This window comes from Amblyomma americanum, chromosome 7 (assembly GCF_052857255.1).
Source record: "Amblyomma americanum isolate KBUSLIRL-KWMA chromosome 7, ASM5285725v1, whole genome shotgun sequence".
Lineage (NCBI taxonomy): Eukaryota > Metazoa > Arthropoda > Arachnida > Ixodida > Ixodidae > Amblyomma > Amblyomma americanum.
In genome coordinates, this window is record NC_135503.1 from 141,774,630 (window position 1) to 141,914,517 (window position 139,888).

At 48.5% G+C, this 139,888-nt stretch overlaps 1 protein-coding gene across 2 annotated transcripts; it reads left to right on the top strand.

The window, feature by feature from the left end:
• Positions 1–3,583: 3,583 nt before the first annotated feature.
• On the top strand, positions 3,584–59,460 carry LOC144097492 (beta-hexosaminidase subunit beta-like). 2 transcript variants are annotated; one of them, XM_077630203.1, is made up of 15 exons: positions 3,584–3,720; positions 6,143–6,344; positions 8,933–8,989; positions 25,365–25,665; positions 27,571–27,639; positions 29,129–29,178; positions 29,766–29,876; positions 32,461–32,559; positions 35,796–35,937; positions 41,813–42,005; positions 46,236–46,392; positions 49,859–50,036; positions 51,920–52,010; positions 52,674–52,778; positions 59,293–59,460. In XM_077630203.1, exons 1-15 carry the CDS (start codon positions 3,674–3,676, stop codon positions 59,378–59,380), a joined length of 1,890 nt encoding a protein of 629 aa, XP_077486329.1. In that variant the 5' UTR covers positions 3,584–3,673; the 3' UTR covers positions 59,381–59,460. The 2 variants fall into 2 exon arrangements, with proteins under 2 accessions (XP_077486329.1, XP_077486330.1); XM_077630204.1 differs by lacking the exon at positions 59,293–59,460 and having other exon boundaries at positions 49,859–49,938; positions 52,674–52,747.
• The last annotated feature ends 80,428 nt before the right edge of the window (positions 59,461–139,888 follow it).

Here is a 139,888-nt window from a genome sequence, read left to right on the forward strand (position 1 = left end):
ACTGTTTAAGAAACGATGTTAAGCAAGCTATGCTGATGTCATCACCTAATATTAAATTCAGCTTATATTCAGTTATTCAGGACAGAAAATCATCAAGAAAAAAGAAAGGAAGACACGTTATCAGAACGACGGTAAACCACTGGAAACACATATGAGCTACATCTATAGACCAGTGTTTCACAGCAGTCAAGCACACTCAAAAGCGAGGGGTGACATATAATTAAATGACCTACATAACAATAACATTAGACCCCCTCCTTTTATCAATCCAATTCTGTACATGCGCAATATAATCTTCGAGTCTCAGAACTTCTCTGTGATCTCGATAATATGTTTCTATTATGTTAGCCTATTTGCAAAGGAAAAGTTCCCATCTTTTTCGTTACGCATTGGCTGATCATTCAAATGAAAAAAAAAGAAGAGACGTTTCTGTTCTACGAATGCAGATTCGAAAAATCAGTGGGCGATAAAAACTATGGAGAAATGACAGTGTGCTATGCGCGTCATGGGAATGTGTACTTGCGTAAACTGTTTGGCCTACGTTTCCTACAAAGGCAATGCGGATCACTTTCGACAACTTCTTTTTTCTTGCAAACATGCACCCATTTATTATCCAGATGATTTTAATGTCTCCGTTTTTCGAGATACGGCATTTCAATTATTATTGTTCTAAATTATTTTTAAGTTCCTTTTCATTTAGGGTGTAGGTGTTGATTTAAAGAGGAGAAAGTGTATTCCCCGTGTCGAAGATTGCGTGCTGTATCCTTTGTGTGCGAACGTTTTCCCAGTACAACATCACGCTTTGACTGATTTCGGAACTTTACGCTAATGTTTGGGCAGACAGTATTTTTTGCAGTGGCGGAATGGTAGATATCAATTAAATTGCCGTTATCGCCTTTTTGGTGACATCATCATCTTGGAAAAGACCGACGGCATATTTTAAGTGTTGGCTACAGGAGGACCATTGATGTCAATATTTTTGTGTTTTGATTATTGTTGCACTGAAGAAGGGTGCACAGCTGGGCAAGTGTGTAATAACAGTTCACTGTGCGCGGTACAGCACGAAACAGACAAAAGACAAAGTAGAAGACGCGCTCGTCTGTGCGGTCTTCTATTTTGTCTTTCGTCTGTTTCTGCGCTGTACCAGCCACTAGAGAGAGAGAAAAAACTTTAGGGAAACACAAGTCAATGAGCGTTGTTAAGATCGGCGACAGCAGGTCACATCATTAGCAACCGAGATAGCAACCCTCGCCTGTTGCCAGCGGGCACATCTGTATTCTATTGTGTGTCTCCGAGCAACTTGACGACGATCACTCCCAGGCCGCACTGAGTGCTGCTGCACTGAGTGGACCCATGTGTCAGCGGGCTGCAATTACCGTGCCTCACCCGGTCGTGGCGTGGAACCCGAAAAAGCGGGGAGCAGAATTCTGAGAACATCCCCTTTCAGAAGTCCCCAACGCCGCCGCAGCCAGCAAGCGGCCGCTGCCGTCCACAAACTTCGCCGGCCTCTCTAACGACATGTGGATTCCCTTCCCGACCTGGTGCTCCGGCCTTGCGCGTCGGCTTCTTCGAATAAAGAGCAGGGGTCGCCGACCGTTGGAGCTTTGGCGGGACAGCTGACGTCCCCTACCGCGGCCCGGCGAGACCCCGACAGCATCCTCCTCTCTCTCGGGCTCAACTTACACCGGGGGGCTTGTACATGTGTGCGGAGGTGTCAGTTCATGCGTAAGAGTGGAAGTTTCCGGCCACTGCCACCACGGCGAGGGATTCCTCAACCTGGGGAATTTAGGGAAGAAGAAGGGTATAAAACTGGACGGCGGGTGCAGTTGAAGCAGCTCACTTTTGATCTCTGAACTCTGTAAATATGCAAATAAACCTTCTCGTAACCTTCTCCCACCACCCAAATCCTTTAACTCGTTGGCAGTCCTGTCCTGGTGGCGGTGGTCGGAGCAGGCGTCGTCCTGGTCTTGGTTCCGTCAGAGTGCGGCTCTCGAGCCCCACTATCCAACAGCGTCAGGAGAGAAGTCTGTCTCCCCCGTCGCTCCTTAGCCGTCGGCCGGAATCCCTTGGGACACAGCAGCAAGGGCTTGACTGATGATGTCCTGCTGGTCGTTAGGGTATGGGCTGCAGAGCAAAGCCTCCCGGGATTCTTGAGTGCGCGAGCTATAGTACCTAGTCGAACATGTGCACGCCATGTGGACCAAAGTCACTGCGGCGTTGCAAACGAATATTTTTCAAAGCGATATTCTATTCTAAGCGCCGACGATAGTATGTTTAAAAAAACTCACAGCATCGTTACGACTGATTAACGCGAGATTCAGCGACAGCTGTTTAGGCATTTAGTTTTGGCGATATTTTGAGGTGGAAAAGATACAGGGACCTCTTATCGCTCTGGTGTAGTGGTGAAGTGATGCAACCCTGCAGTGGCAGGCGGCTGTTCCAAACAAAGCCACCCGTAGGCTTATGCGAATGAAGCTTACCGGCGCAACCGATGGGGGCTAACGCGCCCACCGGTTACGCTGACGGCGGACAACTACGACGCGAAAGCCAAGGACGGGCGCCGAACAGCTATCGCTGCAAAAGACCCGGTCAGAAGATAGCGCCACGTTTTCTGATTGGAGCGCTGTCCTCTGCTCTTTTAGTGCTGAGCATTCAGTCTTCAAATCATCGACTGCGTGCTCATGCAGTTGCCACTTGTGGACTGTTCCTGATGTCCTTCGAAAAAATGTCTTTCGACTGCGCTTCGCTATGTCGCAACATCCTCGCGGGATTCGTTTGTTAGCTCGATGCGCAACTTATCAACTTCGCGCTTGGCAGCGACAGTTGCAAGAAACAAAATAACTTCAGACGACAGACAACAAAGCAGACCGGTGGACGGAGTTTCAGCCACGTACGCCGCTTTGTTGCCGCCCATCTCAAGGGCACTAGCAGATACATGCTTATGTCCTCACTGTTACCTGGTGTTGAAGCTTGGAAGCGCCGCTATTGCGCACGGCAACTCAGTCAGTGATGAGAGTGAACCGCCACGGAAGGTTGCAAGTTTTTTGTGGGAACCCGAAACTATAGGAGAGCGATCGACGATTCATGTGGATGAGAAAAATGTGTTTGAGCCGTACACGCCTCTTGTTGTAGCCGCACAAGTAGCATACATTTTTTTTACCGCCACCGTACTCGCGCTGACTCTCAACCTTTTTTTAGAGCTCCTGAAAGGAGCGAAACTAAGTCACTTCTATCATGCTTGCTAGATGGCAGCACAGGGTCTGAAACTATCTAATAGCAAGGTTTTTAAGGCGCTCACCGTCCTTCCACTGCCGCGTCTGAAATTCCGTTCGCCGGAATATTGTACAAATTTTTTGTTCCAGGCCTCATTGTTATAAACACCCACAAAGGCACCTTTCGCGACCGGCAGCACTGAAGATGGTAGCGAACTGACAATTCTAAATTGCATGCAGTATAAGTCAAGGTAATGGGCCGGTATGCGGCCGAAGTGAACGAGGAAGACTCGAGGCCCACCTGCTGCGCGCGCCACGAGCATTCTGCTCACAGCGCGCGCACTGAGAGCAAATGCCGCCCGTGACCCGGCCACAACGTTCGCTGCTTCAGTTTTGAAGAACATCCACGTCTCATCGCCGCCCTTCCAAGCCGCTACCTGCACGCCGTGCGGGGGCAAGACATGGAGCACAAATGCCCACCGCGGCTACCGCTCGCCAGTGCTTCCAGGTGAGGCGCCTAGCTGCCAGGCAAATCCGGTATTATTAGCTTATGGTGTCTTCGGTTGGTCGCTCCCGCGATCCGTTTAAGATTTGGCAGAGTGGGAGCCGCTCTTGCTCTGAGCGCATAGAGAGACTAGTCAAGCCGAATGGTCAGCGAGTTTTTAGAGCGGAAGTGCAGTATGCAGAAGGGGGACGTAACTTCCGGAACCGCTGCTGATGTCAACAGTAGCCGCACGTAAGGTCCCTTGATTACCTTTAGCCGCACGTGGTCGCACACAGTTTGCATCGCGGTCGCCGCTTAGCCTGTAACGATCGCTACCACGGCTTTCCGTCCTACGGGACGCTCATTTTTCGAACATCGCCTTGTGGATAGCACTGTCGTCCTCGTCAGAGCTGCTGCTGGAATCGCTGTTGTCATGCGACAGCAACACAGACCGCGTTCCTAGCGTAGTTATCCGGCGTCTCTTGGACATTTTGCCTCACACAGCGCGGCACCCGCAAAACACAACACAGCAAGGACGCTACTACTGCGTCAAAAGCCTACACTTGCTTCTGCCTACGCGCAGGGGACGCCAAGTCCTCGCACCGCTTTCGCGAAATGGCGGAAGTGGCTCTTTCACGTGGACACATCTCGGCGCCGCTCCGACTTTTTTCTCGGCACGCATCAGAACGCTCTGAGCTGAAGGCGAGCGCTCACAAAGAACCCGCCGAATGTAGTCGGAGCGGCCGGTTTCGACCAGCCAAATGTGCGGTCGCCTCTCAGAGCGCTCTAGAGCGATCTAAAGCGACCAGTCGAAGACACCATTAGAGACTTGACCTGCCTCTGGCAAGTGGACTTTCTAGCAATAGGGCTTTCCCCAGCAGGCAGCTGCCGCAGTTATCAGCAGAGCGTCAGGTCTTAATGAGCGGCGCCTGGCGACATTAGGGAAGTGGATGTTTGGACTTAAGTAGCATTTTTCCGTTTCGTGATCTTCACGAAGTACACCTTAGCAGGGGCTGTGAACAACGGTTTTCTCGCGCACAAAGACAAAACCGATAGCTCCTCAACAAGCCGGAATCAGACCAGCAGTTATATCACGTGTTAAAAGAAATTGTCTCCCAAGGTAGAAACGCGGCAGCCCTCTGCAAATCTGTTCGCGTCAGGCGATGCACTCAAAATCTGAAAGGAATAACAAGGGGTCAAGTTGTCCGGTAGGTCACCCCCTTTTATGAAAAGGAAGTGCGCTAAAGCACAGCTTACGCCTTTACTCGCATATATGCGTATTCATTTTTGCATCATCGTTTTTTCAGTTATGCTCTATTACAAAAAACCGAGATACGACCCCTGTCGACCACTATTCTGGAGACTTTTCTATCTCGATTTCTTTCTTAATGTTAGAACGCTGTGCGTGCTGATTGTACTCGTATTACATAAATAGGGATGGGGACGGGGGGTGTACACAAAACTGCTCTTCTTTTGCATCTTTGTGCTGCGCGTCATTGCTGAAAATATGTTATGCTCTATCTGGAGTGGACTTTCTAGCAATAGGGTTTCCTCAGCAAGCAGCTGCCGCAGTTATCAGTAAAGCATGAGGACTTAATGAGCCGCGCCTGGCGACATTAGGGAAGTGGATGTTTGGACTTAAGTCTAAACATCCACACGAAGTATTCCACACGTGCGCTGTTCCCATGACCTCGCGAGCGAAACTCACAGCTACTGAAGCCGTCGCCTCGCGCTCGTATAGCGTCCACTACACTGCGGACTTTGTGCAATTGATTACATGCCTTCAGCCTTGGTTTAAAAGTTGGTTATTTCTGCAATAGAATTAATGTTATGAGTTAAGAGTGAAAGCGACGGACGGTGCCCACTTTCTTCACACTTTTTTATAACCTTGGAGGCAGCAATTTAGTAGCCCTTCTTCACACCGCAGCGTTCCTAATTATGGAGCAGAAATACAAGGAGCGGTAGTCTCGCAACATGGATATTTTCAGACCACGTGATTCTAGCCGGAACCACGTTGCTTTCTTCTTCCATGGACCGAAACTTAGAGACGTCATTCCGATACAGTAAGGCATTTGCGAAAAAAAAAGCTCTCAATTAAATGCTAGCATATTCTCCCTCCGAACGTAACTATTCCATCACTGAGAGGGAGTGCCTTGCACTTGTTTGGGCGTTAACAAGATACCGCCCTTATTTGTTCGGGCAGCCCTTCTGCGTCGTTACGGACCACCATGCCTCATTTAGCGCATTTAAATCGAGGTCTAAGTAGTGAGTCAGAATGTTTTGTGTCCCGTTTTGGCCGAGCATTCTGCTCAGTGCCGTTATGGCACCGAGGAGGGCCAGCAAAATATTCTCTGTGCGCGTTAACGGCCAGCTGCAAAGGGCAGTCGCCGAGAAGGTATTTTCGAATGTCTTTTCTTCTTCCGGCACTTCTGGCAAATGCCCGCAGCGTAGGCAAGGCTGGCCACAAGGCGGTACCTGGCGGCGGCCCACTGCGCTACCTGGTGGGATCGGCGTTGAGCCTTACTCAGTGTCCCCCGCGACGGCTGCTGCCATTCCTGCCCCGGCGTTACGCAAGGGGAGCCTGGAAAGTGCTGCAGATACTGGCCGCATTCTTGGTCGCTCTTTGTCTCACGCGCAGGAAGCTCATGGTGCGTGGACACTGCATCTTAGTTTTATTTGCTTCCTTTACAACGATATCGGGCTCTCTCTAACAATACCTCGCTAAATCTCGGGCTCTCTAATAATACCTCGCTGCATAAGCCGGGGGCACAGTTTGGAAAACATAAAATTCTCTGCAAGGTCAGCGAAGCGCAGACGAGATAGTTTAATTTAATACTGGTTTAGCTGAAATGATTACGTGTACATGACATACAGGATAGAGTAGCGGCGGTCAAACTGCCAAGGACAGCGCAGCGTCCACTCTGCAAGCGCTCGTACATAATACTGAATTTTATTGCAAACAGGTGGAGAAATTTTAAATGGACAGCAGGAAAAGAAGCTTAAGAAACACGGCACACTCTGCAGTATCGAGGCGGCGACTACATGTTGGCTAATAAATGAGGCATAAGTTGAACAACCATGCATTACACCAGTGGAACGCCGCGGTTCTATGACTAGAAACCGCATTTTAAAGTTTTCTTCGACTTCTATTTAGATGTAACGGTCAAGGAGTATTCTGAGAAAAGTGCTGACACATTTTCTATATTATTTGCTGTATTTATAAAAGGTTAAAGGTCTATACTGTGTCTCGTCAAAATGTAGCACACTGTGTAAACCTCTGCTCGCGTGAGGAAACCACGAGTGAAGATTAAAAATTCGCGAAATGTTTCTGCTTTAAAAAACATGCTCTTTGCAGGATTTCAGAAAATGAAAAATTATGTTACAGACATGAGTAAAATATTGTCATATGAGATAAGTCAAATATTTTTAACAAGCAAACAGCCGAAAGCTGAACTCAGGCCGGCAGGCAGGTAGGCAGAGGCAGGCAGAGGCACGTAGGCAGGCCGAGGCAGGCAGGCAAGCCGGCAGGCTCCGGATTGTAAGCAAACTGAACACCCTGTCAGGTAGAAGCTAAATTAATAACTGATCGCCAGAGGTTGTTCGGGGAAGAGCAGCTTGGGTGGCACAAGGCCAGCGGTGGCAGCGTCTGCCATCGCAGGGCAGTGGCGCATTCTTTAACCTCTGCACCACTGCGCAAGGAGCGGTATGAGGACTCCCATGGACATATGAATGTAAAGTTGAAAATGCCGACTTCCGCATTTTTGTGCATTAAATCATTAACGCTTATCCTTAAGGCGGAGTGCTTAAGTCTCCCCTTAAATTTTTCTTGTTCCAGCAATCTGGAGCGCGTGTTTTCAATAGGTGATCTGCTTCATCGCGGATTTGGAGAGTTGCTCATAGCTGTTCGCCGATTGGAACTTGCCATAAGTTTGCGCGCGGCAGTACACGTTACATATGGCCTGCTTCTTGCGTTCGAGCGCAAAATATTTAGACTTTTATTTTTTTGTTGTAGTAAATGTCCATGCACGCTGCACTGGAAGTGGTCACTATGATTATGACGAATCTCACTGCCTCTATACCTCCAGCCAATCAGATGAGGAGCGTTGGCACAAGCTTGAAAACGTTAGCCTTCATAGCGCCGCTGACCAGTGGTGCCCTTTTCTACTCGAGGTTGGTTATTGCCATAGCTCAAGAACCTTTCCGTCCAATTGCACCACTGGCCCATGTTGCCAGTGCCGCGTACACCATAGTGTTCGTGGTTGCGTACATACCAAGCAACCCTAGACAGAAGCATTTTTTAACGGGAAAGGTTTTATGAACCCAATTTATTCATTTATTGTTAGATTTCGCTATTATCATCATGATCATGATCATGATCATCATCATCATCATCATCATCATCATCATCATTCTGACTACACCCATTGCAGGGCAAAGGCCTATCCCATGTATTTTCGATTAAGCCTGTCTTTTGCCAGCGGCGCCCACCATGTGCCCGCAAACTTCTTAATCTCATCCGCGCACCTAACTTTCTGCCGCCCCCTGGTGCTCTTGCTTTCTGTTAGAATCCACTTCGTTACCCTTAAGGACCAGCGGTTATCTTGCCTTCACATTACATGTCTTTCCCAAGCCCATTTCTTCCTCTTGATTTCGACTAGGATGTCATTAACACGCGTTTGTTCCCTCACCCACTCAGCCCGCTTCCGGTCTCTTAACGTTACGCCTATCATTTTTCTTTCCATGGCTCGCTGCGTTGTCCCTAACTTAAGCTGGACCCTGTTCGTTAGCGTCCACAATCAATATAACCGAATCTCCCGTCGGCACGCTTGGCGTTAACATTTTAGCTATCGTGGAAAACGTTCCCTATTAGTTTCTTATGGCAGCCTTAACTGCTCGCTGCAAGCGATCGAATAAACATTTAAAGGATGGTTTTGGTACGCATGCAATAAAAATGACAATACCGTGAATATTTCTATAACTGTACTTTACAATATTGCAATATTCATATTTCTTCAAGAATACTCGACAAGTTGCTGTGGTATCATGATAGGAGCGTGAGCACTTTTCAGTACTCCTTGCTTTCCTGAAGTGAAATGATGTACAAAGGAGCCAGCCATTTTAATGTAGCCTGCGCTTTTAGGGCTATTGACCGTAGTGCAGAAAGGCTGTGCCATAAATTTACGCATAGGCAACAGGGACTTAGCGCGGGCCCTTTTCCTTTACACTGTGCACGCAGGGCGACTATGCTCACGTTGAAGACCGCAGCGACGTGCAGAAAATCGCGGACCTCCAGGTGGGTTGGCTATGTTGCTAGTCATCTTTAGTGCCAAATGAAGAAAGAGGTGGCTAAAGCCTAAACCTGAAAATGTCATGAAAGAGCAGGATACAAGACTACCAACGGAACGCTGTACTGCGCTGGCCAGTGCATACAACAGGCAATGACAAAAGAGAGTCTTAGTACAGCGAGCTCTGCTTGGCTGCGTGCATAGCGGAACTGCAGGTCCACGTTGCGCATGCGCAGAGCGCAAACGGGCAAATAGCGTTAGTATACGGATGTAATTTTAAGGTGTCAGCGTTGCGGCTGTGGCCAATTTTTCGTGAAAACGGTGGTATTCGTCGAAGCCTGAACCACCCGCTTTAGCCCAGCAAGCAGCCGTCAGCCTTACGTGTCATGCCATGTATAGTATTCTTTCTCGAGATGTTTGCATTCAGCATTTTCTCAACCAGATGGCACCACTGTGTTCGAATTTATTGCACATACTTTCACTTGTCCAGCCAGTGATCCGACACATTGGTAGCACTAATGAGCATTATTTCTATAATTTGCTGCAAGAAAGTAATGCATAATATTTTGACAGATTAGATACGGGGCAACCGTTTTAAAAGGGCCTTATGCCGCCATGTAATGTAGATCGCGTTTAACGATCGCAGAGGGCTATAGTGAAGCGGTCTGTGGAAACAAGTCGCTAGCGGCACGTTAAAGTAATTTTTCTCAGGTCCTGCTTCACGCCAACGTTCTGCTAAAGCTCACTATTAACGCGCGCTGTGCGCGCACTGGAACCAGTGGATGCTATCTCATTTATTGATGATGCGAAGGAGCACATAGTTACGTGGCGGTCAGCCGAAGAATGAGGCGCAATGAACGATGGTAGAGATACGATTTAATTAGGAAGCGTGATTTCTTGGCGAGTTGATGATCAAGAGAATATGATTAGATGAAAGAGATGAATGTATTCAAGAAAATATGAATATTTCTCTCAAATTTGATTTAATGATCGCTGGCGTAACGCGAGCGCTCCGTCTTCTTCTTCTCCTTAGTAAGCATGGCACATACCCACGCAGGGGGATTGGCCAAGGTTCAGTGGATAATCCCAATGGGGTATTTGAGCGGGAAAAAATAGGTGGGAGAAGAATAAATCAGTATAAAAATTGGAACAGTCAAATGAAAAAAGAAATATGAATTGACAGGAATAGAATCGAGCATTTTTGGACATGCGACAAAACTTTGTATACAGCTAACAAGGTAATCGATCAGTTGCACTTATGTAATCATGAAGGTAGCCGCAGACGCTGCTTAACGGGAATCCCTTTGCGCTCGCACCGAATGAAAGAATAACTGGAAGGGACAGTGGGAGTCCTAACCTCGAAAGAAGGACCTCCAAATACTGTTTTCTCTGAACTGCGAGCCGCCGGCAAGAGAGGGGAAAATGATCTATTCTTTCAACTTGCCCACATGATACACAAAGGTTTGTCGCAGAGAACCCACATCTTCATAGGTACAAATTTAAGTGAGGGATTCTACATCGCAGGAGCGTCATGGACACTTCACAAAGCCTTGACTTACACCACCGGATATTCCATGGGTACTTTAGGTGTTGAAAGTCCATGGTATTGAGCAACGGATCACTCAAAGTGGCTGAAATATGTTGGAACCGCTGGAAACGTGAAGCTGCTAACAGAATGAGGTGAGGGACGGGATATATTACAGGTGCGCTGAGAGCTGACCTTGCCAATAAATCAGCCACCTCGTTAAAATAGACGCCTGAATGCCCAGGTACCCAGACCAAACGGATCTCGCGCACTGGGCTCGGAACAAAAAACCTAAGTGAACGAGTCAAGAAAGATTTTTCCGAATTTTGGAGAGAGACAATAACTGAAAGGCAGTCTGTAAGAATAAGAACCCGTGCGACATGTCTGGGAATTTTGAGAAGAGCCAAACCTATGGCCAGAAACTCTGCGAAGAATATAGGAGTATAATCTGGGATACGAACGGAATAGCTCCAAGCCAGCTCCTGCGAATATATCCCAACCGCCACCTTCTCACAGCTGCCGGAGGCATCAGTGGAGATAACAGTATGAAGAGGAAAATTCTGTAGGTGCTCAAAAAGGAGGCCATTTAGGATATTTGCTGGCATATGTTTCGCATGGGACGGGAAAATATGGTCATAATAGAAGACTGCGCCAGCCTGCGTATCTGCAACTCGTTGCAAGGAGATCAGATTAACCTGAACCGGGGATAACAGATTCTGCGTGAACTTAACTTGTGGAAGCTGATAGCGTGGCCAATGATTAGTGAAAAACAGGTGTGGTTGGAACAGAAAAATGGGACTACGAACGCCGGGGGCCGGGTGAAAGAACCTGAGGAAAGTACGCACTGTTAGATGTTGGAAGCGGGAAAAGAGATCGGGGATACGGGCTTCCAGATAAAGGACAGCGTTTGAAGCTGATTTTGGGAGACCGAGGCATAGCCGTAGGGCACGCCTTTCCAGTAAAGCTAATGTCTGTAGCTTGTAGTTTGCGCTACCAGAGAACAAGACACTACCAAATTCCAGAATAGGTCTCATATAATCCTTATAGAGAAACTGTAACGTGTCACGACACATGCCAAACTTTTTATTGCCAACTCGTGTCAACCGGCCCAGAGCACGTTCCCCTTTAATAACATTATTCCTAATATGGTGCCGCCAGTCCAAGCTTTGATCATAAGTAACGCCTAGGTATTTAACCGACTCCACCTGCGGAATTGCAGTGGAGCGGTATACTAGCGAGATGCACAAAGGAGTGTCGGGCGGAAATACCAGCACGCCACATTTGCTGACATTAAGTGATAAATATAATTTGGTTCAACCAGACTTCAATAGCATTCAGGTATGCCTGCAAACACTCGTATATTGCATGAATATCCCTTGCTGATGCGAAAAAAGCTATATCATCTGCGTATACATAAACTGCAATGTTTGGATGAATAGGTATGTTCCGAATCAATATGTTGAAAAGCAGTGGAGACAAAACATATCCTTGCGGCACACCTCTTGATTGAACATAGGTATTAGAACAGAAAGATCTGTCTGTACAGAACAAAAATCTATCTTTTAGAAATTCACAAATCCAAGCATAGATGTAGTGCGGTAGAGGTAGTTGAGCAATATTGTTAATTAGGACCGTGTGTTCAACGCTTTCATAGGCTTTAGCAACATCAAGTGCCACCAAGGCCGCAACTTCTCTCTTGCGCATTGAGAGTCTTATTCGGCTGTCGAGATCCGCATGCGCGGACCATATTGAACAACCGCGACGAAAGCCAATCTGTGCGGATCTGAGGCCGTTAATGTGATGAACATGCTCTGTGAGGCGACTATGCACTACTCTTTCTATTAGCTTTACTAAATTTAAGGTTAAAGCAATCGGCCAAATATTGTCTAAATGAAATCCATTCTCTGCATTTTTGAAAAGTAAAATTATTTTCGCAATTTTCCAACTGTAAGGAATCCAGGTGTTTTCCAATGACGCATTTACAATATCCAGAAGGTGAGTTGGAAAGTTTTGCGCTAAAATCTTTAACATGCCCACAGTAACCCCATCAGATCCCGGGGCAGCAGACTGCATCGAGGAAACAATTGGGAGGCGTTCCAACACGTCCACCTCGGGATAGTCCGAGCTTGGGGTGAGAGAGTGCAAAGGTTCTGTTTTCTGCACTTGGAAACGTAAAGCCAGCCCCTGAGCGATACGTTCAAGGTGTTGCTTAGCTTCCTGCGGAGACAGTACCATTGACTTTATGCGGTTGGAGGCCGGAGAGTTGTTATTCTGCGCTATGAATCTTTATAGAGCCTTCTTATTCTGAGGTTTAGAGAGAGATGCGTTTAAATTTTGATTATAATCCTCCTTTTCTTTTGTAAAAGTTCTTTTGAAAGATGCAGAGTAGGACTTATAATTTATCCAATTAGCTGGGCACTGATTATAGGAAAGGCTTTTCCATGCTGCTTTTCTAAGGCGACAAGCTTTCTCACACACCTCCGTCCACCAAGGAGACGGCTGTCTGGCAGGGGCAGTAGCGCACACAGAGAATACAGAGCTTTCAGCAGCATCTTGCAGAAAGGAAATTGCCCGCTGAGCTCTTCCTGCTCGACCTGAGCTAACTATGGAGGGAAGCGAGGCAGATATCAATTTTTTATACGCAATGTGATTTACAAATATCATGGTTGCACCTCCTTTTCTGATAGGAGAGGACATAATAGTAAAGGTTATTGGAAAGTGGTCACTAGATATACCTGAGTCTACTGTTGACCATGAATATACCCCAACCCCACGAGATGTCAATGTTAAATCTATAACTGAACGAGAAACTCCACGCATAAAGGTCACTGCTCCGGAATTGCAGCAGCGCACTGCATTCATAGACATCCATGACCAGAGAAGCTGTCCGCAGGAGTCAGAGCGACTACCCCAGACACTTTGGTGTGAATTAAAATCCCCTGCGATGACTGTGTTGTTTGCTCCGCTCAGTAAGGTATCCAAACAGTCTGTCCTGTGAACACCTACAAGAAAGTAGGCGTTAGCAATAGTTTCTGTGGCGCACTGTGGAAGGGAGATTTCAACCGCCAACAACTCACTGTCAGGGAGCATAACTTTCTGCGAGATTGATGCCTGGTGGCATATTTTTGTAGAGATCATAGCTATTAACCCACCACCCCTGTCATTAATGCGATCTACCCTGAAAACACGGGTTTTTTGTCATTGAAACTGATTTAAATGGAGAGAGCCACGTTTCTTGCAAAATCGCAATATCTGGATTATGTTTACGAAGAAGTATTTGAAGATCCGTGAGAGAAGAAAGTACGGAACGGCAATTCCATTGAAGAACTTTTAGACCCGCCATGATTATGGACTGATGAAAGAGGCAGCAACAGCCTCCTTCAGCACATCAGTCTAGGGGATTAGTTTGGGGGGTCCTTTCTTTGCTTTGATTTGCGCAACAGCTGACTTCGAGGGCGAGGAAGAAGCTCGGCGCTTCTGGGAAAGACAGAGCATTTCAACATCCGTGTTACAGATATCTACGTGAAAGACACTGCCTGGAGCACTGTTGGTAGGCGGGACTTGGGACGCGTCATGAGGCGACATGGAGTCAATCTTACTAGCAGCACAATTTAGGAGCGATGCAGGCGTCGCCGCCGAAACAGATGTTTGACTTCTGAAGGCAGAGACAGGCCTGCTACAAGTTGAGATAAAGCCTCGGTGAAGTTGCACAGCATTCGCTCGATCACCACAGAAAGAGCCTGTTCTACTGAGGACACTATCTAAGTAGTCAAATTTTACTATATCTGCAACAGAGCTTCGCGCACGGCTGGCATATGTATTATTCTTCCGATCCAGAATTGCATACGCATCTGCTCACGAGTATCGCTTCGCTTGAATTATATCTAGCAAGCTTTGCTCGTCAGCTCGCTTCGAGCAGTGGGCATCATCAGCTGGGTGGTTACACTTGCAGAGGAAACACTGGGATTGATCAGAGGAGCAGCTGTCATCCGAATGCCCTTCTCCACAAACACGGCAGCGGGTCGCCGATTTACGCGCTTTACCACTGTGACCGAACCGCCAACAGTTGGTGCATTGAAGTGGACGGGGTTGCAGATGATCCACACGATACAGTATCGGGCAGACCTTGAGCTCAGAAGGACAGGAGGAGCCAGCAAAAGTAGTTATAACTGATTCTGTCGCTACACGCACACTGTTTAATTCTCTACTGCACCGGTAGACAGAAAGAACCCCTACACGTGCATCCTGAAACTCCTCCAGTATTTCCAGTGGGGAAGATGCTGGGTACACTCCACGAACAATACCTTTAGAGCATGCGAGCTGTTCAGGGATGAATGCTTTCACCGCTAATGACTGAAAAATTTTGCACTGGAGCAGGCCTGTGACGCAAGAAATGTCAGATGACTTGAAAACAATGCCTCTACGGCCGAACGGTCGCACCTCAGAGATCTGGAGGTACTGGGTAGTCAGAGACCTTAGTAGTAGTAGTAGTAAAGACTTTTATTCGACCATAATTTATAGGCCGAGCATGTCGACCGCCTGGGCGACCAGAAGCCGCTGTTCTTCTTCCCCTTCAGCGCCAAGCCAGTCGAGCCAGGTGGTGAGACCTTAGCTCCTCCTGAAGAACCTCAGAGTTTTTCATCTTGATCATTCCTTCACCGATCGGTACGAGCGCCACGGGGAGGACGTCAATTCCATTTTTCCTAAAAAGGTCCAGCGGAAAGCTTTGGGTGGGCAGGCTGGCAAACCAGGCTGCCGATCCTCCGCCCTCGAAGGTCAGCGACATACCTGAGCCAAACGCTCCCTCAAGTGCACATTAACCGCGCTTACAGACTTAACCTTAGACCTGGCCAAATTCCCCACGCAGAACGGCCTTACCAGAGATGAGCATGCAGACACCACCAGGAAACCACAGACACCACAGGAAACAGCCCTTCAGAACCGTCCCACACCAGTGCCAACTTCGCCGTCTTCGTCACACTACCCAGGCCTACTAGCGACCGTCCTAATCGTTGACGAAGAGGCGCACGAAATGGTGATGAGCTTCAGGGGATGATTAAAAAGTAAGGAGAAAGTGATGAGGTTCTGGCCGCCACGAAGAAGGAGATGGGCGAATGATTCACGGTCCACGAAGCATCCCAGCCGCAGGTTGCCAGGAGCCGACGACCGAGAACCTTGGACGCACCGAACGGCATGGGCAGGGGGGGGGGGGGGGGGTGTCCTCCAGTGTGGGCAGCGTCTCGGGTCCTTCGGGTCATGGGTTTGTGTCGCGGGAACGCCGTGACGTGGTCGTGTCTTGTGGTCGGTGCGGCGATGGGGCTGGGGTGAGCGGTGAGGTCGGTTCAGGTCCAGCGGGCTGGGGCACAGCCGCGCGGGGCGGACCAGGCACACACGGCCGATGACCACGGCAGCCGGAAGACGCCGAAGCTCTGGGACCAGGATGGCGGTGAACATACCCTGCACCTCACACCTAATGTTACCTGGCGGCCAGCCGAACACTGAGGCGTGATGAACGGTGGTAGAGATATGATTTAATGGCCGCTAGCGTGGCGCGAACGCTCCGCCCCACGCCACTTCCAACTTCGTCTTCTTCGTAACAATATGGTCTCTGATGTATAAAACTAAAATAGCAGGAAATGTCTTCTTTGCAGATGGTTGTCCGCCTATAATGGGATTTCATCACAACGCTTCCATTCTCTTCCTTTTAAAACTGCGCGCAACAGCCGTGGACAGAGTGAGTAGGACGCGCACACACAGCGTAGACTCGGTCGTAGTCATTTCGCGGAGTTTGAAAATGAACGAAATCCACCAACTAGCCCGACAGAACACACATATTGCTTCCCCGCGGAGGAGTGACTGCACGTCACTTATAAATTTTAAGCGCTCGATTCTTCATCATACGAAAGCCACATAACAGAACTTTTCCCAGGGTCGCGTCACCATGATACTGACATTATGTTCTGCTGGTTACACCACGTATTAGTTTAATGGCGCATTAGGCCATGATGCACGGCTGTTGCTACTCTACATACTGCCCGTCCATGCAGAAAATTCACGAGGGATGCAACCTGTACGTTAACACTGAGGGATGAGCACATTTGTACAAGAAATACGGCTTTCAAGTAACGTACTTTTAAACTCTCAGGCTGACACAAACATTCTGAAGGGACGAATTGCACGTGCGTGTGACAAAATGCACATTGTCTTCAATTGCGAGATTAAGATGGATTTTTTTTCACTTCAAGTCTTGCGCAGCATGCGGCTCTGCCTCAAGCTGTAAAAGTGCTGAGGAGAAGGGTGACGCGCTGTCTACTCCTTAGATCTTGCTTGTTTCTGAGTCAGAAAGGCTGTTGTTCAATCACTTCATTCAATCGCTACTTCGTCTTCTTGTAAGCACACTGTTCGCCCGCGACCAGAGGGTTACACGGGGCACACCCTACGCGAGGCCTCCAAGTGTTAGCTATAGCAAAAGAAAACCAAGAAAAAAAATGGTAGCTGTTCTGAAATCACTTCCAATGCCTCGCTGTCACCAAAACTAATTCACATAGATGAGCCTCCTTTGAATACTTTACCATCTTGATATCTCCTGAGGATGCCACCAAATTATCCAGACGTCCTCATCAAAGACAGAAAATTCTTAGTTCCTTCTCAGTGCATCACGAACAAACATCCTCAAAAGGATGTCCTTAATTTGTGCACTGCGGGATAACGCGAGGATGAAAATTTCGCAAACGTCGTACAAACGTCCTCTCGCGAGACAGTGCTATGGCAGTGCACTGAATACAAGACAGTTTTCATACAAGCAGCTGTCATTGCATAAACCAGCAGGTTTATTTAAACGAAATTTGTGCACGATAATTACATAATCAGAAGAATTATTCTGACGAAAGACGAAACATGTCTTCGGAATGCATATAAAAAAATTGTTTAAGCAGGCCTTACTTATTTTCATGTCACTGGGACGGGGGAGTTGGACGATTAGATTTCTGGCCAAGATTATAGATGCACCGTGGCGGAAAAGAGCATGGACCACACTTCGACGGTTAAACTCTTCTGACGGATTACCTAGCGAAAAGTAATGTGTGTTTGATGCATGTGCAAGCAATATTTACTTTTGCCGTTGCACATAAAGGCAGCAAATATTTAGATTTCCTTTACGCAACGTGACAGAAGTCCTTGAACACGAACCATGGTGCTGCTTGTTTTGGTTTGATTTAGGGGGGTTTAACGTCCCAAAGCGACTCAGGCTATGAGGGATGCCGTAGTGAAGGGCTCCCGAAATTTCGACAACCTGGGGTTCTTTCACGTGCACTGACATCGCACAGCACACGGGCCTTTAGAATTTCGCCTCCATCGAAATTCGATCGCCGCGGCCGGGATCGAACCCGCGTCTTTCGGGCCGGCAGCCGAGTGCCATAACCACTCAGCCACCGCGGCGGCCCCAACGAACGAACCATGGTGCATATTGTCACGTAGTGGTGACGGCAGTCGAAGCAGCGATGAAGACGGACGAAAGGGTCTTCTAATAGAACTGTTTATTGGGCTGACTTGCACCCAAAATGGACTGAATCACTCGGCGGTCGTCGAACAGAATGCCGGCCGCTGTCGGCCGTGCTCAATTTAAAGCTGATAGCGAACTTTCGGGATAAAGAGCGCTAAGTTACTAGAACCTTCCGGAACAACGTAGAATCAACTCTGCCTGGCTGCAATCAATCTAGATAAATCTAGTCGCGCCTTGCGTAGCAAACAAAGCGATAAAGTGATGTGGCGGCAGATTTGAAAAACGAACACACTGCAAATATTTGTGGCAGTACTCCCCTCTCAAAGAAGCATCGACCCGAGGCATTAAAACGAATAATGCTATAGTAAGGAAAAAAAACGGATCTTGCGAAAACAGAGCAAAGAAACGCAGTGGCCTTTAGCGCGCATAATACGGCTTCAGGCGGACTACATGGACCACTTCTGGTCGTACGCGGCGTCGCTGGGATGAAGTCATTGCGTCAGGGATGACTTCATAATCCAGTTCACCTAGCCGACGAAGAACCATGTGCGCGCCGAAATATCGGCGCAAAAGCATTTCACTAAAGTCACGGCGGCAAATGGGCGTCCAAACCGAGACTTGGTCTCCTGGCTAGTATTCCGCGTTGCGTCTTCGCAGGTTGTAGCGTCCGGCGTCGGTCCGCTGCTGGTCTTTGGTCCGTAACCAAGCAAGCCTTCGAGCTTCTGCGCGTTGAAAGTAGGCGGCGATGTCGACGTTCTCTTGTTCGGTAACGTTGGGCAGCAGAGCGTCTAGCGTGGTCGTGGCCTCCCGGCCATGAACTAGCCTGAAAGGCGTCATCTGGGTGGTCTGCTGCACTGCTCTGTTGTAGGCGAAGACGACGTAAGAGAGAATGACGTCCCAGGTCTTGTGTTCGGCATCTCCATACATGGAGAGCATATCGGCGATGGTTTTGTTCAGGCGCTCGGTCAGTCCGTTGGTCTGGGGATGGTGTGCAGCTGTCCTCCAGTGGCTGGTTTGGCTGTAACGAATGATGACTTGCGTTAGTTCCGCCGTGAATGGTGTTCCTCTGTCCGTTATGAGCACATCGAGGGCGCCTTGTTGCAGAAGAATGCACTCCACGAAAAATTTGGCGACTTCTGCTGCTGTTCCGTTCGGTGGGGCTTTCGCCTTGGCGTAGCGGGTCAGGTAGTCGGTCGCTATGATGATCCACTTATTTCCAGATGTTGACGTTGGAAAAGGGCCAAGCAAGTCCATGCCAATCTGCTGAAAGGGCCTTGAGGGAGGTTCAATGGGGCTCAGAAATCCTGCTGGTCGTGTAAGAGGAGTCTTTCGTCGCTGACAATCTCGGCAGGTTTTCACATAGTGTGCGACATCGGCAGACAGTCGGGGCCAGTAATACTGTCTTGAATGCGGCGGAGGGTGCGAGTAAACCCGAGATGTCCAGCAGTCGGCTCGTCGTGTGAAGCCTGTAGAATTTCTTCGCGGAGACAAGTAGGTACAACAAGGAAGTAGGCTGTTTTGTTCGCTGTAAAGTTCTTCTTCACAGGGACCTCATTCTGCACACAGAAGGAAGACAGTCCTCGCTTGAATGAAGCGGGGGGTGAAGAAACCTTGCCTTCCAGGTACTCGATGAGGCCTTTTAGGTCGAGGTCCGAGCGTTGCTGCTGAGCAAAAGAGCTGGGGCTGATGGGCCCCAGGAAGGCGTCCTCATCGTCGTCCGGTGGCGGTCCATCTACAGGGGCTCGTGAGAGGCAATCGGCGTCAGAGTGCTTGCGTCCGGACTTGTAAACGACGGTGACGTCAAACTCCTGGAGACGCAGACTCCATCGAGTGAGTCGGCGAGAGGGGTCCTTCAAATTGGCAAGCCAGCATAGCGCGTGGTGGTCGCTGACCACCTTGAACGGCCGTCCGTAGAGGCAGGGGCAAGGCACTCCTTCTCAGTTGTCGAATAGTTAGCCTTGGGTTTGGAAAGGGAACGGCTAGCGTATGCGATGACTTTCTCCAGCCTGTCGCTTTTTTGAACGAGGACGGCGCCTAATCCCACGCTGCTTGCGTTGGTTATGAAATTCAGTATCGGGTTTTCATCAAAATGCGCAAGGATCGGTGGGGACTGTAATCGACGCTGAAGTTCCTTGAAGGCTTCTGCTTGCGGCGCTTCCCATTTAAACGGCACGTCTGCCTTCGTCAGTTGGGTCAGGGGCTCGGAGATGCGCGAGAAGTTTTTCACAAATCGTCGGTAGTATGCGCACAGTCTGAGAAATCTGCGCACTGCTTTCTTATCGGCCGGCGGTGGAAACTGTTCAATAGCAGCTGTTTTTTGCAGGGTCTGGGCGTACTCCTTCCTTGCTAACGATGTGGCCTAGAAACAGCAGCTCTTCGTAAGCAAAGTGGCATTTCTCTGGTTTCAAGGTTAGGCCAGACGACTTGATTGCGTCTAGTACTGTTCGAAGTCTTTTGAGGTGCTCTTCAAAGTTCGAGGCGAAGACAACGGCGTCATCTAAATATACCACAAATTTGCCACTTCAGGCCTGCCAGCACTGTATCCATTACTCGCTGAAACGTCGCTGGTGTGGAACAGAGACCAAATAGCATCACCTTGAACTCAAACAGCCCATCCGGAGTGATGAATGCTATCTTCTCGCGATATCTTTCGTCGACCTCAATTTGCCAGTAGCCGCTCTTGAGGTCCATCGATGAGAAATATTTGGCGTTGCAGAGGCGGTCCAGTGTGTCGTCGATGCGGAGGGGGTAGACGTCGTTCTTTGTTATGTTGTTCAAGCGGCGGTAATCCACGCAGAATCGAAGTGAGCCGTCTTTCTTTCTCACTAGAACAACCGGTGCCGCCCATGGGCTGTTTGAAGGCTGGATGACGTCGTCGCGAAGCATTTCTTCGACTTGGTCCCGGATGGCTTGTCGTTCTCGCGGTGACACACGGTAGGCGCTTTGACGGAGAGGTCGGACGTGTTGATCCGTTAAAATGCGATGCTTGGCAATTAGCGTCTCTCGCACCTTCGGCGATGTCGAAAAACACTCACTGTAGCTTTGAAGCAGATTGCGGATCTGGTCTTGTCTGTTCCGGTGCAGGGCTGGGTTGATGTCGAAAGTGGGCGAGTTCTCTTGGTCAGGCGAATCTTCTGCGGAGGGGTCGGAGAGAGCGAAGGAGTCTCGTACGTCAGATATTTCGTCGAAGAAAGCAATCGTCGTTTCTCTGTTATTGTGCCGGTATTCTTCGCTGAAGTTAGTCAGCAGTACTTCGGCCTGGCCATTGCGCAAGTGTGCGATGCCTCTTGCGATGCTGATTCCTCGGTCTAGGAGCAACTGCATGTTGCCCTCGATGATGGCTTCAGCGTTAATGGCTTTCGTGGCGCCTACGGTCAGGATAACGCTTAATCGGGGTGGGACGCTCACTTCTTCCTCCAGGACACTCAGGGCAACGTGATTTTCCCCAGTTTTCATCGAAGCGATGGCTTCGTCCGTCGAAAGCGTGATCAGCTTGGATCGCAGGCCGATGATCGCCTGATGCTCATTAAGGAAATCCATATCCAAGATCACTTCGCGGGAGCATTGCGGTAGCACAACAAAGGTCGCAGGATAGGTATATACTTTGACAGTCACTCGCGCTGTGCATCGTCCTGATGGCGCAATGAGGTGGCCCCCTGCGGTGCGAATTTCTGGGCCGTCCCAAGCCGTTGTGACTTTTCTCAGCTGCGCAGCGAATGTTCCATTCATCACCGAGTAATCGGCTCCTGTGTCGACTAGAGCGGTAACTTTCCGGCCGTCGATAGTCACTTCTAAGTCAGAGGTCCTGGCTCTTGCATTGCACGTCGCTCTTGGCGTCGGGTCACGGCTTCGTCGCATATGCGAGTCGCCGGTGGGGCGTGTGGTCGAAGCTCTTCTGGGTTGCGGCGTCGTTTTCAAGGCAGCCTGCGTCGTGGTCGGTTTCTCATTGTGTGCGGCGTCGGTGCAGCGAGTGCCGGTCCAGCGAGTGCGAGTGCCGGCGTCGCGGGTGCAGCGTCTTCATGGGGCGTGGTCGGTGGAGGATCTTCGGCGTTTCGCTCTTGAGCCACCTCACCTCCAGAGGTTGCTGCCTTCAGTTTCCCCTACGGGGGCTGGGAGACCTTCCTCGTACCGCGGCTGCGTAGCTGCGGCGTGGCGACGCAAAGCTCGAGGTTGACGGCGATGGTGAGCGCGAAAAGCGGTTCGGCGTGTACTCTTCTCGACGCAGGTACTCGTCGATTTCCTGCGGACGTTGCCCGAAGCGTGGTCGTGGGGCGTTAATGACAAATCCTCGAAGACCGATACGTCGGTACGGACAGTGACGAAGAATATGGCCGGCCTCACCGCAATGGAAGCACAACGGCCGGTTGTCGGAAGTCCTCCAGGCGTCGCATTTCCTGGGGCTTGAGCGTCGGTCATAGGCTGGGCGGGCGGGGGCTGAGATGCGACGTTGTGGAACAAGTGGCTCATCTCGGGGAGGACGTGGGGGTTGTCGTTGGGGCTGGGCAGTTCTTACTGCAGCGGGGTGCCAAGTGCCTGTTGCACTTCTTCCCGTACCACATCCATCAGAGTCGCTGTTTCTGGCTGTGGGAAAGATGGCAGTAATCGGCGTAGCACCTCTCGGAAGATTTCGGGCATAACTTCCCGCAAGCTGTCGCTGGTGGTGGCCAGCGTGTCCGAACGGATTGCACATGCAGAGGAAGGACGATTGTACTGCCGAGCTCGCACGTCGAGGGTCTTCTCAATCGTGCAGGCTTCTTGCATGAGTTCCTCGACATTTTTTGGCGGCTGGCGGACGAGGCTTGCAAAGAGTTGTTCTTTTACGCCGCGCATTAAAAACTGAACTTTCTTTTCCTCGGTCATCCCGAGGTCGGTGCGGCGAAATAGGCGCTTCATCTCCTCGACGTAACCGCGGACGGGCTCATTCGGAAGCTGGATCCTGGACTCGAGGAGTCGTTCGGCTCTTTCTTTCTTCACGACACTGGTGAATACTTTCAATAGTTCTATCTTGAATAGCTCCCATGTCGTAATGGACGACTCGTAGTTTTCGTACCACGTGCGTGCGGAGCCATCCAATGAGAAGAACGCGTGTCCAATTTTTGCCGCATCATCCCACTTGTTGAATGACGCCACGCGCTCAAATTGATCCAACCATTCTTCAGGGTCTTCGCCTAGGGATCCATTGAAAGTTGGCGGCACCCGCGGCGGCTGCAGTATGATCGGTGTCGACATCTTCGGCGAAGTTGCGGTGCTCGTAGCCGCGTCTTTTCGCTGTCTTGTGCGGTCCGGCAGTTTCCCGAACTCAGGCTCCTCTCCCTGTAGACGTCGGTTGGCTCGCTGAGCTGCTGGCTCGTCCTCGGGTGCGAAGCGCTCAGGGCTGGTTTCATGACTTGAAGGGGGCGTCCGGAACATGGAAGGCTACCCAGCACCTCCACCAGATGTCACGTAGTGGTGACGGCAGTCGAAGCAGCGATGAAGACGTACGAAATCGTCTTCTAAAAGAACTGTTTATTGGGGCTGGCTTTCACCCAAAATGGACTGAATCACTCGGCGGCGGCGAAGCCACAAGCGTGCTCGGCGGTCGTCGAACAGAATGCCGGCCGCTGTCTGCCGTGCTCAATTTAAAGCTGATAGCGAACTTTCGGGATAAATAGCGCAAAGTTACTAGAACGTTCCGGAACAACGTAGAATCAGCTCTGCCTGGCTGCGATCAATCTAGTAAAATCTAGTCGCGTCTTGCGTAGCAAACAAAGCGATAAAGTGATGTGGCGGCAGATTTGAAAAACGAACACACTGCAAATATTCGTGGCAATATTATTCAGCCGACTACTTTACTTGCCTCGGTGACTTAGCTCTTAGGCTGCCGAATATAAAGCCCAGAGAGACCAATAGCCGTCGCTGCATGAAAAGACCGTGTTCACGGGTTGTTTGTGCAAAGGCAATCTAAACAGCCACAACCTAGCTGAGCGTTGCTGAACTTTTCTGAAATTTCTTTTTCAACATCCAGCACAAAATAACTAGTCAAGAGTATTGTTTCACAGTTCTTGAGAATTCTGTCCAAAATCAATAAAGGAAGCGACAACTGACAAAAACGTGCCATGAGATAATGGTGGAAATAAATATATTTTGCCTCATATTGTAAAAATTCATGACTGCAATATCAAAGAAACGACAATCCATAATCTGATTTTGACATTCAAAATCGCATAAAACAAACTGAAGTGTCATCTTGCGGTGACATACTGCCGTTATCGTTGTATCACACCATGTGACCACATGTCAGAAATTACCACTGATTTCGTTTCAGTGCACAGTTACTTTTTGGCATTCCTCGCGTGTTATTATACATTACACTATCTCGAGCACGTTTTTCGATTCGCAGGTAATGTGTTTTTACCTTTTGTCACTACATGGAGCCTCAGTGTTCACATTTCTTGGATGAAACGGCAGCCACTGCCCACTAAAACATTCGACGACGTGAGGCACGGTAACAACTTTGGGCGTGGAAACTAAACTGAACCCTACTCTATACTAAAAATGTGCGATTGCTGTTCGCTGGTGAGATTTACATTGATTTTGGCACGTTACTTTTACCAACACGTTATCGCCATCACGCTCTGTATTCACGGTTTCCAGTTTCGTGATACGTAAGAACGCGCGCATGAACTGATCGAAAACTTATGGGTAAAAATTTTCTACGGCGTTCCTATAAAGGCCATTGCGGAATAGAACACTTTATAGAGCAACTTCACTGTTGCGCCCACTGTTGCGCCGAAGAAAATTTGGTGCTTGAAATGGTGTTCGGTCTTTTTAGTCAAGAAACAACATTTCTGTGCGAAGTCGTCACATTATATCCCGAAAACAGACCAGAAAGGCCTTGTTGGGAAGTTTAAAGATTTCTTGGGGATGTGCTGATCGAGGCCCGACAAGAGGACAAGAGGGGTACTTATTCAGGATCAGCAAAGGACAGGCTCAGGGAAATGCAACGTCCTTAGAAATACATCCTTCAGACATGCCGAGTATGTCGTTTTGCTGCCTGATGACTGGCTGGAATATTCCGCAAGAATCTAGAACTATAGGTCCCGTGGAGTGAGCTTGCAAAGTTGCTACAACTGAGTGGCAGCTCACAATCCTTGAAGGAAAACTAAAACCGAGCGCCAAGACTTTTCAATCTAGAAGCGTTGCTCTTGTCTTCGCAGTGGAGACAGTCGCTGTAACAAATTCCAAATCTCGATATCTAGTCTATGCACCACCAATTGCGCGTTTCCAGTTTCAGTCCTCAAGCTTCATGCCCACATCAAAGGGGGCGTCACCGGTCCATGAAACTTGGTTCTTCGCTCGCGCTCTCTGCGTTACGCAGATGAACCTGCGCAAGCTGCCCCCGCTATGGCCAGCGCCCAGGCTCCTCAACGTGTCTCTTAAGCAGACGCGTGTGCTGGACGGCTGGCACTTCCGCATCACGTCAAACACAGACTGCGACGTGGTGACGCGTGCCATCGTCCGCTACCGAAACCTGACGCTGCCATCGTCAACCACCCGTTCCGGTATTGACGGCGACCGCGATGCGCCCGCCAACCTGCTCAGCAGTCTTCACGTGGGGGTGCGGCGACACAATGGCGCCAACAACTGCGGGTACCCGCCACCCAAGGCTAACGAGCGCTGTGAGTGTGAAATAAGAACAGAATGAGAAGGCGGCATGCGATTGGTGCCATGAGATAAGTGTTGCCTTTCACAAGTTTTTTCACTCTCAGGGGCGCTGAACGACCTTGTTGAGGAACACTGATACTTCTTGAAGAAAACTTATGTGGTTCCTGGTGGAACTAGGTTACAGCATTAAATATTTCCTTATACTTTCGTTATCCTTTGCCAACACTGGGAAGAGAAGGTAGCGCTAGTAAGTGTTCGCTCGAATGGAGTCCGCCTTCCCATTCATATTTGCGAGTTGCAGAGGTTCTCTGGTCGTTTTGGTTGAGACGCGACGGTCGCAAATAGTAGCATTGGTCGAAAAGTGGCAGTTTCATGTCCGTCGCACGCTGTTCTATTGTCTAGCTTTGCATCTGCGTGCCGCAAACCACAGACAAATCAGCGGCGTCTCAAAGTAAATGGAAGCTTGTTCCACATCCGGTTTCTCGTTGCCGATAATAGTCGTGACCGACAGGCTCTCGTTCTTGACGAGGGTGCTCGGGAAGGTGCCCGATAGGTCACTGTCGCAAGTGTGAACAAAAAGTATGCACTGTCAAGATGCTCCATGGTCGCAAGCGACAGCCGGTCGCACGGAAGTGTGAATGGGCCTTTACCTGCAGGTTCCGTTTAGTGCAGAAAGCACGGAGCCTATGGACGCTAGACTCATGCAGATAGTTGTAGAATACCTGACACAGCTGTTGCTACTGCATGCAGTGTCCGGCATGTCGAATATGTTAAGATTTATAGTTAGAATGCTATTTTGAAATATGTTTATTTGAGAACATACCAGCATTCTGGTATACACCTGAATGGTGTTGGCTTGCCTCCGTCGACGAGTTGTACTATGCCTCGCATATGTGCAATCTTTCGTTGGAGCTTTCACTCTGTCAATGCTGACTACTTAAAAAGCTAACCAGATTCAATTACTATCGCATTTTGCAAAAAGAAAAATGAGTATTTCATTATTTTGAGCTCAGCATTTTCAACATTTTGTAATACGCAGTAATGGCGTTTGGACAGAGGTGGTGCGATAGATAGGTGATCGCCTTTGCACCGCGATCTTTAAATGAGTTGCTGGGTTTACCGAGAGACGGACAGACTCCCTGTGGAGTGTGATGTGTGACTGCAGAAATACTGCACTTTATCAGGCCTTTCAAAAAGAAACGATATAGAATAGCTATGCATCATATAAAGTTAAGCTCCCAGTGGCTTGCCTGCCAGTGAAGTGATGTGCACCTACCTTTGGATGCCAGTTAATTAGCGGGAACAGCACCCGAGGCACACTCAAATTCCGTGACAGATGGTTCTGAGGTATATAAGCATTCACCCGTCTCAGCCATACTGACTGAAATGTTGGGCGGGATTCATGAAGCTCCGCTTCTGTGAGCAGGCGGTGGCAAGGTTGCAATTAAAAATACCACATTATGTGGGGCATCGTTACATTTGAATAGAAGATTTCCTCACACTTATCATTGTTATGAAGTGAACGCAGGGGGTAAGAAACGACCTAGCAGTAAACGCCAATGCATCATCTATACCGGCTGTGTTGACATTGTGGACGTCGTGGGCATACGCAGCACTTGGTCACAACGCTGTCATTGTCGCACCACATGGATGCGTAACTACAGCTCAAAAGCTTTATGCTGGTGACATTTCACTCTTACCGTGGCGCATTATTCTTGATAACATCAGTAATCACCAAGTTCATCTGGAACACTGCCATTGTATGTTATCTGACATATTGCCGCCTCCATTTCCCGCCGAGAAAGGTTGTGGTTGCTATGGCGACACAACAGCGGGGGCCTCTGAGTTTTCCTTGAATATCACGAAAGTGGAGCATGAGAAACTGCACATCGCTTCTTCTGTATTTCCATTCCTGGCAGACACGCTGACAATACCAGCTAGCGGCGACGCCAAACTGACGTCGGAGACGGTTTGGGGAGCCCTGCGAGGTGAGCACTGCTCGAAATAGAGGTGCCGTTCTTGTTTCGTTGCCAGAGCACGCACCGTTCTCATGCTGCGCCGTCAATCTTGCTATGGAAAATTTCATGCAAACTTATTTAAGGAAAGGAACAGCATGTTGTTCTTTGCTTCCAAGAATTTCATCATTCCATTTTCAATGCAATTCAGCATTCCGCCCTTAATTTCATGATGAATTCATTTGTTCTTGTCAATGAGAACCACCAAGCGTGTGCATGAAATAAAAGGTAATGCAGTACGCACTCATTGGAATGTACGAAGGCTTCTACTTCATTCAATAGAATGGTCGTCATCTATAAAAAAATCACAAAAGGCTTGGTTTGGTTTGGTTTATGTGGGTTTAACGTCCCAAAGCGACTCAGGCTATGAGGGACGCCGTAGTGAAGGGCTCTGGAAATTTCGACCATCTGGGGATCTTTAACGTGCACTGCCATCGCACAGTACACGGGTGTCTAGAATTTTGCCTCCATCGAAATTTGACCGGCGCGGCCGGGATCGAACCCGAGTCTTTCGGGTCAGCAGCCGAGCACCATAACCACTTAGCCACCGCGGCGCAAATCACGAAAGGATAGGCCATGCTATTAAACGCAAACAGCTTAAAACATCTCTTTGATCGAGTATTTACGAGACGCATTTGGCTGCGGTCTACTTGCAGCCAAACACGCTTCGAGGTCGTGCACGTTGTCCGCGCACGCGGTACTTCACGCGGTAATCTGCAATATCACTGCGTGTGTTCGCCAAGTTTTCGCATGCGACACCGCACCTCATTACCCGTTTAGTAGCTTTAGCGGCGTTCGGTCTGTCAGCGACAACTGGCGTTGACAGCTCAATGCATTTGAGGTCCACCGATGTCGCGGGCCTTATTTGAAGGAATCAACTCCCAAGATAACGGTCGATGGACCCGCCAATTGTACCGAGTCGGTAGGATTTTACACCCCTATATGTTTACAAATAACGCTAAAGGTTGTTTCCCAGATAGTATGTGTGTAAGTCTGACTTATAAAAGATTAAGTGGAAACGCCCAAACGCCCGTAGTAGTGCCGATAAAAAAGATGGCAAAGCGGTGAAGCCAAGCATTCCTCTTGTGGATTCTGCTGGCTCTGTGTGATGTTTAGCTCCGGGCGTACGCAAAGCACAAACCTTGAGCAGGAATTGAAAACCAGTAGAATAAAGTCAATAATTGGTATTTATATCGTTTGAAATACTGGTATACAAGGATTTTTTATCCATAAAATTCCCCCACATGGCGTTATGGTGCGATCGAGAGAATGAGCTGAATTCTGCAGAACGTTCTCTGCAACTGGGGCCAGGTAGTCAGTATGCTGTACTGATGATCAACTGAGCTTCAGTTGAAACTGAACAAGTATAAGAGGTATTAAAGCCTCAGTTTGTGGCAGCTGCCATGCCACGAGAGGGGAAGCTATTGCCTCTTTTTCGGATCCTTCTTCCTTGCCTACGTAGGCTTGGAGACGTTCAGCCAGATGGTGCTGGCGCGACCCAACGAGCGTTACGTAAGTGTCTCTTGCCTATTCATACACGCAGTCTTCAAAGTGGCGTACTGCAGCAGTTCCAGCCCTCGCATTTATTAATACGTTTGTCACTCTACTTGCTAAGGAAGCTGCTGACTTTACGGAATTCGCCGGCTGCGCTCTTAGGGCTTACCGTATATGTGGCTGTGGGAAGGTGAATCTAGAAAGAAATGTGTACAATGGGAATTTAAGGACACAATACAACTATTTTACGACTACTGCTTTCTGGGCGCCTCTATCGATTCCGAATGAGAACTTTTGTCTGAGCTAGTTGGAGCATTGCTAATTTGCGGAAGGCTGTAGTGAAGGACTGCGGAAATTTCGACCACCTGGGGTTTTTCAACATGCACTGACATCGCACAGTACACGGGCCTCTAGCATTCCGCCTCCATCGAAATTCGACCGCCGCGGCCGGGATTGAACACGCGTCTTTCAGGTCAACAGCCGAACGCCATAATCACAGCGCCACCGCGGCGGCAATATGAATTTGTAGAGGCGCCGAAAAATACTTGAAAGGATTTTCACATGCTTAGATATATGATTTGCGCTCAATCGTTTTACGTTGGCAGGCTGTGGTGAATTCCGGCGAGGTGCGGGACTTCCCGCGTTTCTCGCATCGCGGTATCCTGATGGACACTGCTCGACACTTCCTTCCCGTGGCGATCATCAAGCAAAACTTGGTGAGTAGCAGCTGTTACAGGAGCAGCCACCATTTCGACCAACAGCTGCATGAGGGATACGTTTCGGGTTTATTGCATTAGAGCGAACTTTGGCGTTCATGGTACACTAGCGATGAATCGAATTCGCAGCAGTTGAGCTCGGAGCCGAATACGGTCCTCTGTATATCACAGGCCATTTTTTTTTTCTTTATTTCCGGCCTAGACACAACTAAAGGACTGCATCTAGCACCAAGCTTCAGATTAGTGGTGAGAAAATGGGCCGGATAAAAAGTAATTCGCGGCCTGGTTCGGAGGCGCTTTGAAATTAGTCATAGCTTCTTGAAATAACAGCGGTAGGCAGAACTCGCTTAGAGATGTCTTCACTGCACTAATCGCGAACACCTAAAAGGCCCACATCACACCTGATAGCCATGCGTATTCCTACATACTGTGCGCGGCAGAGAGGAAACACTTATTATAGACTTAAATAAGACACATGTACACGAGTGCCCAAGTGGCCCAAACTATCTTCTTATTCATGGGACGTGGGCTTTCTAGTCTGCAGCATTTTGACGGCCCAGATAATATCAAATGAGTGTTTTTAGGCGAAAGCATTTAATGGCTCATCGTTGTCCGTCTGTCCGTCCGCGAAATCTGTCACTATGACGTCATCAATGGCATAATTGCTATAACCAATATACTCTTAGGAATTACTTCGTAATTGGTGATTAGTAGTAGTGATTTAGTCATCAGTTAGTAATTAGTAAAACTAAAGAACGAAAACATAAAAATAAGAAATAAGAAAGAAAATATAAACATCAATCACAAATTTAAAAATAAGCAAAATAAAAATAAATATATAACTTAAAATCTAAGCAACAAAATATGAATAAATAAATGAAAATACATAAACAGCAGAAAATATTCAATGGCTACAGGCGCCATTAAAAAAAAAAAAACTCGCGTACTGGAATGTTCCACACTTTCGCTTTCTTGTACATAAGGAGACTTAAGTGCCCTCGGAACTTTTTCTAAACGTTCTTGAGCTGATGGTATTCACGCGGAATATGGTATGTGTAACAGGGAACATAGAGGACAGCTGACCGTACCTCACTACTCCCACACCTTAATCAGACCAATTCTTCATGAATCACCTGTCACTTAGCCGCTAGCCCGTTCACACCATGCCTTTAAGCACATTTCATTCAGTGTACTTTAAGCTCATAGTCAAATGGCGATCGCAATGGTCTATAATTCGATAACTCATTCTTTGCAGAACTAATCTTTATCGGTCTGAAAAAAATTGCCCAGTTCTACATGACTCTAGCAGTGTAGATGTTTCCGCTGTAGCTAACAAATAGCGGTGATATTCTCCCATGCAGCATTCCATGCCCATCCATGCGAAGCGGCTTTATGCAGCCGCTAATAGGGGCTAAGAGTCTGAAGTGACTGCCGACAGCTCCGCCACAATGTGAAAAAAAAAATATAGGAGCCAAGATAGATTTCGATTAACAGAAGGAGTCATGGTATTGTGCAACAGTTTAATTAAACTGCTCATCTGGGGTTTGTTTTGGCCAGAGTCACGTCTTTGTACTTTTTAAGGCCACACTTCTGCGTTGCTGTTTTAGATAGCGAGGGCACGAATTTTTCAACTGATTCAATTGTTTTAGCGAATGTGACAACGGACGCTCAGCCATGCATGATGCCACAGTTTCAAGCTGCTTACTTCAATTTTACTTCAGTACCTTACACTGCGGCAGCGTCACCATGCGCGCAGCACTGACACAAGCAGTCTAAGTGAGATAAGACACTGTAGTAGTAGTAGTAAGTGGTTTTTATTAAAATAATAATAAGAAAGAAGGAAAAGACACTGGCGGTACAGAAATTGATGAGAGCTATTTGTATAAACAAACTTCTTACATGTTCGTACTTCCCCGGGGGGACTGATCACGGTCGCCAATCGATCCCTATTACTCCGCCTCATTTAACTCACCTGCAAGACAACTTTCTTCGCCAGCCGCTCACGGAAGTTTTCAGTCGCGATATGCAAAGACGCCGACAATACACTTTAAACTAGAATACACCTTTGTGGGAATAAGAAGCCATTCTCTAGCGCGCTCCGATTCGTAAAACAGTGTGTGCTACAGGACAGCCTATAACTCCTTTTTGCTCCTTTCTGTTTAGTGCGCAGACCCGGATTAACCGTCTCATGGAGCTCCCACAGTAGAAACACGGAGGTGTAGTCTGTCGACGGGTGCGCCCGCCTTTCCTCGTGGCGTGTTGACAGTTAGACCAAGAAGACAACTGGTAGGCCGAGGAAAACGTGGTCACTCCTGTCTTGCATTAACAGCAGATTCAGCCTTAGATGCGGTCTCCTCATTCTTCGGTAACTGTCTGAAACCATCTGAAACGTCGCAACGGACGATTGTGCGCCCAGTTTGTGTGGGAGCTAGCGTAGCCTAGAGGCTCACTATAAGAAAGAAGCGCTTTGTTAGTTTCCTTTATTGTCTGTGCTGTAAACCCATTTTAGATCACTATAAGAGATGATGTAATGCGACGCTTGCGTGCGAACAGCGCTTTCATGTTCGCGGTTTTCGTTGCGCAGGACGCCATGGCGTACAACAAGTTCAACGTTCTGCACTGGCATTTGGTGGACGACCAGTCATGGCCTTTCCACATGTCGGCCTTTCCAAACCTTACTGCGGTGAGGGCAGACTGCTTACTTGTCCTTGGCGTAGTCACTGCCTTATTTAAGAGCTCGTTCATCTCTCAACTCTAACTTCTCCTCGCGCAAACGCACAAAAACGCCAGGAATGCAGTCGCCGGCCGATTCTTGGGACTCGGCAAAACACAAAAATTAGCCCGAATAATCGAACAGCCCGAAATATCCGTGAATTTACGGATAATGCGTTTTCTACAAGAAGCCTGCATTAAAAATCGCGAAATTGCCCACTCTTCACGGTCCTCTTGCAAGCGATATGAGACTTCACAATACCTCTACACGCAGCCGCAGGTCATTCCGCGAACAAATAAAGTCTTCTTTCCATGCGCAACGACGCTCGCGAAGAACCAGAGAGGTAAAAGTCTGAATGAAACAAACGCCTCTGAATGTACCCCTCCCCCCAATCTGCCCCACACCACAGGTGGTGCCGTCCAACCAGCGGTGGACGCTGCAGCTGCCCTGTTTTCGACGTGATCGGGTGCTTTTTGTAGACCACCGCGATAGGAACGCCGAGGGCAATGAAGAAAGCGCAATAATCACGGCTGGCAACAATGAAGAACAAACAGCCGGGCATAGCCAAGCCAGTCCATCCGACTGGCTGTTTAAATGCAAGATGGTGCCTATCATGGCAGCGGAAAACCTGCCGTTTCAGACAGCGATGCCCGCTCGCGTCTATATTAGGCCTAAAAAACAAACTTCCGGTCGAAAACCATCTCCACGCTACTGCTGGCGCCCATTTTGTCCGAAAAATTATACTTCCGGACTCAACAGATTTCGAAATATCTGTCATTACTATAAAGACGTTCCCATGAGGTTCGCGCCAGTTCTGCAGGTACGTCCGAATTATTGTAGTCCGAAAAATCAGTCGTCTACGCACGCAGAATTTCACGCACGCGTACACGCTCAGACTAGCTCGCGCATTCACTCGCGCATTGGTTTAATTTCTTGCACGCTCGTTAAGCGAACACGTCGCCTAATGTAAAGTATTTCTCTACAATGCGCAAACCCTAATTCACGTGCAGCGGGAGCATGGCCGGACCTTTTTTTTTCCGGGAGTGTGTTCCAGAAGTCAAGAAATGACAGCGTTTCACTTGCTGAAGACATCTGAACTCTGCTGAATCGGAAGACTGTTAAGAGGTTGTAACGCGTATGATCTAGCATTAGCTATAACATGTGATAGCGAAGAACTGGAGAAAAATTAGTCTTTATATATTAGAACAGCCGTTTCCTATTCTGGAGGTGCTTGGTGGGGGCCCCTTGTCTTGTATGTCGCAGGTGCAATGTTACTGATGTCTGCCCAAAAGTGCGATTTTAACCGTGGCTGCCCAGCGGCAGGCTTTCGAACGCCGACGCCGGCGAAAATATGAGGAAAGAGCCAAGCTTACGCGTACACTGTAACCACTGGGCCGTCGCATCGAAGACCTAATGCATCCGGGGGTGCACCTACTGTAGTGTGTTCCCTATAGGCCGGAGGGCTACGCGGTCAGAGCTGCCGAACTTCCACTTTCGAGGAACGAGCTATGAAGAAGTGGCGCTATAAAAAGTAATTGAACACGCAGCCAGTGAAGTGCAGGATACATGTCCAGTGGTCCAGCGGCTGTGGTGTTCGACTGCAGAACCCAAAGTCGCGAGAGGTATCCCTGCCGCAGCGGACACATTTCGATGGAAGTGAAGCGCAAAAACCCCGTTGGTTGCGGAACGCAAGTGCGGGGTAAAAAACATGGTTGTCGAAGAAAATTCTGTAGCTCCCTGCTACGGCCTCTCGCGTAGTCCCGTGTGTAACTTTGGGATATTAAACTCGAGATACTGAGCGTTTTAGCGAGCGCATTAAAAAATTAAAATATAGCTAGGTCGCAATAAAAAAGAAACCTTTGTCACCGCAATTATGAAGGTACATAAGTAAATGCCGTAATTAACATTTTAATTACCTCAGTTTGATGGTTCGTGCCAATTGATAGTTTGGAGCCTTTAAACAAAAGAGAAAAAGTCATACTCCCTAGGTCTGCAGTACTAGGAAATCTGCCACTTATTTCCGCGCCAAAGCCGCAATAAAGCCCTGTTTCAATGACTACGACGCCAAATAACGATCTGCCTGCTCTATCCGACCACATTGTGCAAACGTGCACATTGCTAGGTTGGTCTCGAGAAAAACTGGAGAGGTTGCTTAAACGCCGCCTTGAGGGCATGAGGCGAAAGTAGTGATTGGTTAATGCTGATATATGTGTGATTGTTCATTCTCGACTTTGCATTCATAGATCCCTGGGAGCGATGCGCCACTGCCCTACGATGCCAGGTGCTGCCATCGGTGGCACTGGCGGTACCCAGGTTTCTCTTCTCCAGCAGCCTCTCGTGTCTGATTAATTTGCTCACCGGATTGTGAGCGCACTGGCATTTGCCACGATGGTCAGTTTGTTCACAACTCGGTGTGCAAGTTGTGGTGACGTCACAAGGTCACGTGACATAAGTGTTCTGTTTACGTTGATTCTCCTGAGATTTTCCGCTCACAACGCAGATTAGTACGCCGACGACGCCGGATTTTCTGCAGCCACGGAGCCTTAACGCTGTCTCGTTAATAAAGGCCACGCAGTTGGCGGTTACTTCTCTTTGCCTTGAATCAAGCAGTGAAGTGAATGAATATGCATGGCGCTATTCAATACCTGCGGCAGTTTGAATTGAACGCCGCAGGCACTGAACACGTCATCAGCGGACATTGCGTTCTCAGCCAGGTTTCTGCAAGCCTCATGCGCTCAGTTTTGGTCTTGTGAGGAAAAGTGCAAGAACTTCCTCGCATTGGATAGCTATAGAAAATAAGATTTTTTACTTTAAAAAACTTACTCGGCGTCATGGCTTCGCACTCCTCATCAGCACTAATCGTTATCCTGTGTAAAAAAGTATTTAGTGAATTTCAGTGCATATCCACCCAACTAGTGTAATTCATTGTAGTAACTGGTGTTCTTAGCGGCTGACTGTTGTTCCTGTGAAGATTGTCTTTCTATTTCTAGCTCCATATTGTTAGTAATTTTTGTAAGTGCTCGCTTGAACCTTCGCTATTCCACAACATATTATATCCCCGCTACCGTAGACAGTGAAGCAGGTGCCATCATTTTCGAGTCTGTCGTTCTTGTTTCGTTTCCCGCCATTGACCTAGCTTGCGAGAGCTGTCCGGCCTGCCAGACTGCTTGTTGAGAATACGCTCGACCATGTCTCTTTGCCCCAAGGTGGGCGCGTACTCTAAGCGCCACGTGTACTCCGAAGAGGACGTGCGCGGCGTGGTGGAGTACGCCCGGCTGCGAGGCATACGCGTCATCCCCGAGATCGACACTCCTGGACACACGCACGCGCTGGGCCGAGCCTTTCCAGGTGGGTCCTTGAAGCCCGTCCCCCTCTGCTACTGTGCGGGAAGGCCTCGTACTCCAACGCAGGAGGACCCTCAGAACGACCACAGGAAGAGCCGCCATTTGAGTATCTTGAGCAAACTCGGGCTGTATACTCCGTTTCATACAAGCAGGCAACGCTGCGGAGGCTGTGGAAGTAGTGCGTCCGCAAAACCGTATTATTCAGCCGCGTATCGTTCGTTCTTCTCGAAACTCCGGACGGAAACAAAGACCTGTATAAGCTTTGAAAATCGCGGTCGATAAGGCGAAGAGTTCAGTGTTTGGGCCCAGCGGCTATAATCTGCATTGAGTGTGAACTATGTTTTGGGCGTGGATTTAATAGGAGCAATTCTTCCTACCAACAGCGTATCGAACTTTTCACGCAATTCTTGCTCCTCGAAACCTCGATGAGTAGCAGGGCGAAAATGTGCCAGGATGCAAAACGAATCTGAGGTGGTGCTAGTCACGGTTGGTCGCCCCGTAATATTGCAACGGGTAGTCTTGGTGACGACGAGGTGAACGAAGTGTCTCTGAGGTGCGCGTGTTCTGCGCTCTGTGCGGGCCCTGTGATCTGAGCCTGTGTGCTGTTCTCGGGGCGTTCTTGCGTCGTTCCCGCCTTGGACCACGTAACAATATGCTTGCGTTCACCTTGATTGTCTGACGAATAACTTTTGGACCTGGACTTAGTTTGCTCAAACAGACGCGCTAGCTTTGGAAGCGTTGGTGCTACGTATGAAATAGAGTATATGCGCAATACTTTGGTTGGACAATGTCGATAGTATCCGTAAACGCGTCACTCTCCAGCACGAACGAATAAATCGTCCGTAGTTGACAACGTTTGTTTGTCCAAGATATGTGTTACAGTGGCGACAGCCATCCCTTAGCGTAAAGCTTCTAATGTGCCTTCCGTGTGCAGGAAGATGCGAGAAACAAAATGTAGGCGTTTTTTAATGGTTTTTCAGCGTTCGAAGCCGCCAAAGGCTGCGCCTCCCTTTGCTGTCGAAAACCGAACATGACCAGAAAGTATTTAATCTCTTTTTAAGGCGTCAAAAGACAACAATTATGAAAATTCGGAGTAGATGCTTAAGCTCTGCCTTAAGGGTATGACTCGATAGCTTTAGTGGTCAACGACCATATATGCGGAATTCGTCATTCTTGACTTCACCTTCATACATCTCTGGGAGTCCTCATACCACTCCTAGTGCTGCGGTTAAGCGATGGCCTTGCGATGGCAGGTGCTTCCATCGGTGGGGCTTGAGCGACCCAAGTTGCTCCTCCTTGGCAACTCCTCGTGACCAGTCATTAATTTAACTGTCACCTGCCACGGCGGTGCTTTCTAAACATCCAGTGGCATGTTCTGATGACGCCATAAGGTCACCTGACCTAGGATGATTCTCGGGGGATCTTTCGCTCGCAACACGAAGGTTGGATTTCTGCACAACGGAAGCCATAACGCTTTCGCGTTAATAAAGTTCTGTGCTGCACAGATGTGCTGACGTAGCAAGATTCTAATGATAAATATTCTTATTATACTATTTCGCTCGCAACCGCATGCATCATTTGTTAAGACACGACACTGTACGCGTCGAAGGACGTGTCACACTGACATTGAGGCTGCACAATATTTTAGCGCGGTAGCCTTTAGGAGCTCGTGATGCAGAAACTCCGTCGTCGCTGTCATTGAACATGAGCGAAAAATACTCGAGAAGTTCGCATAGAAGCTAGCTAGAAGGACAGTTAGCCATCTATCCAAGGTAACCTTCTGCCGTCATCAGAACCTGCCCACTAGATAGTGAGAAAGCTGCGCACCGTGGTAGGTTGGAATTAAATTTATGATTAGTTGAAAGAGGTTACTCGGGAAGAGTCATCTGGCTCGTACAAAGCCCACCTGTGGCAGCATCTGCCATTGCAGGGCACTGGAACATCGCTTAACCCTGCATCACCGAGTTTCATCAAACCGTAATCACAACTTGATCCTGACGAACAGTTCTAGAGGACCCCTACCGTTATACTATACCCTTTGCCAAAACTGCCGTCCCAAGTTTAATGAAACCATTTTTAGCCAAGGCTGAGGACAGGACCGAGAGAGCAATAATTGAGGCCTTTTTCATTGATCAACGACAAGTGTCTGAGCACGCCTTCTATTTACCTTTCCAAAAATGAACTATTTTTTTTACGGTCACATGTAGCTTCTTAACCTCTGCGAGTGCTGGTAATTTTAGTTTGGTTTTGGAATTTTAATGTGCTTTTTATCTCGTTTTGCCGCCGTTTATGCAGTTTTTATTCTCTTCTCACCTGTTTCTTTTCATTGTCTTTTTTCATGATCCTCTCTTTTTTTCACGTTGTTATGCATATTTTTCAACCCATCTGAATGCGGATTAATAATAATAATAATAATTGGTTTTCTGGGGAAAGGAAATGGCGCAGTATCTGTCTCATATATCTTTGGACACCTGAACCGCGCCGTAAGGGAAGGGATAAAGGAGGGAGTGAAAGAAGAAAGGAAGAATAGGTGCCGTAGTGGAGGGCTCCGGAATAATTTCGACCACCTGGGGATCTTTAACGTGCACTGACATCGCACAGCACACGGGCGCCTCAGCGTTTTTCCTCCATAAAAACGCAGCCGCCGCGGTCGGGTTCGAACCCGGGAACTCCGGATCAGTAGTCGAGCGCCCTAACCACTGAGCCACCGCGGCGGGGCTGCGGATTTTACCAAGTTTCTTTTTCAACCTCGGTACGCGTTCATAAGATCAACTACTTGAATTTTTAGTTTTGCTTAGACATGCCCTTTTGTGCTTGTGGTTTATTTTGGTTCACGCCGTCTCATGCGGCCCTCATGTGGGTACCAGCGGATATATAAGCGCGCCTGGCTTCATTTGTCGGTTATTGAAGTTGGAAGTTTATGTCCGCGCATTTCTCCTAAGTTAAACGATGGCTGCTTAGTCAACAGCAATGACTAAATCATAGCGATGGATCCACAGCGCCGATATGAACGGTGGTCGCCGAGAAAGCGACCACAGGTAGCGGATTGCCGTCACATATTTGCGGGTCTCGCTGCACTCTTTGCAATTTTGAAGGTCACGAGCACAAAACCACCGCAGCTATCGCAGCACCGAAATCACTGACACGTGAAGGAACACGGTGCGAAAGTGACCGTGATCGGCGCCACAAAGCAGTCAACAGCCGCGGTGGCTCAGTGGTTATAAGGCGCTCGCCTACTGATCCGGAGTTCCCGGGTTCGAACCCGACCGCGGCGGCTGCGTTTTTATGGAGGAAAAACGCTGAGGCGCCCGTGTGCTGTGCGATGTCAGTGCACGTTAAAGATCCCCAGCTGGTCGAAATAATTCCAGAGACCTCCACTACGGCACTTTCTTCCTTTCTTCTTTCACTCCCTCCTTTATCCCTTCTCTGACGGCGTTGTTCAGGTGTCCGCCGATATGTGAAACAAAGACTGCGCCATTTCCGTTCCCCCAAAACAAAAAAAGCCCGAAAAAACGCCGCTGATCGAGCTCACGAAACGCGCATAGGATGCGCTGGGGTTACAACGGCCGAGCGGGTCTGCAATTCAAAAGCGATAGAGAGAGAAATGAATCTTTTCTCCTCTCACAACCTTCTTGCGGCCCGTTTTTTTTTTTCTTGACTACAGACACTAGTGTCATTTCCTCCTTTAGTTACGTTCATGGCGGGCGGGGGCGCAGTCCCGGCTGCGAGGGAGGTTTCTCCGATTAGCCGGGGCGGAAGTTTCTCACTCTTTCCTCCCTTTCGTTACTGCACTAACGTCGCTATTGCGGAGTGAAAACTATATTCCTATATTCATACGTAATGCTGGCTAAAGTGACAGGTAAGGAATTCTATTCGTGTATTGACAATACTAACGAGAATATTGAGATTACTTGGTGCCTACGAAAATCGCGGACACTTTATGCGCGTGATCTTTGTGGCTGAATAATTGTTTTTTAGGGAAAGGAAATGGAGCAATATTTGTCTCATATGTCATTGGACACCTGAACCGCGCCGTAAGGGAAGGGATATAGGAGGGAGTGAAAAAAGAAAGGAAGAGAGAGGGGCCGTATTGGAGTGCTCCGGATTAATTTCGACCACCTGGGGATATTTAACGTGCACTGACATCGCTCGGCGCACGGGCGCCTTAGCGTTTTGCCTCCATAAAAACGCAGCCGCCGCGGTCAGGTTCGAACGCGGGAATTACGGATCAGTAGCCGAGCGCCCTCAGCACTGAGCAACCGCGGCGGGTACCTTCCTTGCGGCTGGAAATGTGATGTTCTGGGTAGATATCAGATTAGGCGAACAATAAATCAGCATAGTATATTGAATGAAGCAATGATAAGCAGAATGATTTCCGTCGTCCGCTCAGGTAAAAGATAAGAGATATTTTGAGTTACAATAACGCTGAATAGCGTAGTAGGAACGAGAAAGAGCAGCCTTGTTTTGAATTTGCTCAAAGCATGCTGAGATATTAGCGTGGTGTAGGTGCCGTTTCACTGAAGCGTATTCTAGCGTGGCTGCTAACTGACGTTTAAGTATGTAGGCTGGTGTCAGCGTGTAGCGAGGCTTAATAAGGGCTAGTTTCTTGAGCATCTTTTTAGCAATGTTTTGCACGTGACTGTGCCAAGTGAAGTCAAAAAGAAACACGCCCAACCAGTTTGAAACCCTATGAATAGCACAGTTGTTTATGATACGCATGTTATATGGAAATTTGTAAAGCGTATAAAATCTTGATTGTTCTGTCTTGCTAACGTTTGTTTTTATGCGCCACGCCTGACACCATGCAGTTAAATTGTTTTACTCATGTGTACTAACGTTTCATTGTGTAACGTTTTTCTTCACTGATTACTTGTGTCTTCCTTGCTATTCTTCGCAGTGCTAAGCACCATTCCCAGAGTATCCGCCTGGTCGCAGCCGAATTATCACTGGGTTGAGGCAGCAGCGTTCCCATTTCTTGATTTAGGAGAGGTAGTTACACGTGCTGTAATTCGTGACGGCACCATGGAAGGAGTGCCACGGGACGCTACATAGGAAGCGGGCCAATGCCACATGTGGCAGTTGCCAAGTGGCACCTTCTTATATAGGTTGGCAGTTGGCAGCCCAACAATTCTGGACGAAAGCATATTTGAGCGGAAAACCGTTAATGAGCGCAATTTTTACGTATAATGTAAGATTTCACTATAACAATCCATATATCTTCAGATCACCCGACGGCAGTCTAGTATTTTTTTTCTATTAACGTTTTTGCTATCGTCAAAAGCGTTCCCCCATTGGTTTTTTATGGCGGTGTTACCCGCTCGATGTGATCGATGCAAAACACCTTCCAAGAAAGATTTTGCCACATATTGGAAGAATAGACCATTACAATCAATATTTCCATAACAGTGCCTTACGATTTTCCAGTTTTCAAAGTTTTTGTTCCAGAATGTTGGACATGATATTTTCTACCACTCTTGCCTTGTCTTCTTTGTAACCACTAAAAAACCCTACTCTAGCCTCCACAAAATCACATTGCCTTTTGGAGCGGTGCGGGTGTTTATGCCCGCGAGTGGATTGCGCTATGTTCTGCTTTGTTATCCCGAAGCGTTTCGGGGCCTAGTAGGTGCTCTTCCTCTGACCTCCCATCGTCCATGTTTGTTTTTGCTTTTCGATTTATTGAGCTTGTCCAACGGCCGTAGTAAAGAAATTTTAAAGGCGATATATTCGCATAGCGGCATTTTAACCGGCCCTCACTCAAAGAAAGAAGCGGTGAAACGCCATGGTTTCTATGCAGCGAGAAACGGACAACGCAAATAATGGGCATTTAAATGCCTAATGCGCCACCAGATAAAGATTCGCTTTCCGTCCATCTGACGCAGACGCGCTGACGCCCTGCTACGGCAACGGAAGCCGGGGCACCGCTAGCCTCGGCCAGCATGGGGCCTTCGAGATGCTCGACCCGACGAAGAACCTCACCTACAGCCTGGTGCAGAGCCTCATTTCGCAGGTGGCAAAAGTGTTCAAGGACCCATACGTGCACCTCGGCATGGACGAAGTTTACTACGATTGCTGGTACGACCGGGAAAACATGATGTTTATTACGCTCTTGCATAAAAATTGAGAGTGAAATGGCAGTAGTGTCATCAGCATAAGAACATTTACGTACGTTGTGCGAAAAATGTCTCCCATATATTTTCATTTAGCGAAGAGCTACGCCTTGTGCAATCAACATACCAGAACAAATTCTCCAAATCATTTCCAGGTCCAACTCTCCATGGTCAGTGCCTGCTATTTCGTTTTTTTCTACTATGGGAAACTAGTAAATGCCCTCTGCAAGCCCAATCTCGCTTCTGGATGTGTGCTAGGTTGTGATTAATTGAAAATTCTCTTCAATCCACAACTTTCTCTAACTTACTTTTAACGCTATACACCTCATTTCCTTTCCAAGTGGTCTCTGTGCTATCCTCAATTTTATTCAAGTGGTTCCGTAAGCCGGTGTTAGTCTTTCCTTAGATAGTTCAGGAGGTACTAAACATGGTTGCTTAGCTGTCGGATCTACATTGAGTGGCGAAGTATTTTTCTTTCGGAATCACAAAGCCGGAAATGCTGCGCTGCGATCCTTAAAGAATATGCGACGATGAGTGTGTGATGCAAGCCACTTCTGTGAAGGCCATGCTGGAATATGAACATCTGAAATAGGGTCTGCTTCAGCTCCGTTAGTGTTCTCAGTCAGTCTACATATATTAAAGGCAATACGGAGGTTGTTGAGCTTTCTGTGGCATTGAACCTTCTCGCTGAAGTTTTTTCAATTTATTTTCGAGTAGCAAAAGTCGATGGACAAATGAGAAAAAACCGAGGCCTTCATTCCTTGCATCTTTGGTGAGAAGAACAGGACGTGGGAACCAGTTATACTAAATCGACTTTTACGCTTGTTACGAACAAAAAAAAGTGTGCTCCTATTTTTCTATAAAATTGGAAGTAACAAATTAAGAAATGTGCATACTGTCAAGCATTTAGGAGTCACAATAATGCATAATAAAATATCGATAATGTGGGCTAGACTGCTTTTCTAAAACAGTATTTCCTGATGAAAAGGTTAGATTATGTAACAAACTATACTAAGTAATTTGCCTGCAGGATATTCACACGAATATCTCTAGAGTACGCTCGAGTTACCTGCAGTCCCCACCAATAAATTTTAAAAGACAAGCTAGAGAGGACTGAAAGGATGTCTGCTCTTTTTAATTCTTCAATGTGAAAAAAAGTGGACTCGGTTACGGCAAATGTGGACTTGATTTATTAGAAGCCCGTAGGGACAATGTCACACTAAAGCTTTTTGTTTTTCAGATACTTCAATGACAATTAATATGAGGTACATTCAAAGAGAACTTCGAGCTAGGGTTAACAGTGTTGTAACGGAGGCTTAGGTCTGCGCTTAGGTGGCGGTGAAACCCCGGCGGCGAAACACAGTCACCAGGGTCTTGGTCAGCAAGGTCAGCAAGCTCTCGCTCTGAGCGACGGCAGTGCCGTAGGCAAATGCCCTTCTTCTTCACAATGGCCCCGGGGAGAAAAGGAGCCATCCTGGCGACTCATGGTGCCGACAACACAACCTGGTAGTAGCACGGCTTGGGTCGTTGAACATGCACAGTGTCGCAGCCACGTCGGCGGATATCGGAAGACGGTGTGAGGGGCTCAGTAATGTAGTTGACTGAGGATATGCGCTCAAGGAAGTGGTAGGGGCAATGGGTTTCCGAAAGAAGCTTCTTGGAAAGGCCGGGAGCACTGGAGGGGGCCACAGCCAGACGAGTAAACTGAGTGGGTAAGCCGTGTCAAGCTGTCCTTCTTCATGGCGGTGTTTTTGATGCCCCTGAGTGTCTGTCGTGAGCGACCGTGCCATCTTGCGGCAGTCTTCAGCGTGCTTGGCAGCTTCAGAAAAAGTATTACACTCTAATGTGGCCGGGCGGCAGGGAAGAGCTATGTCGATGGGAGCGGCTGGATTCCGGCAGTAAAGCCAATAAAATAGTGAAAAACCAATTTCAGATTGGGTAGCAGTATTGTAGGCGTACACAATATAGCGCAGAATGAGGTCACAGTTTGTGTGGTTCATGGATGATACTATACCCGGCGAGTAGAGCTTGAACGATGTCGAAGGGGAAGACGCGTCCTCTGTCATTGAGGAGTTGACGAGTAGCACCATGGCGAAGTGTGAAACGCTGCAAAATGAAAGACGTGACATCACGAGCTGTAGTAGCCGGGAGTGCGGTGGTTTCGGAATACCTGGCCAGGTGATAAATGACAACAATGACTCAGCGGTGGCCAGCAGCGATGTACGGCAAGGGGCCGTATAAATTGATTCCAACCCGGTCGTAGGGGCGAGGCGAACACTTTATAGTGGCTGCAACTCGCCAGCAGCATGATAAGGCAGTTGCTTACTGCGTTGGCAGACCGGGAAAGAGCGGACGCTGCTTGAGGATGAAGTTATACATGCCACATCAGTAGTACCAGAGACGGATGCGAGTGCACGTCTTGAAGACTCCCGCGTGGCTGCATTGTGGATCAGCGTGGGAACTGGTGCAGATTTGGACCGTAGATGTCGGAAAATGACGTGAAGACATTTCCGTCCATCAGAGTTGTAGTTACGCCGATAAAGCAGATTGGAACCGTAGATAGGGAGCAAAGAAAGTCGAGAAAAGAGAAACTCCGCTGATATTTACGCTGCTCGGAAGGCATGTCGCAGGTAGTGAGGGAAGGCGCAGCGGATTCGAGGGCGGAGAGGCTGACAATCTCTGGCGGTAGCGGGGAGCGGGACAGGGCATCAGCATCCTGATGCTTGCGGCGCGGCCGGTAGACGACGCGTATGCGATATTCTTGTAGACGGAGAGCCCATCGAGCCAGGCGGCTGGAGGGATCTTTTAACGAAGAAAGCCAACAGAGGGCATGGGGGTCCGTGACCACATCAAAAGGACATCAAAATGACAGCCATGGAAATAAGGGCGAAACTTGCCAAGGGCCCAGGCAATGGCCACGCACTCTTTGTCTGTTACGGAGTCGTTGGATTCTGCTTTCGTGAGAGTGCGGCTGGCGCAAGCAACCTCATATTCCTTGCACCCAGGCTTGCGCTGGGCGAGCACAGCCCTGAGGCCAATGCCACTGGAGTCCGTGTGTACTTCGGTTGGTGTTTGCGGGCGCAAGATGGGAGAAGCGAGAATTTACTTGCAACTTCCTCACGCTCTGCCAATAGCGCCGAGTGGTCGGGTGCAGCCGAGAGGCCGCCAAGAGACTCGGCAGGCGTGGCGTGCTGGCGAGTGAGAAGCCTCTGCTTGCGGAGCTCGTCGTAGCTCTGGCAGAGTCTGAAAACTTCGGCCACAGTGCGGAGATCTGCGACAGCAGCATCTGAAAGGCGTCATCCTCGATACCTTTCAGAATATCCTTGATCTGGTCAGCCCTGGACGTCTGGGCGTTGACGGGCGAGCACAGGTTGGCCACATCTTAAATGCAACTTGGAAGGTTTCACCCAACTGCTGGGAACGCTCACTCAAGCGGTGTTTGCCGTGCACCTTGCGCACAGAAGTGCGTCCGAACAGTTCGGTGAGGTTCGTCTTGAAAGCTGCCCACGTGGAGAAGCCGGCTTCGTGGTTTCGAAACCACAGGTCGGCAACGCTGGTAAAATAAAATGTGACGTTGTTAAATTGGTGGTGTAATCCCATTTGTTGTACGTGCTCACCCGCTCGTATGATGTGAGCCAGTCTTCTGCGTCATGTTTGTCAGTCCCGCTGGAGAGGGTGGGACCCCGCTGCTGGAGAGAGCAGCAACAGCGTACTGCAAAGCGTACCTGCACGGCTTGGTGGCTGACCTCTTCGGGCATACCGGGGGTCCGTTTCGTGCGACTACGGAGTTCCATGGCGGTACGAGGATGGGAAAACCATCCTCCACCAAATGTAACGGAGGCATAGGTCAGAGCTTGGGCGGCACCGAAACGGCGGCGGCGAAACAGTCAGCAGGGTTAGCAGGCTCTCGCTCTGAGCGATGACACTACAACTAGGCTAATGCCCTTCGGCATCTTCTCAGTGTCAAGAAATTATTGTAAAAGTAACGTAGTACCAGTAATATTTGTGCTGAAGAAACAACAGTTGCCGGCGCTTAAGAACTAAATTTCAGACTTAATCGTAACCTACGTGGTCAAAGGTTTTAAGAGAACCGCTTGTCTGAGCATCGGGTCGTAGCCAGGGTCTAGGCTGAAAAGTCACGAAGGACCAGCGTTTGAGCTGCATCCGTTTAGCCAGCGTGCACTGATGCTCGCAGGAGGTCTAGTCCTCAGATCCGGAAGTTCCAGTCGCAGCGCAACCTGAGGTCCACGAACGAGGTCGAGCAACACTACGTGGAACGCACGCTCGACAACATAGTCCGGTCTGGCCTGAAGGTGGTAATCTGGCAGGACCCCATCGAAAACAACGTGGAGGTGGGCACACTTGGTTTTTAGAGCGCTAGCACTTATAGTTGTCATTCCCGCATCCAGCCGTTGTGTGTGTGTGTCTCTGTCTGCCTGTTTGTCTGAAGCCGGTTTGGAGGCAGGCTGCTCACCAGCGCACCAAGACAGGCGGCAGCTCAATTGTGAGAGGCTGCTCTGGAAGAGCAACCTGAATCGCAACCCAACCCAAGCAACCAGGTTCCACCGATGGGAGCACCTGTTGTAGAAGGGCAGTGGAGCATCATCATTGAAAAATAGACATTTTGACAGATTTGCCTGTTGCGCACAAGCCCACAAACACTGTTGCGCTTTGCCTACCTGTTCCCAAAGACCGGCCGCCGAGAGAAAGAGCCCAAGGCATTGTCTACCAAATTCCATGCGCCGACTGCGACGCAAGCTACATCGGCGAAACCAAAAATTTCAAAGAAAGAATTCGGCAACATAAAAACGACGTCCGCAAATTCGCAACAGAGCGCGATCCAGTAGCCTAACTTTCTGAGGACTCCGACCATAGAATCAACTTCGAAGAAACCCGCATCCTCGGAACCGAAACAAATTACCACAAAAGGCTCCTTCTGGAATCCTCGCACATCCAAACCACCCCGTACAACATCAACCGCACAAAAGAAAACCTGCCCCCAGTATATGCCCAGGGACTTCGCTCTTCAACTCAACGAAAAAAAGTCGCCATTCACCACCTCCCTGCAGTGCAACAACGTGACTAACAGATTAAACCCCCCTCCACCTCCTCCGCGCTTTTCGCGTCACAGCTGCCGTTCCTTCGACCCCCTCCTTCCCTCCATACTTAAAAGGCGCTAGCTACTGCCCTCAGTCACCCCTGATGAAGGAGCCGAGTCGGCTTCTGAACATTGGGTTAAAATTAAAATTTTGGTTGCAGATGTGCATTTTATTATAAGCACCATTATTGACCGTTGCACCACTGCGCCAGAAGTGGTAGGAAGACTCCCAGGGATCTATGAATGTAGATTGTTACGTGTTTATGAGAGTTTAACGCCCCAAAGCGACTCAGGCTATGAGGGATGCCATAGTGAAGGGCTCCGGAATAATTTCGGCCACCTGGGGTTCTTTGATGTGCACTCACATCGCACAGTGCACGGCCCTCCGGAATTTCGCCTCCATCGAAATTTGACCGCCGCGGCCCGTGATCAAACCCGCGTCTTTCGGGTCAGCAGCCGAGCGCATAACCACTGAGCCACCGCGTCGAATGACCGATTCCGCATGTGTGAACATCAACCATTATCGCTATCATAACAACTGCAATCCATGAACACTAGATCTGAACTTCGGATCCGAACGGAAAACCGAATTGCTCGCGCACCGAATTCGCATTTGGTCTAACTACGCAAATCGACCATCATTTTTTATTGCGTGTAGGGTACAACACAAAGGTCGCACAACAATGAGCTCTGAACGATATTCTTACTGCGGGCACTTCTATTCACGTAAACACTCATCAGAGTTCATACCAGGATATTCGCGACCCTTTTCCGTGTTTAAGAACATCCGAAGTTATCTAAAAAGAATTTAAGCTACATACAAAGAACTGTCCTTAAAGTCTAGTATCTATTTACCATAACAATTAACACGTCTTCTCTGGCTTACCATAGTGCTCCTTTGTTTTCAGAAGTTCTGAATGTATACAAGCGAATTCACCAGCCACAAATTGTCAAATTCTCGCTAACTAATAAATATATAATTAGACGATGTTGTCTTGTCCGTGATAATGTGCACATAATGAGTAATTCGATGGCTATGCAATGAAATATACTATAATTCTCAGGAGTAAGCCAAGTTACTCCGTGCCGCATTGAAAATGCCGATAGTGATAGCTCTGTGGTTTCTTCCACAATTTTATTGCGAAGCAGCCTTAGCCATCGCGCAGATGCTTTTTAGGTGTTTTTTTTTTCAGAACTTTTGCACATCTAACATTACTTCGTGATGAGAATTCGTGCATATGCTTTTCGGAATAGCATTTTGCGCCATTTAAAACTGCTTCGTTTCTTGTGGCTCTAATTTTGTCATTGGCCTCAAGAGAATGTCGTTCGCTGTCTTCATTTTCTTATTAACCACAGCGGTGGCCAAGCGGTTTCAGCATCCGCCTCGCATGCGGGAGTTGTGGGATTTTATGCTTTGTGCCACTGGGTACGCATCTTTGATACAATGTGTACAAGCTTTTCACTGTCCTGGTGCTGGTCTTCTCTGGAATGAAATGCTTGGAAAACGAATCTTTCACTCCATCTTCCGTAAAGAAAAATACATTGTGCCATGGCAATCAGGGGCAGAAGGTTTCCTTTCCCCAATAAAATTCAGCGCCATCATTATCATTTTCTATTTGATATTGTTCACTTGTTTCCCGTTCGCAATACATTCCCTTTCTATTTCCACTGCGGGTTACGGCTCTGCAGCTTCTGGTGCTGCTTTGTTTTCCTTTAGGCGGCTTTCTTCAATATGTAAATACAAACGTGGGCTAGTTATGCATTATTCCTGTAGCTCTACACGGCTTGGAAATTTCCTACTCGCACTATTTCACCTCTCGTGCAATTCACAAGCATAACAATGATTCTGAATTTTCTCTCGCACGTTCAGTTTTTCCGCCCTATAATCTGGCGTTATATTTTGTCTGCTTCTCTTCGAGAGCTGTGCCTTTTTCCCGTCTTTCTCCCGAACCGTGATTTCGGCTAGCAGGCTTGGCCGTATACAGGCAGCCTCTTTTCCGCTACTTGCAGTCTATTCTGAAGTTTTTGTTTGTAGTTCTCTTCATCTAGGTTCAGAAAATGCGATGGTAGTGCGGCTTTTCTTACCCCTTATGCGTTTGTGTTTGGTGTTCCACACGGATGACCTTCTGCGGTCATAATCCACTATACACTCAAATCCTTCCTACGTATCGTACTTTTTAGTGAGAACTGGTGCCCCTGTAGTGCCGCTACGGCAAGGAAAAACGCAGAGCGTACGAAGCACACGTCAAGTGCAGCGTTCAACGGCGCAAACAAACATTACACTTTCCTAGCAGTTCGGGAATTTTTTCCTGGAAAATAAATATTCTCCAACAGTCAGCGCTGAATATGATGAACCAAACAGAAAATATTTATTCCAGAATTATCAGAATTGAGAAATTTTCTTCGCTCGTACTTCATAGTCCAAGCAAACTTCTCTTCAGTGTTAAACAGCCCAGACTAATCATTGCCCGCTGTGCAAGAAATGTAAAGCAGTGGTGGTTACGGGGATAGAACTAACATTAAACTGTACGAACTGATGTGTGTGCTACAAATGTGAAGCAGTGGTGGTCATAGGAACTCACGTTAGACTGTACTGATCTGTGGCCATTATGCGAGAATAGCGTGCTGCACACGCAGAACGAGACACTTCGCGATCAATATCCAGCATGCGAGCGCGCTTTGCTGCCGTGCCTCATTTGAGTTTCATTTCGCGTTCGCAGGCGTCGCCCAACGCCACAGTGGTGCAGGTGTGGAAGGCGGGTGGCTGGTCCGAGTTTGTGGCCTCCATAGCCCGCCGCGGGTACGAGATGGTTGTTTCCAGCTGCTGGTATCTCGATTATTATGAGAGCTTCAGGGACTGGAGGCACTACTACGCTTGCGATCCCAGGGACTTCTCTGGTGAGGCGGAACACTTCGTTAGCGTTAGGTCTCGTTTCCAGGCCGTGCTTGTTTACGAGCTCTTGGTAACTCAGCGGGTATCAACACTAACAAGTTAATCACTTGCTATCAACCTGATAACCACGTGCTCTTTCTGTTGTGAGAGCAGACAGTCGCATACTTTCCTTGCCTTCGCCCAAAATGCGCCGCTTGTCCGCAGAGGAAGTGGGATTTTATGGCTATCACTGGAAAAGGGGCTCGCCTGAAGGTAAACGTGGCACTTTCTTAGTAAATTGGGGGCAAAAAGCACGCTTTCTCTACCGTCCCAATTGTATGCTGCATTCACTGGACCTGATCACAAGGCAGGGCGACGGACAAGGATAGGAAGTGCACACAACTTGTCCGTCGTCCACCAGTGCTGCCTTTCTGAGAATTATAGACGTCCACCATATCGCCCAACAACATACCTTACATAACCTGATGAGCTTTCTCGTGTGTAATAGTGAAATGGCTGGGGGGGGGGGGGGAGGGCACGGCTTTCATGGTCACTGCTTAGTCGGGAATGAAGTGGAAAACTGTCCCAGTTCATTCAACGCCACTAAAAACACTTGGCAAGGTTTTTAGTGTCGGTGGACAGAGATGCGAAGATGCGAATTTCAACAATAACAACAAAAAGCAAGCACGTCTTCCTGGATCTCAACACATTACTGCAGCAGAGATATTCGGAATGGTATCATTATCAACATCCCTACACACCTATTTCCATTGCAGAACAATGGCCCCTGCCGTATATAACTCCGATTAAGGTGGGGTGAGACTGTTACATAAAAACCAAATCACCTTTTAAATTTTACAACCTTCGAATGGAGCACTTCTGCAGCTTTCAGAAAGTACAGTACACTTGGGTATTCGCGGCGTCAAAAATCCTTTCTTCAACCATATTCATGATCCCTTCGAACGGAAGGCTGGCATTTTTGAGAGACTTTATATTCATTTTTTTCAGAACAGCAGTTCCGGACTGTTATTATAACCTTCTTCTCAGAAACTATAAAGCGTCAGCAAACGAAATTTTCGAGGAATTTTAATGAATTCCTTTTTACATGAATGGAATCAGGAACAATAACATGAAAAAAGCAAAATTTTTTTTGTTCGCTGACAGCGCATGATTTCAGTTACTGCTTATGCGACATGATAGTTTCTACTTTTATAAAAAAATCTGACGCGTATATGCTTTAAGTTTTATACAAAAGGGGCATAAGTGAAAAACAATGAATAATACAAAACAAATATTTTATCTAATTACGAGCTTTAATGCGAGCGGCATCCAGTTAAAAGATCGCTAGCAAAATTAATATTAGCAGTTTTTATTACGACTACTGCATAGCGAAACATTGAGAGCCTTTTTCATAATTTCACCCCACCTTATTCCTCTCCTGTACCTCCTGCTACCATTGTACCCCCCCCCCCCTCCAAGTGGAGTGGTATAATAACGGGATTCTTTTCATTCGATGCTATTTCATTGTTCTCATTCGCCGACTCGCTTGTACCAGCGATAGAGTTCGTATGGCCGTTCCTCAGTGCTCAGTGTATGACGGAAGAGCAAGAAATCGAATATAATTATAATGACAATGAAATCCTCGTGTTACACCGCCCTGCATACGCAACTCACAAATGAAATATAAAAGGAAGTGGTTCCTTTCACGTCTGTGCCGCACTTAATAAATGGGCATATGACTGCAGCACATTTTTATGTATGGACAATAGCCTTCTTGTGGTGTAAGGCAACTAAATTTCTGCGGACAGAAGCCAAGTTTTTTATTTAAGCTAGTCGCGGTAACGTCCAATTATGCCGACAGAGTCGCAAAGTGGAGACTGCTGTGCTGATGGCGCGTCCTGGTCCGCAGGCACCCCGACGGACAAGCGTCTGGTGCTGGGCGGAGAGGCGTGCATGTGGGCGGAGTACATTGACCGGACTAATCTGCTTCCCAGCTTGTGGTGAGAGCGCTGTCGCCTGCTCTGCCGTTCTTTTTTTAACATAAAATGCTTGTAGCTACCATCTCCCGCAATCTCAATCCAACCTTACTGTAAAATCACCCTGCAGCTGGCGCCAGAAACAACGCCGAAATATCATTTTCAACGACTAACTCTGTCGCCTTACGTGATTGTATTCACTGGTTGTGAACAAAGTTGGTACTGCACACAGGAGCTTGCTAATTATTTGGCTGAAAGAAAGGCTGCAAGTGAAATCAATATATCGCAATAATTGCCGCTTTAACAACGTTTTTTGCGTCCAAGTTCACTAATGAAGAAAAGTATCATAAGGAAACTTCTTGTTGCTCTTGATTGTTCACGTGACAGCAGTTTCATAACTGTTTAAAATCGAAATCAACCAATTCTGCGGTATCAGCACCATCTGACACTTACACTAACCTGTTGCGAAGCGTATTGCATGGGGAACTGCTAGCGATAAAGCACCAGCAAAGGTTTGGAACCGTACTAAATACAAACCAGATGAATCGGCTGGAGCAGCTTCACTCGCCCTAGCACTAGAGTTTCAACTTTGTTCCACAGAGTGGGCAGTGGTGCCCCAATGTAACTTTCCGTACCGTAGCAGTTTGAGGCCATGCATACCGAGTTCTTTTTCACTTTGCTGCGCAGGCCGAGGGCGTCGGCTGTGGCGGAGCGCCTGTGGAGCAGCCGCGACTTGAGGAGCGCTGACCGGGCTGCCTGGAGGCTGAATGCGCACCGCTGTCGCATGCTCAGGTCAGTTGGCCGCAGCCGCATATTTCTCGCATTGTATGCCGACAGTGTTTGCATAGCGTACAAGTTTTTTATGCTGATGTCATTTATAAAGTGGTACCGCAGAATGTCAGAAATATGCTTGACGCAAGCATATAAGTCCATATTGGTGAAAAGTTCAGAGGAATCCCACAAGGTGTAATAGATTTGTAATAAGAGAGTAATTAATCATTTTGTTCAAGCAAGCGTAGCCGTACGGCTGCAATGGACAACTATACGGCTGTACACCTTTCCTTTGGCTACTCTTGGGTGGCTTGGAGTTAGCAAGTACTCCCTTAATACACACATTGAGACGCGTATCTGCACAAAACCAGAATAACTTTTGGCCGGTTGATCAGTGAACAATTTCAGTAACATTGAAAAGCAGACCTTGGGAGGTAATACAACGCTTACTAAGGCGATGTGGCGCGAGTGGTTGCGGAGCGGCAGTAAAATAAACAGACGTATGTGCCATAAAGAGCCCATCGTTTCCCTTTTTATATCTGCTCAAAAAGAGAATAGTAAACTTTCTCACTAGTACTGTACATTGCAATTAGTGGCCCATACAGAATGGTTAGTAATAGGCGCCATTTTTGTTATATTAAAACAAAAGAACTTTTGCAGCGCTATAGCACGAAAAATTTTGAATTCCTTGGCATGTTACAGTAGAACTGAGCTTTCCAAGAGTCCACCGAGCCACATTTGCGGATACTACATGTGACTTAGTGGTGTTTATGACTTGTGACCATCCTCCGCAGAACTCCGGCTTCAGAGGAACGCCGCTGCGTAGCCGCTGGATTATACGAAGACTCACAGTACTTGCGTGAACAGGCGTAATTCGTTCTAGGTCGCATAGATATAATGCAGCGATGGCGTAGAGGTAGAGCATCCACCTCACGTGCAAGAGGACCGGGGTTCGAATCCTGGTGCCGCGCAATTCTCCACCGGGTTTGAAAAAAAATATCCGCGTGTCGATGGAATTGCATAACCAGGCCTGGAGTGTGGCCTGATCTCGGTGACCAAAACCGACAACGCACTCTCTCACCAGAGCAGGATTTGGCCACCCTGGTGTAGTGGTTGGCCACAAACTTCTATGATCAAACCAGTTAACCCTCGGCCCTCAGTCACCAGCGGCTGCTGAGCAACTGACCACGGCGGCGCTCAGACCTGTGACGCAGCGGAGGGTGCTAAGAATCTATGGCTCCGGACAGGCCGCCATTGGAATCTGAACCTGGCAACGTTTAACGCTAGAACTTTGTCTAGTGAGGCTAGCCTAGAAGTGCTGTTCGAGGAACTAGCGGGAATTAAATGGGATGTGATAGGGCTTAGCGAAGTTAGGAGGACAGGTGAGGTACAAGCTGAAAGTGGTGCAGGCCTAGCACCCACATCCAGCCATGATGACCAGACCGTTGAAAGTTTCTATGAAGACGTAGAATCGGCAATGAATAAAGTCGCAGTACACTGTACTGATGGGCGACTTCAATGCGTTGGTGGGCAAGAAGCAGGCTGACGACCACGCGGTAGGTGACTATGGGATAGGCTCTAGAAATAGCAGGGGAGAGTTATTAGTCAAATTCGCGGATAGAAATAATTTCCGCAAACGAGAAAACAGGAAGTGGACCTGGAAGAGCCCCAATGATGAAAGTAAAAATGAAATCGACTTCATATTATGCGCCAAACCTGGCATCATTCAGGATGTGGCCGTCCTCGGAAAGGTGCGTTGTAGCGACCACAGAATGGTAAGGTCTAGAATTAGCTTAGACTTGAAGAGGGAACGGAAGAAGCTTGTGAAGAAGACCATTAACGAGTTAGCCGTAAGAGGGAAAGCACAGGAGTTTAGGATAGCGCTGCAAAACAGATATTCGGCCTTAACTGAGGAAGACGATCTTGATGTTCATTCAATGCACGATAATCTGACATCAATAATTACGGAGTGCTCAGTAGAAGTAGGCGGTAGGACAGTTCGAAAGGATACCGGGAAGCTATATCAGGTGACGAAAGATTTGATTAAGAAGCGCCAAAGCCTGAGGGCGTCTAACCCTACCGACAGAATAGGACTAACAGAGCTATCAAAGTTAATAAATAAGCGCAAGGTAGCCGACATAAGGAAGTTTAATATGGAGAGAATCGAGCATGCTCTAATGAACGGAGGTAGCCTAAAAGCAGTGAAGAGGAAACTAGGCATTGGTAAAAACCAGATTTATGCATTAAGAGACAAGCAGGCCAATGTTATTAGCAATATGGATAAGATAGTTAACGTAGCCGAAGAGTTCTACACAGACCTGTACAGTATCCAATGTAATCAGAGCGTTAATGAGAAAGAGAGCAGTGCACAGCAATGCGTCATCCCGCCAGTAACGAAAGACGAAGTAAAGCAAGCCTTAGAAGCAATGAAAAGGGGAAAAGCATCTGGGAGGATCAGGTAACAGCAGATATGTTGAAGGATGGAGGGGACATAATGCTAGAAAAACTATCCACCCTGTATACGCAATGCCTTATGACCTCGACTGTACCAGAAGCTTGGAAGAATGCAAACATTATCATTATTCATAAGAAGGGAGACGCCAAGGACTTGAAAAATTACAGGCCGATCAGCTTATTATCCGTTGCCTACAAAGTATTTACTAAGGTAATCGCTAATATAGTCAGGGCAACGTTAGACTTTAATCAACCAAATGATCAGGCAGGCTTTTGTAAAGGATATTCCACAATAGATCATATTCACACTATCAATCAGGTGATAGAGAAATGCGCAGAATATAACCAACCTCTATATATAGCTTTCATTGATTATGAGAAAGCATTCGACTCGGTGGCAACCTCAGCAGTCATACAGGCATTGCGTAATCAGGAGGTAGAAGAGCTTTATGTCAAAATAAGGAAGGGCGTCAGGCAAGGAGACACGATCTCGCCAACGGTGTTCACCGCATGTTTACAGGAGGTATTTCGAGGCCTAAATTGGGAACAGTTGGGAATAAGAATAAATGGAGAATACCTAAATAATCTGCGATTCGCTGATGACATTGCTTTGCTGAGTCACTCAGGAGGTGAACTGCAAATCATGATCAATGAGTTAGACAGGCAGAGCAGATCGATGGGTCTAAAAATTAACATGCAGAAAACCAAGGTAATGTTCAACAGCCTAGCAAGGCAACAGCAGTTCACAATTGGCAGCGAGAGCCTAGAAGTTGTGACGGAATACGTCTACTTACGGCAGGTAGTGACAGCTGATCCGGATCATGAGAGGGAGATAACTAGAAGGATAAGAATGGGGTGGAGCGCATATGGAAAATTCTCGCAGATCATCAGTGGCAGTTTACCAGTTTCCCTCAAGAGGAAAGCGTACAACAGCTTAATCTTACCGGTACTCACCTACGAGGCAGAAACGTGGAGGACAACGAAAAGAGCTCAGCCTAAGTTAAGGACAACGCAGCGAGCCATGGAAAGAAAAATGATAGGTGTAACGTTAAGAGACCGGAAGCGGGCAGAGTGGGTGAGGGAACAAACACGTGTTAATGACATCCTAGTCGAAATCAAGAGAAAGAAATGGGCTTGGGCAGGGCACGTAATGCGAAGGCAAGATAACCGCTGGTCCTTAAGGGTAACGGAGTGTATTCCAAAAGAAAGTAAGCGTAGCAGGGGGCAACAGAAGGTTAGGTGGGCGGATGAGATTAAGAAGTTTGCAGGCAAAGGGCGGATGCAGCTGGCAAAGGATAGGGTTAATTGGAGAGACATGGGAGAGGCCTTTGCCCTGCAGTGGGTGTAGTAAGGCTGATGATAATGATGAGATATAATTATGAGAATGATTCTTGAAACTTATGAAGAGTTTGATAACTGAAAATGAAACTGCGCGCGGAGCGCTTTTGCTATTACAAGTAAATCAATGGTGTAATTAGGATGACACTAGATTTACTAAGCAAATCTAATGTAGCTGCTGGCCAGAAAGACGTGGGTTTGATCCCGGCAGCGGCGCTCGCATTTCGATGGAGGCGAAATGCCAGAGGCCCATGTACTGTGCGACGTCATTGCACGATAAAGAGCTGTTTGAACGGAGAGCGTGGCATTGAGACAACACACAGGAAAGGTTGAGACAGGACGGGCCCTGTTTTTTGTTCTCAATGCTACGTCATCCGTTCAAACGGTATGTCAGACCAACTGGCCCCTAAGTGCACTTTGTAGGCTTTAAAGAAGCCCAGGTGCTCGGCATTATCGCAAGCCCTCCACTACGTCTTCCCTCATAGCCTGAGTTGCTTCGGGATCATGAACCGACTCAAACCAAATCTAGTGTAAATTTTCATCGGCGAGCGCGTTCAGCACCAGTGTCGTGGCTTCCTTATATCCTAGTTAGTTATACCCGAGCTATGAACAAGAAAGTTCATTATATCCAAGGTGGTATACTAAAGTTCGTTATATCCGGGATAGTATACTAAATTCGTTCGTAGCCCCGGTGGGCAGGTTACCACATGGCCACCATGGGTGGTGGGCCAACAGCTACTGTCTATTGACGGACCTCGCTCGCCATTACCGCTTGCTGATATCATCGCAATGCTAACTGAAATCACTCAGGCACGGTACCAACGCTGGCAGCGTCACGAATTGTGAGGAGGACGCTTGCTGCGCATCTAATAGTGATTTGCAGAAACATGAACTTTCGTCAGAGCAGTGTTTTACTGTGCAGTGAAGACTTCGCAAGAGGCCTAAAATTATTAAAAGTGTTACGGTGTCACATTCGTACTTATCTCTTTTTCCCTCAACCTGTACTTTTTACGGATTTCCTAGCAGCCACTACTCAGGCCAATTCTCGCAATCACGTTTAAAAACCTTAGATCCAGATCTGAAGCTTCGGCTTTTATCCGGCCTACCACGACGTGAAGCAACTTTGTTGTGTCGCCTGTGGCTTCGTGTAGCTTTCACCAAGCACCACTCCTTCTTAATACGTAAGGCTGACAGCCCTGCATGTGCCATGTGCGGGTGTGATGAGACAATAGCCCACATTCTTTGCGAATGCCCTGCCTACAGCGCTGAAAGACAGTTTCTCTGCCGTGCACTGGAGCATCTCGACCTGCGCCCACTGACGGAAACGAAGATTGTCGGCCACTGGCCGTCGTCGGCGGTAAAGGCCTCCAAAGCACTGCTCCGCTTTTTGAAGACTTGTGGCCTGCACGATAGGCTGTGAGTTTACTGAACGCTGTGACTTTACATAGTGACTTTAATTTCCTGCAACTGTCTTTTCTCCTTCATCTTTTTATCCCCTGACCACTTTCCTTCCATGCAGGGTAGCAAACCAGCTATTCGTCTGGTTAACCTCCCTGCCTTTCCTCTCCCTCCTCCTCCTAGTAGCTGTGCTTCTTCTGACGCAGGTGTTTTTTTCTATATTCACGCTTTGCTCCTTAATTTAATTAGTTCATTTGGTTTTTGGGGAAAGGAATTGGCACAGTATCTGTCTCATATATCGGTGGACTGCTGAACTGCGCCGCAAGGAAGGAGTTAAAGAAAACAGGAAGTAAGAGGTGCCGTAGTGGAGGGCTCAGAATAATTTCCACCACCTGATGATCTTTAACGTGCACTGACATCACAAAGCACACGGGTGCCTCAGCGTTTTGCCTCCAGAAAAACGCAGCTGCCGTGGTCGAGTTCGAACCTAGGAACTCTGGATCAGTAGCCGAGCGCTCTAACCACTGAGCCACCACGGCGGGTCGCTTTACTCCTTTTTTTTTATTGATTTTTGGGGAAAGGAAATGGCGCAGTATGTGTCTCATATATCATTGGACACCTGAACCGCGCCGTAAGAGAAGGGATAAAGGAGAGAGTGAAAGAAGAAAGGAAGAAAGAGGTGCCGTAGTGGAGGGCTCCGGAATAATTTCGACCACCTGGGGATCTTTAACGTGCACTGACATCGCACAGCACACGGGCGCCTTGGCGTTTTTCCTCCATAAAAACGCAGCCGCCGTGGTCGGGTTCGGACCCGGGAACTCCGGATCAGTAGTCGAGCGCCCTAACCACTGTGCCACCGCGGCGGGTACTTTACTCCTTCCAAAATTTGTATTCATACATACGTATGTGTTCGTGTGTAATATAGGCCCGATGAAGTAGTTTACGTTCCTTCCGGCGGCCTATTAGGGCTGAGCGCATCTTCTGGCTGCACATCGGGCTGTTTTAAAAGCGGAATATGTCTATAACGTGTTGCGGCAGCCCAGCTGACGAAGACGACGGCGCGCCCCAGCACGCTTGGTTGGCTCACGCAGCGCGGACTCTGACAGCCAAGCGATTGGATGTCTGATCGGATTGTGGTTTCTGATGTTCAGTGGCGACATCCGATCGCGTAACTGTCCGAGTCCGCACTGCGCGAGCCAACCAAGAGTGCTGGGGCGTGCCGTCGTCTCCGTCAGCCGGGCTGCCGCAGCATGCTCAAAGTCCACAAACGCGGAACTCTTTTTCATGAGATAAAAAAAATGGCCGCGTAGTAACGTATCTGTTGCTTCACCTGAACTTTACGCAGACGTGGAATCCCAGTGCACCCACTCTACAACATGTCATGCGAAAACAACGAAGAGCTGGATTTCCAGGAGGTCTTCATGACAGACTGACCGGAAGCTGGATGGTTATTTAGCATTATGTGCTGCTTCCCAGCGGCCGCAGCACCTCTACCCGATAAGGCAACCACATGAAAGAGAACACACGTTTTCTTTAGTTGCACGCGTGCATTTCTTACTTGTACCCTTGCAGCATGCATAATGAAGCATAGCGGTTATTAAAAGAGACGTTCGGCTAATAAATTCAAAGCTCCTCAAAAATTAAAACCTGGGAGGAATATAGCTGCAATTCCTTCAATCGCTGGAAGAGTTTTTCAAAATGCTGAGCATGGCTGACTGGGCTCATAACCTGTCTCAGTGTGACTGCCTCTTTGGGAGAAGTGCCAGTGACTCTCAATTTAAAGTAAGAAATGCTGCCAAAATTCCGCAAAGCTCAAGCCTGCAATTCAGCTTTAAGCTCAAGACTTATGCCGCGATAGTTGAAAACAGTATCTTGGATACCGATAACCTCAAACATTACATTTTTCATACCGATGTGAGAAACCTGAATCAAAACTGATTTCTGATACAGATTATGTATCGTAGATACTTCGATATGCCGCTCAAACCGCCAATATTAATAAAGTCGGTTATATGATTTGAAAAGTCAGGAAATCTCTCCATGGCTTAAGAATTTTTTTTAAAGCGTTTAACTGAATCCGACCACATGAATTTCTTTAGGCTCCACTCTCTGCTCGGCTGGTCTCTTTAAAACATGAGCATTGGAATGAAGCCACGGTGACGTTGAAACGACCTCTTCCATAAGCCGCCTAGCAAAGTTTTTTTAAACTAAGGTTCTTCATGGGAACTGTCCTCTAAGAACTTGATTGCATATGAAGAAATTTGAAACTGTTTCTGACGCTCTTCGTTTGTTACTGCAGCATTACCGGTTGCCTTTCCATATCCCCTGTGTGCTAAAAGATGCCGGCTCCTGGCACTTGTGAAAGCTGAACAATTACATCCTCAGTGTTATTTTTAACATACGCTTGAGGAACAGAGGTGGGCATCCTCATGAGGTTTCGACCTCACGTCGTGAGGTGGGGTTGAGGTAAGGTCGGCGGCGGCTCGAAATTTTGTGAGGGGTCAGCAAATAAAACTTCAACCTAAAGCGTGAGTTTTAGTGAGGTCGCCATTCAGTGAGGTTGAAATCTTGAGGTCGAGACTTTTGGCCGTTTCCGCGGCTTACTCCGACGAGGCCGCTTCCGAAGCGGAGTTTGAGTGCACCACCACAGTTTTCATGCAATGACGCTTGGTGTTCGGTTTCCCCTGCTTGGACAACCGGATGCCACAGTCCGCTCTGAGCTTTTGGTGCTACGGCGCAATGTCCGTTCAGCCCGAGCGTACAGCACGAGGCACCCCTCCGGTTTTCCTGTCACGACACGCCGCTTTCCCACCGCCTTCACTCGTTGGCGTAGCAGCAGTAGCTACCTGCCGGTCGTCTAAAACTCCCGGGAGCGCGCAAAGCACACAACTCACGGTGATCCGCGGTAGCTCTGTCTGATGCTGCAAACAAATTATTTCAGTCCAAGTTCGCAATAACTTTGTCAGAGTGCGGATGGCCCAAAGCAAGACTGCTTCGTGTTCATGCTCGTTGCCGGAGCTGACGTCACGGCTGTTGCTTTGCAGTCGAGTAAAGGCGATCCTGCTGTACAGGCACAGACGAGACAATGTGATTCAGGCGGTTCCTAACAAGGACACCTGCTGATGTGATTAAAAAAAAGCACGAAGCCAGAAAAACCCGTGTAAGACTGTTTAAGCTTTTGATCGGTGTCTTCCCGTTTCGAATCTCGCACTATTTCTGTGTATTCCCGTTCCGTAATTCAAGCAGATGCAAATATAATTTCACTGTTATATCCTTTCGAACAACGTCTTTTTGGACTCCGGTTCCTTGTTCCTTCTCGGAAATTCACGTATTATGCCGAAACACCGCCGCACGGGGCGAACGTTTCAGCATAGCGGTGTTACAGGGGTGAAAAAATGCGAAACGATAATGTATGGGGGTGTGGTAGCTGATTTCTTTTCATTTTTTAATGAAGATGTGTGATTTGAACTGATTACATGCTCGCGCTGTGCTGCCGAGTCGCTGTTTCAAACCTTGTAATATGGCGTTTAATGGGGCACACTGTTGTTCGCTTCTGTTTTTAGCATGAGATTTTTGTTTGGATGTTTGTAATCAATGTTCTTTTTTCCTTTCTCGTATGGGATCAGCTAGGTTGGTGGCCTGCCTCGCAGACAACCACGCACTACCCGTTATCTTTCCTTTAACTATTTTGCAGAGACCAATCGTTAACCTTAAACGGCTTCGCAGAATGCTCGCGCGGTACTTGCGGGTAGAAAACGTCGAGGATGCTGGTGTATCACTGATTAGTTCAGTTTTGAAAGAAAACCAGTGATTGACTTAAGGAAGCTTGTCTTAGACTGGTTGAAGAAATGGTGCCCAGAATTCTGTTCAGGTGTATGAGTATTTAGGCGGTGTTATTCTTCCTGAAGGGGCGGTGGGGGGGGGGGGGGGGAATAAAGACTTCGCTGTAGCGAATTTTGAGCGGAGAGTCGTGGTGGTCCTTACAGAGACAGCGGTTTACGTTGCCCACTCCATGCCAGTCGCTTTGACCTGTGTGATTTTAATATTCGGCCCAGTGTTCCAATACATGATCTAGCCCTTTCTTGTAAATGCCGCAGGATCACCGAGTCATCGGAGAATTCCCAGGATTTCAAAACCATTACCATCGCCACCTGGAAAGAAGTGGCGGAAACGGGGGATGGTCTTGACCTCCCAGGAACATTAATATCAGCATCCTTAATCATTAGTTGCACGTATTCTTGCTTTCCCGCACAATAATTGTCTTCAGTTGCTGGGTAATGCACAATATTTAATCGGTATTCTGGCAACATTTACTCTGGCAGCGGTATATCAGACTTCCCCGGGCTCAAAGATACACTTTAAGCATTATCATCATCATCGCCATTATCTCGGGGGGTCAACGGCATGTGTCATTGCATGATCTTTGCAGTATGTCATACATGAGAACTGGCGCGTTCACCTGGTGTACAATCCGAATGTCATTAATGTGGACCGGGTTGTGGACACTTTTTGTAATGCGCCATGCACGCGTGTGTAGTAATGTGGGGTCCATATGGACCTCGAAATGGGCGTGGGAGGGGGATGGCAGGGGGCTTGGTATGACGTGACATTTCATCGTTGCCACGTGGTTAGGTGTGACGTCACATTGCATCAGTGTCAAGTGACTAGATGTGACGTCACATGACATCGTCGTCACGTTACTAGGTTTCACGTCACTACATCGTTGTCACATGACGTGGTATGACGTCGCACTCATGCGATGTCATTACAAATTAGGTTAATTTTTCAGCGTTAGCTAATTACATAAATCAGTATTAATGAGATATCTTAAGTAGTGTACGCTAATTCATGTTGGTTAATGATGTGACATCATCATCTTCGTCGCGGGACCCGTGGGCTCGTGACGTCACATGGTACCGTTTGTATTGGACACTTTTTTGCGGGTATGATCTTGAAACTGAGCCATCTAATGCTTTCGCATGAGCAAATAAGCCGCTCGCTTCTACATAGACACGAATAAAACACGCCTCTGTTGCACTACAGTTGCAGCTTGTTAAGTGTTTTTAAAGGCAGCAGTCAGAGGACTGAAAAGAGGGTTTGCTGGATAGCAAAATTTTCATCCCTCGTTGTGCCGGATAAAGTTAGAAAATCGTAATACACTGATATGCATCCACTTAGTGATATGCATCCGCTTAGATTTGAAAGTACATAGGCAGACAGTTTCTTTACATTCGCTAACTATTCTGAACTCTAAGGAGACTACCGTGAATACTGCCCCCGCCCTCCCAGTTTCTGGTAGATGATATGGGCCTGTGTTTGTGTATTGCCGGTTCTTGCATGAATGAGCGAGAGGCTTCTAACTTACAAAAAAGTATACGCGAAGCAGCTTGCCGAATATTGTCACTGACAAGTTTACAAATAGTGAAGCAAACTTAATTAATAAAGTATACCTCCGACGTACTGGTAGTAACCGCGTAAAGGGCACCACTGCCCGCAGGCCATAAACTCTGCGAGGTTCATCCCAGATTATGAGCTTCTCCTATTTCGCGCACATAATTGGTATCTGTACAGACACCTTATTTAAAAACCACAGACCGCCTAATGCCGCTATTGTTATAAAGGGGTCATAACAATTTTACCGTAATAATTTTGGCTTTCCTGTCTCACAGAATTCTCAGAATTGTTTTTAAATGAATAACTTCTTCATCGCTTTTGTTTTTGCTAGCCCCGGCATCTGCCATCGATACTGACGCACCTGGGCTGGGGCAGCGGAAGTAAATAATAGGAGACAGAATGGAGAAATGAAATGAAGGAGGTGAGGGGACAGGAAGAGAGGATATGGGGGGAGGTAATAAACACAAACTATTTACACAATAAGAAATGTGTCCAGGTTGTGCACGTGATGAGTTCATGATGGAGCAATAAAAGCACATGCGCACAGCACGTACTATGTCGACAACTGGAGTGGCGCGTCCAGTTATTAATCGTTCCAGGTAGAACTCGCGGATCGTTCGGTCACTGGGTGTAACTACCTGAACGATAACAGATTGGACGTCAAGCCCGTGTATTCGAGGAATGCACAGATGCTCACCAAGGTTCGCTCACTGGTGCGCGCACTGCCTTGCAGCCACACACAATAGCGTCTTGAGAGAGTCTGGCAGTATGCCCAGCGCCCTATACGCCGCAAGCATATCGCGACGAGCATCGGCGAATGCGGCACAGCAAAGTAGCAGGTGTTCTAGTGTTTCCACTGCACCGCATCCCTCACACACATCACTCGTCGCAATTCCGTGACGCTCCCGTCATTCCTCGAGCCACGCGCAGCCAATGCGCGCGTGGCGGATCATTGCATGTTGTGACCGCCTAAGTGCACGACATCCGGTGATGCTGTCGATGCGCTCACCTCCTGCGATGGGCCAGAATTCTGCTTTCGGAGATGGTTCTGCACGACTGCCTTGAAGTTGAGGCGGTAATCCTCACCATCAATTTCAACCTCAAAACTTCAAAATTTTGAGGTTTAGGTGAGGTTTACGCAGGTCGCCGGTGGCCTCAGGAAACGGGAAGTGAGGGTGTGTCAGGAGACCTCAACCTCAACTGATTTGCCGCATTTTGCCGACCTCACTCAACCTCTAGCTCAAATGATGAGGTTGAGGTTGAGTGAGGTCGGCAATTTTTTTTGTGAGGTTGAAGTGAGGCTGAGATGTTTGAGGTCAAATGCCCACCTCTGTTGATGAACCCTCGTTAAAGGCTGAAAGGGAAAGAACAAAGAATAAAATGGCTAAAACTTTTTACTAGACAAACCAAATCAAGACAGTGTCTCAATTGCTATTTAGATTTTTACCTAAGGGTACTAACGGACAGCATTTTCTCAAACAGCTGGTGAGAATAAGCCTCACGATGTGGTCATGCCTAAGGGAAGTAAACGAAAAAGCCTCTCGCAGGAACCCGCGAGCACGTTGCAGTGTTTTGTTTTATGAGGGTGACTTTTGTCAATGGATAACAATAGAGCTTATGGAAGTCGACTGAGCATCTTCGAGGTCGATAAGAAAAGCGGTAGTTTGAAAATTCGTAAGATGCGCTAGTTTCAGTAGCACCTCTTGCAAACTACGGCTTCCTGTAGCAATGTTCCTTCAAACGAAAGATATGCGTCAGCTGACGCAATTGACGCTCCCAGCGCTGATAACCACATTCACAAACATTGGGTAGATTCCGTGCCTTTGATCGTGCTGACAACGTAAACAACAATTCCGGAGCATGAAAGCGAAAGTTTTTAAAAAAGTTCTGCTGCCAACCACCGCAATTATAAATAGCGATGAAGGAATGTTGCTTCTGCCATAAAGGTGAGCCTTTCTCCTTGTTCGTCCCTTCTGTGGTCGAGTGTGGAAAAGCGCTGCATGTATGTCGTCTATCTGCTAAAGAACGGACGTAGGAAGACGAACGAGGAGGGCTACAGAATTCGCAAATTCCTAGTTCTTACATTTTTTTTTTCAGTGCGCTACCAATTGAGTAGCGCCGCCAGTCCAAAGTATGATTCACAGCAGCATGAAAATCTGCGGCGCACTACATTTATAAATTTTCGACACTGGTACTTCGATTTTTGGCAAGCAATACCTATTACCGACACACAAAGTGTATCGATATTGAAGATGCATGCACCTTCGATACCGCATGTGCCTTCTACTACCTTTCCAGCGTAATGTTAATAAAGCTGCTTATATGGTTTGATAAGTAAAGAATTTCTCTATTTTTTCAGATTTTCAGTTATTAACAAATCAAGTGTAAAAAGGTCCGTGGCATAACTCCATATGCGAGTACCTCCAACATAATCATATTTGTTCAAGCGCTCCGTCCCGTTTATCTACCTTGTGGTCTGTCTGTTTTCGCGCCTGTAATCCAAAGATGTACCAACTTGCCCAGCAAGACGTTCTTTTAAGCATTCAAAGAGCATGTGAGCGACAATTTTAGTCGAGGCTGCATAACCTTTGCGTTGTGAACGGACGCATTTATTTTCGGCTACGTACTTTAAAAGTAAATCATAAATCGCGAACTAAAAACACATTATAGGTTTCTTAAGAATAAAACTCTAATCGCGTGATGGCACGTTAACGAAAGAGCCGGCCAAACGCATGCACGGTAGCATTTCTATAGCAAGTTATGATCAAGTTGTGCACAAAAAGTTTTCCTACCTAAGGGAAGTGTTAGCGTGCGCTTATATAGTTGTAGCCCCATGGCTCACAAAATAGTGGTGGTGTCCTGAAGGACACTCGGCTAGGCGCCAGGTGTAGAGGGCAGCTCCCACAACGGCACAGAGCCCGAAGCACTCCGCCGCCGTGCGTTCCTCCTGGACAGCCCGAAGCTGACCGTGTAGTGAAGCACTTTTTAGCACTTTGTCCCAATGTTCCTTGTTCTTGGCGTAGGCATCACTCGATGCACAACCACACAGCATATGGTTCAAGTCTACACGTTCACTGCACTGCTCACACACATGTTGTCCGTCGTAGTCTGGGTCGATGGGCTTCATGCTCCAGGGGTTGGGGTATGAGTTCGTTTGGAGCAAACGTAGCGTGACCGACTGCCTCCGGGTTAATTTCTTATCCGGGAGAGGAAACTCTCGTCTGCCTAAATAAAAGTGCTTAGTGAGCTCGTTGTACGTGAATAACTGATAGCTGCACTCGATATGTGGGGTAGCGGAGGAAACCGGAGGGACGCGGTCGATGAGTCCTCGCGCCGCCTCGTGTGGATCTCGTTGGGATTCCGCAGACCGCCCCCTAAGCTACCAATGTGTGCGGGGAACCATACGATGGAGTGATCGGTGACGTTACTTCCGCCTAAGATTCGTAGCGTCGTCTTGTCTATTCCGCCCTTGGCGAAAGCTCGTGTGGCTGCTCTAGAGTCGCTGTAGACAGTTGTGAAGCTCGAGTCTTTGAGAGCTAGTGCTATGGCTGCTTGTTCAGCTACCTCTGGCTTCTTGGTGTAAAGCGTGAGTGAGTTGCGCGTTCGCCCGTGTCCGACGATTACTGCTACCGAGTAGGAATGCTTTCCCGGTATGTAGGCTGCATCCCCGAAAGCTGTCACGTCGGGAAACCTTGCCGCGTCCACAGCGAGGGCTTTGGCGCGGGCAAGTCTTCGTCCTTGATTGTGGACCGGGCGTACGTTTCTTGGGAAGGGGAGCAATTTAATTGCTTCTCGCATCACTTTAGGTAACTTCAGGACGTTGTCCCTTTCTGCTATGGTGTTCAGGCCTAGCTTGACAAGAATCTTTCGGCCCGCTTTGGTGCTTGATAGGCGTGCGATCTGTGCCGTGTGCTGAGCCTCGATGATTTCGTCAGGGGTATTGTGGACTCCTAGCTGTAAGAGCAGATCAGTGGAGGCATTATCGGGGAGCCCCAACGCTGCCTTGAAAGCTCGGCGTATGTTTACTTCGAGCCTTTTTCGATGTTATTTTTTCCAGTTAAGCATCGCAGCCACGTATGTGATGAGACAGAGTACAAACGCGTGGACCATTCTAATGGCATTGTCCTCGCTTAGTCCCCTGTGTCTATTCATGATGCACCGAAACATTCGGATCGCGTTCGCAATCTTGATTGTGATGCTGTACAGCATCGCGCAGTTGGAGCTGTTACTTTGGATGATTAGTCCTAGAATTCGTATTTTGTCAACCGTAGGTATGCGATTTCCGTCCATGTCGTGTAACTCTACGTACGGAGTGCATTGTTTGCGCCAGTCGTTGGTCTGGGGGCGTGGTAGATGAGCAGTTCGGATTTTCTCGAAGAGCAGCGAAGTCCCCTTGGGGTTAGATGGGCCTCGGTAACTGAGATGGCTTCTTGCAAGCGAGCTTCCAATTCCGCATCGCTGCCACCGGTGCTCCAGATGGTGACATCGTCTGCGTATATGGTGTGCTCCACATCGGCAATTTCACCCAGTGCACGAGAGACCTTTGTCATCGCCAAGTTAAATAAGAATGGTGAAAGTACGGAGCCTTGATGTGTTCCCTTATCGCCCAGATTAAAGCTCTCCGAGACGTGCTCGCCTATCCGGAGAGTGGCCGTTCGATCCTCCAGAAACGCCTTGATGTAGTGGTAGAAGCGTGTTCCAAGATTATGGTCAGATATGGCTTTGAGAATGGCTTGATGGTGGATGTTGTCCAAAGCGTGCTCCACGTCCAGTCCGAGTAGCGCCTTGGTGTCTCGTGTGGGGCGATTCAGCAGACTTTTCTTGATTCGTAGCATAGCGTCTTGCAATGAGAGGTCCGGCCTAAAGCCGATCATATTGTAGGGGAACTACTCCTTTTGTTCTACATATTTCGATAGTCTATTCAGGATGACGTGTTCGGCTAGCTTTCCTAGGCAGGACATTAGTGAGATTGGCCTTAGGTTCGGTAGGCCCAGTGGCTTGCCCTGTTTTGGGATGAGGACCATGTTGGCATGTTTCCACTCTGCAGGTAGATGGCCAGTTTTCCAGTAAAGCAGCTGAATGGGCTAGTTGGTTTTGCATCTTGGTGAAAAAACAGCGCACAAGCAGACACAGACAGAAAGAAGGGGACAAGCGCTGAACTAGCAACTGAGGTTTTATTGAGAAGCATGGCGAAATATATACAGCACAGCATACAGCATTCAAAAAACATATAAACAGCACATAAAAGGCGGATAAGAAGCCAGCATCCAAAATTATCGCTTAACGTTGCATATCCAAGAATTCCATCTCTTTTGTTGAAAGAAGGATAGACGGGGTGCTGACACATGAGTCCTCCGCTTTTGCTATCGCCCTAGCCTCGATAATTTCCCTTGTTATTGTGCACTTGTTTCGTGCCAGGATTTTGCAGCCGTGAAGGTCGGGTATGCAGGCAGGTTTATGATTGCAACGGTGACAGTGCTTAGCCAGAAAACCTGATGAAGCAATGGATCTTACATTGTTGTTATGCTCCAGTAATCTTTCGTTAAGACACCGACCGGTCTGGCCGATGTATCTGCTTCCACACGGTAACTTAATTTCATAAACAACACCCTGATCACATGCAACAAAAGGATTCTGGTGGTTGATTTTGCATCCAGGACGAGGCTTTTTCATTGGATTTGTCGCTTTACACAGTTTTATTAGTTTTTCTGGGGCAGAAAACACAACCTTAACATCGGCCTTCTTGGCTATTTTCTTAAGGTTGTGCGAGATCTTATGCATATAAGGGATGACCACAACTTTTTGTTTATCATCTCTTTGTCCCTTTTGTTGATTGCATCCCGTCTGCCCTTCCGCTTTTTTCTCTTTTAGAACACCTTCCGCCACTGACACTAGCAATTCACTGGGGTAGCCAGCCGCACCTAGACGGGCAGTTTGTTTCAGTAGGCTTTCCTCAACTGTGTGAAAACACGACTTGTTTAATGCATTACGAAAGCAAAGCTTAGCTATACCCCTTTTCACCAATTTCGAGTGTGCCGAATCGTACGGAAGTATCGGCTTTTTTCCCCTAGGACTTAAGCCTCCGGTTTACGAACAACCATGCCTGTTGGATTTATGATCCTAGGGGAAAAAATCCGATACTTCCGTACGATTCGGCACACTCGAAATTGGTGAAAAGGGGTATAGCTAAGCTTTGCTTTCGTAATGCATTAAACAAGTCGTGTTTTCACACAGTTGAGGAAAGCCTACTGAAACAAACTGCCCGTCTAGGTGCGGCTGGCTACCCCAGTGAATTGCTAGTGTCAGTGGCGGAAGGTGTTCTAAAAGAGAAAAAAGCGGAAGGGCAGACGGGATGCAATCAACAAAAGGGACAAAGAGATGATAAACAAAAAGTTGTGGTCATCCCTTATATGCATAAGATCTCGCACAACCTTAAGAAAATAGCCAAGAAGGCCGATGTTAAGGTTGTGTTTTCTGCCCCAGAAAAACTAATAAAACTGTGTAAAGCGACAAATCCAATGAAAAAGCCTCGTCCTGGATGCAAAATCAACCACCAGAATCCTTTTGTTGCATGTGATCAGGGTGTTGTTTATGAAATTAAGTTACCGTGTGGAAGCAGATACATCGGCCAGACCGGTCGGTGTCTTAACGAAAGATTACTGCAGCATAAAAACAATGTAAGATCCATTGCTTCATCAGGTTTTCTGGCTAAGCACTGTCACTGTTGCAATCATAAACCTGCCTGCATACCCGACCTTCACGGCTGCAAAATCCTGGCACGAAACAAGTGCACAATAACAAGGGAAATTATCGAGGCTAGGGCGATAGCAAAAGCGGAGGACTCATGTGTCAGCACCCCGTCTATCCTTCTTTCAACAAAAGAGATGGAATTCTTGGATATGCAGCGTTAAGCGATAATTTTGGATGCTGGCTTCTTATCCGCCTTTTATGTGCTGTTTATATGTTTTTTGAATGCTGTATGCTGTGCTGTATATATTTCGCCATGCTTCTCAATAAAACCTCAGTTGCTAGTTCAGCGCTTGTCCCCTTCTTTCTGTCTGTGTCTGCTTGTGCGCTGTTTTTTCACCAAGACAGTTTTCCAGGCTTTGTTGAGTTGTTGCGTTAGGAACGTGACCGAGTTGTCCTCTAAATTTCGGAGAGCCCGATTTGTGATACCATCGGGGCCTGCCGCAGAGTTACTGTTGAGTTCGTGAATTGCGAAGCGTACTTCGCTTTCTGTGAAGTCCTTATCTAGCTCTGAGTTTGGGGCACCGTCATAGTTCGTGCTTTGCAAGTTTCTAGGTTCCCCCGATTTAAGCGGTAAGTACCGTTTGGCAAGGTCATCCAGAAGTGCTTCGGCAGTACTGCTTTGCATCGCACGATGCACTAACTTGCTTAGCCTGATCCGTTGCATAGTCTTGGACTTTGTTTCGTTTTCATCGAGGAGGTGTTTTATGAGCACCCACCCACTCCCTCTGCGTATTTGCCCGTTGAGGGAGTTATAGACTTCGTCCCATTGTTGTCGGGAGAGAACCACGCAGTATTCTTCAATGCTCTTGTTGAGCTCGGCAAGTTTTCTTCGTAGTCTTCTGTTGAAACGTTCACCCTTCCACCTGGCTAGAATGGAATGTTTGGCTTCTTGGCTCTCAAAATGAGACCGAGTTTTTTTAGAACTGTCACGGGTGCACGCCCTGCTATCACTGCATTAAGCTCGCAAGGTTTCTGCTCACCGCGGGCACTAATTTCGATTTTATTTTACATTCATCTAGAGTTTGGCTGCTTAAGTTACTGCCACAAAAAAAGATATGCTAGAAATTAATTGATCACGTTTAAAACAAGACAAAACTAGTATAAAATAAAATTATTGTGCAAGTTAATACCAGTGATCAGCATTCAGGAATGATTAAAGTGCGATATAGAAATTAGATGAGCCGCGTCTTTATTTGACAATATTTTTGCGGCGGCTGGATGCATTTCAGCTCCATTAGATGAACAGTTCAGTTTCGCATTTACTTCCACAAAAAGTTCCCTTCCTTGACTCAAAGCGAACCTAGTCCTGCACAGAACAAACTCTCTAAGGACATCGTCACTTACACTGCAGCAGTTAGGGAGGCGGTCGAAGGCTTCTGGATTGTATGCCACCCTGAGGTCAAGTCACTTAATGCCAATGTTGAAACTAAAAATGGTTTTCGTTGAAAAGAAATGGCGCAGTATCTGTGTCACATCTCGGCGGACATCTGAACCGTAAGGGAAGAAATAAAGGAGGGAGTGAAAGAAGAAAGGGAGAAAGAGGTGCCGTAGTGGAGGGCTCCAGAATAATTTCGACCACCGTCCATTCAGTTTTTTTTTTTTTGCTATCCATGATGTGGTGGTGGTGGTGGTGGGAAACCGCCTAACATGGCACGAGGCAACACTTAGGGGGCTGCCCTTACAGGGCAAAGGACAGTCCTTGGAGAGCTATTCGCTTCAGGGCGTCGGTAATTATCCGGCGCTGGTCAGCAGCAGCGGAGCTGGCCAGAAGAGTCTCCCAGTATGACTCCGCCGTGGTGGGGTATGGAGAGTGTGGGAAGGTAGGACATGTGAGGAGGACATGAAGGAAGTCTCCCGGTTTCCCGCAGAGCTTACAAGAAGAAAGGAATTGATCAGGGTAGTGGGCATGAAGGAGAATAGGGTAGGGAGCAGTTCGGGTCTGGAGTCGGTGCCCTTGGGAGGTCTGGGTTAAGGTTAGGAAGGGAGCCGGCGGTGCATAAACGCGCCGGGTATCTCGGTAGTAGTTAAAAATATATTTGAACATAAGCAGACGCTCCTGGGATGGTGGAGGAGGTCCAACTCCGGGCCGGAAAGTGAGACCTCGGGCGAGGGAGTGGACCTTCTCGTTACCCGATAGGCCTGCATGTGCGGGGGTCCAGATAAAGGTTACGGGGTGGGCGGGGTGCCAAAAGCATAGAGGCCGAGCCGCGGTGCGGGATATCAGGCCTTTGGCGAAATTGGATAGGGCGGATTTTGAGTCGGAGATAATTTTGGTGGCAGAGGTGGAGATGAGAGCGAGTGCAATGGCCGCTTCCTCTGCAATTTCCGATGAGTCTGTGGTGACGGATCCTGATGCGATTAGTCGGGCCTGAGAATTAGCATTGGCGAGAACCATGCGCGAGCCCGACGAGTACGCTGCCGCGTCCACGTAGGCTACCTCGGGACTGTTGGCGAAGAGCTTGTGCAGGGCTTTGGCGCGGGCTGTCCTGCGTTCTCCGTCGTGCTCGGGGTGCATGTTCTTAGGGATTGGAAGGATGATGAGATGGGAGCGTAGGTCTGGAGGTAGGGGAACCCCCTCGGTGCGATGGGTGATCGGGGTGATGCCTAGCTGAGAGAGTAGAGTGCGGCCTGCCACGGTACTCAACAGGCGAGTCAGCTGTGTAGTCAGGGTGGCTTCTGCCAGCTCCTCAAATGTGTTGCGGGCACCGAGGTTGAGGAGCCGGGCAGTCGAGGTGCTGGGGGATAGGCAGAGTGCTACCATCGTGCAGCTCCTGAGGAGTGCGTTGATGCGGTCCCACTCCTGCTTTAGGTGGAGGTAGTTGAATGAGTACGCCTTGAGCCTCGTGTTGTGATCATGGGTTTTACGGAGAGTGTTCCGCTCTCGCATACCCTCGCGCCGGTTCGCCATGCGCCGAATGAGACGGGTGGCTTGCTGGGTTTGGGTCTGGAGAGTTTGGATGGCGTTGCCATGCACGCCATCGGAGCGAAGGACGAGGCCCAGGATGCGAATCTTGGAGACCAGGGGAACGGGGTGGTTTCCTAGAGTAAGTTATATGGGATGGTTCGTGGGGTCGTGCGGCCTGGGGCAGTATAAGAAGAGTTCTAGTTTAGAAGGGGAGCAGGCTAGGCCGCGCGCGCGAGTGTATGAGTCGATGATGTTGAGGGCCGACTGTAGGTTGTGTTACATGTCGGCATCCCTGCCTCGATTGGCCCAAATAGTGATGTCGTCAGCATAGAGGCTGAAATGTATGTCGGGCATTTGGGCGAGTTGGTGGGGGAGTTAGAGAAGTGCTATATGAAAGAGGATGGGAGAGAGTACAGCACCCTGAGGGGTTCCCAAGGCTCCCAGTGTGACACCGGACAGCCGGTGGTCGGCCATGGTGAGTGTGGCTGTTCGTTCGGAGAGGAAATCGCGGACGTAATTGTACATCCACGGGCCTAGTACACGCCTTGTACACGCCTAGGGCGTGGAAGCCTTCTAGGATGGCTGCGTGGGTAACGTTATCGAAAGCTTTTGTTAGGTCTACGCCGAGGGTAGCCTTGGTGTCGCCCGCGGGGGAGTCAAGGATGTGGAGTTTGAGTTGTAGAAAGACGTCCTGCGTGGACAAGCCCGGGCGGAAACCAAAACATGCACGAAGGCATAAGGTTGTTGTTCTTGAAATACCGGCTGGGCTGGGTCTGGAAAACGCGCTCCATGAGCTTGCCCACACACGACGTAAGAGAGATGGGACAGAGGTTAACGGAGAGAAGTTGTTTGCCGGATTTCGGAATAACGACTACTTTGGCATCTTTCCACTTAGGTGGGACGGCGCCGCGCAGCCAGCATTCATTGAAGTAGTCGGTTAGGGCTCTGACGGAAGGGGAATCGAGGTTGCGGAGTGCCTTGCTGTGCACTCCGTCGGGACCAGGAGCTGAGGACGCGTTGAGGTGCTGAAGTTCTGCCCTCATTTCCACCTCAGTGATCGGTTGGTCGAGAAGGTCGTTGGGGGAGCCTGTGTAGTCAGGGTGGTCTGCGGAGGGATATGCGGGGAAGTAGATATCACGAAGCTCCTCGAGGAGTTCCTGCGGGGAGGCCTCGGACGTGTGTATGAGCTTTATGAGGTTGTGTTTCTGGTGTGTCTTGGACTGAGTCTAATCAATGGGATGTCGAAATAGGTTTCAGTTCTGCGGCAGGCTCATGTTGCCGTCCAGCTTGTTACAGAGAGATTCCCAATTTTGGCGAGATAGTTGCAGCATGCCTCTCGATCTCCTTGTTGAGCCGGGCCAGCCGGCGTCTGAGTGTTCTATTCCAGCGCTGACGCCGCCACCTCCTTTCGAGACCCACCTTGTACTTCCATAGGTGCAGGAGATGTGAATCCACCGCGTCTGCAGGGAGTTCTCTGGGAGTTGACGAGTCACGGCGCGGACGTCAAGCTGGAGTTGGTCGCACCAAGTAGCTATGTCTGAGATGGTGTGTAGAGTGCGGGCTGCTCGGGAGGTGCGGAACGAGTCCCACTTCATGATGGTAGCATCACGAGAGGGTCTATACGTGTTGGGCCTGCTTGCAGGAAAATCTCGATAATGTATTGATCACTACCCAAATTTTCCTGAGTGTTACACCACGCAGCGTGAGGGAGGCGGTGGGTGAAGGTGAGGTCAGGAGTAGTGCCTACGCAGGCGCAGTTCCCGGTGAGAGTATTGATGGTGGGGTCTGTGAGAAGGGAGAAGTCGGCCTGTTGAGCTGCGAGCCATAGCTTGCTCCCCTTGGGGCTGTCGGCTGTGTAGCCCCCGGCCGTGTGCGGGGCGTTGAAGTCCCCTACAATTAGGAGGGAGCATATGTGTGCGGCTCGCTTGGCAAGCGTGAATAGTCGGTCGAAGTCGTGCCGCAGGCACTTCGGGTGGGTGTATATGTTGAGGATGAAGAGGCTAGTATCCCTAGTGCGCTGCGGCACGAGTTCGATGAGGAGATGATCTATTCCTGGGGCATCTAAGAGGTTGAGATAGTAGTGAACGTTCGGAGTACAAGAAATGCAACCCGAGGTGGTGTAGGAGAAAAAAGGACGATGGGCACGTAGCTGGGTAGGGTGAGGGGATTGGAGTACTCTTGCAGCGCGAGCACGTCGGGGTCGTCTAGCCGAGATAGGAACTGGTGAAGCAGCCTCAGCTTGGAACCAAAGCCTCGACAGTTCCACTGTCAGATGGTGAGGCTAGTGCGTGGTCTCGCCATCACTGAAGCTGTCGTTTGCCGTGGAGGAGTTGGAGATGGTGTGGAGCCGGGCTTTCTTTTTAGGCCGCACGGCAGCACAGGCTGTTGCGTGGCGAGCCTCTTGCTCCTTAAATCGCTCGTCAATTTGGCCAGCAAATTTGTCTAGACGGGTAGTAAGGTTGGCGAATTGATTTGTGAAGGCCTGGATGGCCGTCTGCACCGCAGCCTGAATTCTCGCCTCCATGAGTGGTACGAAATTGGGAGGCAGGGCTGGCGTTCCCTCGGTCGGGGTTGGTGTGGTCAGGGAGGTAGCGGGTGTTGCGGCCCGCTTCTTGGCCGGCGGTTCGCGAGTAGGGAAAGGTGGCGGTGGAAGAGTGAGGGTAGGAGCGGCCGGGGCCGCTGGAGCCGGGGTAAGGGTAGGGATTTGGGCCTGCTGGTGGGCATGCAGCTTTGCCTGGAGGCGGAGGTTGGTGGTTTTGAGGGAAGACACGCGCGCGGACACGCAGCAGCTCCTCATGGAGGGGGTTGGCGGAGTCCTGGGAAACTACCCCTGCCCAGCTCACCTCATTGGTGCAGCGGCTGGGTACCTGGGCAGGTGGCCTCGGTGGAACTGGAGGTGGTGGTGGCCTGGTTCCAGCCCAGGAGCGGGACCGGGCCGTGGGCTTGTGGGGTGGACGGCTGTTTTGGTGCGGCAGGCTGCAGCACCGGAAAGGCCTTCGATGTGAGCTGCGGGGCCTCAGGCTTGCAGGTCGTGGAGCGACTGCGGTGCTGGGGTGGAGCCTGACTAGTGGGAGTCTGGCTGGCGTTTGCCTCCGCGGCTCGCTTGGCATCCCAGTACCTCTTTTTGATCAGGTATCTGGTACGGAAGCGCTCCTTACAAGTTCGGTCCACCGTCGGGTGTGCTTTACCGCAGACCTTGCATTGCGGCGTGCAGGAGTGGTCCTCAGCGGGTTCGACTTGGTCGCAGCCGGGGCAGCGGCGTTGCTTGGGAGCCGGGCACACATCCGCACTGTGACCGAGTGCGCCGCAGTTACGGCAGTGCTCGATCTTCTTTTTGAAGAGGTAGCATCTATATGGTACAGAGGAATAGTAGATGTGCTTGAGCACCCATTCTTGTTTTGAAGAGGATGATGATGGACTCGGCCGAGCCCATGCGGCTAAAGTCGAGGATGGGAGGGTTCTGTTCGTGACTGAGACGGTCCTTGATGTCTTCGTATCAGTGATTGAGAGGGACCTCGTGGACCAGGCCGTGGGCGCAGTCCTCCGGTGCCGCTTGGTAGGAGTACACGTCGTAGGTGGTGCCTTTGATCAGTATGGACTTGATGTCGAGGTAGCGGAGTCTGCGCTGCGGGTCGGGAGTGTTGATGAGGATGAGATGTTGGAGGGTGTTGATGACTGTGTCGGGCTTTGCCTCTTGAGGTCCGAGGCGCCGCAGCCGTGGCCTAGTTTGTTGGGTGCCCGTCTCGGCTGCGGGAGGCTGTTGGTTCGAAACCCACCGCCGGACACCCACCGGTAAATGTGGGTACAAGCGGCCCCCGGCCTGGCGCTCGGCTTCCTTTAGGCGTATCCGCTTCGGAGAAGCTCTGTAAACCCCGCTGTGGGCCGAGTGCTCCACTAGCTGCGAACTGTGGTACCCTTTCGGCCAACGTGGTTAGAAGGTATCGTTCATTAAAAAAGGGCCACAAATGGGCTTCTACCGCACGAGGCGGATTTAACGTTGTTGACGGCGGAAATTACAGCTGATCCATCAGAGCAACTGTGGTCAAGACCCTTTTCCCAAGCATCTTACCCCTGAAGAGCCGAGCAGCAGGCCGGGGGAAATCTTGCACCCATTAAAAACCGGTGGGTACCCAGCGGCACTGGGGATCGAACCCAGCACCTCCCGAATGCGAGGCGGATGCTCTACCACAAGGCCACCGCTTCGGTTTTCCGAGGCGGGCTGCTTGCCGAATGGCATCGCGAAGCACAACGCCGTTCACGGTCGGAAGGTTGAGGCCGCCACGGGGACGGAGGATGATCTTATGGTCGTCGATGGGGAGCTTAGGGTGGTGTAGGGAAGACAGCTGGGGTGGCCGGGGCCGGCGCCCGGCCGAGGCTTGAGGCAGATTCGGAGCAACGGTGGGAGAGGATTTGCGATTGGAGCTTTGCTTGTCGTGCACTGATTGCCAGCCGTTAGTAGAGGTAAGATCCGAGGGAGATATGTCTTCTCCCTCTGCTACAATGGCTTCCATGCCGCCATCGAGGCGCCGACGCGCTGGTGGTCCGAGCGCGAAGCTGCGTCTCTAACGGCGTTCGGTATCGGCGTCTGCTGGGCCGCGAGGCTTAGCCTCAGCGCAGCGGCGTGATGAAAAGATATGGACTTGCCTCTTAATGTGGTGGTCCAACTCGGGAAAGGTTGGCATCGGCAGGTTCCTGATGAGAGGCGGAAGCTGATGACAATAGTTTCAGACGACTGGGATGAGTAAATCCGGTCGCAAAGGACAAAGTTTGAGGAGCGCATGTGAAGCGCGTCAGCTCACTCGGCCTCCGAACGCCGTTTTTCCATTCATGATGTGGCCCTCAGCTACTTTTAAAGGAGCAAGCATGGTTTCCAAAATAACAAGGAGACTGCGTCCCTTCAACGTATTTTGCATGTGATTTGAGGAAAGAAAACGTTTTCACGAAAGGAAAGGGCGCACTGGCTCTGAGATTTCGACATCTTTTACATTTTGCTTCCGCATTTTGTGAACCCCTTTAGCGGACGCCTTTCCGCCTACATGTATGCGAGTAATGCTTTCGCAATAAAAAGCATTGAAGCTAGCATGGTGTCTTAAATCATGGGAGCTTCCGCTCGACATTCGGTTGAGCAACGTTGAACCTCTCAAGTTTTTTTACTAGCTCTACAGCAAAACTGAGATGTCATGCTGTGATCAAACAGAGAGCCAATAGGACCAGGACACAGTTCCTCTTTTCTTTCTGGCTCGGCGACAGATGTTTCGTTTTTAGGCGCAGTGTCAGCTTCAAAGGGTAGTTTTCGTCAAGGTCACAAAGTTTCTTGATGTACCGCAGCTGCTGCGCATGCGAAAAAACAAAAGAGCCTACCACTCCAAGCAAGCATACAAATAACAAAGTATGATATTTCAAGAGCAAAACAAGGTGATGTTTTCATTATCATTAAGTAGAACTGACATATCCTGCAATTTACATGTCATTTAGAACCATGACCATAAAAGTTTTGCTTGCACTATGTATCGATTGTGGTCTTGAAGCACACATCAGTGGATGCAAAGCCGTGCCTTTCAACATGACCTCAGATGATATTTAGGAGGTGTGACGCATCATTCATAATATGGAACTGTTTAATCCTACCACAAGGTTGAATGCACTTTGTTTTCGTGCTACCATATCTGCAGGCCAGAATTCTGCGCAGCTTACATAATACTTGTTTTCCAGAGCCCATGTCAGAGGTCACACAGTCAACAGAAATTCAGTTGCTTTCAAATAGGCGAATTACATCAAATATGATCGAAAGCACAATTAGGCGTCAAAAACCCGTTGGATGCACTTAGATATCTCTTAACTGCGTGGAGGCGAAAGTCGTTTGCGACTCATTGCACTGATTTGAATTTGCCGCGCTTGGATACATTTCACGACAAAGAGCAGCTGGAGCGAGCGTGGCGAGGGAAGCGGTGACTTCGTGCTGCGCATGCGCTGCGCGTCAGCAGTTGCAGTGGTTGCTTGATCTTAAGGTCACGTGACTTTAAGATCACGTGACATCACCAGGTCACGTGACCTAGGTGGGGATGTAACGACGGACGATCACCGCGAGTGTGAGCCATTAAAGACTATCGCCTTAATAAGCCCGCTAGAAAAGCCGCAAAGTGAAAATCGGTGCTCAAACCGAGCCTCACTGCACCAAGTTAGGCGGTAAAGTGCTTTTAGCGGCCTATATCAAATACATTACCAGTACCTACCACGCAATACAATATCAGTTCTACCATATTCGACGTGGAAGAAGTTCAAAGTGCAGTTTTGAGGGAACTGGTAGACAACGGTCTGCTTCCACCTAAACGTTACTCCAGCCATTTTGACGACAATGACATTAGTTGCTAGCATGCGATCTTTTAGGAAATGTGACGCATCATTCATAATATGGAAGTGTTTAATCCTATCACGAGGTTGAATGCACTTTGTTTTCGTGCTACCATATCTGCAGACCAGAATTCTGCGCAGCCTACATAATACTTGTTTTCCAGAGCCCATGTCACCGGTCACAAAGTCAACAGAAATTCACTTGCTTTAAAATAGGCGAATTACATCAAATATGATCGCAAGTCCAATTAGGCGTCAAAAACTCGTTGGATGCATTTAGATATCTCTTAACTGCGTGAAGGCGAAAGTCGTTTGCTGCTTATTGCACTGATTTGAATTTGCCGCAGTAGCGAATGACCAGAAATTGGCAGGTTTTGCTGCTTTGATACTTGTGTGATATTCAAACTCATCATTTTTTAGCATTTCGACGAGTTATGTGCACTGGAGAAGTTGCTTCATCTCCAAGGTTCTCAAAGGCGCATGTATTTTAGGGCGACGTAGGCAAAATTTGCTGCGGCACAGCGCCTAGGGTAATCGCATTTCCGAAAGTGTAAAAATAATATGGATATAACTTACGGTGGGCTGCAGACCTTTCATAAATAAGGCGCCTAACAGTAATAGTTAGAAAGCTAACTATTTAGTATTAGTTAACCAGCCTGCTAGTTAGCACGTCTCAGCTGTATTCTGGTGTACTACACGGCTGACAATGCTAGGCCAGAAAAGACGCTCCTTTAACTCAAACTTACAATATTTAAAATTTGTGTGAAATCTTAGGTGAACAAAAATTCGCAGGAGGCACTTAGATGTCTCTTAAATGCGGGAAAGCGAAAGTCGTTTGCGACTCATTGCACTGATTTGAATTTGCCGCGCTTGAAATCATTTCACGACAGTGTAGAAGAGCAGCTGGAAGGAACGTGGCAGAGAGATCACGTTACATCACAAGGTCACGTGACATCACGACGCGCTGCACTGTATCTTGAGGTCACGTGACCTAGGTAACGTGATCTAAAATGTAACGGACGGACGCGAGTACGACCCATTAAAGGCTATCGCCTTAATACCCTTTATATAACAGGCTGAATGGCGTTCCTCACATTGAAACTTTGATATATTCGTTAACAGGGAGTTAAACACTTCTTCGAGACTGTCTAAATTTGATGGAAAATGTTATAAGCATCTTATCAACATTAAAATGGTTGCATTCCTACCTGGAGCTATATTTACTTATTCGAAGTATTTATGCAGCGTTCTCTCTGCTGGATGCATCTAAGCATTCTGTAGCAACGGGATATGCATGGGAGTGGCAACTTCAGTGAATATCTAACATTAGCGTCTGGCAGTAGGGAAGCCCTCATGGTCTGTCTTCATGAAGCGACGTTGTCCGGAGGCAAAATGTTTCCATACGCTTTGAAATTTTCGAGTTCGAATTTAGTCTTCGTTCCTTTTTATTATTCTTAGGCTTACATGTTAGAAAAGCAATTTCGGCGAAATTGGGGTTATCTGGTAGAATGTTTCTCTGCTGCGGTTTCTTAGGCGTCATCGACATGAATGTTTTCATCCCTTTCTGTTCCATTGCCACGGTCGCCCTGAGGCGCGCCAAGTGCAGAAGCCACGTCGGTCAGCAAGGAGAGGAAAACCTCGCTTTATTGCAAAAACAGGGTGCTTTTTCAAGGCATGCTTAACGTGAGGGGAAGGGGGAAGAGGGGAAGAGAGAGCGGCGATAGCGGCTGCCGCAAAGAAACAAAAGTGTGCGCGCCGGTGACGCGCGCGCAACTCAATTTACTGAATAGTATATGCCACACTTTCACTGGCACCTTCCTGACTTTTGCAGTTCCCTGAAAACGTAGAGAGAATCATGAACGCATTGTGCTCGGGCATTATGTACGTTCCAAAAACACCGAAGGAGGTGAAGCCAGCAGGTGACTTTGTGGGCTTCTAACTCGCTATCAGCTGACTATTGTTTTACACTTTTGGCTTGCATTGGCTGCCCCAAGTCATTATAAACGCTCGTTTTCTAAGCAAATAAACCGAAAATGATTTCTCAGCGCTAAATTTTGCACTTGACTGTGATAGAAACGGTGGGATGCGATTGCTAACCTGTGCACATCTGGAGGCATACAGGGACGTCTTCAGACGGGTTGAGACGCCTGTCAAACTGCGCGTTTTTCTTTTTTTAGTTTTTATGTGAGTAAGCGGTATGCACTGGAGAGGATTTGTGGTTTTCTTTTTTTGTCAAGACCGGTTTGTTCGAAAGGATAAAGTGTGAGAAAATCCTGCAAAAGAAAAAATGGCGACCGGCTTGCGTATCTTGATCCAATGCGAATTTTGTGCGCTAGCAGTTCGGTTTTCACTTCAGTTCCAATGTTCAGATGCAGTGTTCACAAGGGGCAGTTCAGATTGCAATAACGATTTAATATCCATATATGCGGAATTGGTCAATCTCTACATTCATAGATCCCTGAGAGTCTCCCCACCACTCCTGGCGCAGCTGTGGTGCAGCGCTCAAGGGATGCGCCAGTGCCCTTCTACACTCTTAGCGAAAATTAGTCCCCTTGGGAGTAATAGCAGCCGTTACTCCCCGTGAGCTACGCGAAAGGAGCAGACCGCGTGCGTGCCGTGTGCAGACTTTATGGACCAAATGCCTAGTCCGTGGACTGAACAGGACTAACTGAAAGACAAACGACAGAATTTGCTCCCCCTGCTTCGCCGTTAATCCCCAAACATGCCGGTGCCCCTCAAAGCAGGTGGTAATATCTTCTTCTTTGCTTTACGTGGCATGTGCCCAGTGCCAGTGACGGCGCCACCCCAGAAATTTCACGGGTCCCAAAAAAATCATGCGAGAGCTCCATTTAGATGCTGGCGAGGAGGACGTTTCATAGTGCAGCCCGTATTGGGCACCCTTAAAGGGGCCCTGAAACACATAATCAGTGCATTGTTTTGCCTGTTGGTTACATAGAATGAGTTATAGTGATATAGATATAAGCATCGGTCGCACTGCGTATACTCGTGTTTTTAATATTTTAGTTAGCTTGCAAAAACAAATTCATGCCGCTGACGGTGTCACCATATAGTGACGGTTTTCAGCAGTTGATATGACATCACTGGGCGGGAGCTTCATGATTGGACAAACAAGAAATACACTGCAAATTGTGTTAATAAATAGAGACACGTTTTGTCAGGTTTTCCGTCTTATATTACATCTACAAAACCAACTTGTTTGCCTTAGATAAAAGCGCTCTTTTTTGCGTTTTATATTACATGTACAAAACCAACTTGTTTGTCTTACATAAAAGCGCTGTAAAGCAAGTAAAGCAAAAATGCATCGCCAGATCTCGAGGCTCTGGCTACTTTTTGCATCGAAAGACGTTGCGCCTCTCTGTACACATCAACGTTGGTACACATCCTACGACCTAGCACACAACACTTATGGCCAACGAGAGGCCGCCGCGGTGACTGAGTGGTTATGGCGCTTGGCTGCTGGCCCGAAAGACGCGAGTTTGATCCCGGCCGCGGCGGTCGAATTTCGATGGAGGTGAAAATCTAGAGGCCCGTGTACTGTGCGATGTCAGTGCACCTTAAAGAGCCCCAGGTGGTCGAAATTCCCGGAGCCCTCCACTACGGCGTTTCTCATAGCCTGAGTTGCTTTGGGACATTAAACCCCCATAAACCATAAACCAAACTTATGGCCAACGTTTTTAGATAAGAGCAGTTGGAAAACAGCGGCGGCGTTCCAGAGAGCAGAGCGGACCCAAACGGTTGCTGCCTAGGCGGTGGCGCTGCGGTCGCTTTGGGATGGGCGCGTCATCAACTTCCAGCTTGAGGAGCGTCAGCACACGGTGACTCACGTGCGTACAGAAACGTATTTATAATGAATACAAAGATAAGTTGCGCCTTCATCTCTTTTCTATTAATGAACTATGACGGCTTAGTAGCACTTATAACCTTAACCTTACCCGGGCACGTTGAAGACGCGTTGACAACAGCTTACCACATGAGTATTCGATACTACGGTTCTAGCCACCGTATTGATACGCATTCAAGAAGTAAAGCTACCGTGCTCCCAGTATTGATCACTTTACTTGTAGAAAATGCCTCAACCACGAGGACGATTATATTTTCATTTCGTCACATTAAAGCAGAGAAAGTGGCTGAAGAAAAAAATTAGAAGTGCGACGCAAGAAAAAGAAAGAAAAATCATGTAGTGTATTTTTTAAGCTTTTGCCAGATTTGATATGCATGCACTCAACCTTTAGGGATTTAATTAATATAGGAAAGTTTACAGTCTACTGTGTACAACCGCATATTACACACGCGAGGAACCCAATCGACGAGGGGGAAGCGGATCGCCATGTTTCTCTGATTTTGCCGCGTGGAACCGCGGAAAGGAGGGATTAAAGTTCCGGCCGAAATCTACAGCAAAAAGCTCAACCCCGAGCATCCTGGCCTCTCATACCTCAGGCATAGAACGCATGTGAACTTTGTAAAACGTAGTCGAGCGCGGCTTGAAGCAGCCGCGCCCGGAGCCGACGATGCGAGGCCCGAGCCAGCTTAGTCCAGTTATCCAGCAAACTGTACACGTGGCCAAGCGCAGCCAAGAGGCGTAGCTGTGGTGAAGAGAAAAGCAAGAAAATTAATGTGGTACTGTCAAAGCCCTAGAGATGGCGCTCGCGTCTCTTTGAGATTAACGTCAATTCCAGTGGTACGAAAGCGGCAACGCAAGTGGCGCCGCATCCCGGGGGCAAGCTTTCCAACTGTCCTAATCTAAAAGCATTGCTTATGGCTAACCTCTTTGTATCTCAGAACGGATTTGCCGATTCGATCCGATCCAGCGATTGCACTCTAGAAGCGCCCGTTTCGGTCCCAAGGAAGGATGCAGAGAAAAAAGCCATTCGTTTCACATTTAGCAGTGCGCATTGTCAGCTTGTGGCGGATCACCAGATGGCGCCACGTTCTCGTCTACAGTAGAGATACTGGCAAAAATTTCAGAGTGCCGCAGTCGTTTTCCCCGCGCCGCCGGCGCGTTCATTGGCCCAACCGTACCAAGTGAGTTTGGGGTGCCATGTATACCTTCCAAGCGCCGGGCGGGCCGGCATCGGCCTGGGGGATTATAGCGCGCGTCTTTTCTTTCCTATCTTCCTATCTATATCTTTAAACTCTCCTATACTTTCAGCACGTGGTAGCGATTGTGGCTCAGCTTGATCCAGTGGGCAGGCCTGTGCACTTTCCTTTTCGTTTTTCCTGGCAGCAACAGAAGGGCGGGTCGGCTGAGTTAGCAGGCAGCGCAGGTTCCCTACATCTCTTGTGTTCCGATTCTCGCACTCGCGTTTGACAGCAAGGAAATCTTTGGATTACAGGCGCGACAACAGACAGACCACAAGGTAGATAAACGGGACGGAGCGCCACTCACAACTGATTTATTCAGAGGCACGACAAACATATATATACCAGCTGACACGCAAGGAATACTATCATGTTCCAATCTGATATGACAGCGAACGCGTGAAAAAATCGTTCTCTGCCCTATACAACGATATGGACGTGTCGCTGACACACAAGCTTCTTTTCTTAGCAATAAAGAATGCTTCGATTAATTCCCTGGCTTTTGTGTCTTTACTTCTTGATAAAATTCGCACACCAGAAAAACATAGCTCACAAGAGCGTGACGGGCAAGACCTTATATGCTTAGGCAAATTTGGCCCTTCCTTATTTTGCTCCACATTTCTTTCATGTTCCCTGATTCGCTCATTAACGCATCGTCCAGTTTGCCCTATATAGGAGCGGCCGCACGAGAGGGGGATGTCATAGACCACACCTTCGGTGCACTTCATGAACGATCGCCCATGTTTGGTGCCACACCCTCTCTCATCATTTCGTTCTCTTTCAATGCGAGAACAAAGGCTTCCGAGCTTTTTTGGGGCTGAGAAGACAAGCGGCACACCATGCCTGCTCGCAACCTTTTTCAAATTGTGGGATAACTTGTGCACATAGGGCACCACCACAGGTCGCACCACCTCTTCTCGAGGGACATCTTGGCCAGCTCTCACAGCCTTTCTTTTTATTTTCTGTAGTAGGCTTTCTGCGACCGCCGTTACGAGCGAACCAGGGAACCCGGCTGAAGACAGCCTAGCCAATTGGTTTTGGAAACTTAGTTGCATCTTGTGAGAGCATGATTTTCTAATGGCGGATTCGAGGCAGAGTGTAGCAATCCCCCTTTTTATTAGCTTGGAGTGAGCAGAATCATATGGAAGAAGCCCCTTTTTTGCGCGCGGAGCATACGCCCAACAAACCTGTTCCTCACAAAAATCAAAACTAACATCTAAAAATTGTAAAACATTACCTTCAGGAACTTCACAAGTAAAACTTAAGCCATTTCCATTTTGTCTAAATAAGGATAACACATCACGCACACTTTCTTCGAAGTTTAAACTTCCGTCCTTGGTAAGAATGATTAAAAAGTCGTCCACATATCTGAACACTTTAAAAACTTTGCTGGCTGGTAAAACCTGGTTCAAAACTTGATCCATTTGGGAAAGAAAAATATTACACAAAACCGGTGCAACACAGGAGCCTATACATATGCCAGCTTTTTGCAGAAAACACTGCTCGTCAAAAGTTACGAAGGTAGACTGTAAATAAAACTGTAAAAGGGTTAAAAAGTCATCGATGGATACACCCGCAGTATTTTGAAAGGAAATAGGGTATTTACTTTCAATGCAATCTCTGACAGCAGTAAACAAGGCTTCGTGAGGAACAGAATAAAATAAATCCACAACATCTACCGAAAAGGCGCGTCCAACATCACGATGCGATTCAAAGAATTCACACACTTGATCGGACTTTTTGGTAAGAAAGGGGTCTTCTATATCAAGCTTACCCAACTTATCTAACAAGAACCGGCTAAGCAGCCTCTGCCATGACCCCTTTTCAGTAACGATAGTTCTAAAGGGCATACCTTGCTTGTGCGTTTTTACTGAAAAGAACACTTTTAATGCATTATTCTTGCATTTGGCAATCTGTTTGCTCAACTGGACTAAACCGAGCTGCTCACACATTGCAACAGCTCTGTTCTTAACTTTTGTCGCTTTCACTTTGACAGGCGAAAAATTCTTATCAATTGCCCGGGTTGCTCTTTCCGAGAAATTATTTTCCGATAAAACTACAAATCCACCTTCTTTATCTGCTTGTAAAAGCTTTAGGTTATTGTTCTTAAAGAAAGACACAATAGCTCGGGGTGAAGTTCCCTTATGCCGAACAGGTACCCGGTTACAGGATTTTAGCAGGCAGTCCACGCCCTCAAGTAGACACTTTTCATGCTCCTCTGGATTGGCCTTACTGGCGATTCGACGATTGATGGCTATCAGTTCTTGAGGCGGCACTTGTGGTTCCAGTCCAAACTTGGGCCCCTTTTGAAGCACTGATGACACTTCCTCAGGCAGATGAATGTCCCCCACAACCACTAAACCTCCCCCACAATTCTTCTTCTTCATACTTCTTTCCTTTAGCAGCTTGTCTAACATGCACACCCAAAGTTGTTCAGTCATTTGGGAAGAAGTAAAGACACAAAAGCCAGGGAATTAATCGAAGCATTCTTTATTGCTAAGAAAAGAAGCTTGTGTGTCAGCGACACGTCCATATCGTTGTATAGGGCAGAGAACGATTTTTTCACGCGTTCGCTGTCATATCAGATTGGAACATGATAGTATTCCTTGCGTGTCAGCTGGTATATATATGTTTGTCGTGCCTCTGAATAAATCAGTTGTGAGTGGCGCTCCGTCCCGTTTATCTACCTTGTGGTCTGTCTGTTGTCGCGCCTGTAATCCAAAGATGTACCAACTTGCCCAGCAAGACGTTCTTTTAAGCTATATTTCTAGTACAGTGGGCCTGTCTGTGTGTGTGTCGTCTCCATGTTTTATTGACCAATGGATTTCATGTTCCGTGGCTACCACCTGTCGTGCAAGGAATATTGCCTTCTGTATCAAGAATGGACTGGTGCCTGCTGAAGTAAGTGCCCTTTTCCGGCCTATTCTACCCTCCTGGGGGCGTGTGAAGCGGATAAGTAGGATCCTCAGGTCTGAGTTATGGCGTCAAATCCGCCTGCTAAATGATCTTCTACGTGTATCCTGCCAAAAGCAATATCCTACCTGGCTCGCTGACAGAAATCTTCGCTCCGTGAAGACGTTAGCTTCCCAAATGACTGAACAACTTTGGGTGTGCATGTTAGACAAGCTGCTAAAGGAAAGAAGTATGAAGAAGAAGAATTGTGGGGGAGGTTTAGTGGTTGTGGGGGACATTCATCTGCCTGAGGAAGTGTCATCAGTGCTTCAAAAGGGGCCCAAGTTTGGACTGGAACCACAAGTGCCGCCTCAAGAACTGATAGCCATCAATCGTCGAATCGCCAGTAAGGCCAATCCAGAGGAGCATGAAAAGTGTCTACTTGAGGGCGTGGACTGCCTGCTAAAATCCTGTAACCGGGTACCTGTTCGGCATAAGGGAACTTCACCCCGAGCTATTGTGTCTTTCTTTAAGAACAATAACCTAAAGCTTTTACAAGCAGATAAAGAAGGTGGATTTGTAGTTTTATCGGAAAATAATTTCTCGGAAAGAGCAACCCGGGCAATTGATAAGAATTTTTCGCCTGTCAAAGTGAAAGCGACAAAAGTTAAGAACAGAGCTGTTGCAATGTGTGAGCAGCTCGGTTTAGTCCAGTTGAGCAAACAGATTGCCAAATGCAAGAATAATGCATTAAAAGTGTTCTTTTCAGTAAAAACGCACAAGCAAGGTATGCCCTTTAGAACTATCGTTACTGAAAAGGGGTCATGGCAGAGGCTGCTTAGCCGGTTCTTGTTAGATAAGTTGGGTAAGCTTGATATAGAAGACCCCTTTCTTACCAAAAAGTCCGATCAAGTGTGTGAATTCTTTGAATCGCATGGTGATGTTGGACGCGCCTTTTCGGTAGATGTTGTGGATTTATTTTATTCTGTTCCTCACGAAGCCTTGTTTACTGCTGTCAGAGATTGCATTGAAAGTAAATACTCTATTTCCTTTCAAAATACTGCGGGTGTATCCATCGATGACTTTTTAACCCTTTTACAGTTTTATTTACAGTCTACCTTCGTAACTTTTGACGAGCAGTGTTTTCTGCAAAAAGCTGGCATATGTATAGGCTCCTGTGTTGCACCGGTTTTGTGTAATATTTTTCTTTCCCAAATGGATCAAGTTTTGAACCAGGTTTTACCAGCCAGCAAAGTTTTTAAAGTGTTCAGATATGTGGACGACTTTTTAATCATTCTTACCAAGGACGGAAGTTTAAACTTCGAAAAAAGTGTGCGTGATGTGTTATCCTTATTTAGGCAAAATGGAAATGGCTTAAGTTTTACTTGTGAAGTTCCTGAAGGTAATGTTTTACAATTTTTAGATGTTAGTTTTGATTTTTGTGAGGAACAGGTTTGTTGGGCGTATGCTCCGCGCGGAAAAAAGGGGCTTCTTCCATATGATTCTGCTCACTCCAAGCTAATAAAAAGGGGGATTGCTACACTCTGCCTCGAATCCGCCATTAGAAAATCATGCTCTCACAAGATGCAACTAAGTTTCCAAAACCAATTGGCTAGGCTGTCTTCAGCCGGGTTCCCTGGTTCGCTCGTAACGGCGGTCGCAGAAAGCCTACTACAGAAAATAAAAAGAAAGGCTGTGAGAGCTGGCCAAGATGTCCCTCGAGAAGAGGTGGTGCGACCTGTGGTGGTGCCCTATGTGCACAAGTTATCCCACAATTTGAAAAAGGTTGCGAGCAGGCATGGTGTGCCGCTTGTCTTCTCAGCCCCAAAAAAGCTCGAAAGCCTTTGTTCTCGCATTGAAAGAGAACGAAATGATGAGAGAGGGTGTGGCACCAAACATGGGCGATCGTTCATGAAGTGCACCGAAGGTGTGGTCTATGACATCCCCCTCTCGTGCGGCCGCTCCTATATAGGGCAAACTGGACGATGCGTTAATGAGCGAATCAGGGAACATGAAAGAAATGTGGAGCAAAATAAGGAAGGGCCAAATTTGCCTAAGCATATAAGGTCTTGCCCGTCACGCTCTTGTGAGCCATGTTTTTCTGGTGTGCGAATTTTATCAAGAAGTAAAGACACAAAAGCCAGGGAATTAATCGAAGCATTCTTTATTGCTAAGAAAAGAAGCTTGTGTGTCAGCGACACGTCCATATCGTTGTATAGGGCAGAGAACGATTTTTTCACGCGTTCGCTGTCATATCAGATTGGAACATGATAGTATTCCTTGCGTGTCAGCTGGTATATATATGTTTGTCGTGCCTCTGAATAAATCAGTTGTGAGTGGCGCTCCGTCCCGTTTATCTACCTTGTGGTCTGTCTGTTGTCGCGCCTGTAATCCAAAGATGTACCAACTTGCCCAGCAAGACGTTCTTTCAAGGAAATCTTGCCTGGCTGCTGCGCCTTCGAATGCAGCACCCGATCCGAGTCTGGAAAGACTTTTTTTCTCGATTCCGATCGGGAAAAATGACCGAGAGCGTCGTTCTGCGTGGTTACACAGAATCGGCAGGGAGAAATTCAAGTCTACAAAAAACACCCGCGTGTGCGAGGTAAGTACACCTTACTTGTGCTTTTCCGCGCTGTTTTAGAAGATATTTAAGCGAAGTGCACGCGGTGTTAGCGATGCTACGAAATAGTTCATTGCAGGGATCGTTCGCGCCTTGCACACTTGACGCGGGTACACGTGTACGCGTTTGTTGCTCAACGCACGCGTTTATTCCGTGCTCGTGGCACGCAAAGGCACGCTTGTCACGCGAGAATTCCGCGTCGTCACGTGCACCAGGTACTCGAATGATATCTCCGCGCAGGTGAGCGCGCTCTCGCCTCGAGTCATTCGATCCATGGCACTTGTTTTTCGCAGACCGTGACGACAGCAGTCAACAAAACATGCTCAGTGCATGTCGTGCGTCAACATAACGGCCGCTTTCTGTGCAGTTCTGTTGGCACTGGTAGAAAAATAGAAATGGGTTAAATGTTACCAATCCTTGAAGCTGCCTGTTTGCGGCCATATGCGCGTTTACTTCCCAAATGAACTATTTTAATTGTCTCAGTGCGTAAACTTTTAAACATTTATAACGCATTCTTCGTCTCTTCAGTTGGGTTTTTCAACTTATTATTACAGCTATCTTCTGTGTTTTTCTTGTGCCACATGTCTGAAACAGGGCTTCATTCAAAAACGCCCTGGGAGCCTCCTTGGGCAGCCCAGCGTTAGGGTGACCAGCATCACACTGCTAACCATACAACAAACATTTGCAGGACCACTTTTGTGCTGTAGACTTTGAGAAGCCTAGAGTGGATGAGAAGAGGCTAAATTACAAAGCTGTGCCAAGTGTTTTTTGCTCAACGTGTGGCAAAAAAAAAATCAGGAAGCCACCATTCGCCCGCCTTCCTAATTCACCAGCAAACAACTTGGCTGAAGAAGAGGCTAAACCTGAAGAGGAAAACTTGCTAATAGGTAATTTTCCCCCAAATAAAAATTTGTTTTTCATACATACACTGCAGCAGTGTTTTGTCGGTCGGTTGTCATGTAGCCACATATAATGCCAAATGGACAATTTCGTACCTGAATGTATACCGACATTGATATTGTAACTTTTTACGATTTGAATCATGGCCTGATACGGTGACCAAACAGAGGAACATCAATTATTTTGCTGGCACTGCGCTTTTAAGCGTAACACTTACAAGTAATGTGGTTGCGTATGCGGGTACAAAGAGTGTTAGAAACCAAAAAATCGCTATGAAAACTTTCGCAGCTGCTGACAGCACAGCAGACAGTCTGAACTCCTCAAAAGAGCCAGAGGATCATGCTGAATCTGCTGATGTGGCAATAGAAGTGCCCAAAACCTCTGATGTCCAAGAGGATGCACCTCCCAACATATTGAGTGAAGTTGACGTACTGACGCGCCAACTTAACTTGCAAAGGAAAAAGCGTGCAAGGGCGGAAATGGAGTGTGACGCTCTGAGAAGTTCATTTAGTGGACTGCTTACAGACGATCAGATCCGTGTCCTGCAATAGGGAACAATGAGAGGGTCATCATGGACTCAGAACACAATTCAGGAGTCTCTGAAGGTCAGACTTGCCTGTGGGAGAAGGGGATATGAGGACCTGAAAGGTAATGGCTGGTCGCTCCCGGCTGAACGCACACTTCAGAAACATATTGAAGACATAAAGTTTACCCCAAGCAAGCAGCAATGTTTGCAGCTGCATAATAACATTTTCCAAACTGCAGGTGCGACTCGGGACTAGCTATTGACTTCACTGATGATCACATTGCAAGCATAGCTACAAATATTGGGCGGCCGCAGAAGGCTTGCACTGATCTTTTTAGAAAATATTTTATAAGGACTCTGATAGTTATAAGGGAGGTTGTTTGTAACAACTGGGCTGAAGCTTGTACTTTTGAATTTCAAATAAAAGTAGCAGTGATCATTCCAGCAAGCATGTTTGCTAGCAAAGATACACTGTAACTATGCTTTCTACAACACCCTTGGGCTAATGTTAAAGCTATCAAACATAATAAAATGTTCTTTTCTTTCCATTATAGGTATTCTTGAGGAAGTGTTTCTAGCTTTGGAATCAAAAGTGGCAACATTCAGCTCTGAAGAGCGTTATGCAGTCCTAATGTTGGAGAAATGCAACTGACACCTTGTTTGGACTATGATATTACAACACGCTCTGTCATCGGTAAGGCTTCATCAAAATCAAATTCGGTCAGCTGTTTACATATCAGACAGTGTAGTTCTCTTGCAGCTAAAACCAATGCAGTAATGAACACTGGCATGTGATACTTAACTTAGCAGTGTAGAAACAAAAATGAAATGCAACAAATTTTTCAACTGTGCTAATTTCAATATCTAAGGGTTAATGACTAAATGTGTGTGGATAGGGACACACAGAAAGCCATTCAAGCATTCTTGAGATACCTTATATTTGTGTAGTTTTAGATGAAACCTGTTATGCCGCATAAACAAAGTTATCAAAGGGGCGTCCAACTTAACTCACTTAAGCTTGGCGCATGACATGCTTAGATGCGTATGTGCTACTAAACGCAACACAGCAACATTTGTTTTGATTCTATTTTTGATGCTTTCCTGTGCTAATAAAGCTCACTGCATGCTTACTTTATGATGTTTACTGGACAGCTCTGCACTGCTATGCCCCAAATAAGCATTCTTGAAATATTCTTCAGGCCGCCCCACTCTCCCCTCCTCAGACCAAATTGGAGAGCCTGTACTGGAGACACATGCTTTGGTTTTCATGCTCGGTGGAATTGCATAAAGATGTAAGCAGACCGTCCCATATCATTTCACAGGTAAGTAGCAGTTGGAAGTTAAAGTGTTAAGTGAATTTTTGCATGTAAAGTTGGGAACAACACAATATTTTCATTTTTCGTATGTGCATAACTGCAGAGACTGGCCAATGCCTAAAGAATTGCGTGCCGGTGATGTGTAACATGGAAGGGCAACGTTCCACCCAGAATCTTTACTTAACTGCCCACTTTTTCTTGGAAGGTAGTGAGCTAATGCACAGGGGAGGCTTACAGAAAGTGCAGTTGGTGTTGGTTAAGCTGAAATGAGTTGTCCGTACTGTATAGACTGCTACATATGTATATCAAGTGATCTCTCGCACAACTAAAGCAGCTAGCATCCTTGGCATGACTACTGGTGACACGCTGTCGTCGCTGGTACTTAGTTTCCTTGCTTGCTAAACCTCCTAAGCAGCTGATGGGTGAAAGAAGGTAGCATGAAAAATGAAGCAAGGCATCAAGAAAGTGGTTATCGAATTGGCCTTGTGCTCTGCCACGCTGCCTGTGTGCCAGCTAAGTGTGGAGCGGGTGAGAGGCACCACTAATAGCAGCATAATGCAATAAATGCAGCATTAGTATGCGTATCGCTATGAGTGAAATGTGCGAAAATAAATGAACGATTTCAGCATTTTATTTTCATTTCGGCTGAATCCTTTGATGCAGCTAAGGTACTGGACTTGCTATTTGAAATCATCGGGCGCTTCGAAAGCATCGGTCTATCGGTGGACTGCATTACATCAGACATGGGTGGAGGAAATCAAGTCATCTGGAGGCTGCGTGGAATCATGGCCACAAAGTATGGTCGTCCAGGGACCACCTGCCCCCATCTAAGTGGAAATGACCGTAGCCTTCATTTCCTTGCGGACGCACCCCACCTGCTGAAGAACTTGTGCGGGCACCTGATTCGGCAACAAAGAATCTTTCTAGACGACGATACAGCACGGAAGAACAAGTTGCCATCCAATGAGGTAAGGTAAGTTGTTGTATAACAGTCTCACACCGTCTTATATTGCTGTTCACCACATAGCATGTTCAATAGATTTTAATTATTCCAAAATTTTGTGACTTTTGCATCTGCAATGAAGATTGTTTACTTCAAGGTGATGCATGTATAGGATTCAGCTCAAATAAATACAAATGTGATTTTACAGTTTTATTTATTCATATAACTCAAGAGGCCTTTTGTGAGGGCATTACATGAGAGGCAGGCACCTGCAAACATACAATATGCTACATTACAAGTGGTTTTTCCGTATGACATCTCGAACGCCAATCATGGCGTTGAGTGACCTCTGGCCTGAAAAGGGAAAGGAAGCTGTGACCTTCCTGGCGGACTTCATGGAGGTCTTCAGGAACTTCGGCATCATTGACAAAGGAAAGAAAAATGCAGCTTGAAAACCTGTCCAGGCCGGCATAATAATGACTACAACTGCGCTGAACTTACGCGAACTGTATATGCAAAGCAAGAATCTGAAGTTTCTGCTGTTGAGTCGCCTGTGCCAAGACGCACTCGAGAACCTATTTAGTACGATAAGAGTTAAGTCGCCCGTGCCCAGGGCACGGGAATTCAAGTATACCTTAAGAGTCATTGTCCTGGCACAATTCTTCAAGCCAAACAGGCATAGCTCTCACGACATTGATGACTGTTCAGCTAACAGATTTTCTTTCCTCCCGACCTGTCTTGACTGAATAACTAGATTATATATATATATATATATATATATATATATATATATATATATATATATATATATATATATATATATATATACCAGAGGAAGTAGGAGACCATCAGCCTGAATAACAGCAGTCTGTACAGTATGTCGTTATGTGGCATGCAACATCATGAAAAAGCACAAGCTCTGTGAGAGCTGCAGAGCTTTATTGGCTCAGCTGGCAAAGAATGAAAACAGGTTTTTGGCACTCAAGAACTACGTTCTAGACAAGCGATCTCTTTGCACACCCTCTGAAAATGTTATGCACCTCATAGAGTGTGCGGAGACATACTTCAGGGAGACTGAAGAGTCTCTTGTCATAGGAAAAGCCAACGTTGATCAATTCAGAACCCTCCTTGCTGCCGTGTAGCCCACGTTCACTGTTTTTCCTGCATTTCACAATGTTGCAGACAAAGTTTTGCGTGAATTTTTGTTGCGTAGGCTGCACTTTGCACTGCATGCAAAAAATGAAATGCTGCAAAAGAAAGCAGCACAGAACTAAGTACGATAAAAAAGTGTAGGCATTCGTGCAGCTGTTCCAACTGTGAATTGAGCTGTAACTTTGAGAATGGTCTAGCTCTTCAAGCATAAATTCTTTGTCCATATCTGTATGTTGTTGCACTGTACTAAAAATTGATTGTGGGGTACCATTATTCCACGTTTTGTATGTCTCAAACTGAAAAGGCTGACGTGTTTTTGTAATATGGGCTTGGTACACTGTCTTTAGTACCCTTAAAGGACTATAGACACCACATTTTTGCTTGCATGTTTTCTTGTTTCAAACGATGCGTTAGACATTCGTATACACGAAGTAGCCTGTGGTATTTGGGTACAACAGCTAAATAATTTATAATTGAATTTCTTCTTGGCGCTGTTCCAGTTTAACCAAACGACGACCGTGATGTCAAGTTGATTTTTTGGTCACGTGATCCACTAGAAAAACTAATATAATCGCTGACAGCTCATTTTTTGTCATTCCAGGTCTTGGAAGAGGCTGGATTAAATGTCATAGTGAATTAAAACTACACATCAGTGATTATATTAATTTTTAGTGGGTAACATGGCCAAAACATTAACCTCACATCAGTGTCGTTCGGTCGATGCAACCGAAACAGCATGAGAGAAGAAATTCAATTTTAAATTTTTTATCGGTTTTAGGCAAATACCATTCGCTAACCCATGTATTCTAATGTCTAATGCATCGTTTTACAGAACATGCAATAAAATTAGGTGTTTAGAGTCCTCTAACAACAACAGCCATGTATGTTTGGTGTGAAATGTGTTTTGAATTTGGTCACATATGATGTTCCATGCTGTGTTCAGCTTTCAGAGTCAGGCAAAGAAGAAATTTTACCAGTTTGCAATATTTATTTCTGGATTATTTATTTTTGACTCCTGGCTCAACACTGCAAGCTGGTTCTGATTTTTTTTTTAAACCTGACCAAGTCTTTGTTAGGGGAGTCGGATGGCACAGATATTGAATGCCTGCTGCCCTTTGTCTAGTTTCTGTTGCTGCACTATGTGGAAAAAAATGGCTGCAGGTGTTTTGTGAGCTTAACACAGTTTGTACCGTTCATTGCATTCTTGGATTGCATTTTCTAGGCGGGTTGTAAGCACATATTCATATTTGTGTTGTAGTTGATGCTGCATATAAAGCCATCTTGGCAGAATGCCGAGTGTATGTGCGCTGCTGTTGTGGTCCGTGCTTAGGACGAGAGTACTGGCTCACTCTACTTATTATGGCTTGCATGCAAGGCTTTGTAGCTTGAAAAGCTATGTTCTGTATTCTGCAGAAGGATGCAATCAGACTTTTCTGTGGTTTTGAGGAGATAGTGTGCAATCGGTGTTTTCTGGTGTTCATGCTCTTGCAGTTTTATTGTCATATGTACAAAATTCATTTTGTTTTTGTTCGTATGTGCCAAGGGTGTTGCTGTTTGAGAGTTGGTACTTTTAAATAGTGTTTTCAGTACCAGGCAGCTGTTATCTTTATGTTGTACAGCAAACTCCACTTGCTGTTCAATATGACAGCAGGGGTGATAGGCGTTTCTAGTCTTGCATTTGTTGTTTGCAGTGCTTCTACTCTATTTATTTACACTTAGTGGTGTCAGACTCCAGTGTGTTCCATAGGTGATACAAACATGTTTGCTTCTGGAGGTGAGGTCAATGATGTGTACTTTTTGAATGAGTGTTTGCTTGGAACATGCGGATCAAGAGGAACTGGCTCACCTGCATATTTGCTAGGAAACAAGGCTTGTGGGGAAGGTCCCGGTACAAGTCACCAGCGCCCGCTCTTGTGAGTTGTAAGAGGGTTCCTTTTTTGTGTAATGCTGTGCCTTCCCAAATGTGCCAGATGAGGACCTCCGTATGCTCCGTTGGCTACCTATGTCTCTGTCAGTGCCATTCCGCTGCAGAGTAATGCAGAGTAGTTGATTTATGGGAAGGTAGACGATTTCATAGCTCAAACTGTATCTGCTGATCCCATGAGCTGTTTGAAAGCTTTTCACAGATTTCAAAGCATCCTCTGCAGTGCCATCAAAGTTTAATGAAAGAAATGCAGTTGCTGCCACCATTACTACTCTTTATTCTTTAGTCAATGATTACCCCGTTTAGCCCGAGGGCGCTACAGCAGGGGCATTCGCTTCAGCTCACTGCCATTGTGATGATTGGCGCTGCAACTGAAACTAGTTTTCTAGCACAGTAATTACAGATCGGGATACGTTCCAAGCAACACACGCGTTGAAGCTTAGTTTAAGCTAACTTTATAAATCCGAGAAAAGAGATCATAAAATTCATTAGGCTTCAGAACTAGTAGCTTCCATACATGATGGATGTTGCAGGCAGTTTGTTCGTCGGAAGGAGCAAAACTAAGCCATTCTTAATTTCTACTTCAGGTGTAGCTCCTCTTCCAAGTTTCTTCAGCATAAGTTTGGCTTATATGCCATAAGGAGAAAAAAAAGCGTTATCACACATTTACATGCACCTTGTTTTTAGGTGACAAAGTGTCTTAGTCGGCCTATTTTTGAAGTTTGCATGGTGTGGCTACTTCATGATCATAATTGATAGAGAGGCTTTACTCAGAAACACAGGTATTATGTAGGAAAAACGGGTTGAGCTCTAATTGACAACAGCATCAAGGAAAGCAATGTATGCGCCCAGCCACAACACTTAAACAGGAATGGTGAAAGTTTTGTGATTACATGAAAAAATTTGTATCACAGCAAAAAACATCGAAAGCAAAGAAGGTTAAAGCTTCATACCTGTAGCGAAATTAAAAACAAGAATAAAGCCTCACCTAAAAACGTCAAAAAACCTATATTATCTAGAATTAAGCACCCCAAGTGCTCTTTGAAGAAAATCAACACCAGATCTATCATTGGCATGCGTCCTTTTTCAACCTGTGAATCAGAGGCGCCTGAAGAACCTCCCTAGATAACTTGTCTTTTAATCGTCCTAAGACTTCTGTGTTTCTATACAGCAGATAAAAACCACAGGCTTTATAGTGTATACGCCGATGATGAGCATTATTTTTATTAAGTGAAGCACCATGTTTTCTTCGTCAGTTGTTTAGGAAATGACCAGTCTGCCCTATATAAACAGACCTACAGCTCAGAGAGATCTTGCAAACCATGGCTGCTGCACATTCAACGAGATTGGTGGCATGCTTCCTATTTCAGACGACTTTCTTCACCATACTTCAGCTGAAAAGTGCGTAAAGGCTTGACAACTTGTAAGGAAAGTGGGAGCCCGTGAAGACTATACGTCTGTGTTGAACTTTTCTGCTATCATTTCGGAACAGAGAGATGCGGTGGAAGCAGGGCAAAGCCTGAAATTTCCTTTTCTGCTGTTCTTTTGTGGCAAATAAGACAGTGGGTCATCCATATTTTTGTATAATTTCTGAAACAGGCTTTCTGCAACAGCGGTGAGCACCGGCGTGTTGGTCGCCTTGGTGTGTCTGAAATAAAAGCTTTCTTTGTCTCTTTGCACTTCTCCCATCCTTCGTTCCCCGTCCTCTGTTTCTTCGGCAAGCCTCTCTGTAAAACGTATTGCCAACTAGCCCAAAGTGAAGATGGCTAGCTGCCATCCAGTTGTTGGGATTCAAGTAGCGTGACTTCAAGTAGGGACGAGGACGATCGGGGGAAGAAAACTTGGAATACTTTATACAAGGACTATTTACATAATTTACAAGTAAGGACAACTGAGAGTGCCTCACAGTAAAGAGAGCTTCTTATCGGTAGGGAGTCTCTTCCAGCAAAGGGTATCTCTCAAGAGGGGGACTCCCTTCTTGTACCAAACCAGCAGCTCGTTAAATACTCTTCCTATTCCCCAGATCCCTAGCTGGGAATACAGTTCGAAGAATGATGTCCAATGAAACGATGGCACTGATGGTACCACCCACGGCAGGGCGGTCCTGGTGTTCTCTCGCAGCTCGGTCGATGGAAAGGGAACAGGACACGGTCACGTTGTCGTCCACACGGCCTCCAGGTAAGCGCGCACGTGGGTCCGGACTGCGCTCATGCGGAACAGGAAGGCGCCTGCATGACACAGGAATGCGGGCTCTCTCCCAGCAGGGGTTGAAAGATCTTGTACTTCGTCGTCTGACGACCAGAACGTGGAATCTCCGTCGAAGGCGCAGCTCTCGGGCAATCGTTCAACCCCAGCGTGACTGAAGAGGACAACTCTCCGACCGTCGACCCGATGGCATGTTCGAACACGTGGGAACGCCATTGTCATCGCTGCTCCCGACACTTCAGCAGCCACGTCTCCCCCAGAGGGTCACCCACCCTCGCGGTGGCCCTCAGGGAATCCTCCTCATGTCCAAACTCGCCGAACTCAACAACAGGAATGGAACGCGACCACAACAGCACCCCCGCCGCCAGATATTGCGCCCGGAAGATGAACTACTCGCACGTAGCTCGGCTGACGGCGTGTCAGGAACCAGATGCTCTCTGGGATTCTTCGGATGACCTTCAGGGCCGAAGCTCGGCATCGCTTCCCCTCGTCAGATGGCCGTTTTGGGAAATTCTCTGCAATGCTAGCCGAAAGGAATTACAGACGGCAAACCACACCTGACAAACGCAAGCGCCCTCAGAACCCACTCATCCCGCCAGACGAAAACTCAGGGCCAAAACTGCACTTAGCTAAAAACTTCAACTAAAACTTGAAGAGATCAAATGTTTTGCCTGAATGAACTCATGGTGTCTGCCGACGAGGCGTTTAGACATGGCACCTGTCCAAGGCGTGTGCTCCCGCTCGAAGTGCACTTGGAAGGGAAAAAATCTCGCTAAATGAAATCAGGTTGGTACTAATGGTAAATTCCAATCGCAGGCCCGGAGCGGTCTGCACGCTCTGTCACAGAACGCCACGGAAACTTCCGGTCGGATCCGCCGATTTCGGCGGGGCAGTCCCGACTGCTCTACTAAGGCATCTCGGCTCGGCAACAGCTCCCTGTCTACGATAGGAAGACGCGATCCGTTCCTCAGATCAGCGTTTGGAATACAGTTGCTCCGAAAAGAGCAGGAAACGTTGCTCCAGAAGTGCTCCAACTCAGCGATTGGAAGTCATCATTAGAGGGCACGAGGTACGGGAATAGGTGACTGGTTTTGGCCGACGTGGCGTTCAATTTTGCCCGCCCCAATACCTCGGAGGCTAGGTACGTTACACCACTCGCTCTTACTTACCCTTGCCCGAAAGAAGGAAAACGTACTCCTAGGTAATGTTACCTGATTATGAACAACATTACTGCAAAGAAAGTGGGAGATATACGCTCTCCATCAGGAAGGTAAAATTTTTACCAGCTAAAAGGCTCGGCTTAGCCCGTCGCATTTGTGTGGAGCTTGCATTTCTTGCAGCGAAACTCAAAGCTGTGGTGCTGGTGTGCCAGGCTCCACCTCAGTAGACAACCATTTTTGGCGACATATTGTGCAGCCAAATCAAAGGGCAATGGTCCGTTTCTACTGCGAAACGGGACCCGGAGACGTAGTATGCCAGTTTGTCAATAGCCCAAACGAGACATGCGCCTTTTTCAGACGTGCTATACGCCTCTTCCCGCGTGCTGAGCTTGCGGCTCAAGTAATGAACAGGCCGTGTGTGCCTGCCATCGCTTTCCTGACAAAGAATAGCGCCTAACCCGCCGTCGCTGGCATCACATTGTATGATAAAGGGTTTCGAGAAATCTGGCGCTGCCAGTATTGGGCGCTCGCTTAGGGCCGTTTTCAGACACTGAAATGCCTTCTCTTTCTTTTGGTCCCAAGAAAGATTAGTAGGCTCACTTTTTCTCAGCTCGTCGGTCAGGGGGCTGGCTAAATCAAAGTAATCCTTTACATAATGTTGATAATATCCTGCTAGACCAATGAAAGCCCTGAGTTCCGATTTTGTGGTTGGGCGATGGTACTGCACCATGGCGGCCACATTAAGTTCTGCAGGTCTGCGTTAGCCTCGTCCAACCACGTGCCCAAGATAGTTCCCTTCGGCGCACCCCAGGCGGCATTTTTCCGCCCTTACCGTTAAACCAGCCTCGAGTAGTCGGCTCAACACAATACGCAGGTGTTTAATGTGCTCCTCCCAGTTTTGTGAGAAAACGGCCACGTCGTCAAGGTAGGGGAGAGCGAAATCTGCAAGTTCCGCAGCACTTGGTCCATTAACTTTGAAAAACAGTACGGAGCATTTTTCAAGCCGAAGCTCAACATTACAGGGCGAAACGTGCCCGCGGGGGACACGAATGCTGCGTACCTGCTGGCGCGGTTAGTGAGTTGCACCTGCCAGTAACCACGAACTAAATCCAGTGTGGATATATATTCTGATTTAGCGACTGTTTCAACCCTCTCCTCGATGTTCGGAATGGGGCAGGTTTGGTCCACTGTGATTGAATTCAGTCTCCGGTAGTCCACGCAAGGTCTCGGATCCTTGCCTGGAAACTTTACAGTAATGATTGGTGATGTATAGTCACTTTCGCAGGGCACTATCACGCTAAGTTCGCATATACGGCGGATCTCCGTCTCAATGATTTCCTTTTGTCTTGGAGAGACACGGTACGGTTTTCTCCTGATCGGCTGTTCGCTGGACAGCTGAATGTCGTGTTCGATGAGTGTTGTTTTTCTTGGCTTGTTTGAAAACACCGCCTCAAAGTCGCAGAGGACGTTTTTCACGTCTCCTCGTTGACTTTCCGTCAAACGTGGCTCTTTGTCAATTGAATTTAGCAGCTCATTCGTTGCTTGCTCGTCCTCATGAGGGACATAAGGTATGTCTGAGATCTCTTGCTCTGGCATGTTCAGCGTCATGTTAACCATGGCCTGACGCTGCGCATAAGGCTTCATCAAATTACTGTGCATTATCCGATTGTGTTTGTTCTTAAATTTTACCTCATAGCTGGTGTCCGAAAGCTTGGACACCACCTTAGCTGGCCCTTCCCATTGCACCTCAAGCTTATTCCTTCTTGACAGGACGCAGCAACATCACCGGGTCGCCAGGTTGAAAGGTGCGCTTGCGTGCAGATTTGTCGTAGTACACTTTAGACAGTGACTGCGCTGCTCTGACATTTGCTTTCACGAGGTCTCTGGTTTTCGCCAGTCTTTCCAGTAGCTTTACAACGTATTTCACTACACAGGGATCCTCTCCGTAACCCTCCCATGACTCCCTCAGCATGCGCAACGGGGTCCTCAAGTCACGCCCGTAGACTAGTTCAGCGGGGCTAAATCCTGCGCTTTCGTGGGGGACGGATCTCATTGCAAAGAGTGCTGCTGGAATGCAGCCTTCCCAATCTCCCTTATGCTCAAAACACAGAGACCTAAGTATCCGCTTTAGCACTGAGTGCATGGGCTCTACTGAATTTAACTGAGGGTGGTGAATGGAACTGCGGAATATTTTATTCCTACACCGTTCAAAGAACGTTGTCAAGCAGCTTGTGAACACGCTCGCGTTATCGCTTTGTATCTCTGCAGGGAACCCCACGCGAGAGAAAATTGACAAAAGGGGGGCTACAACACATGCGGAACTTAGCTCCTTCAAGGGAATGGCCTCGGCAAATTTGGTTGCCACGCACAGTGAGGCCATAATGTAGCGAAAACCAGAGTTGGACGCTGGCAGCGGGCTGACAGTATGTATTACAAGACGCCGAAAGGGCTCTGTAATGATGGGAACTAGTGTCATGGGCGCTTTACATTTATCCGTCGACTTGCCGACCCGCTGGCAGGTGTCGCAACATCCACAAGCTGTTCCACATCTTTCCAGCAGCCAGGCCTGTAATAGTCGAGGGCTAACCTAGCTTTTCTTTAGGCTCGGGTGGCCCGCCCATGCATTTCTGTGTGCGAGCTCTAGAAGCTGCCGCCGGTAGTTCTCATGCACCAGGAGTTGCTCATGTGCGCGTCCCTTTGAGTCGCAGCATTTCCGGTACTGAAGGCCTGATTTTTCATGAAACTTGATGTTCTTTCCGGCGACTCCCCCTCTCACATTATTGCTCAGAGCTCTTAAAGATGGGTCGCGTTTCTGCTCTGCAATGAGTGCTTTCCTATCAACCTTGGTGAACTCCTCAAACAAGTCGAAGCAGGTGTCGAATCCTTCGCGTTGGTTCCTGTTGCCCCATTATCTACGGAATCGTCAGTTCCTTGGATTTCATGAGCTACCGCTGGTTCGGGAACACCTTCATGGTCATGCTCATGCGGTTTAGACGGATCAGTTTTCCTGCAAGAATCCCCCGGCTGGTCGGGAGAATGGTTCAGTACCTGCTCATTTATCGGGGCGCAGTCGTGTTTCTTTGCGAGCTCTCGCGCTCGAGAACGTGTTAGCGCCATGCAAGCCAAGCCCGATGTGAAAGAGAGACCTTTCTCTTTCAGCAGCTGCACAGATTTGTTCGAAAGCAAGTATGGAAAGTGTGTCGGCAAGTTTGCGCTAACTGCCGCTTCTATGTCTAGCCTGCCAAAAGCCTCCTCTAGAGTCACCTTCACTATAGGCAAGCATGCACTCTGTTCTTGGGCGACCTGCTTAATCCAGGCGCATTCACCGGTGTAGTCCATGGACGAAACACAGAACGGGTGAGCAACATCCATGGTAGCCGCTGAATCCCGCAGTGTTCTGGATTTCTTGCCATTTATAAACACGTCTGCATGTATGGCTCCAGCAATTTAAGGTTTTCCTCCGACTCTCGCATGCACGCGAACGCCGTCTTTTGCTGTTTGCAGTTCAATGAGATATGACCCTCCTTGTTGCAATTATAGCAGACAATGGGCTTTCGCACTTTAAACGCCGAGCTGCTGGTGCCTGCTGTTTCGGCGAATCGGTTGATTTGGGTGAATCTTTTTTTTTCCTACCTCCTCCTTTTGATCCCGCATCCTCTGCTCGGTGAGTCCGGCGTGCTGGTGGCACCCTTCGGTCAGGGATTCTCTTTGCATAGGTTTCTCTCTATCTTAACCTGATATCATACCCTGCCTTGCTTTGGAGGTTTCGTCGAACGTAATACTCGTCTGCGAGCTGCGCCGCTTTGTCTAGGTCTATATCTGTTAGCCTATCTTTCAGCCATATCCTCAGATCTTCTGGAATCGCGCTATAGTACTGCTCTAGTGCGATGCACTCCAGTACATTGTCATAACTTCCGTGCACCTCAACTGTCTTAAGCCACTCGTTTAAGTTGACTTTAAGCCGGTACGCGATGTCAGTATGCGACTCTCCGCCTTTCTTTGCCTGCCTGAATCGCTGCCTAAAAGCTTCAGCAGAAAGCCGGTAATTTCTAAGCAGTGTGCTCTTTACCTTCTCGTAGTCATCACATTCTTCCTGTGAGAGACGAGCCTCCACTTCAGACGCCTCGCACGGAAGGAGAGGAAGTAACTTCTCGCCAAGCGCTCTTGTCGATGTGCACCTTCCCGCATGCACGTTCGAAATTTACCAAAAAGACTGCAATATCGCCTCCCACGCAGTAATGTTAGACGAGATCCTGAAATTTCTGCCTCCCTTTGCTCCTCTACTGAAGCTACAGGGCTAAGACGCGCCATATTTCCTCTGTTCGACGCGATTTCGAGCTCCTTCATTTTTCGAGCATGTTCTCTCAGTTTTTCCTCTGCCTCACGGAGCTCCTGTCTCTCTTAAGCCAACCGAAGCTCTTCTTTTTCTTTCTTCTCAAACGACGCCCGTCTTTCTTGAGCCAACCGAAGCTCTTCCTTTTCTTTCTGCTCGTACAACTCCCGTCTTTTCCGCTCTTCCTTGCGTCCAACAATCGTTTGCCAAGCCTCGTCGACCTCCTCAGCAGTCACCTTCTCCTGCCGTATAAACTCGAGAATTTTTTTTTCTTTTCCCAGAACGTAGCGAAATCCCCAGCTCCTGGCAAATTTCGAGCAGCTCCTGCACTTTTAACTTCTCCATCGTGAGTTCCACCATGCGTTAGCAAGACCACTAAAACAAAAGCCCTAGCTTGAAGTGGACAGAACAGTTTCCCTAAATCAATTTCCCAGACAACAGGAATCCGCACCTAGCATCTCCCTGTTCTAGTACGGTGTGGCGAAATGAAAGGAAAACATTGGGCACTCACCCTGCCAAGGTATAGCTGACGCCCGTCAGTCCCGTAGCTGCCGAGGTCCGTTGGAGCCGGTAACTTCAAGTGGGCGTCCCGCAGCTGCCATCCAGTTGTTGGGATTCAGGTAGCGTGACTGGGCTGGAGAAAAGACGAGGACGATCGGAGGAAGAAAACTTGGAATACTTTATGCAAGGACTATTTACATAATGTACATGTAAAGACAACTGAGAATGCCTCTCAGTAAAGGGAGCTTCTTAGCGGTCGGGTGTCTCTTCCAGCAAAGGGTATCTCTCAAGAGGGGGACTCCCTTTTTGTACCAAACCAGCAGCTCGTTAAATACTCTGCCTATTCCCCAGATCCCTAGCTGGGAATACAGTTCGAAGAATGATGTCCAATGAAACGATGGCACTGATGGTACCACCCACGGCAGGGCGGTCCTGGTGTTCTCTCGCAGCTCGGTCGATGGAAAGGGAACAGGACATGGTCACGTTGCCGTCCACAGGGCCTCCATGTGGGCGCGCACGTGGGTCCGGACTGCGCCCATGCGGGCCAGGAAGGCGCCTGAGTGACACAGGAATGCGGGCTGTCTCCCAGCAGGGGTTGAAAGATCTTGTACTTCGTCGTCTGACGACCGGAACGTGGAACCTCCGTCGAAGGCGCAGCTCTCGGGCAATGTTCAACCCCAGCGTGACTGAAGAGGACAATACTCCGACCGTCGACCCGATGGCATGTTCGAACACGTGGGGACGCCATTGTCGTCGCTGCTTCCGACACTCCCGCAGCCACGTCTCCCCCAGAGGGCTCACCCACCCTCGCGGTGGTCCTCAGGGAATCCTCCCCATGTCTAAACTCGCCGAACTCAACAACAGGAAGGGAGCGCGAGCACAACACCACCGAGGCATATGGCAAAGTGTCGGCCTTCAAGGAAGGATTTAACAAAATTGCGCACTCTAACGGGGAAATGCTGCACGTCAAGCGATTCTATGATGGCAGCATGACTGATATTATCGTAGCCTTTTCAACGTCCATGGCCAGTACAGTATGTACATTGTAGCTGTGAGTTGAGGCCTGAACTGCTGACGCTAAGACAGCCAGTCCATCTTCTGTACCTATGGACGTACGAAAGCCAATTTGGGCTGGATGGTAGAAACCGTGGTGCTCAAGCCACCCCGACAGTCGTGTATCAAGCATTTTTTTCTGTTAGCTTGCATAATATTGGCGTAAGCGATATAGGCCGGAAATTTTCGAGGTCTGTCGGCGGCTTCCCTGGTTTTGGTATGGGGATCACAATAGCCGATTTCCAGGTTTCTGCTACGACGCCTTCTATCCATACCTTGTTAATGGTGGCGAGGAGTTGACGCTGCACAGCGAAACTTAAGTTCCTGTAAACCTCGTACGGAATGGAGTCCGGACCGGGCTCAGTCTTCTGACGGGCCTCGTCTATTGCTGCAAGCAGCTCGGGCATTGAAAATGGGCTTGCCATTCCCTCGGCGTCGGCTGTAGACGGGAGCGTATCGAGATATGATGGAATGTCAGCTAAGGGGGCTCCTATGACCCTTGAAGACCACACATCATACTTGGAGAAAACCTTCCGCGCTGCATCTCTGGCGAAATCATCCGGAGCTAAGTTAGCTGCGAGGCATGTTGTGGCCGCTGCGTCAGGACGACGGGAACCATGCTCCATTGCACGAAACGTTCGCCAGAGAGCAGCATTCGATGACTTTGTCGAGAACTGCTCACACCACGCATGCCACCGCCGTCGCGAGAGATCGCCTTCATATTTTCGAGCCTTGGCAGTAAGGTAAATCAGCCTTGTCCGTGCTTGCGCAGAAGTCGGGTCTCGGGAAGCTGTCATCTCCGCTTGTCGGCGAGCAGCGCTCAGGCTAAGCAGACCCACATCCTGCGCCGGGCAATTCACATCCGTCCACGTGACAGCAGTAGCCTTGTTCAGCGCAGTTTGTACGCAGTCCACAAGTAGTGTAGATGTTGCAGAGAGAGATCTTTGACGGTGGTGCGAAACGTGTCCCAATTGACCACAGAACACCTACAGCGTAATCGGCGGGCCCTTGATGGATGGAGACCGACGATGATAAGATGGTGGTCACTACCCCAGCAGTCTGGCTCCAGGTGCCACGACGGAGTCCCGGGTCCTGACCACCACGTCAGGTACGGATCATATGTTGGACTGCGAGCATGGCGCACAGTCCGCGTTGCTAAATCCGGATGGTTGAGTAAAACAAACAGCGCATCCGCGAATGCGTCCCGCACACGCCTACCACGGGGGCTTGAAGCGGGGTAGGCCCAGTCCGGATGAGGGGCCATTAAAGTCACCACCGGCTAAAACAGGCCACCCTGGGTGCTGTCGTCGTAGAGTTAATAACCACCCCAGATTAATGCCGGAGGGAGCTCCACCGGCGGTTCTTACATAGTATGACACGACCACAACGGTTGCCTTGGGAAGCTTCACAGCCACTGCGACTACCTCTTGATATGAAGTGCACCAGCTTTCTAGAGAGAGGCGAACTTGAGGAAAACGCGCATCAACGTACACCGCCGCCTTTCCCGGAGGGGCATCAGTGTGCACACGACGGTCGTTCATTGAAGGAGACATGTATCCATTAAATCCCGGAATGGGTGGCCAGGCATTGGTCTCCTGCAGTAGCAGGGCCCACACCTGGAGCTTGTTCATGCAAAGTCGAGATTTAAGCTCTCCCAGCTTTGTGGAGAGGCCTCCGCTGTTCCAATGTAGCACACCACAACTACGTGGACTCGCCATTTTCGATTAGGCTTCCAAGCGTTGTAATATAAATGATGTCAGGTTAGATAACTGGTTTACCATAAATCGGAGGAGGGATGTTGTTGAGATATCCTGAAGTGCTGCAGAAGACTTGGTAGAGTCCGCGAAAAACGCATGAGGGCTGGACGTACTCGAAGGCGCTGCAGCACTGATTGGCGTGGAGTGGGATTCCACTGGTTGTCTACGGCGAGCAAGCAGTTCACGGCGTTGCCGTAGCCTAGAGACCTCGGCTAAAAGGCGTGCAATTTGGTCGTCAACTGCTGCCATGTCCTCAGGCAGAGGTTCCAGTATGCTGTGCTTTTGTGTAGCTTGAAGGCGACGGAGATCCTTGCGTACTTTATCACTGTACGACTGTTGGGCAGGGGCTGCAGGTGGATTGGGCTCAGAAAGCTCTAATTAGTCGTCTTCATCCCACTGAAGAGCCGCAAACCGGTTGGATGTCTGTATCGGGGCTCTGTTTTCATTATGAGGCGCTTGCTTACGAATCGCACGCCGAACCTTCTCAGTTGCTTTCTGTTTTGTTGGGCAAGTTTAGAGGTGATCTAGTGGTCGTCAGTCTTGCAAAGTACGCACCTGTGAGACGGTGTTCCTTGTGGCGGAGCCTCATCTTGCGTTGCAAAAGGGCATGATCGGCGCATGTGGCCAGGTCTGAAACAGCTGTAGCAATAGACAGCATTCAGTTTGTAAGGGCGAGGCCGCAGAATACAGCCATAGTAGTAAAGTCGTTATGGGAGAGTTGGTGGGCCCTGTAGTGTGACGATGCACGAGCGCCCCTTTCCCATATACCGCGCTTGGATGACACGATGGGTTGGACAGTACAGCTCACGCTGGAGGGTCGTCTGGTCTTCGGCAACGTCGACGTTGTAAATAAAAGCGTTGTAGGTCCGAACCTTCTGCTAGGTACACCTGGACGGGCACCGAAATCTCGCTTGTAATCGATATGCACTTGAGCGTTTGCAGACGCTCGACAGCAGCCAAATTCGGGAGCCACACAGCGATCATATTAGATTTCGTTCTAGACGTGAAGCCACGAAAAACTTTGGTCCCAATACACTCGTCCAGGTTCGCCTGAAGAATGCTGTTTGGAATGTCTGTCAGGCTTTTGGCTGCCAGAGCTTTAACGGCCACTTTATACGATACCGTTCCCGATATCGTCACAGCCACCTGGTTGGCATACGCTGGGCAGGAACGCTTGCCTTGTGAGCTGCAGTTGGCAGAAGGCGATTCCTGTGCAGTGTCCCCTGATGGGCGCTTTTGAGAACTGCGGGAAGCCGGTAGCACGGATGGAGGTGCTGAAGACAGGTCCGTTGGAGTGCTCTCCTGCTCACGCCGCACGGTTGAAGCACCATCCAGCAGTGGAGGCTGGGTAGCCATTGCCGAATGCCGCCCAGAGGGCAGATCGCTCACGGGCTGAGGTGCATTTGAAGAAGGCGGGATGGGCGCTGCCGCTGATGGACCGGGAAGAGGGACCGACGCCGGCGAAGCCATCTCTGCCAGCGCGTCACCGGTGGCTCAAGGCCTAGCCTCGGAGCCCAGTCCAGCTGCCGGGATGACTGAAGGACATTTGCTTACCGCCACCCAGTCAGACAGCGCATAAGCCTCCGGAGCTTCCTCAGATGGTGCGCAGTCAGTTCTCGTGATATAAGGAACGTATTTATGCGGATGGCGAGATTTTTCACGGGAGCGATGTGCAGCCACCTTAGTAGGGACACTTCGTCTTCCTCATCTTTCATGTGTCTTTTGGAAGTTACGAATTGACGACATCGTCGACTGCAAGTTCCGGTGAGATCCTCCGCTGGTCTGCGGATCTACGTAGTGCGCTCCGTATGGAAAGGAGTTGCTCCAAACGACCAGCGGAATTCGCGCAGTCGGTCCAGGTCGACCAGTGGAACTCGAATTCGTCGTCGCCGAGCAAGAAAAGCTGCTCCAGCACGACCAGTGGAAATCGCCATTAGTTCACAGTGTAAGGTTTCTGGCGACAGCCGGTGGTCTGATTCAACTGCGTATTCGGCCAGGACACCTGCAGCCGGGGTCTCTGCACGGCGATAGGCATCTGGGTTCCCACGGCTGGTCCTCGCGAGGTTTATTGGATTCGAGACGGAGGATTCCACTGCCGTTTGTAAACCTTGTTCCCGGAAGATCTACCGTGCGGCACGGAGGCAGTTAGCGACCGCCAGAACCGAGCAGGGGTGACTCACCCCTTCAACTATGCCTGCTCGCCGGCGCCTCGCCCATTCGGACTTCCCGGAAGACGTGTCCGGCTGGAGCGTGAGAACTGTCGTTCGGACGCGAAGACAACGCTCTCTCTGGTGGGGGCGATTGTCCAGCGGCACCCTCTTTCTCCGGCGAGGCATGTGGCGGGGGCGTGTCCCTATGTGAAGTGGTGTGTGTGTGTGTACGACAACGCAAGTTAGGCCACGCCCAACCTGGCGAAGACTTCCTCAAACCTGGGGAATCCTAGGGACCGGACCCTTTTTAAACCGGACGACGAGTGCCGTGAAGGAAGAATCCTCGATCATCCTCAGATCTTCTCAGATCCTCCGACCTTCCCCCATCACCCTCCAATGGGTTCCAAAATCTTGTAAATAATGTAAAATAAACCCCCTGTACAGTTGCCTTCATAACCAAGTCCGACAACGTCATTCGGAGAAGGGACCTGCGGCGCTGAAAGAGTCAGCTCACTCAAGGACCCCTCGTCTCTAACAACTGGTTGGCAGCAGCTGGGATGGACCGTGCGACATCGTGATTTGATTTCTCAACCGGTAAGCGTTTCGGCATTTTGCTATAGGATTCGCCAGGCTTCAGAGTTTGAGAGAATAATCTAGAATCACTGGGAAGTGTATGTCAATTGAGAAAGGGTAATCTCACGACATTTTGAAGATAGCATTGCCAAAGCGGAGAAGGCATTGTCATGGACCTTATGAAATTGTCTAAGTCGGACTTGCTGTTGTTATGCGAGGAACAGTCAATAGAAGTACGGGGAAAAATTACAAAACTTGAAATATGCAAGACAATTCAAAAGCACGTAGATGACGATCAGCTGGTAGATACGTGGAATTTGGTACAGGAAGAAAAAAGAAAAAGGGAAGCGGAATGGAAAAAAGAGAAAGAACGGCAAAAGTGGGAAGCTGAAAAAGAAGAAAGAAATCTAAGGCGATTGCAGCTTGAAAGCGAAAATCGAAAAAAAGGCGACAGTTCGAGAGCCGCGTCTCCTGAAAGAGCAAGCGATGTACAATCATATAGAATGAACAGATTCATGCAGCCCTATGTAAGTGGAAGGGACATAGGATTGTACCTGGGAAACTATGAGAGAACTTGCGAAAGGGAGAACTTTGCTCGCAGTACATGGCCGCAACGGCTTCTGACACTCTTGCCATGTGAAGTAGCTGAAGTCATAGCGAGACTTAGCACACAAGACGCAGCTGACTACGAAAAAGTCAAAGCCAGCCTGCTAAAAAGGTACCGGCTGTCAGCCGAAGCTTGCCGACAGCGGTTCAGGAACGCAATGAAAAACGATAGCGAGGGCTATCCGGATTTCGCGTATGGACTAAAGACGAATCTGCTAGAGTGGCTAAAAGGAGCCGAGGTTTATGAAAGCCGAGACAAAATCATTGAGTGTTTTTGCCTTGAGCAATTTTACCGAAGCATTCCCCAAGTGGTGAAACTGTGGGTTCAAGACAGGGAAAAAGTCGACACAGTTGAAAGGGCCGCTGAACTAGCAGAGGAGTACGTTTCGCGCAGAAGGTTGAGCACTGAAGAGGGTGCGTCACACGCTCGAAACGCGATACGAGATAAAGGGCCTAGCAGAAAGACGCGAAGTGCTAGAAGTTCGGAGCAATCAGAGGCAACGAAGGTAGCGCCAGAAAGGCGTGAAGAACAGGCGAAGAGACAGGGAGCAGACAAAGCCGCGAAAAAAGAGTTTGAGGCTAGTAGGCCATTTCGTTGCTACAACTGCAATGGTGTCGGGCACTTTGCAGCCAAGTGTACAAAGCAACGTTTGGTGTTCTCGTGCGTCGAGGATAACGCCGAGAATCTAGAGCTCCTTACGCCATACCTGCACGAGCTGCATGTTAACGGGAAACCGTGCAGGGTGCTTCGTGATAGCGCCGCGATGATGGACGTTGTCCACCCGTCTTACGTGTCAGTGGACGATTTTACGGGAGAAGTCTCGTGGATAAAACAGGCAGTAGAAGAACGCAGTGTATGCCTTCCCATAGCTAGAGTGATAATTTGTGGACCGTTTGGAGAGCTAATCACTGAGGCCGCAGTTTCGAAGGCAGTGCCACATCAATACCCTTACCTCTTCTCGAATCGATCAGACCAATTGCTACGCGAGAGAGGCCAGAAACTCGGAAGCGGGGTGATACAAGCTTTGACAAGACCGAAAACTCGTCAGCTCGCATCTCAACTATGTCAGATTCCCAAACCTCCGGTAGCCAGAGACGCACCAGCCAGCATATCGTTGCAATCAAATGAGGAGGGAAGTGAACCTACGAGGAATGAAAGTCAGACAGCTGACCGAGCAAATGAGCGACGAGGGACTTCAACCACTAAGTCGGTAGAGGAATCAGAAAACGCTGAAGGATCCGTTTTATCTCCAACATCGCGTAGTTTTGATCGCCTTCTGCAGGTGAACAGGGAGTCCCTAACAAAAGAATAGAAGCAGGATCCCACTTTGGAAAGACTGCATTTTACAGCTAAAGAGGGCATCGCAAGACGCAACATAACGATGCATGAGAAGGGAGGCTTACTATACCGACACTACCAGGACAGAAAAGGCAAAACATTTGATCAGCTGGTCGTGCCCGAAAAATACAGAGCGGACATTCTGAGTCTCTGCCACGGAAATGGCTGGGCAGGACATCTGGGAATCAATAAAACAAAGGAGCGCCTATTAATGGAATATTATTGGCCGGGTTGTTTCAAAGATGCAGAAGGCTACGTAAAATCATGCGATGCGTGCCAGCGCGTGGGCAAGCCGGGAGAGACATGGAAGGCTCCACTGAAAATTGTTCCATTGATCTCGGAACCTTTCCGCCGGCTTGTAATAGACACAGTAGGCCCTTTGCCTAACACGAAATCAGGCTATAAGTACTTGCTTACTATGCTATGTGCCGCCACAAAATTTCCCGAAGCAATTCCGTTGAAGGACTTGAGCTCCACAGAAATAGTTGATGCCCTTTTGTTAGTGTTAGCGAGAATAGGATTTCCGGCCGAAATCCAAGCCGATCAGGCGACGGTCTTTACAAGCGCCTTGACGACCACATTCCTAGAAAGATGCGGAATAAAACTGTTGCACAGCTCGGTGTATCATCCGCAGTCCAACAGTGTAGAGAAATGGCATTCGGTGCTGAAGCGGGTGCTACGCGCTCTTTGTTATGAGCATAAAGCAGACTGGGAGGATTGTCTGCCGGCCACACTTTTCGCTTTACGAACAGTCCCCCAGGAAGCTACGGGCTTTACGCCAGCAGAACTCGTGTACGGAAGAGCCCTCCGCTCTTCCCTCCGAATGCTGAAAGAAATGTGGGAAGGGACAGGAGAGAACCAGACAGTGGTTGAGTACGTGCTTAAGCTACTGGACCGCCTTAACAACACGAGGGAATTAGTAAATCGAAATATGAAAGCTGCCCAGGAGGCCGCCAAGGTCTATTATGACAAAAACGCTCGCCTTCGAGGTTTCACCGCGGGCGATCGCGTGATGATCCTCCGGCCATCGAGAAAAAACAAGCTGGAAGTTCACTGGGATGGTCCAGTAGAAGTGTTGCAAAAACTTTCGGAGACGAATTACGCGCTAAGGATTCCAGGCAGGGGAAAGCAGGTGAGAATCTATCATTGCAATCTGATGAAGCCGTTCGTAGAACACAGCGGGATCGTCAATCTGACTCTAAATGAACCAGAAGAGCTGGACAGCGAGAGTCAGGGTTGGAAGGGAGGTGCGGACGCTAGTGACAACGTGGAAAACATTCTGGCTCACTCCGTGAATGCAGATTTTCTAAGCGGGACACAGGTCGACACGCTAAAGCAGTTGTTGAGCGAATTCGCTGACCTATTTAGCAGTCGCCCGGAAAGACACACCTCCTGACACACGAAATCGAGCTCACGTCTGATGAGCCGGTACGGTCGAAACCCTATAGGGTATCACCGCGGCAAAAAGAAATAATGGACGCGGAAATTCAGCGCATGTTGGAGTTAGGGGTTGTAGAGCCAGCGGAAAGTGACTATACCTCACCGCTAATTCTTGTTGAGGCCCCAGGGAAAGATCCTCGTCCCTGCGTGGATTATAGAAAGCTTAATGCAATTACCAGAGATCAGCTATACCCGATTCCCAACATAGAGGAAAGGATAGAAAGGGTGAGCGGCGCGAAATTCATTTCCACTCTCGATCTCGTACGGGGATATTGGCAAGTTCCCCTCTCAGAAAGCGCGAGCAGGTATGCCGCTTTCATCTCCCCAGCGGGCACCTTTCGACCCTTAATGCTTAGTTTTGGGTTGAAGAATGCCCCCTACAGCTTCTCGAAACTCATGGACATCGTACTGAAGGACATGCAGTGCTTTGCGCTCCCTTATTTAGACGATGTGGCAATTTTTTCGGAAACCTGGCAAGAGCATCTAGAACACCTAAAGACCGTGTTTTCCAGTTTACGACAGGCTGGACTGACACTGAAGGCAGAAAAGTGTAGATTTGGTTGCGCACAGGTGACGTACTTGGGCCACGTTGTAGGCCAGGGAACAAGGAGCCCATCCGAGTTAAAGATTGCCCCGATCGCAGCATTTCCGCAACCACGGACGAAAACGGCCATTCGCTCATTTTTGGGATTAGTTGGGTACTACCAGCGATATATTCCTAACTACTCACAGCGGGCTAGTCCCTTAACTGCCGCCTTGCGAAAGGGAGCACCTACTAACGTAAGTTGGGATAACCAAAAAGAAAACGCCTTCAAAAGCCTGAAGGAAGCACTCGTGTCCCGACCCTTGCTCAGGACCCCTGACTATGGGAAAGAGTTCATAGTCCAGTGTGATGCCAGTGATAGAGGGCTGGGTGCTGTCTTAAGCCAAGTTGGCTACGACCATGAAGAACACCCAGTTCTGTACATCAGCCGCAAACTGACCAGTAGAGAGGAAGCGCACAGCGCTTCCGAAAAAGAGTGCGCGTGTTTAGTTTGGGCAGCGCAGAAGTTGTCGTGTTACCTGTACGGAGCAAAGTTTGTATTTGAGACTGACCATTGTCCTTTAACGTGGCTGCGACAGATGTCCCTCAAAAATGGTCGCTTTCTCAGATGGAGTCTGGCTCTCCAACAGTACAATTTCTCGGTGCGTTATAAGAAGGGGAAACTGCACGGAAATGCTGATGGCTTGAGCAGACTGATGTAAGCGGGAGAACTAAGAGGAATCTCCTCCTGTGTGAGTGTTTTTTTTACTTTGTTCCGAGTAATCCGGCTGTGGCAGTTTCAAAAGGAGATGTATCGCGCTCAGTCGGCACAACATTAACCCAAATTTGAACACAATTTTTTTTAAAAGTGTATTGTTGTCAATGGAAGAAGCCTGGTGATTCTTTGGCGAAGTCCGAGCGCTTGCGGGTGGGGCAGTGCTTTGCTGTTTGGAACGTCCCACCTGCGCTTTCCTTTGTTGGTGGTGCTTTGGGTTCTGCCTTGGGGGCGTTGATATTGCAATCCAGGGGACCAACACGGACGCCATCTCATCTCTTCCTGCCCAGCGGTCGTCAACGCTGGACATTCGAGATTTTTCGGGCCGCGGAGGAGCTGTAAGGTTTCTGGCGACAGCCGGTGGTCTGATTCAGCTGCGTATTCGGCCAGGACACCTGCAGCCGTGGTCCTTGCACGGCGATAGGCATCTGGGTTCCCACGGCTGGTCCTCGCGAGGTTTATTGGATTCGAGACGGAGGATTCCACTGCCGTTTGTAAACCTTGTTCCCGGAAGATCTACCGTGCGGCACGGAGGCAGTTAGCGACCGCCAGAACCGAGCAGGGGTGACTCACCCCTTCAACTATGCCTGCTCGCCAGCGCCTCGCCCATTCGGACTTCCCGGAAGACGTGTCCGGCTGGAGCGTGAGAACTGTCGTTCGGACGCGAAGACAACGCTCTCTCTGGTGGGGGCGATTGTCCAGCGGCACCCTTTTTCTCCGGCGAGGCATGTGGCGGGGGCGTGTCCCTATGTGAAGTGGTGTGTGTGTGTGTGTACGACAACGCAAGTTAGGCCACGCCCAACCTGGCGAAGACTTCCTCAAACCTGGGGAATCCTAGGGACCGGACCCTTTTTAAACCGGACGACGAGTGCCGTGAAGGAAGAATCCTCGATCATCCTCAGATCTTCTCAGATCCTCCGACCTTCCCCCATCACCCTCCAATGGGTTCCAAAATCTTGTAAATAATGTAAAATAAACCCCCTGTACAGTTGCCTTCATAACCAAGTCCGACAACGTCATTCGGAGAAGGGACCTGCGGCGCTGAAAGAGTCAGCTCACTCAAGGACCCCTCGTCTCTAACAACAGCGTATGGAACACAAGGAGCCCCGGGGAGTGGATTACTTACGCAGCCTATTGGCGACCTTCATCATCATCGCGTGAAACGCGTAGTAATAAGACGCCGCCAAACGTTCCAAAACGCCTCTCCAGTTGCTTTTGCACGTCTATGAGTGGAAGGCGCTCGTCTACTGAGCTGGAGTACCCGGGATCGAACCTGACCACGCCGGCCGCGTTTCGATGTAGGCGAAACGCAAAAGGCGCCTGTGTACTGTCGATGTCAGCACACGCCAAAGATCCCCTGGTGGCCGAAATTATTCCGGAGACCTCCACTACGGCACCTGTTTCTTGCTTTATTCTTAACGCTTAACGAAAGCTAACGCGGGGTCTTTAAAGGAAAATCCTTGCCGACTGTTGATGTTCAGGGCTTTCGAGGATGCGATGTCGGTGTTTGAATGCATTGAATGCACGACGTTGTGTCAGTGTACACCGGTTCTTCTAATTCCGGGCCTTCGCGTAATCGAGGTTCATAGAATTTGGCAGGTGCCCGGAGGTGGACCCACCACAGGGTGCTCTGGAGGAGGAACCTTCTGGGCCCCGAAGGTACCCGGGAATTTCCCCGAAGTTGCCCCGAGTCACTGACGCCCCGACACCATGGCTTCTTTTCCGCAGGGGGCGGAGTTTGAATTGCCATCTCTGGCGACGTTCATGCTAGGAAGGTCGTGGAGCAGTGCGAGTGTAAGAAGTGTTGGCCGCTTCCCATGCGGGAGGTGCGGAGTTTGATCCCCAGTGCCGCCGGGTGCCCACCGGTGATGCAATGGGTACAAGCTTTCCCCTGGTCTACTGCTCGGCTTGTTTAGGGTGAGTGCTTAGGAAATGGGTCTTTGACCCCACATTGAGAAGTCGAAAATACCTTGTGCAATGGCGCTCGTTGGCCACAGATGCTCTTGCGCTATAAAGATCCATAATAATAATAATAATAATAATAATAATAATAATAATAATAATAATAATAATAATAATAATAATAATAATAATAATAATAATAATAATAATCAGGACGCGTTGGCGGTAAGTAGGCGCCACTTCAGGGTAAGACTTGCAACCAGTGACGGCTTTCATCATATCTTTCAACTGAGCCGTAACCTGGTTTATCAGATGTTTTTATCTCTCTTACCTAGTTGAGCACCAAATAGGACGCTGCCAAAGAGGATACGCTACGTTTTTAATAAGCTAACATGTGCAAAATACATCATATTCTGCAGGAACACTCCAGGAGATTTTGTCGACTTGTGCTGGCGATGCTGCGGAACCCTAAAAAACGCATCAAGCGTGGAGGTAGCTTAATTGGCACTTGTGTTGTCATTAATCAGTGCGTTAGCAATAGAGCTAGGGGTCAGTGTTGTAGACACTGACCCCTATTATACCTATACCTATAAGAACTTTGATGCTGCTTCGGATTAACGAACCTTAGAATGTCACCTCGGATATACCGAACATAAGTACGCCGCCTCGGATACAACGAATGTTCGTGTGTTAACCTCGAGTACAACAAACTTCCGCGTGTTGCCTCGTATATAACGAACCTATGCATATGCCATTTCGGATATAACGAACTTTCGTCTCTGGACCTCCGTTCTAATGAACTTGTGTGTTGGCCTCGGATATGACGAAGTGTAGTGTGTCAACCTTGAATAGAACGAGCGTTTGCCTGGTAACGCATTCGGACGATCCACCAAGGATCACCTAACAGTTTTTTTAATGAAAACGTGTGTAGTTCACCTCGCAATCTAAGCTATAGGCAATAACTACATTACCCTTCTCTTTGACGTGCGTGACGGTACGATCGGTGATTCGGGAAGACCGAGCCGATCGTTTTGCAGCGACAGCTGTTCAATGCACTTTCCCTGGGTTTCACCTCGTAGGTGTAGTCGTAGTCTGCGTAACCGGAGGGTTGTAACCCCGTGTGAAGGAGGATGGTTAGAGCAATAGTGGAGGAATGTAAGCTTAACCGGGGGGGTGGTTACTGTGGAGAGAGGCGGGTGACGATTACCGTAGAAGAAGGAGGGTACGAGGGAGGGGAGAATACGCATCCGGTCTGCCACGGCGACCACACTTTTTTGGTCACTGCGGAAGGAGGATAGATAGTATGGCGAGAGCTAAGAAATGTGGTACCATCCATCGGCGACGGCTCCTGCGAAACACGCCAGCTGTGGAGGGGCTCATTGGCGGCGGCGTCGAGCGCCCTGAACGGAGTATAGTGAGGACTGCTGGCGTAAGAATGGGTATGTGTAGACAACTAAAAATGAGTGCTTTATAACTACACATACATGCATATCGCTGTAAAAATCTTTATCTCCATATATCTTGAAAAGGAAACACGCCAACAGCTGTCGGTGAACTGGCACATTACACGTGTACCAATACACCTGGTTAGGTCTGTATAGGAAAGGAATTTAAATGCAGTAACTCCCACCTATATGAAACGTAGTGACGACCGCATAGAACACAGATCTAGTGCGCGTCTTTTATTCAGTACGGTATGTTAGCGTCGCTTCGTAGCTGGGTGACTGCAGGCTAGCCGTTCCAGGAAAAGCATTCTTGCAGCTTGGGCACGCCTTAGAAATGTACTCTGACGTAGTACTTGTTCGACGTCTATGGAGGTTTTTGGGACCAATGACTGGGATGTGCTTTATCTTGACCGCCTGCAGAATTAACCAGCAGGAATGCGTAAAATACTGAGTAACACGTTATGCGAAATATTACACTAAAGTTCCCCCCTCCTGCACTGATTATTTCGTCCGGTACTTCATCAATACATAGAAAATTGTTGTAGTCATACTATGGTGACCAAAAGTGAACTGAGTGGTTCCTTCAAGAGACACGTCTGGTTTTCTGGAGACACATTATTAAACACAGGTTCAAAATCGAATGCATCGAGGTGGAGAAAGTCGCTTTAGAAAAACAATAAAGCCCCGCCGCGGTGGCTCAGTGGTTAGGGCGCTCGACTACAGATCCGGAGTTCCCGGGTTCGAACCCGACCGCGGCGGCTGCGTTCTTATGGAGGAAAAACGCTAAGGCGCCCGTGTGCTGTGCGATGTCAGTGCACGTTAAAGATCCCCAGGTGGTCGAAATTATGCCGGAGCCCTCCACTACGGCACCTATTCTTCCTTTCTTCTTTCACTCCTTCCTTTATCCCTTCCCTTACGGCGCGGTTCAGGTGTCCAAAGATATATGAGACAGATACTGTGCCATTTCCTTTCCCCCCCTAAAAACCAATTATTATTATTATTAAAAACAATAAATGCTCTCTTCATTTTCCATACAGTTCTCACACAAAAAAAGAACAAAATATTCAGGTTCGAAGTTTTTTTGTATGCGTAAGGTTGCCGTTATTATTATAGTTAAAAATATTCAGCATTTGAAAACGTTGGTAGCGGATCAATAATTTGCGCTTCGTCTGACTTGAAACGTTACTTCTAGCAGTGCCGCAGGCAAGATAAAAATTTTTAGGCCATATGAGATTCATGCAGCGCTACAAAACACATATACACCAGCTTACGTACATGCTTTCTTTTCTTGCCCCAGTGCTCAGTGAGCACTCAAATGGGCTCTTCTACGCTTGTATGGATATGTTGCCTGTTGTAAACACTATTTAAAAATTTTATTCCTTGTCGCTCTTAACCTGGACATGCTCGTAGAGCTTGTGAACGAAGCATGATAGTTCTCAGGGCATAGCGTGCCGTACTAGCAGTACCGGTTGTATAGATAGATAGATAAAGAGGAGGAGGGAAAGGCAGGGATGTTAGCGGCGGAAATAAAGAGTATCATCGACTCGGCGGGATTCCCATAAACATTGGGCCATAGCTGTGGCCCCCGCAGACATATTTAGCGCAGACTAAGCGTTTGCACTCCCATGTAATGTGGTATAGCGGGGGGGTTGCCCCGCACCACGGGCATGTGTGCCTGAATTGTGTAGGGTACATTTTGTGTAGAATGTATAGGTTGAAGAATGTTCCTGTTTGCGGTCTCCGCCAGTTAACTGCTTCTTGTTGTGTTAATGAGTTGTGTGGCGGAGGGTACCTGAGCCTCTGTTCTGTGTAGCAATTTAGCAGCTCCGCATATACTGGCTCCACTGTGGTAGGGTTCTCTAGGGTCTCCAACAGCTCAGCTCGGAACGTGACCTCGCAAACTAATCTGTCCACCCTTGAGTTGCCCTCTATCCCCGTGTGTGCCGGTATCCGGAGTATCTTGTGGGTTACTTTTTGGCTAGGGGGCCCTCTTTCGAGGAGGATTCTTAGGGCCGCCTTGCAGACTCTACCTTGCGCGTAGTTCCTGCATGTGGATTTCGAGTCTGTTAATATTATCAGTGATTTGTTTCTCCGATAGCCTTCGGCCGCCGCTAGTGCAACGGCGACTTCCTCCCCCTCTGCTACCGTGTAGCCCCGTAGAGTTGCGTATGTGATCGGTTTGCCGGCGTGATCCACGACTGCTGCGGCGGCATTGATTATTCTTGTGCGTTTATCCCACGGATAAAGCGCTGCGTCCGTGTACACTGTGTTTTCTAATTTATCCAAATGGCGTTCCACATAATCTGCCCGCGCCTGTCTTCTAGCCGCGTGGAGATTCTGGTCCATTTTCTTTGGTATAGGACAGACTTGGAGGGTTATACGGATGTTGTCGGGGATATCGGCGGATCGATCAAAATGCCTTTCCATGTCGTAACCTAACCTCTTTAGGACTGCTCGGCGAGCGGCTGACGTTCGGAGTCTGGAATTCTGCGCCTTGAGCTGTGCTTTTGCTAGTTCGCTGAAGGTTTTGCTGAGCCCCAGCTGCAGCAGCTTGTCGTTTGGCGTGTTTTTAGGAAGGTAGACGCCAGACTTCTGACCAGTTTTGTCGTATCAGCTTCTTTCATTCTGTATCTTCTTTGGGAGACCCTGGTTATCATACGACTCACCTGCTCCGTTGTCTTTTGGAGCAGGCTGATCGTGTGGCTGCATTTATTACTTCCTTGGATCCACATGCCAAAGACCCGTATCATGTTTCTCTCTGGTATGTTTTGTCCCTCGAGCTTCACCTTTAGCTCTGCTTGGGTGGGGTGTCTTTCTACTCTCAGGACCTCGGATTTCTCCGTGGCGCAGGCTAGTCCCCTTTCTTTAACATAATCTTCCACGCAGCTTGCTGCTTCTTGCAGTTTCTCTTGTTTTTCTCTCAAGAAGCCTTGGTTGACCCAGACTGTAATATCATCTGCGTACATTGCGTGTTGTACATCATCGATCTTCCTGAGTTTCTTGGCTAGACCAATCATCGCTATGTTATATAATATGGGCGAGATGACGGAGCCTTGTGGCGTTCCTTTGCTCGGGGTAATGAAGATATAACTCTTCTTAGGTCCCCAAGTCCTACTGCGGCCGTTCGGCTGGTCAGGGAGGCCCTTACGTAGGGTTGAGGTTGAGGTGTTGAAAGCTACAGGTGGGGTTAGCCTTGCTTTATCTGCCGGCAACTGCTCCACCGCAGCGTCCCTTCGATGTTAGCAATGCCGCATCTACCCCTCTAAGCGCACAGTCTCTTATAATAGCACACATTCTCTCCCGCAGTCACCATCTATGCACACAATCAATCCACAAAGTTCACATCACAGTCCACTCCAGAAGTCACCATCTATGCACATATTCAGTCACAGTAGAACATAGGCCATTGTAGTGCCACACTCCATACACACATTCACTCACAGTATAAAGTAGTCCACTCCGGAAGACACCATCTACGCACATATTCAATCACAGTAGGCCATAGTCCGTTCCTGCTGTCCCCATTTAAAAACAAGATCCGTGTTCTGCAGAAATGTTAAAAGAAGGCGTGCAGCCTCCCTTCTGCATGTCTGGTTTCCACTCGGGTAGACAATGTCCTGCACTGTGCTGTGACGGGTTCCTGTTTTCTTGAAGGAAGCGAACATCACATGCCTTTCCGCGTTGTACTCTGGGCAGTACATAATATAATGTTAGATATCCCCGCACACACCACATAAAGTCTTTAGCAGAGCGGAGACGATGCTATGCCGGTCTTAAGCATCCATGCAGGAGTGCGAGCAGAGGCCGTGCGAATTCGATGTAGAAGGGTCGTCTGAGATCTCAGTCCCTTGGTCACACATGGCTTGTGGGACGCACTCCACAGGGTACTGAAGTGACCGAGCACCGTTTTCCTGCAGAGACTTTTCCCATCTTGAGGTACTTTTTTTATGGAATCCTTAAGAGAGCTTTATGGGCGAGACTGTCTGCCACCTCATTACCGTTGGCTCCTATGTGAGAGGGCACCCACTGGAAATGTAGAGTAAAGCCTCTGCTGTGCAGATTCTGCACCAAGCGCAGAGAGCTTAGAGGCAAGGCGTCAGTAGAGAATCCGCTCTCTAACCTCTGAAGGGCAGATTTTGAATCAGTTAGGATGTCAACAGGTTGAGCCGGACAAAAGACCCTAACTTCCGTAAAGCCGCCTCAATAGCAACACTTTCAGCCGTTGTGGAGGATACGACAGCAGTACAGCGTACGGACCACTTACAGTCCAAAGAAGAAATGTAAAAAGCCGCTGCGCTAGCTTGTTTGACCTTGTCCACAGAACCATCCGTGAAAATTTGAAGATGGCAGGCATACTCTGTTTCCAAGTATTCCAGGACAAGCGAACGCGTTGCTGCCAAAGGAGAGCTGCGCTTTGCGCTCAGATGGGGAATTGTGACCTTACAGTCGAGGGTCGGGAAAGACCAGGGGGGTTTCAACCGTTTCCTTTGCCTTCGGGCATTAATGCCTAAAGAACTAAGAGTATTGAGTGCCAAGTAAGCCTTCGACTCATATCTCTTGCAGAGCCGCTGGAGAAGGGATCGCCCCGCTACCCTTGCGTAGTCATGGGTCCTTCTTCCGCAGTTGGCGTTATTCAGCCCTTCCATGATGGCTGCGTGGCTGACATAGTCAAAGGCCTCTTTGATGTCGAGGGCCATGACTATGTTTTCGCCCGTTTTGGGTGATGTTTCGAGGACCTCCTCCTTGATCTGTAGGAGTACGTCTTGTGTCGATACGTTTGCTCTGAAGCCAAACATGCTGTGCGGGTATAGCCCTTTGTTTTCTATGTGTAGTTGGATCCGTTTCGTGATGATTCTCTCGTAGAGCTTCCCCAGGCATGAAGTGAGAGACATGGTTCTCTATCTGCAGCTTCTTGCCCGGTTTAGGGATCATCACCACAACGGCGTGCTTCCACTCGTCTGGGATTCTTCCCTCTTTCCACAGTGTGTTGAGGTATGCTGTCAGTTGATCCGTCGCCTCGTCGCTGAGGTTGCGTATCAGGGAGTTTCTGATTCTGTCAGCTCCCGCTGCCGTGTTCTTGGTTATTGCCCTCATTGCCGCGGTGACTTCCTCGCGTGGTATGGGTCTGTCCATGTCGGAGTTCTCTATTCCTAGGTACTCCTCGTCGTAGCATTCGGGTTCGTTCTTGCCGTAGCATTTTGTTCGTACCGCCTCGAGTAGTTGCTCGTCGTTACCCTCGTATTGGTGTACGAGTCTCTGGATCGCCTTTCCGCTTTCGGCCTTAGTCTTTGTAAGATCCATAAGGGCTTTAAGCATGCGCCACGTTTTAGCCGTGCTGAGTGTTCTGTTCAGCGAGCTGCTGAACTGTTGCCACCCTTGTCTGGCTAGCTGTGCCGCGTACTCGTCCGCCTGAGTCGTGATTTCCGCTATTTTCTTCTTGAGCTTCTTATTCAGCTTCTGTTTTTTCCTTCTTTTGGTGAGCCAGCGTCCTGCCTCCCATAGCATGAGGAGCCGCTTGTCCACCTCCGGTACTTGTTCCGTTCTATCTACTTCTTGCGTGTGCATTTTTTGTATTTGCTATAGCTGCTGGCACCACTCCTCTATCGAGGTGATCTCGCCTTGTAGCTGTCGGCTGTGTTGTCGAAAGGAGTCCCAATCCATTAGGCGGGTCGTGCCGATCTTTCTCTTGACGTTTTCTGCCTCTACCGTGGTTCTTATGATATGGTGGTCGCTGCCTAGGTTTTCCAGCATGTTCTCCCACTCGGCCTGCTTTGCTCCTTTAACAAAGGTTAGGTCTGGACACGTGTCTGGGCTGACGCTGTTACCCTGCCTTGTTGGTTGGTTTTCATCTGTTAAGAGCTCGCAGCCTATCTCTTCTGCTGCGTTACATATATTCTGCCTTTTTCTGTCGGCTTTCTGGTATCGCCAGCTCGGGCTTTTAGCATTAAAGTCCCCTGCTATGATTAGTATGTTCGACTTGGCTAGCCTACTCGCTTGAGCGAAAAGCATAACGAAGTCGCAGTCCTTTTGGCCGGGGGGGGGGGGGAGGCTGTAGAGATTTACTACGAAAGTGCTTTTGGCCCTTCGTTTCTTCTTGGAAGTTATTTCTGTTATCACGAGTTCTATCTTTGTACCCTCAAATTCTTTGTGTGCTATGGTTACTATCTTGTTACTGATGAGGGTTGCGGTGCGCCCGCATTCCTGGCATGTGTACCCTTTTAGAGTGGGTGTAGTGTTGGTTTCTTGAAGCATTGTAATGTCTGGTGGTGTGTCTTTCCTGTTGATGTACTGCTGTAGGAGCCCCTGTTTACGCCGGTAGCCCATACAGTTCTATTGCCACAGCTCTAGTTGCTTTTGTCCTGCCAAGTTGTGTTGTTGTTAGTGTTTGTACTTTGGGTTTCTGCTCCGAATCTCCTCTCGTTGTATAGCCTATCTCTGGCGTCGTTTATGGTTTTCTGCGTATTTTGATTTTTTACGTAGGTGCGGAAGCTTTGATCCTGCAGCGCTACTTTCTGTCGTATTTGTTGTATTTGGCTTCGCATTGTTGCCATAAAGCTCTTCATCTCATCTCTGAAACTTTGCTCTTCTGACTGTTGTGTGGGTTGCACGGCTGGCGGCGGTGGTGACCTCTCAGGCGAGCACCCTGCCTGCCTTTGACACGGCATTATCCTTATTAGGTCATCTATTCTCTTTTTCAGCTGCCTCGTCTCTTCGCGGCATAATTATAGCTCTTTTTTGAGCGCCTTGTTTTCCTCGGCTAGCTTCATCTCGTTATTTGTTTGCACGTTATTGTTGTTAGTGCTTTGCCCCGAGTGCGGAATAAGTGATTTGGGAGGGCCCGCTCCCCAGCTCACCTTAAAGCCGCTCTTCTGCTGTTGCTGTGGTTGTCCCTGCCGCTGGCCCGGGCCGCCGTTCTGCTTCCCCAGCGGTTGGTAGGACTCGTCCCTGCTGGCACCTCGGCTCTGGCTCCTGCCCCGGTTACGGCTTCGGCTCCTCGACTTGTGCTCGTTTCCGCTGCGGCCCTGGGTTTGGTCCGTCTCTTCCTCTCCGAACCACCTCGGCCACCGCCCGCGGCTCCGGCTCCTGCTCCGGCTGCGCCGCTGGCCCTTCTGTGTCGGTCGTCCTCGCAGTTTCTCGGCTGTCTTGAGGCGTTGCTTGCAGTCCCTCGTACCGGTCGCATGGTCTCCTCCGCAGATCAGGCATTTGGGTGTACATTGATGTTCTTCCGCCGGGTTTTGCTCGCCGCATTGCTTGCACGCCTTGTGTCGGGGTTCGGGCAAACGTCGGACCGATGGCCTTGCTGGCAGAAGATGTAGCAGACTGTCTTGTGGGGCGATATGGATAACACCACATCTCCCCTCGGTAGTAGAGTACTTGCTTCGGGATTATGTGGCCGTCATAGGTGATGACTGCTGTGCTTGACTTTCCTAGCATGCGGGTGGCGAGGATCTTGACTCCTTGCGTCCGTACTCTTAAATTTGCCTTGAGCTCCACTGGCGAGGTACCTGGGTCCACGCCATCAATGACTCCTCGCTGCGTGTCCTCCGGTACTACCACATGTGCATTTACCGCGCAGGTGCGGTCCCCGAACGTGAGTTGGGTAATGTGTCTCACGAGCTGGGCCGCTTCTTCGTTGTCCGTGCTCACGATAATAATGTTTGAGCCGTTGCGTAGTCTGATGATTAAATCTTCCGCCTTGCACCTCGATCCGGTTGCTGCTACCACCGCTCGAGCCACTTGATGGGTCTGTAAATTTCTTACGATGAGCCCCTTCGGCCTGAGGAATATCTTGAGGTCGTCCTTCGGGAGCGGAAGTAGTCTTCTCCGCATTGCTCCTCTCTGCTCCGCCGCAGATGGAGCGCCAGCTGTGCTCCGCGCTCCGTCCGGGGTTTTTCTATTCCCTTGCGCAACCGCTGTATGGCCGCTCCGCTCGCTGCCTCGTTGGCGCCTTTTCTGTCGCTTGGACATGGCGACCTCCCAATTATGGCCTTCTTCCTCCTGAAATCTTGTTAACGGGGTGCTACACTTTGGGTCTTGTCTGCCTGCCTCCTGTTCACCTCGGCTCTCCACGAGTCCGGGCCCGGCGGCGTCGAGGTAGTCTTCCTCCATACCTTGGGTTTCGGGAAAATCCCTGGTCGGTCCATCCATTACACGTCGATTCCCGACTTGGTTACTAGGTCTGGACATCATTCCGGGATGCATATCACCTCGGGCCGGGGCCGGGGAGCCCGCGAACCCCCATACTTGTGTTAGGCCTAGGTAGGCCTAACGTGCGGCCGACCACATGGGAAATTCAAAGTCCGGTAAAATAAAAAAAAATGGGTCCACCGTTTTGAATTTGGCGTCCAAGCGGTCCTCTTCTGATCCGCCGTCGATTCCAACCAAAATTTCGATGGTCCAATGGGTTTGAACGGTTCGAAAAATTCGATATTCGTGGAGCCTATGCAACGTGCGTCCGCTCGCCTCGGCTGCTCGCAGCGCCCTCCCCCCCCACCCTCTCGAAAAAGAAAATATTTGTCAGCGTGGCAAGGAGAGCCGAAAGAGAAAAGATTTGCCAGCGTGCCAAGGAGAGCTTGCGCGGCAGTGGCTCTGTGCTACCGGGCAGTTGTTCTTGCGGTTGTGTTAGCGTGTGTTCGCTTCAGTTCCCCAATAGAGCGCAGTAGTTTGCATTTCAGGAACTTGTCTTGGAGGTGCGCGTGTGACAAGGCCATTGCAGTGCCAGTGTTTCAAATCACTTGAATGTGTGAAGTGCCGCTTAGGATTGAAACGTCACGCAACATTGTGGGAATTGCCGCGCCAGCGCAACTTCAATACTCCACTGCCGAGAAGGTGGACATCGTGATCGCTTATGTGAGCGCACAAATGGACGCGGAGCTGGCATCCGGACTGTATGCTGCCCAATATCTTGCTCGTCGTGTGCCGACACGTCCCACGTTCGTATCGATATTTAATCAATTTATGTCTCCTGGATCAGTTCATGTTCAGAAAAGGAAGAGATCAGGGAGCGCAACCGACGATTTTGACATTGATGTCCTCGCGTTCGTTTCTGTCAGGCCAGAAGCAAGTTTCAGGGAAATCGCCAACGCGTGCGGAACCAGCCCGGCATCAATTTGGAGGTCACTATCAAGACACAGCTACCACCCCTATCATGTGTTTCTTAACCAGGAACTGAGACTGAATGACTTTCAGAAACGACTCTATTTTTGCAATTAGTGCCTTATTAAAATGTGATGAAGACCCTGAATTCCTGCACAAAGTACGTTGGACAGACAACGTCCAATTTATCACGGACTCCGATGTCCGATGTCAACTTGCAAAATGCGCATTATTAATGCGACAAGAACCCACATTGGCTACACCAGCACAAGCACCAAGTAGGATGGTAAGCAAATGTTTCGTGTGGCATTTATGACTGCCGTATTGTCGGTACTTCATTGACGGAAACCTCGCTGGAAAAAAATGCATAGACGGCGTCCTAAAAGGCGCCGTCTCTGAATTTGTCTCAGAGCTACCACTTGCCGGGTTGAAAAAAAATGTGGTGTCAGTATGAGGGAGCCCCACAACAATTTGTTCGTTCCGCGGTGCAATTCTTGTAGACTATAAAGCACCTTTCCCAACCAATGTACTGGGCGGGAGCAGTGGGGGGACAACAGCGTGGCCTCCAAGATCGCCCGAATTGTCCCCACTGGATACTTTCCTCTAGACGTTAAGAACGAAGTTTTCAGTAAGGAGCCAGCAAACTCCGAAGACTTGAAGGAGCGTATAAAGATACAATTGAAAAGATTCCCCGAGAGATGATCATTTCTGCTGTGAATTCCATCAAAGACCGCATTCTACTGCGCATCGAAATGGACGGCAGTCATTTTGAACACGTGATGTGAAAACGGCTTCTTTTCATCCCATATACTAGTTCTTTCCTAGAGTGTCCAAGTGGGGCTGTAACCAACTAAATACATGAAAGGTACAAATTTCATTCATTCTTATTCGTTATACAACTAGCAAGTTCTAAACATCTGCGGACAAGATTCCCTAATTAAGTACCAGCACTCTTTACAGCACGGCAGGAGTCTGATCCAGCACACGGCAACCGTATTGAGTCAGCCGGTACGGAGCACCTCATTGCTAAAATTGCAATGTTTTCAGTTAGAATCTTTTTTATCTAGCAAGTCATTCTCATTTATTGTAGCAGTCAAGCCGATACGGTATAAAAGAAACAGACGCTTGGCAGAAATAATTCAATTCATGTCGATCTACCGGCACTATTTAACGTTAAGCAGTAATCTGCACACTGTCAGAGAAGAGTACGTTTATCCCTTTCATGAAGCTAGTGACGAAAATAAAAAAAATATTTGAGAAAGTCTTTCCGGAGTTATGGATGGATGGATGGATGGATGGATGGATGGATGGATGGATGGATGGATGGATGGACGGACGGACGGATGGATGGACGGATGGATGGATGGATGGATGGACGGATGGATGGATGGACGGATGGATGGACGGATGGATGGATGGATGGACGGATGGACGGATGGATGGATGGATGGATGGATGGATGGATGGATGGATGGATGGATGGATGGATGGATGGATGGATGGGTGGGTGGGTGGGTGGATGGATGGATGGATGGATGGATGGATGGATGGATGGATGGATGGATGGATGGATGGATGGATGGATGGATGGATGGATGGATGGATGGATGGATGGATGGATGGATACGGCTGAACCCTTTAAATCGGGCGGTGGCTCCAGCCACCTAGCCATGACTTATGAAATTTTACTCTTCTCTTGATTTTAGCCACCAATCAGATAACCTTCGCTTGGTTATTTCTGCCCGCTTAAAATCTACTTTCCCTTCGGTGACCTTAAACCCCATGCCTTGGATAAATCAGCCCCGCTGCTTTCCACTGTGGGGTGGAGCCCTTTACAGAAAAGTATCAAGTGTTCAGCCGTTTACTCCTCCTCTCCGCACGCAACGCACAACGTGTCTATCTCGTGGTACCTGACTCTATATGTATTAGTCCTCAAAACTCCCGTCCTGGCCTCAAACAACAAAGAGCTTCCACTACAATTATCATAGATATTTTCTTTGACAATTTCCTGCTTAAAATCTTGTATGTTTCCAGTGCTGATTTCGTCAGCATCCCTGTTTTCCACAGAGCCCTCTCTGTTTCTTTAACCTTTTTCTTAACCGATAATTGCTTCTTTGCCCCCTACTGCTGTCCAGATATTTGCTTGTCAATTTTATCGTTCGCTTTCTACATTTCGTATCAACATTCCTTATATACAGGTATATGAAAACATTCCTAGCCCACTGCTTTTCCCCTATTTTTCTCAATCGCTCCTCAAATGCTATCTAACTGCTAGCTTCTTTGCTCTCAAACGACGCCCATCCCATATAACTTTGTACCCTCTGATTTGGTGTATCGCCATGTGCTCCCAAAGCTAGCCTCCCTACGCCTCATTGTTTAATTTCTAACCTTGCTTGAACATTTGGTCTCATGCACAGGACCGCATTACCGAAATTCAGGCTAGGAACCGTCACACCTTTCCAGATCCCTCTTACCACTCCATACCTATTGTAATTCCACAGTGCCCTATTTTTCATGACAGCTGCATTCCTACTAGCTTTACTCATTACATATTTTTCATGCTCTGTCAGATACTCAGCACCGTTATTTATCCGCACCCCAAGATACTTGTACTCATTCATTACTTCTAGCGTGAACTCCTGTATTGTATGCTCGCCGACCTCATCACTAAATTTCATGACTGAAGATTTTTTCTTACTAAACTTGAAACCTAATCTATATCCCTCTGCACCACAAATGTCTACCAACTTCTGCAAATCTTCCCTGTTGTCAGTCATTAGCACTATATCATCGGCGTATATTAGTCCCGGTAATGACTGTAATCAATTCTCCTTGCTTGAAAAAAGAAAGCTTGAAGCCTAGTCCGCTCCTCTCTAGCTTGGTCTCCAACCCTTGCAGGTACAACATGAATAACAAAGGAGACGGAGGACATCCTTGCCTAAGCCCTCGCTGTATCTCTACATGCTCTGATACATTTTTTTTATCATTTTATGAGCACTCTGGTACATTTATATATATCTTTCAGAAGATTAATTACTCCATCTTCCACATCCAATTTGCCCAGTATGCCCCACATATACTCTTGAATAACGTTGTCGTAGGCTCCCTTAATATCGAGAAATGCTAGCCATAGAGGCCTGTGTTCTTTTTCAGCAATCTCTATACACTGTGTAATGAAAATAGATTGTCCTCCAACATCCTTTAATTCCGGAACCCATTTTGTAGCTCCCCTAGCACCCCCTCGTTCACCACCCAAGGCTGCAATCTGTCCTTTATAATCTGCATCACCACCCTGTACACCACAGATGTAACTGTTATGGGACGGTAGTTACGTCAGCTTTGTCCCCCTTTCTCTTATATATCATGTTCATTCTACTAAATCGCCATTCATCGGGGACTTTCCCATCCACTATCATTTTATTCACTTCCTGTATTAATGTTTGCTTGGATTTTGGTCCTAGCTTTTATATTCACATAATCTGAATACCAACGGATCCTGTTGTAGTGCCACTAGGAACCGTCTTCTCTGCCTTTTCCCACTCGCATTGCTCAAGTGAGGCTATTGTAGTAACCGGTCTATCCTCCTTCGATAAATTATGTACAACATTTGTTTCTTTAAATTTTTCTGCCATCCTTGTTCATGCTCCCAGAATTTATCAGCTGCTTTTCTATCCATTTTATTTACTTTTAACATGCACTGGGCACCCTTTCTACTAATTTTCTCATTAATCAAACAGGATGCTTCCCTTCTACACTTTATGAAGGTATCCCATTTTCTGTCTACTTCAACTTCTGGTTCCCCCCTCTTGGAATATCTCTGTTCCCTGGACGCTTCCTGGCGTTTCTCTATCGCCCTCTTGACCTCCTCATCCCACCAACTCCTGGGTTTGCGTCTTTTCTCTTTTAGCTTTACTCGCTCCTTAGCTAGCTCTAGCTCCAGTAATCGAGTTAATTTGTTACAAGTCCATTCTGCTTAACTATCCTCAAAACACTTTCTCAATTTGTTTGGCTGCTGCTTCTAATTGCTTTTCTTAGTAAAGATTCCTTTCATATTGTTCATCTGGCTTCAGTCCTACTTTGGTTTCTCTTCTGAAAATTAACTTGATACGCTTGTGGTCACTACCTAGACTTCTGGAATCATGTTCATCTATGCTCATTACCCCTAATCTATTATACGTCCTCTGTGACTTTAGTGCATAATCTATCGTCGAGTGCAGACTCCCTTCCTCTCATGTTATGAGCCCTTCACACTTCTCGGTACTGTTGCATAAAACTAAATCATGCCTGTCACACATGTCCTGTAGCATGCTTCCTGTCGAATCTGTGTACCCAACCAGGTATTCTATATGTGCGTTCATGTCGTCTAATATAATTATCTCGCCCTGTCCTCCTAGCTCATCAATGTCGCTTGCAATACATTCTAACATTTTCCTGTTTTCCTCTTTGGCATTCGCTCCTGTCCACAGGTATACAAAGCCAAGGAGTGTTTGCCCCCCTGCCACTTTTCCTTTTAGCCATAAATATTCCTTGCATCCCAGTTTAACCCTTTGAAAATTCTTACTTTTATGAATGAATGCCCCAATTCCACCCCCTTTCTGCTGCCCTCTCTTCTATTGCAATATTCTCATGCGTAGTTTGGGTTACAGGGTGGTTGCTCCATGTCTCTAAGATCCGTTTCCACTAAACCATATACCATTAATTCCTCCTGCCTTATCTGTTCGTCTATTTCCTCCCATTTCAGTCTATTTCTGCCACCTTGCATGTTAATGAAACATATATCTGAATTAATTTGGCCCTGGCGCTTGTGTCTATTCCTTCTCCTATGGTTCCATCGTCCCTTTGATCTTGGTTCTTCGTTCTCTACACTGGTTCCCTCAGAGCTCTGGGTCCCCCCAAAAAAGCTGTTGCCTGGCGACCTATCCTACTACCCACCCTCTTGCCAGTGGCACCACCGTAGTGAATGCCATCTAGTGCAAAAGGGTGGGGTCTAGCCTCGTACACTTCCCTGTTAACATCCATTACCCCGTATCTTAGTCGGCGACTCATTAACCTAATTACACGGTTAGCCTCAACGATCCTCCTTTCCGTTTTGCTAGCCTGCCTCTGTGCCTCTGGGATTATGCATATGGTCACATGCACACTCTCAGAGGCCTCTCTAAGCCTATGCATCCCCGCTTCTAACTGCTTCTCGAGATTCTGGCTCCTTCCCTTCAGCACATCATTGAGACCAGCATGGATAACGACAAGGTGTTCGCCATCCATGCTGCCCCCCACCACCTTCTGGGCTTTCGCCATTGCATCTACCATTCACTCCCCTGACTGGGCCTCCACCTGCAACCGCCTGTCCGCCTTCACTGTTGTCAAAACGCCTCCCTCAACCCTCGCTACGTTCGAGTCACCGACTACCAGAACCCTCCTCCGCTCTAACCGTTCACTTCCTGACTGCGACTGTTGCCCTCAGGATCGCACTACCTGTCTCCCCCGCCGCCGTACGCTACTGTCGCGAGTTTTTACCTCTCTCTCTCTTCCCACTCAGAGCCTGCTGTGCTACAGCGCTGTAGGATCGACGAGCGTCGCCCCCCACCTGACACTGCTCCCATCCCGGGTGTTCTGCCGGCCGCGACCTGAGCGCTTCTACCTGCTCTTCTAGCTGGCCCCGCTTTTCCCACTCCTCCTTCAACTCGCCCACAATTCGCTCCAACTGGTTGGCATTAGCCTCCTCCCTCTTAAGCGGCTCGGCGACCTGAGTTTCTAACTTAATCCGCTTTCCTCGTTCTACCTTCAGGTCCCCTTTGAGTTTAATCATAGCTGCCATTCACTTTTCAACATCTGAACGGCCTCCTCAAAACGCTTACATATCTTGCACGCGAAGCTAGCCCCATCCGCCTCGGCTAAGCTCCTGAACTTGGTCTCGTCTATATAGCACCAATGGTCGCACTCCTGGCACTGCACTAACCCCCGTCCCCGTCCACCTTGACTTTCCTAGCTTGCCGACCCATCGTCCGGCCGACTACACAACGTAAAAGCCCGCCAAAATTCCTACAGAAAAACCTTCGGCACTACGCAACGTAAAAGCACGTCAAAATTCCTACACAAAAAACCTTGGGCACTACACAACGTAAAAGGCCGCCAGAATTCCTACACAAAAACCTTCGCCACCACGCGACTTAAAAGCCCGCCAAAATTCTTGCAGAAAACTTTCGGCACTACGCAACATAAAAACCCGCCAAAATTCCTACACCAAATACCTTCAGCACTACGCAACGTAAAAGCCTGCCAGAATTCCTACACAAAAACCTTCGGCATTACGCAACGTAGAAGCCCGCCAAAATTCCTACACCAAAAACGTTCAGCACTACGCAACGTAAAAGCCCGCCAAAATTCCTACACAAAAACTTTTGCCACTACGCCACGTAAAAGCCCACCAAAATTCCTGCAGAAAAACCTTCGGCACTACGCAACGTAAAAGCCCGCTAAAATTCCTACACCAAAAACCTTCAGCATTACGCAACGTCAAATCCCGCCAAAATTCCTACACAAAAACCTTCGCCTCTACGCGACGTAAAAGCCCACCAAAATTCCTGCAGAAAAACCTTCAGCACTACGCACCGTAAAAGCCTGCCAGAATTCGTACACCAAAACCTTCGGCACACACACTTCCGCTAGCCTTCCTACCCTTAACTCGGTTGAAAACTACCGCTCGACAGCATGTAAAAGCTAATCACTTAGCTTCGGACGTAGTCGCTGGAGCTTCGAAAAAAAGCGCCCTCCTCCGACGGCGTCACGAGCCAGACAGGCAGAGCGGCAGGTGTGCTTATCAGAGAGAGAGAGGGTTTATTGATTTGAAAGGCAGATAGGTTGGCCTGAAAATATCTGGCCTGCCACTTTGCACTGGGCCCGGAGGAAGGCTATATAGGAGTGGAAACTCCGCTGTCTGCGGCGACCAGAAAGGTCACAAGCCCGCGGCGCCACTATCATGCTGGCGGCGCCTGGCGGCCTGGAAAGAAACTACTGCCGTTCGGTTGCCAAGGCAACCGGTCGAGCATGTTGCTCCTGTTCGGCCGCGCGCGACTGCCCTTAATGAGGGCACTCACGTGCGCTTCTTTACCGCTGGTAGTCCGAAGAGCAACTGGTGCTGCGCTTCCACCATTTGAGCACAGCAAAAAATAAAACGCGTTCTTTTTCATGACCGCTATAAGATGATCTGTAGCTTCTGGTTGTACACAGGGCTTATGTTTGACACCCGTGCGATGACTTTGATTGGGTGGGGATAAGCGCTGCTGGCATTCGTCGAAGGCAAACATGCCTTCACGTTCGTTGAGTATATGACCACGCTAAGTTTCATCTGCTGGAGGAGAACGCGGGCGTCGTAAGGCGCAGCGTTTATGACTACATGTCAGCCGAGAAGGCAACAAGCGGAAACTTCTCACCTTGCTCACCTTCTCCCTGCAACACTTGTCATCGCTTTTGCAATTTCGAACAAAACACCAGCGTCCCATCTTAGTCTAGCAAATTCCGAAGGAGGCCGCACTGCGCGTAGCAGCGCTGTTAGTATTACGGCCCTCGAACAGACACCGACAAGAACTGTTGCTGTTTGACTTAAGGGCGCAGAAATACAACGTCACGGCGTGGCCGCTGAAGCAAACACCCGTGTCGTCTGCTTGTCGTCTGCTGTGAGCGCGCGCCGCCGGAGAGCGCGCCGGAGCCGCCTGCCCTAAAGTCACTGGAACGTTCAAGTCACTTTAGCCTGCCCGGGCACTGCATTTTTTTTTCGCTGCGGCTTCTACGAGGCGCTGCATGCCACCGCCACTGCATACGGCCCCGTCGGCATAAAATTGTGACTTTATCTGGTCGCCTGCGCTCGCTCGCGCTGACGGGAGTTTCACCTCCTATATAGTCTTGCTCCGTGGCACTGGGGAACGGAAGGAGGAGAAAAAAAAAGGGTCACGATGGGGGGTGATGATGATGGGAGAAGGCAGATGAAAAATACATAAAAACAAAAAACAAGGCACGCTTTCTAACATCACAAACGTGAGGCAAGGCCCATGTCGCTTAAAAAGCGTGAGAGCGCTCGCGTTGCCTGTACATTTTTCAAACTATCTGGCCAAGCGCCGAGGATCTAATCCTCCGATTTGAGCCTTGTGTCCATGGACTTCAAAGCAGACGCGAGCATGAGTCTTTCACGTTCATATGCTGTACACGCCACTAAAACACGTTCTATAGTCTCTAGCATGCCACATGTGGTACAGTCCGGGGAGTCCGCTTGTCCTATTAAGTGCAAGTATTTGCGCATGAAGGCGATGTTTAAAAGTAATCTATTAATTTGCGTACAATAGGGCTTGGTATTCCGCGAGGAGCAGAAAAGGTCATCGCCGGATCTAGCCGTTTAAGGCGTATGTGTCGAGTTTCTGGCAGGGCCCAGTACATAGCCGTCGCACCCCTCATTGATTCCGAAAGGAGACAAGTGGTGTCCGGTTTAGAGAACGGCACAGCTGTACGCAGGCCACGGTTGAAGGGGGCTCCTTGCTTCAGCATCGGCGGTGTAAGCTTTTGAGCATGCATCCTTTTTACAATCACGTGCTTTTTGGTGCGAGAAATAATGGTTAAACTTGATCAGGTTGATCGAGTGCATCATTGCATGTGCACCTTGTAAGGAACAGACAAATTCAACAAAACAGTGGTAATTAGAATTTACTTTGAGTCCAGTTGTCTATAAATGTGCAACAGTTATTTTTGTAGATGAATCACCCCCCATTTTTGTTGCCGAATGTTGCTACTGTTGCTCGTGCCATACTTGTGGAAAGGTATTTCGGAAGGCGCTCCAAGTCTCCAATGGCACAGACTGTTTACGCTTGCTCTGTTCTCGTGGCTACGAAATGATAACTCTTTCCATCAACGCGAACAAATTGTTACATCCGTCAAGTGTGTTCCTTTCAGTTTAGAAAGTCATCTCCGCCATCGTAAGCGAACGCAGCAGGCGGTGTTATTCAGCTGACGCAGAGTTTCTCTTCGAATCTGGAGTTCGCATTTTATGGCTTGAAAAATAAGCTTAACAAAATGTCGTATTAGAAGCCATTGAATTTCGGGGCTAAAAGTCATTGAATGAGGACGTCGTGATGTCGCTGTTTTCATTTAAGGGTTTTTCCAAGGCGTAAAACACGCTTGATTCCCTGCAATGTCTGGCTATAGGCTACTGCCATTAAACTCCAGTCAATCTTCACTTACAAGCTTTTGAATGAACACATTATGTTATTAACGCAATTGTGTTAAAGGCCTCGTTGCCCAGAGAACCCGGAGATGTCGGCGTCGGCGCTGTGAGCGAAAAATCACGAGCTTGACTCTGGCAGGTGATGCCCAGTAGCAACCTAACAGGCAAGTGGACCACCTAGGTCACGTTACTTTGTGGCGTCATCACAATCGGCCCTCCGGATAGTGAGAAGGGCGGTTACCACTCTATAACGCGAGCTTCAGCGATAGACGTCGAGTTAGAGTCGAGAAAGACTGCGAAAAGGGTGTCTGAACCACACTCTTTATTTGGGCGGACTTGCGCCCACAACGGACTGAATCACTGGCGGCGGCGTAGCAACAAGCGTGCTCGGCTGTCGTCGAACAGAATGCCCGCCGCTGTCGGCCGTGCTCAATTTAAAGCTGATATCGAACTTTCTAGATAAAGCCTCCAAAGTTACCAGAACATTCTGGGACACCGTAGAATCAGCTCTGCCTGCATGCGATCAATGGAAGCAAATCTGGTCGAGTCTAAACCGATAAAGCGGCGTGGCGGCTGATTTGAAGAAGGAAGAAACAGTGCAATAATTCGAGGCATTACTCCCCCCTCAAAGAAGCATCTACCCGATGCATTAAAACAAATATTGTGACTATCATCAAATAAAACTCATCGTGAGAAAATAAACACAGAGTGTGGAAATGCAGCTTCCTCTAGCGCACATAACAACGCTTCAGGCGGACGACATGGACAATTCTTCTGGTCGTACACGACGTCACTGGGATGCAGTCATTGCTACAGGCATGACTTCATAATCCAGTTCTCCTAGCCGACGAAGAACCATGTGCGCGCTGAAATATCGGCGCAAAAGCATTTCACTAAAGTCACGGCGGCAAATGGGCGTCCAAACCGAGACTTGGTCTCCTGGCTAGTATTCCGCGTTGCGTCTTCGCAGGTTGTAGCGTCCGGCGTCGGTCCGCTGCTGGTTTTTGGTCCGTAACCGAGCAAGCCTTCGAGCTTCTGCGCGTTGAAAGTAGGCGGCGATGTCGACGTTCTCTTCTTCGGTAACGTTGGGCAGCAGAGCGTCTAGCGTGGTCGTGGCCTCCTGGCCATGAACTAGCCTGAAAGGCGTCATCTGGGTGGTCTGCTGCACTGCTCTGTTGTAGGCGAAGACGACGTAAGGGAGGATGACGTCCAAGGTCTTGTGTTCGGCATCTCCATACATGGAGAGCATATCGGCGATGGTTTTGTTCAGGCGCTCGGTCAGTCCGTTGGTCTGGGGATGGTGTGCAGCTGTCCTCCAGTGGCTGGTTTGGCTGTAACGCATGATGGCTTGCGTTAGTTCCGCCGTGAATGGTGTTCCTCTGTCCGTGATGAGCACATCGAGGGCGCCGTGTTGCAGAAGAATGCACTTCACGAAAAATTTGGCGATTTATGCTGCTGTTTCGTTCGCTAGGGCTTTTGCCTCGGCGTAGCGGGTCAGGTAGTCGGTCGCTATGATGATCCACTTATTTCCAGACATTGACTTTGGGAAAGGACCAAACAAGTTCAAGCCGATCTGCTTAAAGGGCCTTGAGGAGTGTTCAATGGGGTACAGAAGTCCTGCTGGTCGTGTGGGAGGGGTCTTTCGTAGCTGACAATCTCGGCAGGTTTTCACATAATATGCGACATCGGCAGACAGTCGGGCTAGTAATACTGGTCTTGAATGCGGCGAAGGAGCGTGTAAACCCGAGATGTCCAGCTGTTGCTTCGTCGTGTTAAGCCTGTATACAACTTTTTCGCGAGACAAGCAGCTACAACAAGGAGGTAGGCTGTTTAGTTCCTTGCGAAGTTCTTCATGAGGACATCATTCTGTACACAGAAGGAAGACAGTCATCGCTTGCTGTCTTTAGTTTCCCCTACAGGGACTGGGAGACATTCCTCGTACCGCGGCTGCGTAGCTGCGGCGTGGCGACGCAAAGCGCGAGATTGACGGTGATGAAGAGCGCGAAAGGCGGTTCGGCGTGCACTCCTCTCGACGCAGGTACTCGTCGATTTCCTGCGGCCGCTGACCGCAGCCTGGTCGTGGGCCGTCAATGGCAAATCCTCGAAGACCGAGACGTCGGTTCTGGCAGTGACGAAGAATATGGCCGGCCTCACCGCAATGGAAGCACAACGGCCGGTTGTCTGAAGTCCTCCAGATGTCGCATTTCCTGGGGCTTCAGCATCGCTCAAAGGCTAGGCGGGCGGGGGCAAAGAGGCAGCGTTTGGGAACAAGTTGTTCATGTCGGACAGGACGTAGGGGTTGCCGTTGAGGCTGAGGGGTGCGTACTGCAGTGGCGTAGGTCATGGCCTGGGGTTCTGTGGCCGTCGGGGTGCCGAGTGCCTGTTGAACTTCTTCCCGTACCACATCCGTGAGGGTCACTGCTTGCGGCTGTAGGGAGGATGATAGTAATCGGCCTAGCTCTTCGCGGACGATTTCACGGATCACTTCCCGCAAGTTGTCGCTAGTGGTGGACGTCGTGTCCGGAGGGATTGCACAGGCAGAGGAAGAACGGTTGTACTGCCATGCCCGGATGTCGAGGGCCTTCTCAATTGCGCATGCTACTTGCATAAATTCGTCGACTGTTTTTGGCGGCTGACGGACGAGGCTGCCAAAGAGTTGTTCTTTTACGCCGCGCATTAAAAACTGAACTTTCTTTTCCTCGGTCATCCCACGGTTGGCGCGGTGAAAGAGGCGCTTCATTTCTGCCACGTAAACGCGGACGGGCTCGTTCGGAAGCTAGATCCTGGACTCGAGGAGTCGTTCAGCTGTTTCTTTCCTCACTACACTGGTGAATATCTTCAAGAGTTCCTTCTTGAATAGCTCCCATGGCGTTAGGGAAGACTCGTGGTTTTCATACCACGTGCGTTTTGAGACCTCCAGTGCGAAAAAAGACGTGCCGGAGTTTCGCCGCATCATCCCAATTGTTTAATGGTGCCACGCGCACATATTTGTCCAACCATTCTTCAGGGTCTTCGCCTAGGGATCCATTGAAAGTTGGCGGCATCCGCGGCTGGTGCAGTATGATCGGGGTCGACATCTTTGGCGAAGTAGTGGTGCCTGTA

What these genes read in the sequence shown, in the direction of transcription:
- LOC144097492 (XM_077630203.1), top strand. Translation starts at nt 3,674, where the DNA reads ATGGAGCACAAATGCCCACCGCGGCTACCGCTCGCCAGTGCTTCCAG. An exon ending in CCGCTCGCCAGTGCTTCCAG is followed by an intron (nt 3,721 to 6,142) that starts GTGAGGCGCCTA and finishes AAATGCCCGCAG; the next exon opens with CGTAGGCAAGGCTGGCCACA. An exon ending in CGATCATCAAGCAAAACTTG is followed by an intron (nt 29,877 to 32,460) that starts GTGAGTAGCAGC and finishes TTCGTTGCGCAG; the next exon opens with GACGCCATGGCGTACAACAA.